The sequence below is a fragment of the Parasteatoda tepidariorum genome, chromosome 8 (genome assembly GCF_982258835.1).
Source record: "Parasteatoda tepidariorum strain Cologne lab strain chromosome 8, Ptep-v5.0, whole genome shotgun sequence".
Lineage (NCBI taxonomy): Eukaryota > Metazoa > Arthropoda > Arachnida > Araneae > Theridiidae > Parasteatoda > Parasteatoda tepidariorum.
Genome location: NC_141762.1, coordinates 18,924,545 through 19,030,067, shown reverse-complemented (window position 1 = coordinate 19,030,067; position 105,523 = coordinate 18,924,545). Strand labels below are relative to the sequence as shown.

General features: G+C 29.3%; 3 protein-coding genes and 1 long non-coding RNA gene across 4 annotated transcripts; 2 read left to right on the top strand and 2 right to left on the bottom strand.

The window, feature by feature from the left end:
- Positions 1–10,262: 10,262 nt before the first annotated feature.
- LOC107451333 (beta-1,4-glucuronyltransferase 1-like) lies at positions 10,263–17,124 on the top strand. Its single transcript, XM_071180646.2, has 3 exons — positions 10,263–10,628; positions 12,199–13,352; positions 16,670–17,124. The coding sequence occupies exons 2-3, from the start codon at positions 12,294–12,296 to the stop codon at positions 16,865–16,867; spliced, it is 1,257 nt and encodes a 418-aa protein (XP_071036747.2). The 5' UTR covers positions 10,263–10,628; positions 12,199–12,293; the 3' UTR covers positions 16,868–17,124.
- A 2,426-nt stretch (positions 17,125–19,550) lies between these two features.
- On the bottom strand, positions 19,551–61,143 carry thoc5 (THO complex subunit 5). Its single transcript, XM_043051225.3, has 19 exons — positions 60,957–61,143; positions 51,957–52,091; positions 51,665–51,775; positions 50,168–50,265; positions 44,378–44,453; positions 43,457–43,527; positions 42,856–42,970; positions 40,868–41,000; positions 40,695–40,769; positions 40,034–40,077; positions 36,170–36,269; positions 34,096–34,198; positions 32,610–32,714; positions 30,787–31,001; positions 29,512–29,612; positions 25,307–25,394; positions 24,356–24,471; positions 21,894–22,084; positions 19,551–19,709 (listed from the first exon to the last, which is right to left on the bottom strand). The coding sequence occupies exons 1-19, from the start codon at positions 61,053–61,055 to the stop codon at positions 19,646–19,648; spliced, it is 2,040 nt and encodes a 679-aa protein (XP_042907159.2). The 5' UTR covers positions 61,056–61,143; the 3' UTR covers positions 19,551–19,645.
- A 4,881-nt stretch (positions 61,144–66,024) lies between these two features.
- On the bottom strand, positions 66,025–70,057 carry LOC147805765 (uncharacterized). Its single transcript, XR_015428652.1, has 3 exons — positions 69,803–70,057; positions 69,329–69,534; positions 66,025–67,064 (listed from the first exon to the last, which is right to left on the bottom strand). It is a non-coding gene; the product is annotated as an uncharacterized LOC147805765 (long non-coding RNA).
- Positions 70,058–70,362: 305 nt separating this feature from the next.
- Positions 70,363–94,883, top strand: LOC107451343 (14-3-3 protein epsilon). Its single transcript, XM_043051226.3, has 6 exons — positions 70,363–71,019; positions 79,702–79,901; positions 84,038–84,144; positions 86,705–86,842; positions 89,653–89,858; positions 93,309–94,883. The coding sequence occupies exons 1-6, from the start codon at positions 70,956–70,958 to the stop codon at positions 93,368–93,370; spliced, it is 777 nt and encodes a 258-aa protein (XP_042907160.1). The 5' UTR covers positions 70,363–70,955; the 3' UTR covers positions 93,371–94,883.
- The last annotated feature ends 10,640 nt before the right edge of the window (positions 94,884–105,523 follow it).

The following is a 105,523-nucleotide window of genomic DNA, read 5'->3' as shown; positions in this document are numbered from 1 at the left end:
TATCTGTTCAAACCATATTCTTTACAAATCACCCCTTGACAATCAAGAAGGGGAACAATTTAACTCATTCTACAGCTGCTCTCTTCATATTATTACATTATCTATTTGAGACAAGATTTTTATTTCAAAAGCAGTGAAAATGGCAAATTCTGTAAAGGGAAAGGCGTTTTCGATAGAGGACAAAGTTGAAATTGTAAAGCGTATTGATGATGGAACCAATCAATCGACACTGTGTAAGGAATTTTCCTTGTCAAAATCTACAGTTTCAAACATTTGGAAAAATCGAAGTGCAATTCTTGCGGCATACGACAAAAACATGGTTTCATCGAAAAAACTGCGTCGAGCTGAAAGAGAAAACGTAGAAGATGCTTTGTCAAGATGGCTTGAAATCTTGTTAAAAATGTAAAAATCTTGCATTCTTTGCACATTGTCGATAAGAAAATTGATGAACTCAATTTAAAATCAAATTGTGTTCAATCAAAAGTCACAAATTTTTTTCATAAAAAGTGAAAATAAAACTAATATTTAGCGACGTAATTACTTTTTCCATCAATTTTTGCTTTATTATCTATTAATTAGTTAATAATTTTTTAAATAACTTATGCAAAATTGCAAAGCCAATTTTCAATCATTCAACTGTCTTATGCAAAAAATATTCTTCAAAAAATTTGGATATAGTGAACCATCGGTTATAGTGGGCACATTACTGAGTCCGCAGACGGTTCACTATATCGGGGTTCGACTGTATATATTTTGTGCCGCAAACTTGTGCAATTTTTTTTTTTTTAAAGAAACTATCAATTTGAAAATTTACATTGATATTTAATATGAGGCTGTTTAAAGTTTTTAATCATTTTCCTTTTAAAATTTGTTGCTGACACTGCTGTGTTAATAAGCTTCGATTAGCAAAATTACTTTAGTACTTGGTGCGCAATAAATTACAGCAATCTTCAGATGACATTAAACTTTTTCCTATTTTTCAGAGTGTTGACTAAAAACAAAGTGAAAGTTAAATTAACATGAACAACAAAACAGGAAGGTTAAATTAACATGAAGATTCTACCAAATCCTTGTTTTGAAACAATTTTCAAAATCCCATTTTATTTTAATATTGAAGATTTATTTCTGAATCTTAAAGAATACAATTAAAAGGTCATTATCCTAAAAATGCATAAAAAAGCTGTGAAAAATATTCATAATAATGCTAAAATCATGTCAAATTCAGCTTTGATGTTAGCTTTAGACTCCCATTTTCATACTAATTCACAAATTAACCTCAATGTATTGTATCATAATTAACGATAAAATACCATAATTGATAAATTTGTTTTCTCTATTTAGGCAACTTGTGTTGACATTAGGCAAAAAGCTTCTGTTTAAATTTCACTGGGCTCCCATGTGTCTGGGAAAACCTGTAATTTTTATTTTGCCTCTGAAAAGCAGGGAAAATTGCTAATTTTTTTTTTAAACCTAGAAAACTCCTATATTTTATACCTGGAAAATAACCAGTCTCAGAATTGTCAGTAGCAGTAATCAGTCATTGAGATTCGAGTTACGTAATTCTGACATCTAAAACAATTATTTGTTATAAAAATTTCACATTTTAGTAAAACTTCCATGTTTCTATCTTCATTCAATGATATTTCTTTGCTCACAAAATCTAATATTAATATTGCAAATAAAAAAATCAAATGTGTCTGATAAAAAATAACATGTTATAGATAAAACATGGCTTGGATTTTCATTGAAATTTTCCTATATATCTGGAAAAGTCAGGAGTTTTTTTTTCCTGTAATTGTGTGGGAACCCTATTTCAACACTCCTGATACCCAGGAAATTGTCAAAATTTCTATTAGCAAATAAATGGCAATATAAATTCTTATTGTATTGGTTCGGTGACTTGCATTCCTTCAGCACTGTGCTGCAATTGAAAATTAAGCATTTTAGTTTGCCAGAAAGTAAGCAGTGTCGATTGTTAATTATCTTTCATTAGCATTAAATTTAGCTTGTAATGAACATTTTAAACTTATATCGTCATTATGCACGGATAAAAAATATAAGCGATAGCTGGAAAGTGGTCAAATCAAAGTTTGTATATAAATTTTGATCCCTTTGTACTTATATGCAATCAAACAATGAATCAATGTTTCAATTTCTGTCATCGTCTAGCAGAGATTCAGTTACAGCTTAAACCTTGCGGATTTTTTTTGTTTGTTTTTTTGGAGAATTTTGATGGAGGAAAATTTTTATTTGGCTTTGAGTTCTATCTGTTGAGTTTAGAGGCCAAGTAACTTATATTGTCATCAGACATGTAACTCCAGTTGAAATTGGATTACTTAACCTAATAGAAATTTCAATTGTTAACTTTTAAGACTTACATTGTATGCAAACACAGAGGTGCGGTTGCATAATTCAAGCTTTTTAGCTATTCAAATTTTAACAAACGATTAATTCAATTTAGTGATAAATAATGTCTTTAGTGGTCAGGAAAACATTGAAATTTGTATTGTCATCCTACATAGACTCCAGTTTATATTTCATCATTTAAGCTAGTCGAAATATGTATTTATTAATCATAATATATATTGTTTGTCAGTAATCTGATAAGTTCTGCTCGCAGCAGTTAAACGATTAAAACTTCTGATGCCATCCAGCATAGAACTTCAGTTAAAATATTAGTGTTTTAGTTAGTCTTAAATTCGTGAGAATTTTGATTCATGATAATATCGGGATAAATTTTTGCTTACAGCTGTCAGGAAACGGTGGTATTGGGTAAAACTTATATGGTTATACAGCACTTCAATCCGAATTCTATTTTAAATTTCAGTGCTCTGGCAAGTCTTAAAATGGTTGAAATTTTAATAATTTTATCTTACTTAAGGCATCTCAAGTAAGATCAATGAGTTTGCGATGGTAATTAACATGTGCCAAACTTATAAAAGCTAAAAGACAATTTTTGCGTTATACCATCTAAATGATGCATCGTAGGCAACATTTTGTGTTCTCCAAAATTCATGAGCATTGAATCCCTCATCGAGTGGTACCCTGGAGCGAACGGTTTGGTCAGAATCAGTAATCTCAAGTGAACATATTTATCCACTTTGGCTGAAAAAAGCATTATGCTCACTTTTAAATGCCTATGACTGAAAAAATTCTCTCCAAATGGAAAATATTGAAGTTATCAAATTTTGCTGTTAGGATGCACTTAATTTTTAAATTTGCTTAATTCTTTCCATGGACACGAGTGAAAAAAAAAGCCACAACGGTGTTTTTCCCTGAGGATCAAATTGCTACTTTATTAAATTGTTCAATTTAATTCTTCACATTTTTTAAAGTAGAGCTGAGATGGTTAGGGGTGGGAAAAAGAGTAGAATCTTGATGTTTGAATAGTTTACTGTTACTCAGCATGAACAATGTTAAAACAGGGTTTGTATAATTAAGGTTGTTCTTGGAAGGCTTTGTCGTCATATGAAATGATGCTTTTTTGCGAATAATACACTATTTTCTTAACCGCTGTGAATTTGCAACATATCTCACGACCGTTGGGCAAGATTAGCCTATCTAAAGCTAGCACTGTCTATACTTATTCTGAAAGTGGCGCAAAACGTCAAAATGAAGAAAAGCCACAATTTCATGTAAATGAAACAGGTTGTGGTGTAATTTTTTTTAATGTTTAAAAACTACTCCACTGCTGGATTATGTATGTTTGATCATAAAAAAATTGCCATAACCAAATAGTTATGACACACGTGAATGATTTCTTACGTAGTAAAATTATCGGCCGCCTGGAATATTGGCTTATTCGGGCGGAAGTATCCATGAAATTTGGAATTGCCTGAATTATCATCTCTAGACTTTGACAACGATTTCAAGATGATGCAGACGTTACAGTACTGATCATCCCTGAGATACAACGCCGAATAAAGACCAAAGTCTGCGGAACTGGACATTAGTAGCCGTAAACCCAAAGTTGGGTCGGCTGTTCAACGACGGATATAAAAGATCAGCTCAATAATTTGATGTTCAGCATGTCTAGGCTCTGTACGGACTGTATATTATCGCATGGGAGGCATGCAATGTATTGAAAATTATAACTAAGTAATATTAGGATTTTTTAAGGGCATATTTTTTAATTGGTCCTAGGAGTAAAAATCGGAGTTTTTATGAATGGTATCATACAAACGCCATCTTTTTCAGTCTTTATCTTTTGTTTAATAAATAGGCTTTATGAATAAGTCACTTAGTTTTGTTTCTGATCTTTTATCTGCCATAACTGACATTATCCTTAATTTACGGACGTGAGTGTATTAATACTTTATTTTGAACGCCTGGGGCTCAGGATATAGAGTGTTCACCTCCAATAAATGACCCAGGTGAAACCTAGCAGTGGCTGGTTGGTACTGCTCCTGGCTCGCACCGACCACAGTGCTGAAGGAAAGTACCCTCAGAGGTAGACAGATGATGGATTGGAATCCCCTTGCCGTCGGACTAACCATTGGAAAATTTCGTGGTTGTTTTCTCAATGTTAGACAAATGAGGGTTAATTCCTTCAAAAAGTCTCCCATGAAAGCTAGTTTATCCCAATGCTTGATCCAGGACTTCCTTTGTCTTCTGGGTTGCGTTCAGAATTACATAGCTACGGAAACATTGTTCGTAAACTCAGAACTGCATTGCTGTTCACCACGGGTTATAAAATAAAGTACGTTATTTTGCTTGTCACCACAGCAATTAGTTTTGTACTAGGGCTAAGCCACAGTCAAATTGACCAAAATTCTTAATATAGCATTTATTTCAAATAGAAATTGTTAATATTTCGTCCACGGTTGGTAACTAAATTTATTTTTTAGTGATAAAAATTTAGTTTACTTTGATAAAACGAGATTTTCAAACATCCAACTGTGCTAAATTCAAAGCAAGAAACGAACGATGCATGTCATTTAAGTAAAGAGATAAAACAATTTTATAAGCTGTTTCTGCAAAGAAACTAAACTGAGAAAGAAACAAAACAAATGCGCATTTTGTGTTAAATTATTGATTAATTTAACACAGGGCGACTAAAAATTATCTTTAACACTTTGACGTACAATATCGAGTGAAATTAATAAGACAGTTAAGTTTTGTTAGTTATATATGTGCAGTGCATGTTCCAGCAGTAAATTAACTTTTATTTTCTTCCTGCTTTTTTTAAAAAAAAAAAAGGGGGGGGGGAATACTTGGAGGCTCCGCCTCTGCTCGCTCCGTTCACCAGCCCCGGTAATTGCTACTCATTCTTTATTGTTTTTTAAACGTCAATATTTTATACAAGAACATAAAAATACTTAGTTAAGTTATACAATATTGTAACTTTATGCAAGAACATTCTGTTAATATGTTATTCGTTAAGAAATCGACGATTAACTAGGTTAGAAAAATAATCACCTGTACTTGAAAAAAAAAATTTTCCTAAGAAATGCTAATTGTGGGACTCAATAAGAAAAAATTAAAAAGTAATTTTGCTCGTTGACGTGACTTATAGTAATTCAAATACAAAGCAGTTTTTATCTCTCTTTATGAATTTCTTCTTCTTATATTTAAAAATTTCACTATAAACGTTAAGATTTATATATCTTTTTTTTTTCAGCATACCAAATTTTAACTCAGTAGTACAGGCGTTTGTATTTTTTCCTACAAATTTAACAATTAATAAATCTCGAACTAGCTATCGAGTATTATTTTTTTTTTTTTCCTCATCGCTCTCCTCGTACATTTTTCTATACACCATCGCATTTTCATGTTTCTAAGTCACATAGTTTCTGTGCGGCAGAGTAAATTGTAACATTAAGTTAAATACCAATAACAGCGGCGATGGCCCTTAGGATTTTTTTATGTAACGAGAAATAGTTAAATTGCAAGTACAATTTAGAAGCAATTATCACATTAAGTCTCGAATATATGTGGAAGACGTTGAGTTTTAATAACCCTCCGCGTACCGCTCAGTTTAAAACTAACTAAAAACTGAAAGATTTTTTTATTTTTTATCTGCATATATTACAATTCACATCTTCATCAGTTGTTTTAAAATAATATAAGAATTTTATTAGCTTTTACGTTTTCAAAACATATATTGCGGCGACCGCTATTTCAGCGGGCAGGGTTTATAAGTGAAAAAAATTCATGCGATATTTTTATTTTTAGTCGAATATAATTTTTAAATATTTTGCCTGTTGCAGAAATTTTGTAATAAAACACAAAAAAATAAAATAAAAGCCCAGATTTATGGAATATTCCGAATTATTGTCTTCATAATCAAGATATTTTCGTTTGTTATTTCCACGCATAACGCCGCTGACGCTAGCAGTGGCGTACGCAGAATTTTTTCAAGGGGGGGGGGAGTTCATAATTTTCAGAAATTACTAAAAGAAATTCGAGTATGTAATAAAGCACTATTACTTCCTTAATTTAGACAGCTAGACAATTTTGACTTTTTATTTCGACAACATTAGTTAAATTTTGTTTTTATTTTTTAAGTTTAAGAATATATTTTTTTTTATAATAAGAGGTAAAATATTTTATTTTTATTAAAAAGTAGGAATAAATCAAACCAGAAAAAACTACTCATACTGTAACAGCTACCTAAATAATAACCATATAAATGTGAATATTCCATAGAAAACCAATGAATTTAACTAAAAAATGACTTACTAACAAATAGGGAATTAAACCAGTATACAAACACGCTAAAAATTTATTGATTTATACTGTAATATCTAAACGACGGGTTTTTTTTTGCAAGTTCGTTTAAAATGTCTTCGACAGCTGGGGTAAATTTTCTATGAATGCTTAAGAGCGCCAATCCATTCATTCTATTATTTCCCGTTGAGTTGCGTAAATAAGTCTTCAAACGGCGCAAAGTCGAAAAGGATCTTTCGTTTGCACTCGTTGAAACAGGTAGAACGACCAATATTTCTAGGAGTTTGAAAATGTTTGGTGTTATATCTTTATTGCACATTCCAAGAGCATCTGCCGCAGTTTTTGGAACACTACCTCCGTCTTCACTAATCCTTTTTAATCTTTTATACCAGAGTTTTAGTTCAGACTTAAGGCTTTCTTTACAGGTATCCAAATCTCCAACGTAAAATTCCACTAATGCTTCAAAAGCCTTTATGTTTGAAGGTTAACAAATGAAAGGATCGGCAGGTAGAAGACACTGAAATCCTTTCAAAATATCACGATGCGATACAAATCTTAAGTTTAATTGTGTTATAAAATTTTCTATAAATGGAATAAAAGCACTAACTCTGAAATATGTTTCCGGTGTCGATGAGGGAAAATTATCGCGATTTTTCTGTCTTCCTGTTATTCTAGGGATTTGCATGGAAGTGGAAGATCTAATGCTTGTTAGCATGAGAGAAGAAGAGCTGAATATTTCAGAGAATGTTTCAGTGGCATTTTCACGCATTAATTTTATATCTTTAATGACATCTTCTGCAAGACTCACTGCCTCTATCAAATCTATGCTTGTTTTTTGTAGGTATCTACAGAGATGGATTGTTATGGTGAAAACTTTGTAAATGCACAAAAGAGATATTACGAACTGGCAATTAGATACTGTGCACAGTAAAGAATTAGCCTGGGTAGCTGATTCCTTATCCTTCCATTCTGATATTTTTTGTAGTGTTTCGGCGATAGGCTCGAAAAGTTCCACCACAGCGGTTACTGAGTCGTATCTTTCCATCCAACGGGTTGCACATAGCTGTTTAATTTTCTCCCTCTTAGAGCTGGTTTCCATCTCCTCTATTGCTGAAGATAGGACATACTGTCTTTTTGGCGTATTTAAAAAGTCGTATAATGTTTTAATTGTCCCTAAGCATCTAAGCAATTTCTAATGCCAGTTATTTCGCATGCATTTGATACAGCCAAATTGAGGCTATGAGCAAAGCAATGTACATAGAGTGCTGATGGGACAATACTTCTTACGTGGGCTTGTACACCATTAATTTTTCCACTCATTGATGCAGCACCATCGTACCCCTGTCCACTTAACTTTTTTATATCAACTTTCATAGACTGTAATTGGTCTAATATTGTTGTTGCTATTGCTTTTCCGGTTAAGTCATGCACCGGAATGAATTGCAAAAACTGTTCGGTGATGTTAAAATTTTCTTTATCGACATATCGAACGCATAACGATAATTACTCTATACCTGCAATATAAGTTGTTTCATCTGCAAGAATGGAAAAGCAAGTTGCATCATTAATCTTGCTGACTAGTTTTTGCAGGATTAAAATATTGCAAACCTCAATAACTTCGTTCTGAAATCGAGGGCTGGTATACTGAGCATTTTTTCTGCTTGACTCTAAAATGTTCTTAAGAGTCGAATCGTTCTTACTCCGGAAACGAAGCAATGCCCGAAAATTTCCGTCGTTCTCTTCACCTGGTTGTTCAGCAATTATTCCCGAATCCTTATGTCCTCTTAGAGCGAGACCTTGATTTCCACAAAATAGGATGGTTTCAATGATTGGAGTAATGTTTTTTCTATTTTCTAATTTTCTTCTGCTTGCTGCACTGTCAAATTGTTCATCCACAGCAGGTTTCATCTTTCCAAATAAAATATCGTTTAATGTCCCAGCAGTTTCGATCGATTTTTTGTGATAAAGACATTTCTCGTGTTCAGAAAATCGCTCTACAGCATTTTTCCAGTTGTCAAATTTTACATTGTACAGTTGGCCTAAAGGTTGCTTTCCAGAACCGGCACCACTTGGGGCGAAAAGTACACAAAATTTGCAAAAAGCACCACCCTTAACCTCTGAATATGCAAGCCATTTCCAGCGATAAAGCCATTTGTACTGAAATTTCAATTTTCTTTTTCCTTTTTCAGGAAAAACAAATGCTGGATTGGGTTCCCAAACATTTTTAAGTATATCCAGTTTTTTATCCTCGCATGTATTATCTTCTGAAAAAAGTCCAATGTCATATGGGTGGGAAGTAACACTTTGAGGGCCGCTTTCACATTCATCAGATTCTGTTACGCTAGAAACGTTTTCTTCAACGGAAGTATCACATTTCTGTTCAACAGAAAAACTTACATTGGTACTAGATGCTGTCACCTCACTAATTTCAGGTCGTGATTTTTTCTCAAGGTAATTAAAAATTGTTAAATTCTTGCGTTTTGACATCCTAAAGATCCAAGAACAGGAAAAATATATACATATATATTGGCACAGAAATATCCGCTAAGCTACGATCTCAAAGTTTCGAGCTGGAATGAATAACTTCAACGAGCACAGTGTCTCCAAAACAAAACAGATTTAGAAACAAGCTCCGAAAGACAGACAAGCGGCAGAGATAACTCTTAGTTTGACTAACTAACTCCACTGTACTCCGTTCCCCCTTTCATATAATTTTTTTACCGCATCTACAAAATTCTAGAATTGTCTCAAAGACGACAGAACTTCTAGGATTCCAGACCTCGCGAATGCCAGCCAGTCTCGAAAACTATCGCGACTGGCAGGACAGAAAGGAACCAGCGATCGGAGCTCGCCCGTAACAGTATCACGTGAATTTGGTTTCAAAAGTACAACCCTATAATAGTAAATGTTTTTTCAGTATTCTGAGAAATACCGTGAGAAAAAAAGTAGGCATAAGACAAATAAAAATATATAGTCTTAAAAAATAATAGCCAGCATAATTTCTACTGAAATTTTTATTTCTGTCTGTATTATTTTGTAAATTCACTTTGTCTGAGCTCAAGGGGGGGGGGTTAACCCCCCCCCCTTGCGTACGCCCCTGGCCAAAGTAGTACCACACTTTGCTAACTCAAAAGTGTACCGAAGTGGGATCAAATTTAATATTTAAGGATACCATTTAATTTTAGAGAATACAAAAAATTTTGCACAATGCATTATTTAAGTCTAATAAGCTAAATAAAGCTCGCAGATTTTTGGTTCCCAAAAGTTTAGCGTCAGAAACAGTCACTAACTCAAATTGTTCTTATGAGAGAGTAAATTAAAAATCATTTCTAGCCTTCTCGGAATCAAGTCAAACCACAAGTCTGGGTTAAGTAGGGATTTGAGTGCTCTAACCACTCGGAAATCGGATGAAATTTCATTGCAATATTCCATTGTCATAAACACGAAAGCGAGTTAATAAAAACGTTGTAAAAAGATACAATAAATTAAATTTTGCAATAAAGCTACACAAAAAGAACTTAAAATTACTAAAATTTTTTAAATATTATACTAGTTCATTTTTACATTTTTTTAAAATTTTCATTTAGTTGCATTTTTTGATTCACTTACTAGCACTCATTCAGACCTTAGATAAGATTTATAGTTATGACTTTATCAAATACTTATTCTGTTAAAACGTACTACGTTTTAACAGAACAAAGCGGAAGTTTTTTCCTCAGTTAACTGTTTAGGAAATCCATTTAATCATGAAGATTTTGTTCCTGTACTCGAAGCCTTTAGTTGTTTAAGTGGAAAAGGGTTTTCTATAATTAATGAGACATAAATAAAAAATGCGGGTTCCACAAAAATCAACTGAGAGGTGACTACTAGAGCGTAATAACTGCTGCTAGAATAGCTGATGCACCTGCAGACGATTATGGGCCGTTAAGCAGACGAGATGCACTTTCATTTTGTTGCAGGTAAGGAAACTTATAATTAAAAAAAATGATATATTTAATTAATCGATTTTTTTTAATACTGTTCTTTTTAAAGATATATTTTAACATCATTGATTTCAATTTTATGTGAAAAAGTTTGAAATAAATTTATGAGGTAGTAAAAATGTTTCTAAATCAGAAGATAAAATTTAAACACGCCATTTTAGCTTCAATCTTTTATTTAAAACTGTTTGTTAAAAAAAATTTAAAACCGTAGATTTTATAGGCCTTGTAATGATACATTTATTTTTACATTTCATCAACCAGAAAGTTATGCTGGCAGTATTTCGATTACATTAAAATCAAGATCAGTAGAATTTGTTACAAAAATTATAAATAAAATAATCCAAAAGCTGTACTTCTTTTACATTTTCAAAATTATTTATTCTTTAGAATAACGAAAATAAACATCTATAAGAGTTATTTGGTGTCTAATAAGCTCCATAAATCATCATTAAAATAGCTATTTTAATGCTTATTTAAGATTACCCCGAACAAATCTTTTCAGAAATGCATATATTTGTTGGAAAAAGCTAATTAGTATATCTTTAAAAAAAAATTGACCGAATCACACAAGATGCAAAAAAAAAAAAAAAAAAAAAAACGTGTAAACTCAAAGCATTACAATACCAAATTTATGAATTGATACTAAATGTTCCGTTGTGATCAACCTTAATATATATCATTAGAAATTTTGTCAAGAACTTATTTAAATTAAGGGTCACAAATTAATATTTAAGAGGAAAAAAAACTTTTTTAAACTATGACCGATCACTGCTGAATTCGATAATAGCAAAGCCGGGATTAAAAACATCGAAAACCCGCTTATTAAAGCATAAAACTGAAAGGAGGTTCCTCAGAAACGCGAACACATTCAATTGCCAACAGACTAATTAATTCCTTTTGTTCTTTCCGACCACAATAAATATTTGTTTCCTTACGCTTCTGTTTTTTTCTCTAGTAGATATTAATTTGTGCTACTCAAATGTTTTTACAATGACTCTAAAATTATACAGAGTGTACTGTAATTCTCTTCCTTAACTTATATTTTTAAGGTCCTTGTCGAAAAAAAAAATAACATACATATTAGGGGTTGTAAATTAATATTTAATTGGAGAGAATGAAAAAACGCTATCAACATCTATCAAATCACTACTGAAGTAGGCCGAACTGAAAACACCTAAACTGATTTCATTGCCTGAAAAAATTTGGTATTGATATTTAATCTAAGAGAAAAGAAAAACGCTATCTAAATCTAACGAATCACTATTGAGGAAGACCGAACTGAAAACAGCTGAACGAGATTTCTATCAGGTATTCTTGTTGACAGTATAGCTTTCCTCAGTGGAGATTCGATAAATTTTGATAGCGTTTTTTACCTTTTCTTCTCCATATTTATTTGCGACCCCTACTATGTACGATTTTCTGACTTAATTTTTGACAAGAATTTTAAAATGTTACTTAAGGATAAAAAACACCATTTGTATTTAGTAATGTAATACTTTGCATATTTGAAATCAAAAACTTAGTAACAACATGTTGTTGGTTTTAGATCTACGGGGGCTTTTCAAAAATGCCATCATGATTGATACTTGTAACTTCATTTCTATTTACTAATTTGATTGAAAAGGCTTTGGCAACTGAAACATGACTGAAACGCACCATCTCCTACCTCAATTAACGATATTTTCTGCAAGAAAGAGTTCCCCACTTTGCGCATTTGCATCTTCAATACTTTTCATTTATATCTGTGGTATAGGTTTTTACATGTGGTCAGCTAATTTCTCATGTAGACTGCGAAATTTAGGCGATATGTTACCGGAAGCCTTAAGTGTGCAATCTTACGAAATGGAACAAAGAGGACGATATACAATCATTAAAAACTATCTTAGAGCAGCATTGCAACCAGATATCTTAAACACGATGACATTTGCAACGGCGGCTATATTTCCCGAGCTTAACCATCTGCCAGAAATTTGCTCGAGATGGAAAGGTCCAATGTCAGTGTCAGTTTATGCACCAGGATCCGACTTCAAGTCTGCTCTTCGAAAAATAATCAATTTGAGGCTGGCTAACCCATGTATCCATCAAAACGTGTCCTGGCACGTTTATTTTGATTTGGATTTTAACCCTTCATGGGGAAGGTTAAAATCACCGGAAGAAGAAGCTGAGCTGACAACGACGACTTCAACCTCGTATCAAGTCTGGTTAAAGGGAACTTTCAAAAGTCACGGCAATTTGCCGTTTCCAGCAAATATCGGCAGGAACGTTGCCATTCAAGAAAGTAAAACAGACTATGTCCTCGTTTCTGATTTGTACTATTATCCGAGTGTCGACATTATACCTCGATTTATCGAGCTTTTAAAATTTCAAAAGACTTCTAAAAAAATTGTTTACGTCCTTCCAGTTTTTAAAATGGCAGGATATGGGAAACCTCCTGAAACTAAAAGTGAATTGGTACAGCTGACAGCGGAAGGTAATATTGTCTTGCCAAGCAGTACTTTAGATTGCTCACAGTGCAATATTTTCCCGCATGCAAGGAAATGGTTGGAAGTCAGATCTCCAGACCATACGCTGTCTGTCTATTATGTGAGTCATGAAAAAGATGAATTTGAATCTTGGCAACCTTACTATATATCCAGAAGAGATATACCTTTTTTTAATGAAGAGGAAATCAAAGAAGGACGGCATGATAGAAAATTACAGGCAAGTGTGTATGTTTTTGATTCTTAAAATAGTAATCATTAATTAGGGATTTGCAAACAAAATTTGAAACACAAACTCAGGAATTAAAGAAATAACTAACCCTCATGTTAATTTAATAAAACCCATCAAAATTTTTTTTTTGAAATTTTAAGCAAATTAAGGATTTTTTTAGGCTAAGAAAAAATACTACTTACTTCCCTTTAACCTGCGGAGAATTATATTAACTTAATTCGTAATCAATATTTTTGTTTTAATATATTCATTTAAGTATATTTTGTTCATTTGTTTCTTAATTTTATTTTTATAAGTATAAGAAAAGTTCAAAGTTATAGTTTTATAAACAGTTACTTACCTACAACCTTAATGAATAAAATGAAGTAAAAAATGTTTCAAAATATTAATTTCTAAATGAGGAAATTTAGTTAATATAATTCTTTCCTTGATTAACAATGGCTAAGGGAAATTTCTTTCTTTGAAGCTCTAACTGAAAGCCTTTGCTTCGATTTTCATAAAAATTTCAACTAACAGAAATTAATGAGGTTTTCAGATGTAATTTTTACGATGAGTTAAAAAGAAATGTACCTTCTAAACAGGAGGAGTAGGAGTTAATTGTTTATTGGGGAAGATAAAAAATTCAACCATTTTAAGCAGTTTTTTTTTAAATAAGAAAATAATTTCCTAATGTATTATTGAAACTTTCTTGTCTCCTTGCGTTTAGCTTAAAATTCCACGAATTGCAATCACTTTAGTAAGTTTTTCTTCCATAATTTAAATTAAAATAAATTAATAGCATGATTAATAAAAAATTATACTAAATAAAAAAAAATATTACAAAATACATCTTACATAAAAACAAACAAATGAATTCAAGACTTCACAAGCTTGGTATGATGCTACCCAAAAAATAAACTGTGCTGTTTTACACAAATATAGCCATATAAGGGATAACACTCAAAACTTCAACCTCACACTTTTTTTATGCTGTGATATTAATTTTGTTGAATTTGTTTTAGGCTCACAAACTATTAGAATTTATAAATGACAGAAAACTCGTATGAAATGTAAAATTACCCATAAATTTTTACACAAATCACAATAATGAAACTTCCTAGAATATTAAGCTGGTTCACACCAGGGCTAAAGAGAATAGAAGGGCTAGTTCACTCCGCTCTTAGAGCTGAAGCTACGATTTTTCTCCTCATGACGTCACTATGTCCACAGATCTCGGAATATCGCACGCAAAGATATTATGATAACTTTGTATCTTTCTCCTTGTGAAAATAAGTTCGACTTCTTCTGGTTATTAGCTTTCAAACTTTACGTAATTAACACATTATTTCCATTCATAAACATAGTTTAAAAAAACTTTCTTGGCCATTATATTAAAAAAAATATCATTTTAAACTTATAAAAATATTTTACTAGTTGGCGAAAATGACCCTATAAATACTTTATTTTAAAAAGTTCAGTTTTAACTTTAATTATTAAGAAAAATGAAAGCATATATCGACATTTTTTTTATCTACATATTCTTTTATAACAATAAGTTGAGTTAAATTTAGAATCCCTGATTTTAAAATATGTCGTTAATAGCAATTTGTTCATACTTAATCATTAGGAAACATCAACCTTAAACGCTAATTACTGAAACAAAATAATAATTTAGGTTCATAATGACATTAGAAATTTTACAATTGTTTATAGATATTTAAATTTAAGATGATATAATTTATAGATATTTAAATTCAAGAGAATATAATTTTTAAAAGAATCATAAATATTTAGAATAACTACATTAAAAAAATAAGTTATGAAATTAGGAGAATTTCAACTGTACACTATATATTTTATTTATACTTTTTACTTACGTTTTAATTTTTCTTTGACTTTATCCATTTTTTAATTTTTTTCACGTGCCTTTCTTTTTGAAGTAACGAGGCGGTTTCTGTTTAGATAACGAATTTTTATAAAAGTTCTAAACGATAGAAAAAACGCATTGCTGTTTTATATTAACTGTGTCATTTCGGAATCCATTCTTTTCATAGTTGTTCATTTACTTTAGGGAACACGCGGAAAATTATATTTTTTCCTTTTGTTTTTCTATCAGAATTTTTGCAAGTTGCAATCGCGCAGACTGGCATTTCGTTAATAGTTTTAAAATTTTGTAAATTCACGGCAAAAACTGAGGAAAGTCATTATAGAAAATAACAAATGTCTTAGAATCTGTCACAAAAAGAAATGCTCCAATATTAGTTAGAGCTAGTAAGGCCGAACGCTCTGCTCTTGAAGTAAAAGTGCGAGCTTTGCGCCAAAGTGACGTCACTAGAGAAAATCGGAGGATTGGCGCGGCGAGAGTTTCTACAAAGGAGTGAACCAGCCCTTCTATTTTCTTTAGCCCTGAGTTCACACACCGCCTCGTAAGCATAACATAAGCGGTGGGATACACCGTAAGTCTTCGAAATTCCTGTTTTAGGATGTTATTGTTTACATTCTGTCAACCATCTATAAGTTTAATATGAGAGAGAAGTTACACCTTTACACTAAAACTTTTCTTCACATACAGAGGGAGAATACCGATTGTGGTGAATAGACTGTATTATAGGAGAATTTTCTTTTTTCACCAACGAATGGCAACAAGGTCGATCAGTACCGAAAAACTTTCATTCAGAAGTGTGGCATTGTGATTTGGGTATTCGTCAGTACAGACTATAGTTAATGTTTGAATTTACACAAGCAATTGAATTTATTTTCTTTACTGCATTCTATCTTTAAGTTTGTTACTTGTTTAAAATTTTCACATTGTTCTATGTCATAAAATTAAAGTTAATGACCTCAAACTTCAATAGTATATTACAGTACAAGTGAAGAAACTGGCAGTTTCAGTCGATTAAAGTTAATGGTCTATAACTGCAATAGTTTATTTTAGTAGAAGCAAAGAAACTGGCAGTTTCAGTCAAGTAAAGTTAATGAACTAAAACTGTAATAGTATATTTTAGTACAAGTAAAGAAACTGGCAGTTTCAGTCAATTAAAGTAAATAACCTAAAATTGCAGTAGTATATTACAGTACAAGTGAAGAAACTGGCAGTTTCACTCACGCATGTATCAGATTTGCACAATGCTTATGGGGTTCCACAGAATTTTCGAAATATTATGGGGTCCCCACACCAAAAAATTAAAGAAACCCTACACTACATGCTTTTTATGATAAGGAAAAATAGGAACAAAACCGACTATATCTGAATAGTGAGGATCGGTCTCTTGTAAACAATGTCTTATTCAACGAGTGCGAGCATAATTGCTTTTTCTTTTTTGCAGTTGCTCGAACTTTGTTTGAACCATTATGAATTCCATATCTTGGACAATGCATTTTTGGTTCAAGTTCAGCAAGAGATGGAAACGGTTAAGGATACCAATATTCTTCAGAATTTCATTCTTCACAACAATGCAGCAAGAGAAAAAAAGTTGGAGGCTTTGATGTGCCGTTATGGATCTGATACGGGTTGTGCAATATAATATTGCATGCCATATGTAATATTAGCTCAAACAACACAGTATTTTTTTTTTTGCTCAGTAAAAGCTCACCTAACTATTTACTGCAAGAATATCTTAGATGTACTCACCTCTCATATTATTAGCAATTATTACAGCAATATAAAAACTTGGATGCAAGAGATTGAGGTTATCTCTTTTTAACATGATTTTCCCAAACGTGGTGTTAATTTTAAAAAAATTTTCTATAAGAAACTAAATTTAATTATACTTTAACGAAATTTCACTTGTTTAATTAAAAAAAAAAATATTCATCCTTAAAATATGGTGATACATTTTTTTTTCACTCTAATTGACTAAATATTTTGATAACTTGTTAGGTTTCTTTGAACTTTAAAACTTGCAAATTAAAAAAAAATAATAATATCTATTGAAATCCTATCCATTGAATAAAACTGGTTTATTTTAGCAATGATATAACTGCCTGTAATGTTTAATATGATTTTTCGAAGCTCTATTGCTAAAGAAAATAAGAAAGCTACAGTTTAAGTGCTTTGCACTTGGAGCAAAGCGATGATTTCAAAGTATATATTATCATTATGATGTGAAGAATTATCTGAGCTTTAGAACGAACAAATAACTTAATTTTAAAAGGTTAATTAACTTTTCTTCAAAACCCCAATTTGGCTACATTTTTCTACATAGAAGAATCATTAAAATCACTGTCTTAGTCTCAGCTTTCGCAAATTTTCAGAATAAACATAGACAGCACCAGCTTCAGATACACTAAACTTGTCCTAACAGTCAAGAGTAACTGCTGCAAACCTTCAGCAGTTATGAAAATAGCATATCATCCACAAAAAAGAGCTTCATTAAATATGACGACAAAGTCTTCGATAAACAACCTTAAGCTTCATCACTAATTTCTTTCCCACCATTTACATTTTTTATAGCACGGGATCTTTGATTAAGTGAATTTTGAGGAAATGTATATATTGTTCTTGTTCAAAACATTTTAGAATAAGTACAGATTTGAAAAATAAATAGTTTTTGAGATACTGAGAACAATATAATACATATTTTTCTTTTTAATTTATAATTCTTTTCAGAATTTATAGAATGATTTCAAAGTAATTTTCTTATATTCTTTAAATGCTGTAGACTCAAGAGCAGTTGTTCTTTACCATTACAGAGCTCTTACAATTTTACAAGATTTTAATGGAATATTTTTGCAGAATTTAATATTATATAAAACATTTAATGGACAGATCAATCATTAAGAAATCAGAGTTTAATATTTAAATTAAAATTAAAAAAAATTATAAATAAAATTTAAAAAAATTGTGAGTCCAAAAATCCACATTCAATTTGTACTTTTTGAAACTTTTCTTAAATATGCATACTGTCAAATTAATTAAAAATATTACCTACAACTCAAAAATTTCCTCCTAAATACAACTTAAATTTTTTATAAAATTTTAATTTACAGGGTTGCCACTCAAATCTGGAAAAAATATTCGCTGTCTTTTCCCTACACATATTATACACAATATATTATGAGGAAACAACAATTACTGTGTTCTTGTGCGAGATATATTGGGCTGCTAACTGTATTGATTAGTTTCAATTGCTGGAAAAACAGCTGAAAATACTTAAAATAATACTATAGCAAATGAAATAGTTTAGTATAGCTGAAATATCATAGTTAAATATCCCATAGATTACGCTTTGAGTGATCAACTTTTTTTAAAAGACCAAAACAAGAAACAAAATTCCCTGTATTTTCCCAATTTGCAAAGAAAAAAATCAAAATTCCCTGTTATTTCAGGTGATTTTTAAATTCCCTGTATTTTCCAGTTCTCCCTGTGGAGTGGCAACCCTGATTTATGACTAAGCAGCTTTTCTTATTATTATCAACATTTAATTTAAAGTAATTATTAAAGTATTGCTATCTTTCTGCATTATTAACCCATTCAAAACTTATATTTACCTTTCGGAACATGGGAATATGCATGCTACAAAGGTAATAATAATGATATCGTAGATGATCAAGTTAAAATACATAAAATATAAAGTATTATTGAAAAATATGGTTTTCATAGAAATAGCACAAGTATGAAAAAATAAGTGTTTCTGAAGTAAGAATTGTACATAAATTAACAGGAAAAAATATAAGAATGTATATACAAATCTAGGTCTAGATGAATTCTGAATATTTTAAATAAGAATGCAAGCTTTAAGTGCACTTTCACTCAGTTTCAAAAATATTATGAAATAAAAATAGTTTCTTTAGAGTAAAAATTCTTTTCTCTAACTTTTTCCAAGACACAAGAAAAAATTATATTATTTTTCATTTTTAATAAATTTCAAATGCTTTAGAATGAAGCATTACTTTTAAACAAATATATCTTTCACTAAAAAATAGCTTTAAAATTTTACCCAGGAGACATAACTTTATGTGATTAGTGCTTTTATGATATATATTTCATTGTAAGAACAAACAATGTATGTTATTTACTTATGTGATAATAAAACAAATAAATAGTATCTAAACCAATCAGTATTAGTAGATTCTTAAATCATGGAAAACAATAGAAAAAAAACCATAGAGGGGAATTTCTGCTAAATGATATGAAAATCACATTTACAATATTTTTAATAAAAACTGTTTGTAACACATGCATTAATAAATTTTTAAAAGAAAACATTTTACATCAAAAAGAAATATATTTAATATTATGGAAAAAAATATACAAATGAGCAGAACAGAGGGATACAAAATTTAATTGTTACAGATATTTCTCATCTGTAAGTAAATATTCCTTGACTTGATATGCATTTGTAAGGACGACTATGCGTACGACCCCTAAAAAAAAACAGATTTGTTCAAAATATTTTATTTATTTCATGGATCATGGCAAACATGATGCTGAAAATTAGTTATGATGCATGATGGCATAAAAACTAATTATAGTTCTAAATACTGATCTTTGTTTTGATATTTATTAGAACAAATAAAAAAAATTTAAAAAAGCAAACAATAATCCTCACTAAATTTAAAGAATATAATTATTCTCAATCTGAAATAATAGTATTTAACATAAAGATAATGTTATTGCCAGGATATTGATGTTTTGGTGAAATATGTGGTCAAAAAAGCAGATAATTAGCGTCACAATGTAATTTTTAAAAGACATAAAACAATTTTAAGAAGAAATTTTGACAAGAAAAATACATAAATTATGTGCTTTAAAAGATTAAGAAATGTGTTCCAAACCATAACATGCCATTTTAAATTTGTTGTAATATTTTATAAGAGCCCTCAGCCTTCTTTTGTGATTGATTCTAAAAATATATCATAAGCTTAAAAAGGTTTTGTTTCTCTTGAAATTTGTCAGTGCCTAATTATGAACAGTCAACACAGCTTAAAGGAACACCATTGGTTCTAGCCAACTCTATTAAATTAAGCAGGTTATTCGATTAAAAGGGGACAGCATTATTTATTCCCTAGAGCTAGATTTTTTTTTTAAAATTTTACTTTTTAATGGTATATAATACATAATATAATGTTATGATTCAATAAACTCAATTTTATGTTCAATAAACAATTATAATTAAAGTTGTCATAAAATATTAATGTAATTCAAAGTTACAGAAAAATAAATCAATGTTAATGACATGTATAATCTAGATAATATAATATTATTTTGTTCCTTCCTAAATTTTTTTTTAATTGAAGACTGTTTTGGTATCTGTTTAATTCGTTAATTTATCAAAATTTGATTTTCTCTATCTTTATCTACTAAGACTGAACTGATGAGCATATTTATTTTGAATGTTTCCAGATTTTTTTATCTTCAAAATTCCAAGTTGACCAGCTATTTCATATTGGAATTTTTTGCTTACAAGAGGAATATGATTTTTCCCTCGATAAACTTAAATCATTCTTTCACACGCTCATCGTGAAACCGTCGCAAAGTTATTCACTAGAGTAAGCAATAATTATTTTACTTTAGAGAAAGACACGCTGAACACTAGTGTGTAAGCAAGCTTTCGAAACTTTTTATTATCAAAGCGAATAGCGCCTCAGGAGGGGATCACAAGTTTTGACCGAAAAACAAATCACTTTGTACCTTCCCACATTTTCAATGATATATGAGTTGAAATAAGTCAAAGAGCAGTAGAATCCCCTTCATTCATTCCAAAGTGTAACTGCCAGCAAAATTTGAATAATTCTCAATCAACGCCTGCTTAATGAACAGGAAATCCCTATTAAATGAATAATTCAAAATGGAGCACTGACCAGTCGCCGATATAGGGATAAGATCCTGAGACCTATTGTAGTCCCTTATGCTGCAGCAATTGGAGATGTCAATGGACGACAATTGAAGGCCACATCGTGCTAACTTGGTGAATGATTTCCTTTTGGAGGATGTTGTCAGCATGTTTTCCGGGCATGAACCCAATCGAGCATGTTTGGGACATTCCAGGCAGATGGATTACTGGCCGCCTACCATCCACACAAACTCTCCAAGAACTGGAAAGAGCTCTTCTGGAGGAGTGGGACAGAATACCCCCATTTATAATCTCATTGTCTCGATGCCTCAAAGGTGTTCAACGTTGCTGGTTGTCCAAGGAAACCATACCACCAACTAAAAACGATTTTCTTTTCAGGAAACACCTTTTTTTCATTTGTTTTTCTTATATGCACAAATTGTGTTTTTTTCTTCTTCTTTTATCCAATGCTCAATAAAACACATTTTTTCCTGCCAAACAAATGTCATTTTTATCTCATATAGCCTACAACGTCTGTCCCTAATGTATCAATCACTCAAACAATTTTTCAGATGCAAGATCAACCCACAACCTCAATATCCTTTAATTGTATTAAGCAGTGTATAAAAGGGATATCGATGTGCCATCTACCTAAAAGGGTTAAAAATTCTTATTGATAAAGAAGGAGTGAGTAATGGACCCAAAGAAAAAGCATGGCTGTTGAAAAAAAGGGAAACAAAAATTATGAGAAAAATCATCACAGTTAAATAAATACCTTGTATGTTTCACAACAACTTTGTCCCTAACAAACTCGTGTGGGCCTTCAAAAGAGTCACCAGAATGTTCAGTTTCTAAGAAAACATCAAAACACACGGCTAAATGATAGAGTTGACACAGCAACAGATTCGATTTATACTCGTCTGGCAGGCTTTCCACAAAATGAACGTTTACTTCCTCTTCAAGCTCCTAAGGCAACAAATTAATTAGATAATAAACAGGTTAGTGAAAAACGTTGATTGCATAAAAATAATAAGTTTCAGGAATTTATTGCATTAAAAGAAGTTAATTTTGAATTTATCATAAAAAATAACAGCATAATGGAATACACTTCAAATCAACTAAATGAGGAGATGGAAAAAAATGAATGAACTGTTAAGGAACAAAAAATAGTACTTAAGATATATTTGGAGAGAATTCTTTTTTTTTTATATCATACATTGTATTTAGGTAGGATGAGAAATTATAAATATTTAAATTAATATTTTTTTGGCATAGAAGAAAGCCCAAAAGAAATTATTCTGACTAATTATGCATTAACCATGTGCAAAAAAGAATGGAACATTATTAAATTAAAATTAAGTGGCTATAAATTAAAGTAAGCAGCATGAATAAAGCACAAATAATGGGCATGCTATCAGAGTTTTTAACCCACCCACAAACTCAAAAAAAAACAACAGTTTTTTAAAAAAAAATTTTTAAAATAAACATAATGAAAACTGCTCTTTTATCATCTGTTATTTTTATTTGACTTATAAATATCCTTCCCAAAATTCCCTTTGATTCCTTCACAAAATAATCACAAAATTTACAAAATTCATTAAATTTCAAACCATGATAAAATAATATGAAATTAACAATAACTTATTTTGCATTGTAAATTTTATTTAAGAAAAGCTTATATGTTTGATTAATCATTTTATTGATCAAAGCAAAACTTATTCTAAATACATAGTTTAACAAGCAATACAAAAAACTATTAAGAAAATTGTTAAATAAACAGTAGTTATGTAGTAAGTTAGCCTGTAAAAGACTTACTTTATTTTAACAAAAAAGGAAAGAAATTAAACCACAACTTAAGTGTTTAAAAATAAATAAATAAAACAGAAAACAGCATATGTCCTTGACTCCAGTATTATGTTTTTATTTCTAGTCGAAGAAAGAACTAATTTAATAGCCCTTTATTAATACAGTAGGGAACCGATTATCCGGAACGATCGGGACCATTGTTATTCCGGATAACTGATTTTTCCGGTTTTCTGAATCGCTACAAAAAACCGTTTTTTTTTATTGTTAAACCCACCAAAAAAAAAATTTTTTTTTTAGAAACATTCTTAGAAAAAGAAAAAACGATGAAGTAATACACTAATGATTATTTCCAAAATGAAAGTAAGGTAAACATCTTTCAAAAAAGAAAAATCCTAAAATCTTATGAGGAAAATTTGTTTTTTTTGAAATATGGCGGGAAAATGTATAGAATTTCGTTGCGGTTTTCTGATTTCCGGATAACGGTTTCTGTACTGTACCAACATGAAAAGATGGAACTACATTAAAATTAAAGCTTTTTTTTTTTTTTTTTTAATTTTAATTCATTATTTATTCATTTTCCTATGAAAGTTTTCTTTTTAACTAAAATTGTTTCCTTTTGAATTAAAACTTAAACTTAAAAAGTGTTAAACTAGGTAATATCTAAAGAAACCAGAAAAAGCCTAATAAAATCCAACCAGGTTGGTTTTTTTTAAATTTATTTATTTTTTATAAGAAATTCTACGAAATTCTTGATTTTTAAGAAATCCAGTTTTTTTACTTAGAAATGAATACTATAGGTTTGGTTCTATAAACAAAAATCTTCTACAATGTCAATCTTTTGACATGCTGCTCATGTTTTTTCTTCTTCATATTGTTTAGTTTTATTTAATACATAATACTTTATCCTTATTTATATAAAAGGATATATAGAATTAAAATCTTCACAACTGCATGATTTGAAATGTAATTATATTTCTGTACGTAATTAATATTTCAACCTCTAGTTGAATTCCAAATTAATAATGAGTTGGAGAGACAATGGACAGTAAAATTTAAAATCAAGATTTCATCTTCTGGTTAAAAGGCGGATAAACTCTATTTTACTATTAATTAGAAAGAATGGGCATGCATGAATAGGAAATCTTGAAGCACTGAATATTAAATTTGATAATAAATTTTTCCATAATATTCTATTTATTAGAGTTGAGTTTAATAACTAATACAAAAAGGTACTAGTTATTGTACTTAAAACCAAATATTAAAAATAAAAAGGTTAGATCAAATAAAATAAAAAAAAGAAAGAAAAACGGAACTAATTGGTGCCTAGAAATGTATTAAGAGAATTAGTGCCTATAATTGATAAATTTAAAATGATGATAAGAAGCTAATAGTGATTTATTTACAAATAAAGATAAGTTTAAAACAACTTACTCTCAAAGCAAAACTTGAAACTGAAGTGTGAGTTCCTTTCCAAAACAACTGTAGTAAAAACACTGGTGTCTTCACTGGATAACTGGGGTCAATACAAACAAAAGCACACAAGCATGCTGCAAATAGAATTAACGAGACTGTAATAATCTAAAATTTTACATTCCAATTCCTCAGAGCACGATTATGAGAATTTGAATTGGCATATCTATACCATAAAAATATAGCAACTTATTGTAATATTGTCGCATTGCACAAACAGCATGTTCATAAGAAAGCCCGTTTTTACGGTTATGTTAAAAATGCTCATCAGAAAATTATTTTATAGGAATGATAAGTGGTAATATTATCCTTAATATTACTAAAGTTAATGCTATTTACTGTATTAAAAATAACTGGCAACTTTCAAATTACATTTAATATATACGAAGAATTTGGAGTAAAGAACCCCATTTTTTACAACAAACCATATCCTAGTAATGTTTCCAGATAGATACTTACAAGTTTTGGGAATTAACACAGGATAACAACCTAAAAAATATCATTATTTCATAAAAAAAAAATTTTTTTCTTGCTGAAAAGGCTTACTTGGACAAATAAAAATGCGGCTGATCTTTAATTTATTACAAGCTCTTCACTTAAATTAAAAATTCATTCCTTAAGATTAGAATATTATAAAAGAATTATTCAATTTCTTAGGATGAGATGTTAGTAATTAGACATTTAAGGGAGTTTCCATTAGGTAGAGAACTAAAAATTATGAAAAATTCCTTTTTATTACATTTTGCTTTCAAATTTGTCACTTAAAAAAGCACAATAATTAGGATGAAGAGAGAACAAACAAAATTAACATTTTGTGGTTTAATCCATAAATCAAAGAAAGCAAATTTACAAGTATTTTCCTTATCTACAAATTTACATGATTTCAAATAAAGAGACTATAGGAATACATACCTGATCCCCGATCTAACTGTGCACTGTATATGAGATGATCTTGAGCAACAATATTAAGGTTCATGAGTTCATCAATGCTTGTGGCATTCTAATAAAAATGTAAAACATTTTGCTTTAGAATGAAAAATATATTATTTAATGGCAAAAATAAACTCTGATTTTTTTTCTTCATCTCTTAAAGTTATTAACTTGTTTAAAAGTAGTTTAGCACCTTTAAGGGGTCACAGTACACAAAAAATGATCAATGTGTCAAAATGTTTTTTACTGCTTATAATAAAACTTTAAACTATTTGAAATGCACTGAACAAAAAAATGATCTCTCTATCTACATTTTTAAAAAAGTTATGAATGATTTTAGATTGTCCTAATACAGAAACTTGATCAGCAGACAGGCTTTAAAGTGCTTTTTTTTCGTAGATGATAATTTTGTGTTTTAATCTTTATTAAATCCCTAAGGAATTTTTTCTGTTTAAGATAAAGCTTTGAAGTAAACTTTTTTATCTTAAGTATAATACACTTATTTAAACTGTGCATGGAATAAGCAATTTATGAGGTATTGCAATTTTTATAGCATATTATATATACCTAACAGGAATTTTTAACCTTTTTTTCTACTTTTTTACAAAATAATCTATAAAAAATATTTGAATGCATATATCAACAAATGAATGCACAAAATTGCTAAGATGAATATTGTAAGCAATAAGAAAGAAAATTTTTTTTTTTTGAAAATATGTTAAAATAAAAAAGCCTTAGGAATTTAAAAATTTTGAAGTTCTTCAATTTTTTTAAAATTTTAAAAAAATTAAACAGTTTAATTATTTTTTGAAGATAAATTATTGATTATAAGTTAAATGAGCATGCAAAGCATCCACAAAATGAAGGATTATACCTTTATTTTAAAAAATTGTTGCAAAGGTACTGTGACCCCCTAAAACATTCTGAAAGATAAAAATATAAAGAAAACAAGCAAAGAAATGAAAAAAAAGGGAAAAGAAATTTAAAATGAAGAAAAAAATAACAATTCCTAAAAATTTCAACATGAAAAAAAACTATAAATAATTTTAAATTGAAAAGCTATCAATAATATGATATAATCTCATCATCAGCCCACATCATTATACCCACAAAAATAGTGCTTTCTAATATTGTTTTAATATAGCCTAAGCAAAAAATATCAATACAATAGAGTGAAGAGCACTAAAGAAAAAAAAAGAAATTAAGAAAGAAACAGATCTGTAAACATAGTTTTGGGAAGTAAAAAATCTCAAAAAATAAAAGAAAAACACAATGTATGTAGTAGTTGGAGTTTCCCATAAATCCGAGCTAGTGAAAAAAAACTGCCTCACTCCCAAATAATTACCAATGCACTCACAACTTGTAGAACGATTACTACAATTGGTATTACAATGACTGAATGTTCAAAAACTATATTATGTGAATAGTGTGTTTAAACAAAAAACATCAGACAATTAAAGTACAATTAACTTAATGCAGTAAAATATTGAAAACTTGGTGTAATGCAGTAAATGTATCCTGATCCTTTAATGTCTGTAGAATTGTTTTAATTATAATATATTTTTCAATTAAATACTAAAATTTAAAAGCTGCTTTCTTTCCATTTATTTAAATATTTATAAAATTTCAATCTCGGTCCCGCCCACCTCGAACTATCAAGACTCTACTGTACACATATATTACTGTGGCCTTTCAATTAGACAGTCAGAACTGAACCGTTCATTCCATAAACTAAAATTAATATATATTTTTTTAATTTATTTACAATTTAAGAAAATCTTCCAAGTAAAGGTACTAAACATTTTTGTACTTTTAAAGCAAAAATATGAAAAGGTAAAGTCTTAAATTCTCTATAAACAGTGGTCGCAAGTGGCACACTAAAAGTAGTGAAGCTACTGTAGATACTACTTTTTTTCGTAGTTTGTAGCGCAGTGTACTACTTTTTTTGTCAAGAAAGTAGCGCGATACAAAAAAATCAGTACTTCGCAGTGATTCCCGGCAATTATTTTTAAGGTTAGTTTGAAAGCGATACACACTTTTAATGCAGCAAATGTTATGAATTTGATGAGTACAAATCAGTGTTTTCACTATAGAGCGAGAACGCGAGAATCTCGCATATTTTTTTCTTTTCTCGCATTAAAAAATGATTACCGCGAGAAATTCGCTCATTCTATAAGCCAATTTCAAAATTCGCGAATTTCTCGCATTTTGGAAAAAGTTTCGAATTACGCCATTTAGAATAAAATCCGTTTCACTTTTCTTCCTGGATCTTTCATTATTTTCAACATCTGCCCCATTATCTAGCTTCTCTATTTACCAGTATTGTTCAGAACCTTTAAGAACAACAGAACACCATCTCTCCGAACCACGGAACCTCTTTCAGAATGCATTTCTCTGCAACCACGTGTTTACCGTAAGTAAGGTTTCTTCATGCAAGACGTTCAAATTTTTTGCGCATTAATGTAAGATGGACAAATACCTTGTAAAGGCAATACCTTCTACTCCGAAATGAAAATTAAACAAATGTGGGTAGAAACGATCAAAACGAAACAAATACGCATTTGAGCAACCTAATGAGAATAGTTGATGAAAAAGTAGATGTAGAACATTTTCCATATGATGTGCAGCAAAAATATTCAATGCTTTAAAAATTAGAAGGTGTTAAAAATGTATTTTTTCCAAGTTTCTTGGTGTGCGTGTGTTTTTTTTTTTTTTTTTTTTTTTTTTAAATTTTTAGAAATCTTACTTAACTTTTTGAAATCTCACCCTGTTTTTGAGGAAGAGTGAGAAATTCTCACCCATTTTTTTTCTGCGATGAAAACACTGACTAATGCTCGCGAGTCCGTCAATGGGTGCAATGAAAATGACCCTGTGGCCACAGCTGAGTGTTAAAAGAAATTACACATTTAAAATCACATACAACTAATATTTAAACTAGCCATTAAGAAAAATAGACACACTTTCACATGCGAATGCATACTCTTGCAACATTGCTGTTATTTAAATGAAGGGAACATATTTTCGATATACTTAATTTCTCAGAGGAAATAATAGAGAGCTAAACAATTGAAAGTATTTGATAATTTTGCATTTCTTAAATTAAATATTTGCTGCCAAAAAGGCATAAAAAGTTGAAAGATAAATGAACTAATCGGAAAAAAATTTATTAAAATAACAAATTGGCTAATTTAAACTTGAATAAATATTTCTCAATTACTTCCTTATTTAATGTAAGCCAATTTCTTATTCAAAACCATTTTGAAGATATGCGTTAATTAGGTTTCTAGCAAAGTTTGCCTCCTTACAGCACTGAAGTAGTTACTACAATTCCAAAGTAGTCTGCAGTCACAACATTTAAAAAAAAGTAGTTTTAGTTAACTACATTTGTAACAAATTAGTTGTAGTAAACTACTAAAATAATGTAGCTTTTTGACCACTGTCTATGAATGAAAAAGAGGGACAGAACTGCTCATTCCAGATGGTCCTAAGCATGATCTATGATCAATAAGATGGTGAAATATAGACTCCTTTCCATCATTGAGGATTAGAAGTGAAAAAAATTGGAATCTATTGCAGTAATTGTAGAGGGTCAATATCAGATTCCTTTTTAAAGGGGCTAACAACAAAAGTATAACTTGCTTTAACTAAATATGAAGGCAAATTTTATCACAAAAGAATAATAAAATATAAATTACTGTGTTTGGAACAGAAAGTTTTATTATTTTTGTGTTTAATTTTATTAAAAGACCACCAAACAACTAATAACATAAAACATATAATAATTAATCAATATATAGAAAATTATATATAATTAATCAATATACAGAAAACTTTTATATTGTTGCATTAAACAAATAACCAGTATGAATTATTTAACATTCCTACACGTTAATATTAATTTAAAATTTGCCATTAAGTTTAAGGTTTTTTTAATCAAATAATTTTAAAGTAGGACACCATAAATATGCTGCTTAACATTCTGCATGATCTAGTAATATTCTGTTTCTAACATTTCTAGCAACATTCTGTTTCTAACATTTCTAGTAACATTTTAACATCTTAACATTCTGTATCTAGATACATCTTAACATTCTGTATCTGTTTTTGTCATAATATCTAAGAAATTAAAAAACATTTTTACAAAAACTTCTGGAAAAAAGTAGGAATAGTTTCACGAAAGCACTTACAGCGAGTTCCTTCCAAGAGGTTGGATTCCATGACTTTAGCTGTGATGAAATTTTTGAAGGATAGAGAGCAGCAAAAGTTGGTGGCACATTTATTCTTTGCTCTGTTTTGAAATATAGCACTCAATGAGAATTACCACAAGTAGATATAAAAAAAAATTGTAACTTTATGCAATAACAGTTTCAAAAAAAATTAAAACAGAGATAAATTAATTTCACACAAAAAAGGTTTAATTGAAATGCTGTGCCACACTAAAAGTTCTCCTTTCTTTAAAATATAGTACAGGATTCCAAATCAGGGCAGTTCCTATTTTTCGCAAGAAATAAGTAAAATTTCAGAAATAATTTATGCAATATTGTAAGAAGAAGCAGATAAATTGCAACAGCAAAGAAAAATTTAGATATTAATTAAGAATAAAAATAAGATATTTTTAGTGAAACATTTAAAGATGTATAAATGACAATCGTTAAAAATATCGAAAAATGGTTAAATTGTTAAAGTACAGAAAATGTAGAATGATAGCCATTAGTGACAAAAGTCATTTTAACATTGGTGTACTTTAATAAATTTTATTTTAAAACTGAATATGAAGGATAGTTTAATTAATCCTGTGATTGTTATGCAAAGGGAAATTCATTCTATTCTGAAATCAAGTCATTCCATGTTATGGGAGGGAAATATTGTACTTGGGAGTAACATTAAGATTTTAGATTTGACCTGAGAGATTTAAAAGAAATTTTTTTACGCAAATAGTAGATACTAAAATTTAGAAAACCTCTAATATACAGAAGGTCTAAAATTTTTGACAAGAATTGCAATTTGTATCATTTATGCATTAAATTTTTTCTATTGGGGGAAAAAATAGATGAACAGCTATAGGTTCAGAGTTATTAAAAACGGAGGATTATACATTTTTAGATAATATTTTTATGAATGTTCAATCATTCTCTAGTTGTATGATTTCCCATTTCGATGATTAAAATTGGCTCGGCTCAGATCGTGTAGTTAAACATTATTAAAAAAAATTTCACCCACCACCTTGATTGAGGAAATTGAGTGCCATATTATCGAATATTCACTAAAAACGGCCAGTGAATTGATAAATCAAAAGAGTGCACAACATTACATTAACCAAATAACCCTAGCCAGTATATTTTATGAACCAAAGAAAAAAACAACTAGTTGTGATTAAAAACTTTTGTTCAATCAACTTTACTTTATGCATGAATTTTGGGACAGCACTTTGATATAAATAATGGTAATGACTTGGATCTTACCAAGAGAAATAATTTGCTGATAAAGCTGCTGCCTAGATGTGAGACGAGTGCAAATTGCATTGATTGATCTCTCCATTCTGAAAGGAATTTCTTTATACATTTGCTTGTATTCATTAGTATTCTCATTGGGTGATATGAAGAGTAATCCAGATATTTCTTGTGCCCAAATATATGGCAAACCAGTTGTTTCATTGGAAAAGGGATGTTCTTCAGGCCTGAAAAAAAACATCATCACAAATTTAAATTTAATGATAAAAAATACTATTCAATTACTTTATTTTATTTCAGAAATTAATAATTTCATTAAATTTACTCATTGGTAGAAACAAAACAGGGATTAAGAAAACTCATTATGCTTTTAAAGAGACATAAAAGTATCTTTCAAAAGTAATAAATTAACTAAAGAGGTGAACAGATGATAGTTTTAAGTGGCATTTTAACGAATTCAAATTATTCTAGGGACATTAATACATTTATATGCCTTGAAATAAGAAATTAAAATTATACCTTACTTTAATTTCTTATACATTTAATTTGCGACCAAAAGAGATATTTTATAAGGTTTCATGTTGACTGTTTGTTGCTAAATTAGCTAAGAATCATTTTCTATTCCAAAAACACTCAAAGCTTGTCACTTAGTACCATTACAAATTGAGAACTACAAAATGTAGGGACTTTTCAAAATGACTTACAGTTTTATAGTTGAATAAGATCTTTTTTTTTTTGTTGAAAAAATTGAATTTATTTTCATATGACACTTGGAAACTTGACCCATTAAACTCAACTGATAATATTTTTTTCATATAAAATGATCAAAACTTCTTTTAAAAATAAAAGTGAATAATAAAAATTTAGTAAGTAATTCTTTTTAAATGTTATAATAGTATAAAATTTATTATGATTCTTATTGTCTGATTTATATAATCATAAATTGAACTGATGGAGAATCACTCTTGTTCTTTCTGCTACAAATGGGTCAAATATCAGCTACAAAATTATGTAAATTTAAAATTAAAAATGTATAAAATATGTTGCCTGAAATAATTTAATTAAATATCTGATCATTTTAGAAACATTTAATGCTTGATATAAATGATTTTTTAAACAACCTGATCATCTGAATACTTATTAACTTGGCCGGGATAGCCTGGTTGGTAGGGCACTGGGGCCATGTCCAAGAGGTCATGTGTTAGATCCCCACTGGCCGAAGACTCCCTGTGTAGTAAATGATGACTGGTGCATGTTAATTTTGTAGGGTCACAAAGTCCTCCATGTACTTATAACAAATCATACCTCAGGGGTTAATGATCCAGGAGTTTACTTGTCTTCTGGATTGGTTCAAAATTACAAGGCTGCAAAGTTTAACATTAGTAGTTGTAAACCGAAAATGGGGTGGGCTGTTCAATGACAGTTATAAAATAAAATACCTATTAATTATTAAAATTTAAATAATTTTAAGGAAAGACAATCTTAGTTCTTTTATAATACAAGTAGCTTTACAAACATGCAGCGATTTTTAACGATATTTTCCACTTAATGTAAATAAGTTTATGTTTTGCCTAATAAATTTTGCTTTGTTTTATGTTTTGCCTAATAATTAAACCATCATGACGTTACCCTCATGTCTAGCATGAGAAGAAAAAGGAAACAAGAAAATTTTTCTTATCCTAACCTTGACAATTCAAATTTTCTTGTGAATTTTCGAAATAAAATTTAGACTAGTGAACTGTTAAAAATACATGAAATAACTTTGGGAAGAGTAATATTTTAGGAAACCATAAAAATAAAGGAATTGAAAAAGAAGAATTTTTACAATAACATACCCAAATTTTTTCCTGAGAAGAAAAATGTTTGAAAGATTGGGAGTATCTCGACCAGTATCATTTGGAAATAAGCAATTGAGAAAAACATCATGTCTTAATAAATCTCTGTAACAAAACAAAAACGTGAATTTTAAAAGTGTGAAAAATGCAAATTTTACAAACAATTAATCAAAATACCATTTTACTTTTCTTTGTAACTCATTATTTGTTACTATAGACACAGTTTTTCAAAGTCTTACTATAGTTTTCAACACAATAATAATACAACAACAATAAGAGCTCATTACAATAAATAGTGCTGGTTACAAGATAATTTAACAAATAATGAATTTAACTTTCATTTGCAACTCACAATCTATAAGTCTTAATCAAAGTTTTATTAAGTTATAAAAAGTGCATGGAGAAAACTAACTTAACACCAGGTAGGCTTACTTGAACTATTTTACAGCTCTTTAATATACAAGTTTTTGTAAAAAACTATTTTGTATAAATTTTTTTGATGAAAATTTGATCGTAAATTTTTAAATAATAAAATAAAGTCGAACGTTATTGTATTAAAATTCAATAGAAGTAATTATAGCCTGGTTAGTAGAGTCTCCATATCTAAGAGGTTGTGAGTTTGATCCCCGCCGGCTGAAGACTCCCCGTGCATAAAGTGGTGACTGGTGCAAGATACATCTTTCAAAGTCACAGAGTCCTCCAAGCTCCCATAAAAAATCAACACCTCTGGGAGTACTGGATTGGAAATTGATCCTGCTCTGGTTCAGGTCAAAATTATGATTTGTGGAAGAATGGATGACATGTGAATGTGTCTTCGTAAAATGGGCTGTGACGTATGTGTGTGACAGAAATAAATTTCATGGCCATCAAAAAACAAGAAGCGAGCCACTTTGCCTTAAATTCAGCCTCCCAATATTGGCAAGTGGCATTAGACAATAACAACGGGAGATATATCAATACAACAAAATAAACTTATCGTATAATTTTTTAAAAAAATCAATAAAAAATGATGAAGACATATATTAAGCTCATTTATATATGACGCCTGGTGGCTGAGTGGTAGCACTTTGTGCTCCCATGCCACAGGTCCTGGATTCGATCCTCAGGCCAGGCAAGGCTGACTCAGCCTTTCTTCCCTTCAGTGGGTCAATAAATGAGTATCAAGCATGCTTGGGAACTAAACACTGGGGGTTCCGCATTCGGCTGACCACCTGACCAGAACATCTGCTCCTGCACCTCAGAGCCCAAGGTCAAGAAAACTGATTACGCACCTCTATGGGTTAAGTTTATATATTAAGACTTTTTGTTTCTAAACTAGATATTTCAAGTAAAAAAATTTTTAAGTTGACTTACTGACAATGATATGAAAAAAAATTGTCCTTTCAGATAAGATGTATAAGTCAATAAACTCAAACCATAAGAATAAAAAAAAATGCACACTCAAACAATAATAATAAAACAGTATTATACATAAAAGATAACTTACCCAATTTTATCATCAGACATTGGTTCTGGAATAAGAGAAACAGTACTAACTGTTATAATATTAAGATGAACCATATACATAAATTGCAGTTGAACACTGGAATCTGAAAAAAAAAAATATACAAAAAAAATTTATAATTTACAACTTATTTACACTTACTTATGGCAAAAGTATTGTAAGATTAGAAATTAAGATTTAGGAAGAAAAATTTTGAATTTAAAAAATAACGGCAAACTTTTGGTATCTAAAATTATAGTTTTTCTAGAACCATAACATTCTACGGACATCTAAAATTATTTAAATTTGAATCTCTATAGAAACCAAGAAAACAAAACAATATTTAAAAAAAAAAAAAAAAAACTTAAAAAATAATTATTAATAAGTCATTTACATTAAAAATTTGTGAAATTTATTTTCAATCGGAGTAAGGCTTGTTGAATGAAACTATGCATATTCTATTGCACCCATACATTATATTGTGAGTACGCTGTCAAACGCCAAGTCAATATATGAAAAGAGAGAGATAATGTGTTTTAGTATTTCAAAGACCTATTACCTTTTTGGAAGAAAAAAAAACCAAGTCAATATAAATACAGTGAAACCTCGTGTTATGGACACTCCTGCAAAACGGACACCTCTCAATACATACATATTCTTAATTCCCTGGGAATCTTCGATGAATAAACCATTATATACATTATACGCAAAGCGTATAATCCCGTAACCGGACAGTCATTTTTGCCCTGAACTGTTATTTTCTATTGCTTCAAACCAGTCACTACTTTTTCTAAATTTGGAAAGAAAAAAAAAAAAAATTATTTCTGCTCTAAATTGCAAGAAACCTTTTCACTATTTTTAAAGCAAGTAAATATTTTGCCTTATCAATAGCTGAAAATATTGTTTAGCTATTTCACTACTAAAGAATCAATCTTTCTCCAGTCCCCTTTCCTTATCTTTGCAAAGAAAGAAGAGAAAATGATACTGCTGTTGGGAAATAATTCGGACATCAGCATCTTTTCATCTGGACAACACAGGTTATGAGACCCCTCAAGTTGAAATGAGGTGTTAAATGCTCTCAACGCTTTTGCCCCACTGAAATTTTTTTTAATATTCTTATCAATTTGAATACTATACTTAACACAGGTGGGTAAAAAAAAAGATAGAACAGAAGTATTATCTTTGAGGTATTCATAAAAATGAAACACTTATTCAGACACTTGATAGATGATCAATCGTGAATTATCAACTCCATATGTCCTCATGACTTATAGGTATGCATTGCTTTTTTTTCTGTGAATCGTGGGAGGCTTACTTTCAAGTAGGCATTCACCAAGTTTCTTGGTGAATACCTACTATAAGTAGATGATGCAAACCTAATAATTGAAACTGACTGAGGACTAAAAGCTCCTTTTCGGTATTATATGTGTAACTTGAATATCTGTACTGATAGGAAAATTATAATTATTTATCTGTAGCTACATATAGAATTATGTATTTATATCAAGCTTTTTAATATATTGCTTTTTATCTAAAAAATATTTTCTAGAGTTTAAATAAATATTCTTGTAGATTGTTATTGTAGATTATTTAATTATTTCTATATCTTTGAAAATATTCTAAAAACAATTTACGGTGTTAAACTTCGCTATTAGGATACCCTTCACAAAAACGGACAATTTTTTCAGTCCCAAGAATGTCCGCTTAACAAAGGTTACACTGTAGTGATAAAGGAAATACGGTAAAAACAAATTCAATATAGAAATAAATATTTTACATGCAACATACAACTTTAAAACACAGTTTCTTAAATACATACTTTTGTTCGGCAGTATACCCACAGTTATTTGTTAGCTCAGTGTGCAGTAAAATAATAAAGGTAAACAGATGAATGCTTAAATTTTTCAGGGAACATAAATTGCTTTGAAACATTGGCAGACACATAATATTTGTTTTATTTTGAACTTTATAATAAAAGTACTCCACCATTATTAAAGATAAAAAATTTTTTTTTATATAAACCTAAAAGCATCTAAACAAATATATTTTACTTTAAATGAAGTCTTTAAAGACTTACCATCAACATCTATAGTGACATGAACTGACATGGGATGTTTCATCATAATGTCTTTACTGGCATTACTCTTGCTTCGAGACAGAGTATGTCTGTGCATGCTCTTTAAAAAAACATTTAATAAATTGATTATAATAAAACCAAATTTACATAACCATCAATTTTTTTAATTAAAATAAACTAAATGAATATATTATTTGCTGATTGGCCTTTTCTAGGAAGAAAATTGAAGAAATAGAACAATTCATAGTTATAAAACAGAAGAATATATTTTGATAATACAGTCAAACTTTGATATCAACAAACTCGAAAGAAGATGACTAATTTTGTGATATCCATAATTGAATATGGAATACTTTTTAACTATTTAATCAAAATAATAATTTTAATGTGGTTTTAAAAAGTTGCATATCATGCATTCAAACAATGCTAATATCTTTGCTTTTTTATATAGTTTTAAACTTAGCTTGAATTCTTCCATATCAACATCACCTTCTGGTAAAGCTCTCAATGCTGCAAACTTTTTTTTAAAAAATATTTTTGATTTTTTTCAAATCGTAAAATATTGCAAAACTAATGCCTACAGCAACTGTTTGCTGACAAGTATCAATTTCTTTTGGATTAGTTGTAATAGCAAGTTTTTCCCAATTATATACGAACCTATACTTTTCCTATTATCGTATCTATGAACGTATTCTCGTATTCATATCATTAGAATAAATGATTTTATCAACTTCTTTTTCATTACACATTCAAGAAAAAATCTATACAATTTTTCCAGAAAAGGCTTTAAGATTGAAGCTTTAAAAAATATTTTAAACTTTTTGGAAATTATGAAGAAATTGTTTTTTTTTTTTAAATGTTAAAATTGAAATTATGAAACCAAGGTTACCAAGGGTGTCTGGTTAAAAGAAGGTGTTTTTCCCCTTCAATTATCTGTATAGTAGATGCATAGGAAAGTCAGATTTCCTTGTGGCAATAAAATAAACTAATCAAGGTCTGTGATATTAAGGTTCAACTATATTTCATGTATTCCTACACCATTTTATTACTTTTTTTTTTTTGATTTTCTCCACAGGATATGTTAAAATAAAAAAAAGGACACATGGTTACAAAATAAAAATCATTACATAATTAATAGCTTTTGATCAAATGATCTGATGTTTACATACTAAATAGTAATTTCAGTAATTTAAGAGTCTAACTTAAAGCCAATTAAGAGCAAATTTTCAATAAAAAATATTAAAATTCAATGAGTTTCATAAGGTTTTGTTGTTAGTATGTAAAATTCGATTGTGTTTTGATTTTTCTGTTTTGATAGTGCTGTTTCATTTATGTTATGCAATTTACGTATTAAATTTCATTAAAATTTTCAGATATTACTTTGTACCATTTGTTAAATATTTTATAAATAAAAAACAGCACAAAATTAATTTTCTTATAATAAGAAGTTTATTATAAATTAAAATAATTATAAAAATTTTTCAAAAGCGATATTACATAATTTAAACAATATATTCAAAAGAGAGTTAGGAGACAATACAAACAAAGGGTACATATTAAAAATAAAAAAAAGAAAATAAATGATTGTAAGAAGAAATTAAAATATTTTAATCATTTTTTTAAAGTATGACAAAGCTATTTTAATTGTGATAATAATTTTATGTTGACTAAGCAATTGAAATATTATCAAAAACAATAATTTTTTTATGTATTTATATGGGTGATTCTCACGAAATATAACAATTCATTGTCCCTTGCTCCAAGATCTAAAACTATAATACTAAAAGAGCTTTTTTTTAAAAAAAAATAATAAATTGCATTGCTGTTAGCATTTTAAAATGACTTTGCACAAGCATAGACTGTTTTGTATAGTTAAAAAATTTAATTGAACTTCAAAATGCCATTTTCCTGGCAATAATAACTAGCTTCAAAACTTCCCATAAATTTTTCAATATCTAATTTTTTTTTATCTCAACCGGTATAAGCTTTTCTAGAATATATGAAGAGGGTATTATTTACAAAAACTGAGTTCAAAATCATTTTTTCTGTCAATAATTTTTGTCCCAAGAAAATCTGTCATTTTCCTGGCTACTTTTATTTAGTGGTTTATAACCAAAATAGATAGAGCCAGCAATCAATATCTTATGTTAATACATTGATTAGATACCCTCCTATATGAACACGTTTTGTTGCATGAATAAGGAACCAATTTTCTGGTTTAAAATATTTTTCAAGATGAGTAGGTTTTTATGTTGTCATTTTCCTGGCTTCTTGAAATCATTAATAACATAAATTACATAGATTTATCTGAGTTATTTTAAGAAATCCTGTTGTTTTCTGCAGAATGTAAGCGTCTTAGGCCAAAATATTAAATTAAAGTAAAGTTATATGCCATAAAGTGGCGAATTTGTCATTATCCTGGTTCATGAATTCCAGGACATTGAAGTGTTACCAAAATTTTTTTCAAACTGCTAATACTGTAAGGAGGGAAAGCAAATATTAACCTAATACCAAGTTTATGTATGATTGTAATATGGTTGGATGTAATCAAAGTTATTTATTTATTTAATGATTGAGCATTATACACAATTTTATTCTGTACATATCAGCAACAAAAAAAAAAAAAATTTGATTCTTTCTACAGTGGATAAAAAGAATTAATTTAAGCAATTTATGGTCCATCTAACATAAAGGTTTAAGTTGAGTTACTTACTATTAATTAAAATCATTGTTTTTTAAACTTCTAAGCTAATATGTCATTTTCCTGGCATTCAAGATTTGGTGAATTTCTATTTTATTTTTTTCTCAATTAAATGTCAATAAACTACACTGCTGTCTGTAGAAAATTTTTAGATTCTTTTTAAGACTTTTTGGTTCGAATTGTCATGTTTAAATAGAATCACCCATATATGTGATTGCTCTGAATCGCTAACTACTTGAGAGCAGGTGATATTATGAAAATTACTATTGCTTTACGGCAAAAATCAATTTTAGTTTTCTAATGAATTGTCAAATACAATCAGTATCAAATTCCTTTCATCCAATTCATTGTCCTTTATTAAACTTTTCAGGTGGATATTTTCTTTACATTTCAATATGTTTATTGTAGATAAGATGATCCTTTAAACATATATCTATTAATGCATTCTATTATTCCTTCTTTTTTCTAATGAATTATGAAAATTTGAAATCTAGCGAAATCTTTAATTGGTATGCATCAATAGTTATGTACCAGGTGAAACTTGAAGTAACTTTTTTCAGCATGAAAAAAAAATTTTTTTTCAACAGACAAGTTATGTCTTTTACATTTTTCTAAAATCAATTTTTTATGAAGAATTCTATTTTTTAAGTAGGGGGTTTGTCTCTTTCTCATCAGGCAACCGCTAAATTGTGTCGTCCATTTAATAGGAAACTTTTTGTTTTAATAAACTTGCTTTTTAAAGTTAAATGTTTCAAAGGTTATAATTAACAGACCTAAGATCAACAAATTTCATGAGTACTTTTTGTTTCTTTTTAATATTTTATAGATTTGCAACAATTCTTATGTAGAGGTTTTCATCTAATATCACTCTTATTTGAAATTTTCTATTCACGTTGCACTCTGTTAACAACTAAAACCACAAAACAAAATAAATATTTGACATATTAAGACTAAAAAATTACTTTAATTGAGAATTATTTTCTATAGAAGAAAATTAAAACAGCCCAAAAATATTATTAATCTTTATTAAATAAAATAAAATTGTTCTAGATCTAAGTTATCTATATAATTTAAAATAATATCAAAAGTAAGAAAAATATAAATTCAAAAGTTATTATGCGGTTAACACTTAACTAACCAAAAATGTAAAAAAAATCTCTTACACTTTCTGCATTATCTTCTTGATCAGATTCACCACTTTCTTCAGCTACATGAGAAGTAAACTTGTCTCAGTAAAAAATATTTTCACAAACATAAGGTTAAATTATTTAAAAATAATTCACATAAAAAGTAATTGATTTATAAACCAATAGCAATAAATGTATATATATATATATATATATATATATATATATATATATATATATATATATATATATATATATATATATATATGTATATATATATATATATATATATATATATATATATATATATGCAAAAAAAGGTGTACTTTCTAATATTGTATTAATATAGCCAAAGCAAAATGGAATAATAAACAATTAAAACTTATTAATTTGCTTAATTTTCTTCATTTCCCTCTCTTTTCTTTTTTCCTTTTTGTCCTTATTATGCTATATATATATATATATATAAATTCATATAAATGATATAATATATAAATATATAATGATATAATATATAAATGATTAATGCCAGAATTTCTCAACAGTTAATTATATCTAATAGCATTGTAACGCATAGTAACTGCTTTGCAATGAACTCTTTTAATCAAACCATAATTAATATAGGTTCTAAAGTTATTAATATAGTTTTCAATAGTTCGGTTTAATACAATCACACTTTTTTGTATTGATAACTTACATAATTCATCTCTTTTCAACTGAAGAGCCTTCACATCATCAATATTTCCCTCTACTGTTATTTTTATCTTTTTACCTTCAAAAATAACATACATCAAAGTTAGATAAAGAAGTAAAAATAAAATATAAATAAGATGAGGGAAAAAAACAACATATACAAAAATATTTCCATACCAGAATAGTCTAAATAGGCGTTTGCTTGAACATATAACACATAGAGTGGCCTTGGAAGATACTTAGCAGCAACATGCATCTTTTGTTTTGCAAAGAAAGGCATTCCCATTTTGCTTTGGAATGGTTCAGCAGCCTAAAAAATAAATTTAAATTTCCCTTTAAATTGAAATTGACAATGGAATGTTGCTCATCATCACACATTCTCTCCTACTACCTCTTTTATTATAACAATTACTCAACTAATCACATTTACTTTGCAAACTTCCATTTTAGTACCTCAAGTTTATCTTCCTATGTTAAGCTATAAGATAATTCTTTATTCTAGATATCTTCGATTTTAATGCTTGGAGTGCTTCCAGATTTGAGATGTCAACAAACAGAAATGTCTATTCAGAAATTACTCCAGTATTTTCTTTTTGGATCTAAAAAATCTTTCTTACATTTGTCTAAAGGGTAATTTGCTCTTAAAGATATCAAGATAGATATAATTATGAAAATAGATTACAATTTACATGTACCCGTTAACTTTGAATGAAACAATAATGAACCAGTAAACATGTAATTTGTAACAATTTTTAGGAGCTAACATAGCTAGGATTGCTTTTATAAAATTTCTGTAAAAAGCCAATAAAAATGTATGGCTTAGATAACACAGGACAAATTTATAAGATTAAGATATCAAAATCTTTACAGAAGTGGTGGAATCACTTTTTTAATGCTCAGTAAAAGTATGAAATGATAAAAATCTTCCACTTTCTGCATTTTACTCAAATTCTGATTTTTGTTTGATTTTAATCATATTTCAGCTACAATAAGATTTAAAAAAAAGAGAAAAAGAATTGTGCTACTAGGGGAACAAAGTTCAGAGTTATGTAATTTCGGGGTATTTCATTACAGCAGAAAATAATGACATATTTTTTTCTTGTTTTGCATAAAGATAGACCAGCTAGAAACACGAACTCAGTTACAGAATACACAAAACTCTCACATTTTGAAAAAATTGCAGACTTGAGATAAAATTGTCACAACTAGCACACGTCATTGGGTGATTATATAAAAGCAGGATTTGAAATACACAGATAGTAGTATATCAAAAAAGAACTTGAAATATTAAAAACTATGTGGAAATCCTAAACTGCGTAAAATGTGATCGACAAAACCACATAGACAACAAATCCAATGCCTCAAAAAGTAAATTCTTCAAATTAGTGATTTAAAAATTTCCATACATTACAATGTAGCATTAAAAAATCAAGCTTTAAAAACCTTTACAAATTTATATCAATAACGAAAATGCAATCTATAAAGCCACATGGTTTTGTGGGTGAATTGTCAATAATCAAGTGCTTAAAAAAAGTGATTCTTCAAATACACAATTCAAAACTTTCAATTTGTGATAATGCTGCATTAAAAATTATGAAAATTTGTGGCAATAACTGACAAAAATGCCATGTAAATCCTTGTACTATTACGGGTGAATCATCAAAAATTGAGTGAATGAAAAAGTGATTCCTCAAATGCCCAATTCGAAGTTTGACGAACAAATATTGCGTTAAAGCATTGATATTCTAAAAACCATGGAAAAAATCTGAAAAAACTACATGGATTCACTCTGGAATCATCGCTAATCAAGTCGGTCGAGAAGTCCTTAAATTAAATGCTTAATTCGGGATTCGTGGCTTGTTATAACTGCATGTTAAAATATCAAAATTTTAAAAACCAAGTTGAAATCTGCAACAATAGCTGCAAATGTTGAGATCGACAAAGCACATAGATTCATATGTAGTTGGGAAAAAATTTATGTTAATTATTGTCTATTTGTTATTTTTTTATTAAATAAGGACGTTTTGATGTTTGTTATCTCAAAAACCTATTATCTGGAAAAATCTATTTTCCAGACTTGATGAAGTCCTGCCGACTACATATATGGGACTAATCACTGTAATAGGAAATAAAATTAATTTCAGAATTATAAAAAATTACAATACCTCTATAATGCTCTTTAATATGGGTCGAATATTAGCAAGATTTTGCTTCAGTTTTTTAATCTCTTGGTTATATTCTTCTTTTTTCAATTCCAATTCCTTCAGTTTTGCAGCATTTCTACAACACACAAAAACAAAGAATTATATATATTTTTTTAAAGTTAATCTAACAAGCAACATATAGGTAGAAAATATGAAAACCTGCCCTACAACACTAGTTGTTATAACATAACATTTGAGATTAAGGCTGTAAATGTTAGTTCCCATGATATGACTAAAAATATGATTTGCAATTAAAGTGTAAACTATGATGAACAACAAATATCTACAAACAAATAACAACTTTAATTAACAGTTAACATAAAATTTAACAAATTAACTTAATTTATTTATTAATGTAATTCACTAAAACAAACTGATGAGTAGGTGAAAGGATTGACGGAAATGATGTTACTCATATGTGCCAAATACAACATACATAGTATATAAACAGGCAACACATGGACTAGTTAATCAATGTGTGAATTAAATAGGCATATCAATGAAATAATGAACAAGTCAAAGAAAAAATAATAAAGCAATGAAGTATTAAAATAGAACATACATTTTTCTCTGTTCTGACTCCCATAATAAGCGAGCTAATTTCAGTTGATGAGTATCATTTGAAGTAACTTGCTATAATAAGAAAATTCAATGTTGATATAAGCTTTGCAAATGAATTCTTTATTTATAATTGTTTCAAAAATACATATATATAGATAAATAAAAGAAAAAAGCAATATTACTGCTTTTGAATGTTCCCATCTCAAGATTATATATTTTTTTTAATTTAATTTGCTTTTCACTTTAATCCAAGTGTTTTTTCAAGTGTTAGTGTTATCCAAGTGTTTTTATAACCCAAGGAACTTATAAAAATTTTAATTAGGAAATTAAAGAGCGTTCAAGCTCTTATTTTTTAAAATATTGTTTTCGCAGTAAGAGCAATTCATATTGACTAGAAAAAAAAATATGTTCGAGTGCTTAAGAAACCAAATCACGAGAAGAAAAAAAGTTATGGTATTATAGACCTATTTATTTTGTATTATAGAGATATTTAGTGATGACCTAAATATATTTCCTTTTAAAATTGTTTGATAAATACAATTAGATAAAACAATGTTTTTTTGTTTAGTCACTTCTTAAATTTTTCCAGACAGTCACTTTGCTTTCTGATGTAATATTTATGTAATAAAATGATATAAAAAAATTAATTATATTGATAAAAAAGTCAAATGCTAATAATAAATAAAAAATCAAATTCAGAATAGACTTTGACAAAAAGATCATCTAACTCTCTTTCATCAAAATACATCCAAGTTCTACAAAATAATTCACTATTCATCAACACATTATTAATTATGTTAATTTTATTTTACTCTTATAATTAAATAAAAAATAAAAATGACAATTAGAAACATAATCTAAAAAAATTATTTTTAATAAAACAATATTCTAAGCAGTTTAAATAAGGGTGAACAAGTCTTACACGCTTAGATATAGATTTAGGAGCATCTCTGTAAAATTCTTCAACAGAAACAAGTTGAATTTCTTCATCTTTTGACCTATTAATAATAACAAAATTATTAGTAAAATTTTTCAATCACATTTAAATAGTTTTTAAGAATATATAACACATTAAGATAGTTTACATGCTTTTGAATTATGCATGAAAAAATATATATACAGTAAACACTCTTTTGTACGACCCCAATTCCTGAGATCCATCCATCATAACAACCAATTGATGAAGTATTATTTGCTGTTCCATAGACACTATGTCATTTTAACATGACACCATGTCATTTTCTTCAATTTCAAAACAAAAATTTCATTAATTCCTAGAAAATGACTCTAAAAAAACAGGTGTAACACATTTTTGTGATTTGAAAACTAACATAATTCCATTGACAGTAATAAAAGTTTGAGAGATAATATTCAAACCACTATTTCCTTTGGCATTACTGCTCAATAAACGAGAATCTCGAATGAAGAAACAGTTGTCAGGATCTTCTATTCTTAACTTAGGGGGTCCTGGGCGTATTCAATACTAAAAAAAGATTGGAAATAGCAACTACTTAACATTATGACAAATTTTAAGCCTATGTTGCATCCTCATGGTGGAACCAACTAACTTGGAGTTTCCTGCATACATTCCTAACCTCTGCAAATTTCTTTTCAAAGAGTTCAATGAATTTATTAAATTCATTCATATATCATATTTCTCTTGTTTGAAATTGTATTCACTCTTTCTGTGAAGAAGTGGTGTGCAAGAGGTGGTTTATTTTAAAGTTTTAACAAGTGATATACACATTCTTCTTGATTTTATTTTTGATTAGATTTAAGTTTTCAACATGTTATTAGAAAAAATAATTATATACAGAACAGAACAATTTATCCAGTATCCAAAAAACCGGGGAAAGTTTTGCTGCATTTTCCTGTCAATCTGCATCTAGAACCATTGAGAGGAAATTAGGAAATTTACTCATGATAGAAGTTCAATACTGAAAACTTCAATATTTCTTCTCTGACCTTGATGATCTTTAGGTCAAGGGGGTAGGGAAAGGGCAAATGGTTATTTTCTCCTATATATCCGAAAAAATCAGTGGTTTTCTAGTTAGCTGTTGTCAATCAAACATAAAGGAGCAGCAAGCTGATATCTCTTTCTCTTAGATTTATGAGTCGGTGGGGAAAAAGTATTGCACACGCATATTAGTGAACAGAAGGTGACAGAGAAATAAAAAGAAAAATATATCCCTTTACTTTAGGAGAAATAAAGTGAAATCAAAATATAAAATATTAATTGGAATAGGAAAACAATCAAAATACAGCTATTTCTTATTCAATAAAGAAGTATAAATATAATTAAGCTGAATTTTATTATTTAAAAAATACTCAGAAGAATTTAGTAAGTTATTACTAGAGCCCGAAAGTTCAGGCAAAATGCCATAAATTGCCTGATAGGCGTAATGGCATAATGACAAAGGCTTTTCTGCCTTTTTTAAACGTTTTCTTCTGAAAATGCCTTTTTCTTTCCTTTTGTTCATAAATGCCTATTTCTGTCTAATTTAAAATTTTTCTGCAAAGCTTTTTGTGCTTTTGACCGAGCATAAATGCAAAATGAGGAAATTTTGAAGTACAGAAATGGTTGACTGTCATCCGACGTATTGTAATGCATTTATAGAGATTAGGACTTTATTCCTTTTGTCTTATTAATATTTTCTCTCCGTCTCTTCGTAGCGTCACCTTCGCCCGATGCGCTTTGCAAGGAGAGAGAGAAAGGGAGTGAAAAGATTGGAGTTATTTTTACTTACAGTCAATAGAATTTATTTTTACTTATGGCCCATATAGCCTACACCATCGAATAACTCGTATGCTCTCTTATCTACAAAACGAATTCACCAAGCTGGTTGAGCACATTGCAGCAGGAGCACGAAAAAGTTTTCTAGTTCTAGTTATTTCAAAAATGCCTAAAGTAAAAGCCTGCACAAGCAAAAAACTGGAAAGTTTTGTGAAAGAGTTTGGGTCGGATGTGTTTTCTACTGATGGGAGCATTCTGTTTTGTAAGGCATGCGAGAAGTCAGTAAATTTTGAGAAGAAGTATTTTATATCTCAGCATTTGGAGACATCTAAGCATAAAACAGCAACAGATAAAGAAGATGGGAAAACACCGACTCTGATTCCCACCTGTTTTCAATTATCTTCTCGCAAATCGGAATTTGCAATGGATTTATGCAGATCATTTGTAGATGCCGGCATTCCGCTGTGGAAACTTGAAAATAAAAGCACACGAGCTTTTTTGCAAAAATATACGAATCAAAGTGTGCCCTGTGAATCAACTTTAAGGAAAACTTATTTAGATGACTGTTACACCAAAGTTCTTAAAACTATTCAAAATGAAATCGGAACGAAAAACATATGGCTATCTATAGATGAAACGACAGATGTAACTGGACGATATGTTGCGAATGTTATTGTTGGTGTTATGTACCCATTTGAAAAACATAAAATCTTTTTGTTGACATCTGAACAGTTGCAAAAGACTAACAGTACTACAATTGCACAGTTGTTCACTAATGCACTGGCTTTACTTTGGCCAAATGGTACTGAGCATGAAAGAGTGCTATTATTTCTTACAGATGCAGCCTCCTACATGAAAAAAGCTGGAAATGCCTTAAAAGTTTTATTTCCTAATATGATCCATCTAACGTGCCTTGCTCATGCATTGCACAGGATAGCAGAGGAAGTAAGAGGTCTCTATCCTGAGGTAGACTCGCTGGTTTCTAGTGTGAAAAAAGTATTTGTGAAAGCCCCTTCAAGAGTTCAAGTGTTCAAAGAAATTGCACCAGACATTCAATTACCTCCAAAACCGATCCTTATGAGATGGGGAACATGGATTTCAGCAGTCTCATACTACTGTACAAATTTTGAGGAAGTTACTCGAGTCCTTACCAGCTTTTCAGATGAAGAGGCAATATCCATAAGAAAAAGTAAAAATCTGCTTAGCAGTTCTAAAATAAAAAATGAGCTGACTTTTATTTCAACTTATTTTGGGAAGCTCCCTGGAGCTATTGAGCACATGGAAAAAAGAAATATGTCTTTGTCCGAGTCACTAAAGATTTTCGACAATACTATTGAAGAACTAATGTCTGTGCCTGGACCAGCTGGTGACATAATAAGGAAGAAATGTGAAAACGTCATCTCTGCAAATACAGTGTAAAGTCGCGTATCCGGAATCGGTCGGACTTCCAGAAGTCCGTATAATAGATTTTTCCGTATAATACACCCCCAAGGTAAACAAAGCTTAAAATGAATTAATAAACGATCTGAATCTAAGAAGCAAAAAATAAATAAACACTATTTTTAAGGGGAATATTGTTTTAGCATTAAAATATCTAATCAATCAAATATAAAATATTAGAAAAAAAAATATTATTGCTGAAAATATGGAAAACGGAAAAAATGTAACAGTTACGAAAATATTAATCCGCCATTTTGAACTAGAACGATTCAAGCAGGAAGGGGAAATTCTGGAACAAAGCTTAAAATGATCTAAATCTAAGAAGCAAAAAATAAATAAACATTATTTTTAAGGGGAATAATGTTTTAGTATTAGAATATCTAATCAATAAAATATGAAATATTAGAAAAAAAATATTATTGCTTAAAATATAGAAAACTAAAAAAAATTGACATATGAAAATAATAATCCGCCATTTTTAACTAGAATGATTCAAGCAAGAAAGGGAAATTCCCGTCATTCATTAAGGTGGGTAGATGGAGAAGAAAAATTCATTTCCTCCTTATTTGTGAAAGAAAATAAGTGTAAAGAGGAGATCATTTAAGTTGAGGGTGGGGAAGTAACAAATTATTGTTTTCTCTCCTATCATTGGCTATCAATCAAGCATAAAGGCGGGACACACTGATCGGGTTCTCTTTATTTTTTCTTTTATGACTGAAAGAATCTGCTAAAGAAAGAATGTTACCCACTTTTGCCCCCCGCCTCCTAAATATTACATGGTATGGGGAAGAACGAATGTTTTGTTTCTCAAGGACGTGTATCCTTTTAGACCTATTCAAATTTTCCATTCTGACTCCCCCCTCACCTTAACGCTTGCCCCGTTTACCCTTTTCCACAGTATTTCTTCTTTCAATAAAAAGATTCCAGGAAATGCCTCTTTTACTAGCCACCTGCATGGGAAAGGAGGGGGGGAGGGGACTCAGTTGCCGTCTTTTGAAAACAAATCTCCCTCTTTTTCCTACATTCCAAGGGAGGAGCGTCACTAACGGTCACTCAATGGGCTTGGTAGATCTTCACTTCCCCTTTCTGGTGATTTATGGGTTCGATGCACGAATCAGAGGTTCAGTGCAAGCTAGAAAAAGAGAAAATGTGTCAAATGATTTTTTTTTTTTTTTTTTTAGGAAAGGGGGAAGATGGAAAGATGTTTGTTTATTTTGATTGTTAAAAAGTGTCCGGGAAATCGACCCTTCCGGGAAAGGGACGTCCGGATATGGGACGTTACACTGTACAGACTTTGAATGCATCAAGGACATTGCAAACGTACTTTCTGGTGATACTACAGTTGAACTTACCATATCTCCTACCATGGCAAGTTGTTTTAGGTACGCGCCCATAACCTCTGTCGAAGTAGAAAGATCCTTCTCTTTGTTTAAAACTATATTGACTGACAGGAGACAAAATTTCTCTTTCGAAAATTTGAAAAAGCATCTAGTTGTGATGTGCAACAACAACCAATCATCGGAATAAATCTGCATACAATATCAGTGTAAGTACGAGTTTTCAATTTTTATTTCGCACCTATGCAGTTGAGGGTTTTTTTGTGCAATTATATCCATTTCTTTTGTACTATTGCTACGACAGTCAAGTGAAATGAATATGTAGGTATACCGGATACTTCCAGCAACTTTTTTTATACCTTGGATACCTATATGGGCTTTTAGGCATTACCAACTACCATTTTGCTCCAATCTTAAGTGCCTTTTTTAGGTGTCTATTTCAAGCTTTTTAAATGCCTTTCTGCCTGCCTATTTTTGCATTTTTTATTGCCTGAAATTCCGGCCTTTAGTTATTACTCAAAACATAATTGGCTGTGCTAGTGGGGGGGGGGGGGGAATACAAAAAATATCAAGCTTTGTCTGCACTATTGCAGCTACATTTCATAACCTATCGAAATAAAAGGAATAATCCAATATTGAGGTGCTCTTAAAAAGCTATGGAAACGTTAACAATTATAATTAGTTTATTAAATAGGTAGAGGGAATAATATGGTTCTTACAGTTAGTAAAGGGAAAACTTTAAAATGTTACTTCCTAAATACTTGAATCTAAAAATAGAATAAGAAGAGAGGATGTGAATAAATTAAGAAGAATTTAGATAAAGAAATAACATAAAAAGATTAGTTAAAGCTTTTTATGTTACATATACAAATATTAAAATTTGCTAGTTATTTTTCATTGGTATTTTACTTAAATAATTTCATGAAAATAACCTAAATATTAAAGGAATTATTGATTATTGGTTGTATATAAACCACTTACAGGTTTTAAAATACATTACTGGTTAAAAAAATATATATAAAAAAAAGAGTTTTTAATTATCTAAAGATCCATTATAATGTCCTATAAAAACATGTGGGACATCAGGGAAATGCAGAATGAAGAGTTTGAAGATGTAAAAAGTTCTTGTAAAAAATAAACAATAAATATTTCTTATAAACTGACAATCAGATAAAATTATGCACTTAGATTATAATTTTACCTGAATTCTAAGCATTTTGTAACCTCTTTTTGGAGGTGAGTAGCTTCGTACAAAAGATTTTGCCATTGGAGAGTCAAAGCATCTATATTTTGCTTTTTCTGGAAAAACAAATTGATGATATAAGAATCTGAAAACTTGAAGAATAAAATTTATTTATTTTTTCTTTCAATAGAAAAAGAATAGCAAACAATATAGAAACTTGATATGAATTTTATGGTGACAGAGATTTATGATAAACATATACATGTTAAGCTACACACTGGTCTCGGGGAAATTGATCTAGCAAAACTCAGGCTTAAAGTTACCGGAGAATAAGGTCTTTTCAGCTTGGGCCCTTTTCATTTACTACATCAGTAACGTTCTACTAGTATTTAGCTCTAGTATTAATTATTTAGCTACTAGTATTAACTCAATACTAGTATTTAGAACATCTTCTAATACTACTTCCTAAAATACAGACATTCTGAATCATCTTTTCTCCAATTGTTATTTGATAATTTTTACTTACTGTCACACAGCCATACAGAAAAGAAAAAAAAGAAGGAAAAAAGAAGAAAAATAACAGACAATGAACTCATGTGCTGGCATCTACTTTGTTAGGGAAAAGTAACCCATACTTTGAATGATGAAATCTTCTAACCCCACACTTTAAATAAGGATATGGGGTTGCAGTTATTTTGTTTTTGTGAAAGTGAAGGAAAGGAAGAAAGAGATATGCAATGTGATAATGATCTAATGACTTCTGAATCAGAAGCAATTTCAATAACTGAAATTATAGAATCTAGTGCTCTTGAAGTGTGTGAAAATGAAATACTGTGAATTTTTAGACCCACTACCATTATTTAATGAAGCAGCAGTAATGCTACAGATACTGAAAACATTCCTCAAGTACATGAGTAAGTTACTTCAGAATAAATAAAAAAAATGGTAGAAAAAATAATTTGCCGAATTTTTTTAGATTGAAATGCTTTTCTTCTTTACTAAATAAAGTTTAAGTTTCAGATTGTATTTAGAAATATAACAAAGTGTAATTTAATTTGTATGCATTTGAATTTTAGTTTTCGTGGGAGTTTTCAGAACTTCAATATAGGGATGTCCAATTATTTACGACATTTTTGTCTAGTCCATCGTTAAATCAAGGTTCTACTATAATTACTTTATGGGGGTCTGATTAAATTTTTGTGGTCTCAGATGAAAGACAACCTCTGATAATTATTAAATGTTTATGAAAATAAATATCACTAGCAATGAAGAATTATAGTGAACTGTAAGAAATAATGTTATATTATAATAAATTGTCATACTGAAATTAATATTTTCAACTGAAAACAAATATATACAATAATTTTCTTACTTATAAATATTTCATAGAAATTTATATATATATGTATATATATATATACAGAATATGGAATGTTTTAGACACATTTCCTGAAATTGTATTTTGGAACAATTAAAAAATAAGAGAAAAATTAATCATATAAATAGAATACAAACATCATTCACAGCATCCCTTGACTTCTTCCAGTGATGTTTATCTAATCGGTTCAACTTTTTCAAACTTATGACCCACATTGTGACGCGGGGTTTATTTTGAAGCAGAAACTCCTATAAAAAAACAAGTACTTTGATATAACTATCAAGCAATCACAAAATTAATATTTAACACTGCACATATAACAAATGCACTCAAAGAAAATAAATTATTATAACTAATTAAAAAAGAATTATCATTAAAATTGAAAGAAAAAAATCAATTAAATTTCAAGTAGAATAATCAATTTTCTACCTCATTTTCTTTTCCTTTTTTCACAACCAACATGGACTGAAATGTAGCACGTATTTTCTCACAGATTTCTATAAAACGTAGATGACAATTTTCAGATGCTTCTTGTTCTTCCAAACGAAAACAATCAGTATTTACCTACATTTAAGAAATATTATTTTTTACAAAACAATGAAAACATTATTTAGTAGTAGAAATAATTAAATGTAAACAACATTTTCAATTAATACAATTTTTAGATTAATACTGTATGTTTTATAATTTAAATTTAATGCAAGGCGATTCTCGTAAGATTTATTGAAACTGTCAGAGTATCATATTATATTTGGATTATACTATTACACATCATATGATACTATTTCTAACAAATTTATTTTATGTTCATAGAGGAACAAACTTTCATAAGGGGTGTAGAAAATTTTCAAAGCCAAATATTTCCCCAGAACAGTTTCTTTAGTTTAAAATTATATATTATAGTTTTATTTAATTATATATTAAACTTATAGTTACATACAATATTTGAGTTATATATTTAATTTATGTGGTTTATAAATAGTTTTATTTTTAGTTTAGTTAGTATATATTATAGTTTTTTTTTTTAGTCACAATAACTTTTTAAAACTGTTTTAGAAAGTAAAGTTTTAATGCTTAAATTATATATAATAAATGTTTTCATTAACAAAGAAAAATATTCATTTGACTTTCACGATTCTTGATTAAACTAACACACACGTTAAAAATAATTGAAATCAAAATATATTGAAATAGTAATAATTTATAAAACTTAATTTAAGGTCCCATTCATTAACTTAAGGAGTTCAAACTAATAAATAAAAAAAGTTTGCTGTTTAGGATATAAATATTCTATTTATTACTCTTGAAAGAATTTTCTGCTGGGACAATTTTCCTTTCATACGCAGATGGTTCAACAGAAAATACTATTAAAAAAAATGACAGGGTAATTTGAATTGCAGTGAGTGCAAACTGACATCCGTAAGGGAATATCCCCCAAAATAAGGTCATGATCAATTTAGAATTCTCCCTAGGAATAAAAAAGGACATGGCACAACATCTCAGAAAAGAGCACTTTGAGTTTTGAAATGGCACTTACTTACCACCTTAAAAATTTATCAAAATGTGTAATATTATGTAATAACTGAATTTGATCCTCAACAATTTTTAAATTACTCTCGTATACTATTTTATGAGTATATCTCTAAAAATAATTTTCTCTATTTATTAAATAAGACAGAAAATTTTAGTTTATAAAAATTATTAAAAGCATGCGAAAATTCAATCTCTTTGCATACATTTTTTTCAAAAAAGTTTAAACAGGGTATCTGCTACATTTTAGATTTTCAAATTTATGTCTTTTCATGACTATTTCCAAGAATTTTTCATGACTTCGAAGTTACTATTTTCTCCGACAAAAACACAACAATAAATTTAAAAAAGCATTATAATAACATTAATTGAAATGATAGATACAACCAAAACTGTTATACTCTTCATCTTCATATTAAGAGATTTTAAATTTAAAAAAAACAGCATAAAAAAAGAGTTGAAGCAATAAAATAGCTGGAAAAAATACAAAAGCAAAGATTTCTTCTTCTTTTTTTTTCTGCAGAATTATATCCAAAATATACTTATCTTGTTTATTGGAAAGGAAAGAAATAGGGTGACCCGGGGTAATTCACGATCACTCTGTTTCTGAGGTAAATAATGATCAACTAAGTTTTATTCAAAAAAAAAATTTTTTTTTTTTTTAAATTTGAGACATGGACAAGAATGCTTTTACACTTTACTAAAATATAACTACATTTACTTAATAATAGTTTTCTGTTTAAGCTAACAAAATAAGTATCTTTTAAACTGCATTTTGTATTTTCCATTTCAAAGATGGTTTTCAAAATGTGCACATTTCTGCAAAGATCCCCCTCCTTCTCTGAATAATAAATATTTTGAGTTACTTTCATTTTCTTTGATATGAAAATAGTGTAGGCTTTTGTTTAATTGTTTCACATCTACTGTAAACATTATAATTGATTGTAGGAAACTATATCAAATGTTGCCCCCTACTAATGGGGTACTTATTGATCACTGGGCTAATTCCTGATCATTGTCATTTCTTCTTATAAATAGTATATGAAATAGCTTATAAATACCTAATTGTCTTTTCTTAAATAACAGTTCATATTTATTAAGTGGAACAACTATAAAATATATTTTAACTGTCATCACAAAATTTGTTTTTAACTGTATACAAGACTGTATTCTGATTTGCACCATTTCTGGTTTGTTTTACCTTGCTTCTATCCTAATTTTATGTGTGTACATCGTTAGAATAATTTTTAAGTTTATAAATTAGCCTAGTATAACTGTTAGAATAATTTTTAAGTTTCTGAATTAGCCTAGTATAAATATGGTGAGAAATTATAAGCCCTAAAAAGGATACTAAGCTTCTAGAAAACAAGATTAGTGAATTTCTTTTAATGATTGAAAATGAAAATTTCAGTGCGAGAGCTGCTGCCAGAGCTGTTGACATACCCTACTTAACTTTACACTTTCCCTTAATGAAGTTAAAAAATCCAGCAAAAGTAACGCATGTGGGAACTCTCTTATATTTCAGAAGAACATGAGAATGAGTTGGCTGATTGCCTAAAATGTATGGCACGATGCAAATATTTTTGAAAATTTAAAGTGTTAATCGTTCTTCTTGCTTTTAAATAAATCATTTTATTAGCTGTTTAAACATATCTTTTTGGTTTATTTGTTTGATCTTGATGTCTTATTTGTTAATTACCATTATATAATTATTTTTAAACAGCCCCTTTACTGATATATATTATTTGATATACTGGTGATCAGTAATTACCCCAGAAGTGATCAGGAATTACCCCAGAAATGATCAAGACCAGGGGTAATTCCTGATCACTAAAAATTTTAAATCTTTTAAATTCTAATTAGATTTTCAAACAAAAGAAGGTGGCATTGGACTCATCTCATATAGCCTCAAACTTCCAGTAAATATTAAAATTCTATTTTGAATAGTTTTTTCATAAAATAGATGTTTGCGTTTTTTGATCAGGAATTACCCCAGGTCACCCTAACGAATTTACTATTTTCTCCGACAAAAACACAATAAATTTAAAAAAGCATTATAATAACATTAATTGAAATGTTATACTCTTCATATTAAAAGATTTTAAATTTAAAAAAACAGCATAAAAAAAGAGATGAAGCAATAAAATAGCTGGAAAAAAATACAAAAACAAAGATTCCTTTTTTTTTCTGCAGAATTATACTCTAAAGATACTTATCTTGTTTATCGGAAAGGAAAGAAATACTCCTGATTCTTCTGTTCTCATTTCGGAATTTAAAAAAAAATCCCCAATGACTGGCTTGCTTCAGTTAGAATTTTAAATTGATAAAATAAGAAAAAGTAAATAATAATAAAAATTCTGAAATTTCAGAAGTTTAAAAGATAAATTGCTCTAGAAATAATGTTTTTTATTTTATTTTTTCAAAAGAACACCATAATTTGTAATTTTTAAAGAACAGGATAAAAAATTTTTATATTTTAATAAAACATGACTGTGAGTGAGGTTTTTGTTACAAATTCAGATATTCGGAACACCGTGAAATGGGGGGGGGGGTAAATTCCATTTTAAAAAATTAGATTTCGCGGCGACCTAAATCCATGACTTTACATGATTTTTTTAAAAGAAAATAGTTAAAATCATGACATTTTGAGACAAATTTTGTTCAATACCGAAATTCATGACTTTCCATAATTTTTCATGACCTTCCAGGTGCGTGGATACCCTGTATAAACTATAAGAAAATGATTCATTGATAAACAACTTGAAAGCTTTTTTCTATAAATTAAACTGAAATTATGGAAAAAAGTACTTTTAAATGTGCATTTTTTATAAGAAAGAATTATTAACTCCCCCTCTCCCCGGAAAAAGAGATGCTCATAAAAATTTAATGATTTTAAAATAATCCGAACTAAGTAAATATTTGTAATAGTAATCAGAATTAAACCTATGAACACAGATAAATGTGTAATTATTATTTATTATTTAAACAATGTGTAATTATTATTTTATCAGAGAATTAGTTTTATCAAACTGGAATATGAATAAAAAAGCAGTTGTTTTAAGGGATAGCAGCTTATTTTTCACAAAAAGGAAATGAAGGGGCATTTAGAGGGATCAATGTGGAAACAGGGCGGGCCGTCCTTCTAAAAATGCTTAGGAAGAACACTGGGTCAATATAATTTTTTTTTTTTTTTACATTTTATACACAAAACTATCACTTATGTGAGATCACTTCTCTAGCAAACTAAAAGTTGTACTTAACACAGAGGATATTTCTATAGTGGTAAATAGTTCACGCCAATAACAAACGGCAAGATTAAAAGTAAGTTTTTAAAAAAGTACAGATGTTTGCATAGAGAAAGATGGCTGCAAATTAGACTGATTCTTTTTTTTTTTTAGTTTCTTATGAACAACTGTGAGGAAATCACCAAAAATTGATTATTATTTTGTCGCATATATCGATACGGAAATCTTCCTTAAATAATTCCTTTAAATAATTTCCTTCCTTTAGAACTGAAGCTACCAAAAGTTTAACCTCTTCATTTACTAAAGTATAAAGGAAAATCGCAACAACAAAAAAAGATTTTACAGTTCCGAAATTCTATTTTACTGCCATAAGTCGTAATAAAGTAAACAAAATACAAATTATACTGCCAGGGACTGAATTTTTGGTACACATGTGTATCTCAGATTTTAACAAAGTAAAAGAATATAAATATCCCAAATGTAGTACCTAAAGTAGAAACAAACATGCAAATTGCTATCAAATGGTCCATTTAAATACAATAATAAATACATTTAATAATTATTTAGAAAAATATAAATTTAAAAAATACTAATTTTTATCCAAGCGCATTGCAATACTGCATTAAATCTCAGTTATTCTAATTATGCAAATTAGAACTCAGCTATTTTAATCATACAAACCATGCAAAATAAATAATTATTAAAAAGAATATAACATTAATTATAAAAAAATATTTAATTCATGGGGAAAAATCTTTATTACTTACAAAATTATGAGAGATACTAAATATAGGTATGTACTTTAATATAAAACAATTCATCAAACATTACTAAATATAAAACATAAAAACATTACTAAATAAATGTAAATTTAAATACTCATAATATTCGGCCTATAGATTCGGGTATAGATTTCATTCGGCTACTATGCTGTCATAAATTTCGCCTAACGTACCAAAGTACATATACATGGACCTGCATGTTCTTGACCATATTATTTTTAAATGTTAAGTAAATATAAATTTTAAATCTTCATACAGATCACAGAACAACTAAGTAAAAAGAATTAAAAAAAAACTATTTTCAGAATAACTTATATAATATTTAATATTGCTTACATTTTCGAGTACGTGGAATTAGTGTAATTTTTAAAAAAACACTTCTGTTTATTTATGTGGAGTTCTCCCAAATAACTTAAATTGTCCACAAATATTGTAGTGAAGAAAAAATTATAAATTTTATCATAGTGTGTTTTTAGAAGCTAAGAAGTGAAGGTCCACATATGTGGACCGAGGTAATAAAGAGACTAATAATTTAAAAGATATGATAAGTTTATTTAGCTGGGATTTTCCCCAGCTTTATTTTCAATAGTTTGATACGGATTATAAAATTTGCTATTTTGAGTATGAGATCTAAATGGAAGGATTTTTTCACATGATCTGTGGGGATATTTCCATATTGTGATCTGGTGCGCCAACTACAATCGCCAAGGTGCCAAATAGATTTTAAACTTGCAAACTTCAAAAATAAAAACATTTAGAAGTTTGCCCGGGGGTGGCTACGAGTTATACATTTCAAGTTGGTCCCTTTCTGTGATGTTTTTTTAGTTTCTCGCAGGCTGCTGCCCAGAAGTTGCCAAGACTTGGTGATTATTCTGCTACAAATCACGATACGGAAATCTCCCCATAACTGTCAAGACTTGGCAAACTGTGGACTTCAGCCAAAGAGGAACTAAAAAAAATAAGAACAAAAGGTTACCAACTCCAGGGATATAAGGGATAGCCACCTCCGGAAATACCTTTACATGTTTCTTTTTTCAAGAAATTTGCAAGTTTAAAATACATTTGGCACCTTGACGATAGTAATTCGCACAGATCACGATACATAAATTGTGAATCGTAACCCCCTAAATATATATACAGTGAACTCTCGCTACTACGATATCCGATACAACAATAACTCCCTCTATTACGATAATGTTCCGTGGTCCCGCCAAACTTGCATATGGATTAATGTTATCTTCCTCTCAATATAACGATATTCTCTGAAACAGTAAACCTCTGTAAAACGATTTTTTTTCTTCAAATTTCAACATTATTTTCTATTTTTTTTATTGGTTTTCAAATAATGTAAAATGCCTTTTTGTCATCTTTTACCATTTTTTTCATCTTTTCTGATAAAAGGGTCACTGCTGGTTATAATCTTTCACCCCACTGTTATTTCTTTTCACATCAGAGAATGGCTTTTGTTTTCAAATTTCATTCCCCCACTGTTGAGGTACTTAGACCACCCTAAGAGCTTCATGTTTTAGAATTGCCTCCCTCAGTTCTTAAGAAATCACCATTGTAACATCATGAGTCATAAATGACCACACACATCACAGTAACACCTGCTACCCTGAGAAGGTACTGTTTCTGTAGAAGGTGGGTGGAGCACGTATATTGAAATTGAGGAGGAGAAAAAAATGTATACTGACCATTGGTCATCGTTCATCACTGTCACTTAATCCCTGATTTAAACTACACCTGGTGTTTTCATGAGCTAGCGCAAATTCTACGATCAGAGCTTTTCGCATTTAGTGCTGCTAACATTTTCAGCTTGGTGAGTCTTCAGTGTATTGGATATTTTTTACTAGTGTAATTTAGCATAAGATGGCAGGGAGAAAGCAACTTTCATTTCAAGATAAACTTAACGTTATTAAAGATATTGATGATGGAATGAAACAGATTGATGCAGCTAGAAAATACGGATTATCTCAATCTACAGTTGCAACGTTTCTAAAGAAAAGAAAACAGATCGAAGATACTGTAAGTTCAAATTTAATTAATCCAAAGCGTAAACGACTAAAAGTCGCAACTAATGAAGACATTGATGCTGCCGTCTTAAAATGGTTTCAAGAGATGAGAGCAACAAATATCCCGATAAATGGGCCCTTGTTATGCACACAAGCACGTAAATTCGCAGTAATGCTAGGGAACGAAACTTTTAAAGCTAGTAATGGTTGGCTAATGTGTTTTCGGGATCGACATGGAATAACTTTCCAGGAAGTTCACGGAGAGAAAAAATCTGCTCCGATTAACGAAGCAAATGAATGGAAGCAAGAGAAGATGACAGATATTCTTCAAAAGTATAAACCAGAGAACGTTTATAACGCAGATGAAGCTGGGCTGTTTTTTCAACTCCTTCCCGATCGAACATTGGCATTTAAGGGTGAAAAATGTTACGGCGGAAAAAAATCAAAGCAGAGATTGACTGTTCTTCTGTGTGCCAATAGCACAGGGACACACAAAATGCAACCTCTTGTTATCGGCAAATCATTGAAGCCGAGGTGTTTCAAGAATGTGAAAAGTCTTCCCGTGGAATATAAAGCCAATAAAAAAGCTTGGATGACTTCTAAGTTTTTTTCTGAATGGTTGTTGATGTTAGATAAAGAAATGAAAAAGAGGAAGAAAAAAATTGCTTTATTAATTGATAACTGCACCGCTCACACCTCAATTCCAAAACTACACAACGTCGAAATTGTTTATTTCCCGGCCAACTGCACTTCGATTTTGCAGCCACTCGACATGGGCATAATCAAGTGTTTCAAAGGATACTACAGGAAGCGTTTGGTTGAATCGATACTTGTCAACATCGAAAATAAAGTAGAAGATCCTTTTAAAACTGTGAATGTCAAGGAGGTATGCGATATTATTGCTGGTAGTTGGTGGGAGGTAACAGAAAAAACTATTCAAAATTGTTGGAAAAAGGCCGGTTTGTGTGTCTTGGAAGATGAAATTGTTTCTAATAGTGAAGAAAATTCCACAGACAGTGATCTATCAGATAATCAAGAATTTGTTTTGAATCTTCAAAAATCTTTATCCCAACTTGAGGAAAAAATGGGTAAAACATATGGTGTTAACGTGGAGGACTATTTAACTGCCGATGACGATCTGACAATTTTCGCAGGAGTTAGTGATGAAGAGATTCTCTCTGAAATTACGGATGAAATGGAAAATAATGATGAGGAAGAAGATGGTGATGATGTTCAATGTGTATCACAGTCCGTATTGTCACCCCATGAAGCTCTTCAATCCGTAAAATCTCTAAAGACATTTTTCTCAAGTTTTCCATTTACAAATGAAAATCATTTTCGGGCATTGGACTCTATGCATACTTTGTTGGTTGACTTAACAGTCAGAAAAATGAATAAACAAACAAAAATATCGGATTTTTTTCAATAAAAATGTTTTTTTTAAGTAAGTTTACAATCTTATGTTCTGTATTTATATCCATTGTTTTTAATGCTTAACCGTCATAAACACTTTGCAAATTAATTTTTTCGATAATATATAAATATATTTATAGTTAATGAATATATAACATTAAATTTCAAAAAATCTTATTGCGTCCCAGAATTATGTGGGCCCTCGATATAACAATATATCCCTCTACAACAATATTCTTATTTGGTCCGCAAAATATTGTTGTAGCGAGGTTTTACTGTACATTAAAATTTGAGAATAGCATTAAAATTTATTTGATCAATGCTTCTATATCAATTTCCTCCTTCTTCTTTACACAATTGAAAACATTTTGAGGTAGAAATTTAATAAAAGAGGGAGACATATACCATTAAAAAATATTCAAAACCAATTTTTGTCAGTTTACTTACAGGAATAATAGAGAGAATATTTGGTCTTGAATGGTGAGTTTTAATTCTTTTAGCTTTCTTCTCGCGAGAACTAGAATCGGATTTCTCCTTTTTATTCATGTTATAAAATCTAATACTTTCTTCGGATGACAAATTTTTAGGCAGTGTCTATTACACCGACTATCGGTAAGATAGCCTCAGAGCTATCGCGCCGACGTTGACAACAGCGCCACTTTACAGAAACTAATTCATCGGTACAATAGCTATAAGTTATGCTTTTCTACCTGTGTATGTGAAATTGGTAATGGGTTGTCATTGTTTGATGGGTTGTCATTGTTTCACCAACAACAAAAAATTTAAAAATAAAAGAACATTATTTCTTTTTTCCTTAAAGCGTATAAAATTTTTCATAGAATTTTTAAAAACTAAATTATTTATTAACATTATATTGGATTTATTTAAATATATTAATTGTTTCTTTCGACTAATTTATATTTTAATTAATAATTTAAATAAAGTTTTTACTAAAGTACAAATAAAGGTGTCTTTTCCTACTTTTTTTTCTGGTGAAGTATATCTATTTTTTATTTATCATTTATTTCAAAGGGTACCAAAATTTTCGAAATTATTATTTTTCTTTTAATTTATAAATTTTTTGAGACAGTTTTAGGGGCGATAGCTATTACGGTTATTTAAATAAATTATATTAAACTTAATTGTCTGGTTGAAAAATATTTTTTAATAATAATATTTCATAATTATAATTTAAATTCAACTGTTTTTATAATAATAATAATACAGTACATAAAGTGACAGAGGAATTAATGGTATACCATTAAAATATATGAAAATATGTTTTGCGATACAGCTTTTTATAATACATCTAGCATTTGAACCAGGGCCCGATTAACCTCTGAAAATAGGGGAAGCATAATAGGATTTTGAGGCCCCCCTAACTTGAGCAAAAGAAACTTTTGATATTTTTCACCCATAAACAATACATTTTAAAGAGGGAAGAACCATGTGAAAACTATTAGAACCTTAGAAAGGAATACAGAGATCCTATGCAATCATGTTGGACCCTTCTTTACGTGCTTTATAAAGCACGTAAAGTAGGGTCCAACATGCATAGTAGCCAACTATATATAGTAACAAAAACATGAGGGAGTAGCTAGCACATATGTTGACAAAATTTAAATATTTCACTAAATTAAATTATAAAGTTACTTGTTGTTATACGAAAGGTTCTTTGCAAAAAGAGTCTCTTTTTTTATGCCAATTTTTTTACTAGCGGCAAAACAACACAAAGCATCCCATTTTTTTTCTTTTCGAGAGTTTTTGTTGGAGTCATTTTTTTTTCTTATTTCTTTTATTATTAATATTTTTTTTGGCTACAAAAAATAAGAAATTGGGCCCTTAATTTCAGACATTTGGGGGCCCCCCTAGAATTTAAAAGGGGAAGCACTTGCTTCCTGTGCCTTTTCGGTAATCAGGCCCTGATTTGAACATAATATATTAATATTAATAGTTATTTATTTTTGTAGAGAATTGTTGGGACTGCGAGAGAAAACATTTTGCCTTATAAATTATTAATGTTATTAACTTCATATTGATCAAATATATTTTATGTAATTTATTTTCGGTGGTTGACTTATAAATTAAATGAAGATTAAATAACTTTTTTCAATAAATTATGTATCCAATAACGAGGATTTAATGGCAAAAAAATTTAATTTTTGTCTTATTTAACTATCAAAAGTAATTAATTTTGCTTAGTCATTTAATTCCAAAATTCTTAGTGAATGACGGATTCCAACGACAAAATCCAACCCATCGTCCAAGAAAACCTCTCACTTGGTTTTATAATGCAAAAATGCAGAGTGGGAGCTCCATCCAAAGACAGATACTTTGAAACCGTGTTTTAGGAATCTATATCTACACTCAACATTTTGTCTTCAGATTAATGTTTTTAAATTTAAAATGATGGGGAAATCATTGGCAATATTTAAAGTGTGCATTCACATTTATAATGCTTGGGCCCAACATTCTTACTTACTTGCGTTAAAAATAGCTATTTTAGGCTCTAGTCAGTTTTCTTGTTATATATCTGTAATGAGTAGAGCAGCGAACACTTCACGTTAATGAAATATTACCTTTACAATTGTCAAAAAATACACTTTAGGCAGCTCCAGAATAACTTGAAGTGTTAAAATGAAGCACCTAAGGTTGTTGAACAAATAGTTCCATAGCTAGGTGTAAAGAATTATATTTCAGGTTGATAAGTAATAACCTAAGGTTGAAAAAGAAACACCTTAAAGTAGTAAATATCTACCTCTCCTCAAATGTAAGATGAAACACCTCAGGTTGTTGCATATACCTCTGGAGGTATATTTGAGGTAAATTTTGAGATATTCATTTGAACCCTTTTCAACCTAATGACATATTTAAATATTAATTTCATTTTTACCTTTGAAAAATACCTCAATTTATCCTTAAGGGCACTCTAAATAACTTTTGATCTAATGATCAGAGACCTTCACGCTTAGGGCTCAATCTTAATGGTTCAAGAGATGGGTGACCACAAATATGCTAATTAATAAGAGTCGACGATATTTTAAGTTACGAAGAAGTCAGACAAAAAAAAAATTACTTTCTCTGAATAAACATATACCATTTTTGGAAGGCTACAGACAGATTTACGAACCCCCTAAATATAGGTGGAAGCGGCAACAATTTATAGCCAGGAGAAGTTAATGTAAATCTTACTATTTTGTGTATTTCGCTACATCTCGAGAACTTTTAAAGCAAATTAGATAATTCTATGCAAAAAATTAATTTTTAGTGAACTTTCATTATTTTATTCAATAATGGTTGAAAAACTTTTTAAAAGTAGGTATACAATTCTTTGCACCCATTTTAAAAATTATAATTTTACAAGACAAAATTTGAGCGAAATCGATCGAATAGTTCCTGAGAGATCGAAGTTTAAATATCTAGCCCTTTTGAAATTCAATTTCTAAGAGACTATTCGACTGATTTCGCTCAAATTTTGTATTTTGCCATGTAAAATTATATTATTTAAAAACTGATGCAAAAAAACTTGATAACTTTTCAAAAGTTTTTTTTTACCAAAATTGAATAAAATAATAAAAAATAATGAAAGTTTACTAAAAATTATTTTTGGATAAATGAATTTTATAAGTGTGTGAAAATTTTCTTCGATTCGTTCGAGTCTTTTGTGTTAAACTAAAACTACATATGTAACTAATGGATGAAGGGTCATATTACTTCCTAATTCAGTCAGGATGCAAAAAAAAAAAAAAAAAAGCGTTAAGTTTTTTTTCTTCCATAATTTTAGTCTATTTCAGATTTTTCCTTTTTTTTTCAATATTTCTTAGTTTACTTAGAATATATTTAAAATTTTATACATACCTATGATGACCAGGAGAAGTAATTAAAATTTACAAATACAGTAAATCCTGTTTCTGTGCGGTCCTTATTTATGCGATTTTGGTTTTGGGCGATTTATTTTTATGCGGTATATGAATCTTAGCGGCGTTAGCGCCAGTTTAATTTTTCCTATCAATGTACATATACATGTTGTGGACGAACTCTGATTACGTGGTCTCTCCTTGACAACGATGTATCTGGACTTCGCGATGCTCTGTTCATTTATTTTAAACAATCTCTTGATAAGGCAGAGCCAGTTACGTACATACGAGGGTCACTCTGAAATTTTTGAGATACAATTTGGTGTTTAAAGTTACACTTCATGAGGTTTACAAGCAATTGACCAGTCGACCGTCGTCATAAAACTGATCACCGATTTTATGGTACTAAGAAACAAATCAATTGAAATCCTATCTTCAAGCTATTGTTAACCATTTCAGAAGATGCGCGTTTTGCTTACGACCAGTAGCAGCAAACTATTTAACGCATAATTTGAAAACTTCTCCATGTACATGGACAATGAAGAATTAATTATTTTTAAAATTTCTTTAGGTCTAATTTAATTGAAAGCATTCTCTCATAATTCATTGATGTATTTTTTTTAAGTCCAACTTTTTTTATGCGGTCCCTAAGCACCGCATAAATTTTTTTTTTAGGTACTATATCGTACAAAGTTGTTTGTTATACGTAATAACTTATAATTTTTTTTGTATGATTTCTTTTATGCGGTCCCTATCCAACGCACAAAAAAAGGTTTTACTGTATGTTTTTCTTGAGTTTATGATTATAATAACCATTTACTAATAAAAAATAAATATTTATCAGGAATATAAGCTTATAAAGTATCTGGCTCTCCCTTACAAACAAATAAAATAAACTGTGTTTTTAAGTTTCGCCTTTGAAAATTTGATTTCCAGAAACTTCTGTGATCAATGATTTTTTGAAACGTCTGAACCTTCGATCTTAGGATCACTGTTAGCGAAAAATTCGGGATTTTTCCAGAGCGTAATCAGCCCTGCCTATCGACAAAACAAGTTACGATTACTTTTGGACCACTGAAAGCTAAATTTGTCACTTTACCACTTAAGAGAATTATTGTAAATAAACTTAGAATTTTTTCTGCCTTACGGGTAGAAGTCTCAAATTTCAACTGAATTGCTATAGATCTGTGTCTGATGCGCAAAAAACTAAACATCTTCAAAGTTACAAAATAATCCTTTAAGTACTTCTTGAGAAATTTAAAGCACTTGTTTTTTGAACCTGGGACATAGTATAAAATGTCCTTTCACTAACCTGGAGTAGACACAAAAATAAGTTAAAAAATAAAATTGTGTGAAGATAAACTGCTGGAATCTTAAGTAACTCAGATTTATTTGTATTGTCATTTAAGATTTAAAATTAATTAAATACGATTTAATTTTTTCAGTGCCTGTATCAAAGTAATACCATGTTTGGTACTATATATGTTTGATATTATACATATGTTGTGGAGGTTAAAATTTTTTAAGTTCCACTTATTTAAATTAAGAATCAAATATAAAAGATAATTTTCAAAGTAAAATCTTCATAAAACAGAGAAAGTTGATAAATAGGAATTTTATAATCAATATTTAAAGATTAAGTGTAGGAAAGAAAGGAGTAGATTTTTTAAAAATTTATTCTCGAAACATTTCTATAAATACAAAACCTTGTATATTATCAAAATTTCATCAAACACAAATGCAGGAAGAAACTAAACTTTTATTGGACAAAAATGTAGCAGATTTAAAAAACTAAATATAAATTTATACAATTAGGATTAGAAGCAAGCAATCACAAAGTTGAAAGAAACACATACTACATAAATTACAGTTAAAAGGAACATACTGAATGCAAATTTATTGAAAGTAAAGTACTATTCTATCAAAATAGGTAACACCTATACCTAGAAACTTAATTATTTAACAACTTGGTGGGAAAATTTATGTCATTGAAGTCCATCAGAAATTAATAATGAAAGGTAAATGATGAGTTTTTATGTGGACATTCACTTGAAAATTTGACAATGGTTAAACAAATATTTTTTTTAAAAAAAAAAAGCAATAAAAATTACTAATTAAGAAATAAAGTTTGTTTCAGAATTAAAAAAAATATAAAGTTGGCTTACACATGACAAATATTTATTCAAAATTGGCTTACACATGACAAATATCTATCTCACAGGAAGAAAATCAAAATAAGCTAAAAAAAAAAAGTCTAAAAAGTTTAGATTTTGAACAATACTTTTGCTCTGGAGGCTGCAGAGGGCCGACATAAGAATAGTGATACCACTGCGAATAAGAGTCGCACAAAATAGTATCACCATACCACAATCTTGTTTGCATGAATAACATTCCCATGTCATCATTCTCGATTTTGTAAAATCACATTTTTAACCAATAGCCACCCATCAGAAGTAAAGAACAGCTTCACTTCATTAATTTCAACACATGATTCCATACAAGAAGAAACCTTCTCTATACCACATTCTATAGCAGCTTCTTCTTCAAAATGCCTTTATTTATGGTCTTCGATAATGTCTCTTCATCTACAAAGCAGTTCATAAGCATATTTTTTTTCCCTCCAAAACTGCTTTTCTTGTAAAAGGAGTGGGCCTATTACCTTTCTTCCTCTTCAAACCAACAACTTTTGCCGTTAAACCTAAAAATATAAAATATTTTAAGAAAAAGAAAAAAAATCATTGCAGAAGATAAAAATTGCTAAAATAAAAATAAGTAGTTTTTAAGGACGATGGGAACCCGGCATAAATAATAGAATTAATTTTTGGGCCATTTAATGAGTGATTTTTTTTTAAATATGCAAAACAAAACAAAAGGAATTTTTTTTTTAATTTTAGAAAGAATTGCTAAATTGTGTATTGTAATCTCATTTGCTAAATTGTGCAGTTAGAAAAGCTAAGGAAGGGAAAATAATAAATCTGTCCAAATTGAAATTGTTTTAATGCAAGATTAATATACTTGTTCCTTTCACATTATTGTTGCATTTATATTTTATAATGTAAGAGTTAAAAATTGTGTCTTTAACAATAAAAAAGATTCAAATACAGTGGTACCTTGAGATACGAATGCCCTTACATACGAGTTATTTGAGATACGAGGAATGGCCTTGCAAGCCCTTCTCGTCCTCGACAATGCTCCCGTTCACCCACCGAGCCTCGAAGTCTATAGCCGAAAATTGTGCTGTCGGCTAAGTCCGTAGCTTTGAAGGACTCGAACTCGAAGTGCCAGCGGAGGAGGAGATTGTGCCTCTGAGAAAATCCATGGACCTGGTGATGGGTGAGCATTCAGGCGTGCTGCAAGAAATTGGATTCGAGGAAGAACCAGAGGTGGAGGAGGTTATCTCTACAAATGAGATAAAAGAATTCTTGGGAATGTGGAAGAGAATTTCACAGTTCGTGGAAAAGAAACACCCTGAAAAAGTTGAAACTGGTAGTACATCGGAGCTATTTAATGAGACTTGCCTAACTCATTTCTCCAGCATTCTGAAAAGGAAGAAACAAACCTCCTTGGACAGTTTTTAAATCTGGATAAAAAAGCAAAGACCAGTGAAGAGAAAAGCAGTGACTAAAATTAAGCATATAGTAGCATTTAAGTTGTGTGTAAGTTGCATTTAAGTAACCAAAATACAAATATGCATGTACACTTTATAAAAGCAGTTTTTTCTGCTTTACATTCTCTTTTATTATGTTTTTATATAGTATTTGTCATTTATAAATACATTTTTCTTATTCAAAAACACACAACAAAAACAATTGAGGGTAGCATTTTTGGGGACGGAACGGATTAATGGCATTTCAATGGGCAAAATTGCTTTGAGATACGAGCAAGGTTAGGGAATGAATTAAACTCGTATCTCGAGGTATCACTGTATATGTATTAGTGAGTTGGTGATGATGAGTTATTTAAACTCCTTTTAATTTTGTTATATGCATTTTATATTAACTTTTTGGATTTATTTCTATTTTTAAGCTTTTACAATACTATTTAAATAAAAATATTTACACAGTAAAACTCATAAAAAAAAGATCATTATCATAAAAAATACTATGTCATAATTTAAAGTGAATAAAGATATTTAAAGAGATATGAATTATATTAAATGTCAGCACAAAATCACTATTTATGATAATAACACTCCAAATATATTCTTCCTCAATCAGAAACAAATTGTTTACTAATATAATACTATTATAAGGGTCATGCATTAAATTATTAAAAAAAATTATATTGTCATAACAGTTTGCATAACTAAAGTCAATGTACTTGCTTTACTTTCAAGTATTTCATTGAATTTATTTTTAGAACACAAACATTAAATTTGCCTCAAAGCTTATTTTACTTGGCCAAAAACAAATTCAGAATTTGAATTTTCTATGTGTCTTTGCTTCTAACCATATTTTATGGATACATAAAATTTAAAGCAAGGACTGCATATGAAAATTTACTATGCTCTTATATATAACTAAAATACATTTGACATTATGGCAAGGTAAAAAAACAGGGGATATTTCGTATTGTGATCTGGCGAAGCAACTACAATTGCCAAGGTGCCAAACAGATTTTAAACTTGCAAATTTTTAAAAAAAATATATGTAGATAATTGCCTAGGGGTAACTACAAGTTATACCTTACGAGTCAGTCCCTTTCTATGACATTTCTTTTAGTTTCTCGCGGGTCACTGCCCGGAAGTTTCCTGGACTTTGCGATTACTCTGCCGCAGATCACGATACAGAAATCTCCATTAACAACAGTTTGAGCAACAACAATAAGTTCAAATAGATATTATAATATTCCCACGTAAGTCAGTGTAAATCACTCTGAGTAACAAAATAATTTCTTAACTATACAAACAATATTATGATAGAAAATGGAGATAATTAGAGTAAATGTAGGAAAAATTTTTACCTATATAAAATGGAACAGAAATATAGATACTTGGAGATTCACATATTTTTGAACTTTCTCTTGGTGCTCAACAGGTATCAGGCTTTCTTTAGGCGAAGAACGGAACAAAGATTCGGAGAGGACATGGTCATGATCCTCATTCATTGATTTTATCTGCAAAAATTGTTTATCTGGAGACAGCAGCTGGACAATTTTGAGTAAAGGTTCTGGAAAATAAATTTTTTTTTAAACAAACTACGTATAAAAAATGTATAAACTAAACTCTATAAGGGCTTGCAGACACAATATAAAATAATAGATAGCAGGTCAGAGAACATATAAAACAAGAGTGTTAAATTGTTCTTTACAAGGTGTATAGTGACTATTGACATGGTGACATCAGGAACGATGTTGCTAATCAATTAACACATTTTAAATAATTCATTTTAAATAACACATTTTAAAAATTAATTAAACAATACAAAATTTACTTACTTGGATTGGCGACTGTTATCTGTACATTTTTTTTAATGAATTCTTCCACCATGTGTATTTCAATTCCAGCGGAGCCTTATCAAATTTTTTAAATTTCTTTGAAGCATTTTGTAAAGTTTTCGCTTCTCTCTTCCAGAAGATCGTCCTTTTTTCTTTTTCAAATTCATGAATGGCAATTTGTTATTCTTCATATGAAGAAAATCAAGATGCTACAAAAATTGTAGCTGCCTTGACTACGATAAACAAAGCTAAATTATTTTTGAAAAAAAAATCGGAGAGTCACGTGGACAGATACGCTCTATGATTGGTTAAAAATTTGATCGGTAAGATAGCAAAATGTATTTTACTGCGCCGATAATCGGTGCAATAGACACTCCGAAATTTTTAATCTTAAAAATACAACCAAATTTACGCTAATCCCATATTCTTCTAATAATTTAGTATAAGTTTAATGCTGCTTATTTCTGCTTAAATTAAGATCTATAAATATTATTTCAAACTTTTGCTTTAAAGAATACAAGCGACGAACACAAATCTTATTTTAGTGGTATGTTACCACTGAATTAAAGTGAATGCAAATGTAAAGAAATGGGTTCAAATGCTAATTGAAATTTAACTTTAAATTACATTGTTTTCGCATTTTATTTATAACATAGATATAATATTGTCTATAAGTAAAAATAAATAGATTTTAGAGAGATTCAAAAATTAATGGATTCGGAAAGTAGATAGTTCTACTTTCTTCCTCCTAAGCCGTCTGCTCTTTAGGGGCTTCATAAAAACAAAAATTGAATATTTATTATCTGAAACAAATTGACTTATTATTGCATTAGTTAATTCCATTTTTAGATAACTATCAATTTATGACGTCATTATAAGCGATAACGATTTCCATTTTTTATAAGAATTGCGCAGATAAAAATTGCAATACAAAGTAATGCGCACTATTTTTATTCCCGGAGTAAGCCGGTTTTAGATTTAGGAGGTGCGGCCATCTTTGCGGCGGGAATCTAGCCTTAGAATTTTGTAGCGTGCTCTGGGCGGAGTCTGGTATTCTGCCGAACAAAACCTCATTTCTACATCATTTGTAACATAATTTCATATCTTTAATTTCACTTATTTAGTGAAAATTTTTATAAAATAGTAGTCAATAATGGCCGACCGTGAAGATAACGTGTATAAAGCTAAGTTGGCAGAGCAAGCTGAGAGATATGATGGTGAGCATGTAACAATTTTGACATGTGATTAAAAAATTTTTTTTTATTTATTGTTAAAAACCACTGCGTAATTCAGGATTTTTAAAAACTAAACACTAAAAAGCTACCAAAAACTGTCTATTTTTATGCATATCGTACTAATGTCATTATTTAGTGACACATGTTTTTCCTATTGACAGCTCAAGAGTACACATGAATTTCCTCCTTTAAATGTATTAAATTAAGTGTTCACGTGTTCATTATCTTCTTTTCTTTCAATAAATGTTGTATTCTATTGAAACAAACTTCTGTAATTTTGCTAAAATATATCTGATGCCGCAATGTATGAGTCATACTTGGCGAAAGAAAAGCTAATTAAGGAGTAAGTTTTTCCTGATATCAAATCCTTAGTTTTATTTGTGCTGCTATTCAATCTCAAAATCGCAGTTATTAACTGCTGTTTCCTTAGCAGTAACTTACAAAACCAATTACTTCGATGTTAAATTTTTTTCGTTGACGCAATAAACCAAGTAGCCTATATTGGTACTATCAGTCTTAAAGAAAAATATTCAAACAGTTAATGTGAATCAAGGATGGTAAGTTTCTCCAAAAAGAAAAAAAAATTCTTTAAAGCTCTAGGTTTCTTCCAATACAAGTGAAAGATGCGCCTTTTAAAAGAGATCTTACATTAAAACAATGTTATAAATCCACTCGATATTTTACAATACTTACATCAATTTTATAAGTGATAACTAAAAAGTAGTAACAATCGGAAATAATACGTTTAATGACTTTCTTAAATTAAGATAGCTGCTGAATGTTTTATCTTAAGTATATTAAAACCTAATTATCTAAAGAGGTGCTAAGATATTAACATATTTATTAATATATATAAGCAAACAATAAATATTATATACTACAAGCCACATACAAAAGTCATAATTGCAAATTGAAGACTAATTTTTACATTCAAAAACTGTCAAGTATGAAAATTCAAATATGTTGAAATTATGCGGCTCTTGCATTTTAAAATCCTGTATAAAAATAGTTATTTTCTTTAAATGTGTATATGTGAAAAACAGAGCTGCATATTTAATTTGCTTAAATTAAGACTGTTTTCATTATATTTATTGGTATATTGTCATATTTAGTGACTTCCATTTTGTTCATATTCTACCAGTGTCTCAGAAGCAATAGGTTTCTTATAGATGGAATCCTACCCCTGATCTGAATAAAGTCTAGATAACGTCTAAAGGTTGAAAGTAATGAATGGAAAATTGGTTAATTGCAATTAGCTGCTAGAATAATGATAGCAATGAAATAATTGCTAAAGAAAACAAATAATAAGACTGCTGTTATCAAATAGAATTATTTTTTTGTTCTAACTAGTAAAACTACTAACTCATGAAGATAGCATAGTCTTAAAGATTATTTAGCTTTCAAGGCCTTTTAAATTTGTTGTGTTTTACCTAAAAATATTTGAATAAAAGTTATAAAGATTGATTGAAATATTTGCAAGCTTATAATTTCAAAATGAGCTTTATCATTATGAAGTGAGGTGATCAAAATATATTTTTAAAAACATAATATTTCCAGTTGATGCAAGCAGATTGATTTTAAAAATCAATAGTGAATTTGTTTGCCTTTAAATTAAACTGATTCTGTGGACATTCTATGTGCCCTGAAGTCATTGTGTAAGTGATTCAAATTTTAAGTCCAATTATGCTAATATCGTCACTATTAAAAATGATATAAATTCTAGTGTAAAAGAATTTAAAATTAAACAAGTTACATATGGCAGCATTAAACTAACAACATATTTGAAATGATCAAGTTTTAGTAAAAATAAAATAATGGACATTTTGTGGCTAGAAGAAAGAAACCAATACATGCAATAAAATCACTACAATTCAGGAAGCATAAAAAAGTGATAATAATACTGAAAGTGATACTCAAGAAGCATGAAAAGTGATATAGTGAAAAGTTATGTATCTTAATATCATTAAATACATTAAGATTATAAAAAAATATCATGATTATAAAGCATCAAAGCTCATAATAGTCTAAATATTAGAGATAAACTACTGAATCTGATGAGTTATCAATGCAAGAGCTAAAATAGGTGATTACATTTTTCCATTTTAAATGACATGAAACTAGATATTAGCTGTTTTTGATTCTAAGCCTTGCACCAATAGCATTAATGGGGATGAAGTAGCTTAGATTCAAATTAATATTATTTTGAAGGGAAACATAAAAAAATTACTCTAGTCTGTCAAGATAACTTCCGGCAAGAATTTTTGTTTCTATCGAAAAAAATAGATATTCCCCTATTTTCTTAAAGTTGCCTCAATATGAATTTTGATAAGAATTATCAGGGGTCTGTCCAGGCCGAATTTACTACCGTTTGGCGGTACCTTCACAAATTCGACTTTAGGAAAAACGGTAGTTTCACAAATTCAACTTAAGGAAAAACGGTAGTTTCACAAAATACTTTTTCTTAAAATTTTGTTTTTGTATCCCTTAAGAAATGATAAATCCATATTTTTGTGTTGATTTAATTTTAAATTTTTCACAAATTATGTCTAAATTTTCACAAAATAGGTACCTCTCAGAAAAACCTAGACAGACCTCTGATTATATTAAATCCGATAATGGTATGTAACATGATAGATTATGTAAGCACCAAAAAAACTAACATACAGGTGAAATTGTTCTTCGTCGGATCACACGCAATTGCATGATGCCACAGCTTGTGCCAATAAATTAGATTTGAAGGTAGCTAAAAAAATGTATATTATGTTCAAACTATTTTTTCAGAAAATAAGTTCTAATGACTATAATATATCAGGGGTCTGTCCAGGCCAAATTAACTTCCGTTTAGCGGTACCTTCAGAAATTCAACTTCATGAAAAACTGAAACGGATTTCACAAAGTACTTTCTTAACTTTATTTTTGTATCCTGTAAAAAACGATAAATCCATATTTTTGTGTTAATTTTTTAAATTTCGCAGATTATGTCTAAATTATCATTAAATAAGTACCTTTCAGAAAAATCTAGACAGACCCCTGCATATTCTTTATTAAAATAATAAAATTTAACTTTGAATTTATCTTTAAAAATTACCGCTTTTCAATAACCACCTGCATTCTACTGGTAATGAACGTGTTAAATCCAGGGTTCGTCAAGTGGGCCCACTTTGAAAAAACCCGCCCGGGTTTTATTGGGTGGGCCCACCATGAAAAAACCCACTTGGAACGATAAGTGGGTTTTTTCAAAAAAATTTTTTTTTTTTTACTAGAACTTATTGTTTCACATTTATTTTTATATAATTTATTGTGCAGCATAAATTTGTCAAATAGAGTTGCATGATTTATATGATTAAGTTTTTAATATTAGTAAAGTAAAAGAAACTCAAATATTCATATAATTTTTATAGTAGGTGCTATTGAAAACTTCAAGTGGGTTTTTTCAAAAAAGTAATATTTTAATGATATTAAATCAAATAAAAATTTAAATAATATAGTCTGAAAAGATCAATTTTTCAACTATAGTTGCATGCTTTATATATTAATAAACAGGTAATATAATAATATAATATATTAAAAAAAATTAAAAAGAAACAATTTTTTTCTTTTTTTACCAAGTGATACATTAACAAATTTAAACAGTTTTATTTTCTAGCTTAAGAATGAAAAAAGCTAAAACTTTTTATAGGAGAACTTTTTAAAATTATTTATCTAAGAATGAAATCCTTTTCTAGGGTTAATTATTTGAAAACAAATGGGACAAGTAACTGATACTCTTTATAATTATACTTAGTTTTAATTTCACTTTCTATTAATCTTATTATAGAAACATGTAAGACCATTAAATATTTATTTCAGTTTTTTATTTAACTCAAGTCAGATGAAATTTTAGTTTTTACTGATTATAAATATTTACAGATTATAATTTTATAATGGGTAATATCCATATGTTTAATAAATATAGTAAATAAATGTGTGTGAAAACAAAAAGATTAATAAACTTGTTCCTTTTATATTACTGCATTTATATTTTATAATTCTTGAGTTAAAAAATTATGAAACATAATGTACTTAAAAATAAAGAAGATTCAAATATGTATTAGTGATAATGCGTTATTTAAACTTAATATAAAATACATATAACCAGGGTTCCCCAAGTGGGCCCACTTTGAAAAAACCCACTTGGTGGTTTTTTTCACAAATTGTTTTTTTTTTTTTTTTAAATTTGGTTCAAAAAGAAGTATCTCCTAATACTATCATTGGACATATCGTTGAAGTTAACAAATATTTTAGAAATGTGCATCAAGCACATGGATGGGCAAATGAAAAAAACTGCTTGATGACCAAATGATACTAGGTGGAATTCATATTGTGAGCGCGTAAAAACTTTTGCCAATAATTACCATAAATATGAAGAGATTGTTCTTGAACAATTTTATGTGTCAAAAAAATTAAATAATGTTGGGCTTTACCAATAAACTATCAATTGGGAAAAACAGATATCAATTGTTTCTGAAGCTTTAAAAAAGCTTCAACCAGAAAACATTTCAATTTCAGAACCTGTTGAAATATGAATTAACTTACTATCGTGTGATGAATTAGAATCCCATAAACATTTTGTTAAAAGATCAGGCTGTTCAGCCACATCATTTATCAGCATATGCATCCTGGATCCCGAAACAAGGGGACAATTTTTAAATGATGAACAAGATCAATTAGCAGAAAGCTGTCTTTCTAAGCATCATCCAGAATTTCTGTCACGTGTTATGGCATCCAAAATTTCCGATCCTGAATACTTTCCAAAATCAATGATGCTTGACACTGTTATTGAACAGTTTTCATCAAAAAATAGTGGAAAATTATGGCAAAAAAAAAATAAATAAATAAGTAAATAAATAAAATTCCTAGCTTCCACAAAATTTCTGTCAATTCTTTTTTCTTTGCACTCAGCACCAGCATTTTCTGTCTCTATCGAAAGACACTTTTCAACTTTCGGTTTGGTGCAGAGTAAACTTCGAAATAGATTAGGAATAGATAAAGCTACAAAACTCGTAAAAGTGTATTGCCATCTAAGAGAGAAAAGTAGACACTTTGAATCTGTTGTATGATAATAATAATAAAGGAAAAAATTGACCTTTTTTTTAAAGTTAACTCTTAACATCTGCTGACAATTTTTAACTATTTGGAGAAAGTTTATCACAATTAAAAAACAGTTAAAAATTAAAATATTACTTTTAAGATTTTTTAAATATTTTTAAGATTTTATTTGAATACAATTTATTTTGTTTCTTTAAATCATGTTTAAAAATATTGAAAGCAAACAAAAAAAATTTATTAAGTGATACATTAATCAACAATAAACAAATTTAAAGTTTTATTATCTGATTTTAAAAAAATGAGCTATAACTTTTTATATATGCTTTTTTATAATTTTAAGATTTATTTGTTTTTTGAAACTATAAAGTTAAAATGCATATATTTATCTAAATATTTGAAAATAGGGACAAGTAACTGATACTCTTTATAAATATACATAATTTTAATTTCACTTTCTATTAATAATATTATAAAAACATTGAAGACCATTAAATATTTATTCCAGTTTAATTTTATTACAGGTAAAAGTCAGATGAAATTTTAGTGTTTACTTATACAATACTATTTAATAAATAAAAATATTTTCACAGTAAAATTTATGAGCCCTAAATGAAAAAACCCAATTTTCCCCGGGTTTTTTCAAATAAAACCCAATTTTCCCCGGGTTTTTTCAATAAAACCCAGGCGGGTTGGGTTTTTTCAAAAATCCCTGGGTTTTTTCAAACCCTGGTTAAATCCCCTCCCAAATTTGTATAAAAATCTGAGTAGTATAAGAACCAATGAAACAGAATTAAATTACTCAAATAACTTATCCTTTACTGCAATATTTTTTTCTGAATGATTTCAATTGTGTCAGTAAAAAATAAATGAGACAGTGAAAGTTATTTTCTTAAAAAGTATAGATTTTAGAGAATGAAGTTTTATTTAAAATGAAATATATATATTTAAAAGTTAGTCAGAATCTAAAATAACATCAAACATTGCTTCAGGTTTATCCTCATTTACTGCTCTAGCTTAAGAAGTTCTCAAAAATTAATCCCAACCTAATATTTCTTTTCATCAAAGACAATTAAACAAATACATTCTCCCTTCCATTCATTGCTACTTTACTACTCGCCAATTGTAAAGTGATGTATATTTTTACGACAATATTGCGACACGTGAGTTTAAAATTTCTCATTTGACAATTCCGTTACTTTAGTGACAATGTTATACCGACGCGTGAGCTTATAATTAACTGTTTAAATCCCTTTTTTTTATAATAATTATATATGCTTATTTCATCGTAAGCATTATTTTTCTATAGTTTTTGGCAATTACAGGTTGCCAGGGTTGGGTTTTTGCCGTCAAAAACAGGTTTCTGACATGACAGTGGTAAAAACCGTCAAAAACCTACTGTTTTCTTTAATTTATGGCATATAGCGGACAATATATTATTTTCACTTAATTGCCTTTATAAATGAATGTTGTAAATGATTGCTATTGATTTTGCAACTACATACACATATTCTTATAGAAGGATATACATTCATACAGAAATATTGTAACATACTTATTGAAAATAGTGATAGTGATTATTGAAATAGTGATAGAAAATAGTGATTTATCATTATAGCTTGATTTGCAAAGGATTCAAAATTTTGCACTTCTTAATTGTTAGAAATAAACAAACAAACCAAAAAAAAAAAACTTGGAACTAATAATAAATTCAAGAACTAAAAATAATTTTAAATTTGGCATTTCTTAAATATTAAAAATAAGCTAAACAAAACTTTCAAAACTTGTAACTACTAACAAACTCTTAAGTCAGGGATGACTTGACATTCTTCAGTAATGTAATATGCCACACAAAATGATGCTTGGAAATGTTGAAAATTTTGTTTAGTATCCTAATATTTTACTTCAAATAGTATGATTTGATATAATCATGTTGGGAAAATGTAAAAATCTGTTCTTAAATATCTTTTAACAACTTTTTTTCTAATTTTATTGCCCAAAAATGAATTTTAAATCATAAGCAGTTAAACTCAAATTAAAATACAGTTTTATCAAAACTATGGGTTTTTGACAGTTTCTGACGTTTTTGACATGACGGTAAAAACCATGGTATAAACCCGTGAAAACAGTCATGTGTCAAAAACTTGCCAACCCTGCAGGTTGCATAGTGTTTTTAAAAAGTGCTTGAATGTTCTTATTTTCATTTGTTTTTTAAAAACCCTTAAAGGTGCCTTTTTATTCAGGGTTTATGGAAAGTGCTCTAATTTTTCTATCTTTTAAAAGAAGATTTTTTCTTTGTATCTATTGTCGTTCTAAGTTACCAGAAATGCGTGATTTTCACAATTTTCTCTGCAATATTAATCAGAAACTAGTTATTTTATCATGATTATGTAAAGTTTTTAAAAAAAATCTTAATTTGATTGATTTTATGTTTATAAATGAAGAATTTTAAATGATAGAAAAAAATAATTTTAAGTGCTTTTAAAGGTGCTTTTTTTTTCTTCAAAATCTGGCCAAGCATCCTGAATTAGTGACATGCATTTCTAAATAGTGTTTAGAATCCTGATATTTTAATGCAATGTTATACTTTAAAATTGGTAAACCAGAAAAAAACATGAAATTTTTTTTTTTTTTTTTTTTTAAATTTTTAACTTCTTGCTGTCTGTAATTCAATTTATTTAAAAAATTTTGTAGCTTAAGTGATTTTTTTTTTTTTAAGAAATAAGGAATGTTTCTATTTAACATTCATAAAACCTTTAATAATAATTCAAGAAGGAGATAATGTTTGAAGTATAATACCAAATAAATATTGAATCTTACTTTATACCAAAATGGTTTTGTTTTAATTTTTGGTTTTTGCATAAATTCTCAAATTTTCTTTAATGGAAATATAAATTTTGAATTCTAACAACTAAAATAAATAAATAAATCCAAATATGTTACTATTTTTTTTAATAAAAAAATTTAGTGCTATGAACACTAATGATTATATTAAAATTATCATATTTACTACTCCGCATGCTAATGGCCCTTCACTCAAAAGTGTTGCTCGTCCTTAGTTTATGTCATTAGATCCAATAATTTATGTAGTCTGTAGTTCTTGTCCGACAGTTAGATAGTTCATGTCTGATAATTAGTAGGGTAAATGACACTAAAGTTAGCTCTTTGTCAGACCATCTTCAAGTTACAGCTAAAAACCATTAAATTTGTAGGTAAATTTTAAAAAATAAATATCTTGGTAACAAATGATTAAAAAAAAAAAGTCTGAAACTTGGTATTTTTCTTGCCAGTAACAAGTTTAACTTGTAAATAATTATTTAAATTTGTAAATATATATTATTTGTTTACTGTAGAATTACCAACTCCACCTTTCATATATATTCCTTAGGCTGTTAAGTTTTCAGTTTTCACAGTGAGGGTACATAAAATGAGGTAACTAATGGTAAACCTTGACTGAAATTTTAATTCCTTGGGAACTAGTATCTCATAGAAGAATCCTTTTATTAACCTCCAGTAATGACTTAGAATTTAAAAATAACAAATGTTTACTACAGTTATCTGATTTCTTTTGTTTTTCAGAAATGGTTGAAGCTATGAAAAAAGTAGCTTCTCTAGATGTGGAGCTGACAGTAGAAGAGAGGAATTTATTATCTGTGGCTTACAAAAATGTCATTGGAGCTAGACGAGCTTCATGGAGAATAATCAGCAGCATTGAACAGAAGGAAGAGAACAAAGGTTCTGATAACAAGTTGGAAATGATTAAAGCCTATAGAGTGCAGGTAGCTTAACTGTTAAATAACTATTTTAATAAATTATGTCATTTCATACTGATGCAACTGTTTAGTTCTATCTCATCTAAGTTTGATAAGATTAATTTTATTAAAGGTTTAATATATGTATGTCAAATTGAATTAAAGGAATGTTATTGTTTGAATTATAATCAAATTAAGTTATGAAAACATTTTTAATAGAAGGTTAAATTGCTGCAATTTAAAAACAAAATTTGCATATTCAACCATAGCAAATTTAAGATTAGAGTAAAATCCGCCTTTTTTTCTCTCAAGATTTATGGCAAAATAATTACCATCTGAAAGGAATTCATATCATGTATGAAATTAAAGTGTAACATGTTTGCAATTTAAGTCATTTGTTATTTAAATCTAGCACAGTTCTTAAAAATATAATTTACAGAAAACTTTATATAGTAAATCTTACTAATTTATTTGACCTTATTCCGAATAGTGAATTTAGTATTTTATTGAGAAAGGCAAATTTTTGTCATATCAGCTCAAATGCAGCATCAAAACTTGAGTTATGAAGCAAATGATCTGTTATCGGTAAAATATTTGTAGATTCCAGGAATAAATTATTCTGATTTCCTTACAATCAGTAAATTGGTAAATTTATCATCAGTCATTACACATAATTTTTGTGAACTTGTTAGTTTAAGTATATCACTAAATTTTCCCCTCCTCCCCTTAAAAAAAGCAACTGATGATTACTATTTGAACTTATTTTTCAATTATAATACAAAAATTAGAGAGAAAAAACAATGTTTTGCACTTTAAACATATTCAAGAAAAAATTATTTAAATACACCAAGCAGTTAAAGGTAATTGGTCGTATTTTCTACCTGAATAGTATCTGCATTCAAATTAAATTTGTTACAATGATTTCTTTCGAATTCTATTATTCCTTGGACTTGATAAATAAAAAATCATTACATTAGATTAAAGCATTAGCTTCTTTCTAAAGTTTGAAATAAATTTCTTGGACTAGTACTGATTCTTCGTAGATTCTATCCAATTTTGCTTGTTATTTCCAACTACGGAAATTATAGCCGATTAATTGCTGATTTGATGGGGGGGGGGGGTTTCCCCTGCTGCTTAACACATTTCTGATTCATGGATTTTCAAATTCTAATATATATACAATATAAAATGTAGTTTACAAATACAATTACTTTTTTGATGTTCCTTACTGTAAATCCATCACAAACCTATGTCATTTTTCAATTTGATTGTTAAGCATCAATTTGTCGTTCATTAAGCAATATCCAAAAAGTTTTGTCAAATCCTGATTTGCTTTATGTGACATGCATTTTTGAAGTTATTACTATTTAAAGCAACAATTCAATTGTAACTTCATAATCAGGGGTCTGTCCAGACATTTTGTAAAAGGTCCGGTTTTCGTGAAATTGTGAAAAATTTACACCTTTCAACCAGGGTTCCAGTTATTGCAAAAAACTTTTTCAATGAGTTTTTATTGCAAATAGATGCAAGATTATGCTCAGCACTGTAAAATTATAATTTTAAAAAAATTACATTTTCAAAAATAAACTGCAATTGCTGCTTCTAAATTTGCTGATTGCTTAATTGCTGATCAATTTCTCAAATATAGTTGCATGCTTTATTTATTAATATTATTATTAATTCATGTGTCTAAAAGAATTGAGAAGAAACATTTTTTTTTTTAACTAAGTGATACATTAGCACTTTTAAACAGTTTTATATTCTGGTTTTAAAAAAATAGGCTAAAACTTATCATAAGAAAACTTTTTAAAATTATTCATCAAAAAATGAAATCATTTTCCTAGGGTTAATTTTTGAAAAAAAAATGTGACAAGTAACTGATACTCTTTATAATTACACATAATTTCACTTTCTTTTAATCTTATTATAAACATGGAAGACCAATCTTTATTTTAGTTTTTTAGTGAAGTCAAAGTCAGATGAAATTTTAGTTTTTACTGATTATAATTTTATAATAGGTAATATATATGTTTAATAAATGTGTGTGAAAAGAAAAAGATTAATAAACTTGTTTTGTTTTATATTACCCCATTTATATTTTATAATGCTTGAGTTAAAAATTGTGGAACGTTATGTACTTAACAATAAAGAAGATTCAAATATGTATTAGTGATAATGCGTTGTTTAAACTTAATATAAAATGCATGTAACAATATTAAAAAAATTGTTTGGATTTATTTCTATTTTTAAGCTTATACAACACTTTTTATTAAATAAAAATATTTACACAGTAAATCTTAAAGTTTGTCAGCAATTAATTAAAATAAACCCATTTTTCACAGGGTTTTTTTTAAAATAAAACCCAATTTTCCCCAGGTTTTTTCAATAAGATCCAGGTGGGTTGGGTTTTTTCAAACCCTGCTGATACCAGGTTATTATTAATCAAAGCCAGGTTTATTTTACCTGTAACATAACTATTTTTTTTTTAAACCTAAGTATAGTTTTCTGTAAATTGAGGCTTTTTTCTTCATTCCAAAACCATTCAAAAAGTATACTTTAGGTATCTTTTTATTTTACTACTGCTCAATTCTGGTCTTTACCTTAAAAAAACTTACCGTATATTCCGGCGTATAAAGCGCACGAAAATTTGGATTGTGTTAGAGGACAATGTAGAAAACTGGGTTTTGGAAAATCAGCAAAATGACTTGATTGTAACAAGAAACTGTGTTCACTTGTTTGCTCTAAAATGGGCAAAGATTAATCCACAGGAGAGTGAAAATTTTAAGGCTACTGTGAGTTGGTGTGGCCGATTTATGGCTCGAAAAAATTTAGTTCTACGTGAAAAAACCAAAGTATCACAAAAACCACCATAAGACTTGGATGGCAAATTGTTAAGTTTTCGAAAATAAATTATAGAACTGCGGAGAGAAAAAAAGGAATATTTACTTTCGCAAATAGGAAATATAGATGAGACCCCAGTCATGTTTGGCATGATCGGTAATAAAACAATTGATTTAAAAGGAGTAAAATCTGTCAATGTAACAACAACGGGACATGAGAAATCTCTTTTCACCGTAGCCCTTTCTTGCTTAGCAGATGGAACAAAACTAAAACCAATGGTTTTTCTTTAGAGAAAAACTTTTCCTTAAGGTATTTTTGTTCATGTCCACGAAAAAGGCTGGATGGACGAATATGATGTTAAATTGTGGGTAAAAAATTGTCTGGCAAATCTGTCCTGGTTGTGTAAGAAAACCAGAAAGCCTTTTAGTGTGGGACATGTTTAGGTCCCACCTTACAGATAATACAAAAAAATTGTTGAAAGAATGTAACACCGATATTTCAGTTATTCCGGGCTGATTGACACCATTAGTTCAGCCATTGGACGTCTGCTTTAACAAAGCAATTAAATACCAATTTAAAGAAACAGTGGAACAATTGGATGTTGGAGGGCGAGACATATGCGTCATGCAAGTTTGGAAACAGTGTGCGAATGGATAATAAAAGCCTGGGATGATATTAAGCCTGAGATGGTTAGAAAATCATTAAAAAAATGCAGCATTTCAAATAATCTGGACGGATCAGAAGATGACTGTTTATTTATGGATAAGGGTAACACAGATGAAGACGAAATGGATTGTGATGACGTGCCCGAAGAAATAACGGAAGATGAATATAATGAACTATTTATGTAATAACGAAAATCAATAAAGTATATAGGTAAAGCTATTTTATTTCTTTAAAATAAAGGTATTTTTCTATATTTAAATTTTTTTAAATCTGTAATTTTTTATATTCGGCGTATACCGTGCACCCGTAAATTCCAATGTTATTTTTTGTATTAAAAGTGCGCATTATACGCCGGAATATATGGTACCTTAAAGACAAATTTGCATTGTTTATGCATATAGGAAAGTGTGATACCCATGGTTTTTGACAGAAGGTATTTGGTTAAGGGATATTAAAACATGCTTTAAAATCCCTTTACCAAATAATACAATATCTTGTGTGGTAAAGGTAATCAATCCTTTACAATGAATTTGGTTGAAATAACCATGTTTTGTCACATGACAATAACTTGCCAGACCTATCTTAATATGAGATTATTGCATTCTAATTTTAATTACTTTTTTGTAATTGTAAAAGATTTATTGTAATGATTGTAGGTTGAAAAAGAGTTGAAAGATATCTGCCAAGATATTCTTGATGTGCTTGATAAACACCTTATTCCTACTGCGTCAACTGGAGAATCTAAAGTTTTCTACTATAAAATGTAAGTTTTGACATTATTTTCTATCTATCCTCTCTTTGTTTTTGTTAGCTTTCTAAATTTTCTTTGTTTTCTGTTTTGATTGTTTAATCTTGTAATCTCAAAACTTTTTCACATAGGCCCGAAGCTAATTTTGGTGTTCAGAAATTGAGAACTCTAACTCTTAAAAAGAAAAAGATACCCATTTTGCGAGACACATTTCTTGTGCAAAAAAAAATGGGGTCTTTTAATGAAAAAATTTTTCAATCTGGAGCTAGAAGTATTTTTTAAAAAATGTGTTGTTCAGCAATAGAGAGAAACGGTATTCATCAGGGAATTTCTCAAAAATCTTGGTAAAACCAGGAGAGGTATCGACAACAAGCAATCGAAGAATGCTTGAACTTGTGAGCGGTGCTTCACTAAAACTTACACACAAGTTTTATCTCCTATTTTTCCCCAGTGGTAAATTTCCATTTGTCTTTTACCAGTAATGCTTTTTTTTTTTCTTTCTTTTTTTGTCATTTCTGTATGGTTTTTTAAAATTCAGATATATTTAATATGTTATTGTGAATTTCGAATTTGAGCTATCACTTTTTTGAAGCGTTCAATTTTCAGTGATGTAAGGTGTTCAGAGATGAAAATCAGAATTCATCCGGGAATTTCTCAAAAATCTTAGTAAAACCGGGAAAGGTATCGACAACAAGCAGGGTTGGCTTTTTGTCGGCAGAACTGGTAAAAACTGGCAGAAACTAAAAAAAAAAAAACTTCGATGTTTGTTCTAGTAATAGCTTAATGACATTTTGTTTAAGTAAACTGAAAAATTTAACTCCATGTAACTGTTACAAACTTTTTAATTCATTGTTTGTAAATATATATTTTGTTTATATTAAATATAAAGAGTGCAGCATATCAAATATTTATATAAAATAAAGAATAAAGTAATGTAATAATGAATATAAATACTAGATTTTAGTTTATTATACTAAACTCTAAAATTCAATAATTATTGTCATTTAACTCTTAACATAACTGAAGAGAGCTATTTTCAAATAGTTCTTTTCAAGGCATAATATGCATGGCAACAATCCTATTGTTATAACAGTAACAGTTTTAAATGGCTGCTAGTTCTGCTGGACTTGAGAATCTTCTCAAATTTCTCGTTCATGCGTAGCAAATTGAGAAATTGTTTAGGTTTAGAAACTGCATCAAAACTTGTCTTTTGTTATATGTTACTGCAGAGTGCAAACAATGTAATATTTGATTTTGAATGGTGATAATTTTGTGAATAAATTGTACTTTGTTTAACATTTAATTGTTTTTCTATGAATTATCCATTGTATGTCAATCTCAGTACTTCAATGTCATTTTCTGAATTTCTGCCACAAATGTGGCAGAAAGGGGTTTCTGCCATGCCAGTTTTAACCGGTTTCTACCAGTAGTTTTAACCACTTCAGCAGAAACTTGACAACAAGCAATCAAAAAATGCTTGAACTTGTGAGTGGTGCTTCACTAAAACTCACACAAACAAGTTTTCTCTCATAGTTCTTTCCAATGGTAAATTTCCATTTGTCTTGTCTTTTACCAGTAATTCATAGTTTTTATTATTTATTTTTTTACATTTCTGATTATTTTAATTTCTTTCTATGGACTTTACACGTTCTATTAAAAAACATTGTAATATTAGTAAAAGAATTTTTTTTTTAACTTTACTAAAAGTAGCAAAGCAATCATATTAATAAAATAATAAATATAAATAAAATAATAAATGTATGTTTTTAAGTGTCTGTAGTTATGATTTAATGATAGTGAAAGTAACTGCAAACTTTCAAAGACAAGTGCAACAAGGGGGTGTGATGGCTATTTTTCCTTTCCCATATAAGTCTATGTATTGACAGCAACGACAAACTAAATAAAAAGAGTTGAAAATAACAAAAGCTTAAGAAATCCATTGTAGAGTTTGGGGAGAAAATAAAGAAGAGTTGAGGAAAGAAAAGGCAAAAAGGATATGGAGTCTATTACATCAGGGCACTAATCTACTTCAGGGGCAACAGGGTGGATTCTTTTGACTAAAAGGGCAGCAGGGTGCTACACCCTGTTTACCACCTAGAGTTTAGCTCTGAGATATATTTAATACATTATTATGACATGTGTTTTTCGAATTTGAGCTATCACTTTTTTGGAGCATTTAATTTTCAGTGATTATATTGTAATTTCACGTCTTCTAAGTTTTTTCGGGAATTTTAGTTGTTTTGAACCACTTTCACATAGTTTTTCAAATTTGTGTGATCTGACAGATGTTCGAATTTCAGGTGCCACTTTTTAATGCATTTAGATTCCTGGTGATTTCGTCAAAACTTCATGTCGCTAAATGCTTTGTTTTTTAACTGATATTTGTAATTTTTTTGTCTCTTTCTACATAGTTTTTCAAACACTTTTTGATTTGCATGTACCCTTATGTATGTACCCTACACAAATGTGGCACATTAAAAAACTTGATTGGTGTTTTTATTTCCTATGAATTGGATATATTGGCTGTTTTTTGAACAAGGTATTGCTGATGATCAACTAATTTTAATTTTTACAGGAAGGGAGACTATCATCGATATTTGGCAGAGTTTGCTACTGGTAATGACAGGAAAGAGGCTGCTGAAAATAGTTTAGTGGCTTATAAAGCAGCCAGCGACATCGCTATGACAGAATTGCCGCCTACACATCCAATCAGGTAACTAGAGTGAAGTGCTTGATCATTTTTTTCTAAATCAAGTAATAAGTTTGGTTATTCTTTATAATAATACTCAATTTTTAAAAGAAATCTTTGTATACTGTCTAATTTGAATCCTATGGTGTTTTCATGTATAATATCTCCTAAATTGAAATATTCAGGGCTGTCATTTGGCTATTCAGGACTAACCTGTTTAAGCAGAAAGTCAATTATGTAATAGTGATTGTCAAGGCTTTAAAAAAAAAAAAAAATCTCCCAATTCAATTTTTAATGAGAAGCTTAAATGTGATTAATTTTTTTACATTTTTTTTTTTATAATAAGCTTAATTAAAGTCTTACAAAACATAAATTCTAGGTAGTATTTACTCCAACCGACAAACTTATATTTATGAACTTAAAACCACCGATTGCTTATTAAAACTGGAGTGTTTGTGGAATTTCAGGTGATAGTATCTTCCAACATTGGAGAAACGAGATGTGCATTGATACTAAAGTTTAGCACAAAAACTGTAACTGAATTTAACTGTATATTCTGCCAGTGGAACTAACGTTTCATAAGTATTTTCATTTCTGATTAAAATTTCATGCTCATAAAGTGAAACTATATTTTTCTGCCGAACTGCAAAAAATTTTATAGAGTAACTAATGGTGTTTTAAAAAAAATTTCATCTCAAAAGATTTACCCTTAACAAACCAATGCCACCATGTAAGTGGCCAGTACTTTTATGTATTGAGTCCAATACCATGCATGTGATAGCTGAAATCATTTTTTTTATCACTCTTATAGCTATCCAATTGATAATTATACCTTGTAGAAGAGGAAATACTTCCGTGTCATTAAGGGTTAATAAATGGTTTAGCATCATTCATATTTAATGAATCGGGTTTTTCTTCCTTTTAAACTGTTTTGAATTTATTTTCCTGAAACTAAAAAAGTAAGCACATTGTTTTCACTTTATATTTACATTAAGAACATATAAAGTTTATTTAAATGAAAATTTAAAACTAGTAAGTTGATAAATATTGAGGCTAGAGCTAGATTGTCTTCTAAATTTGTTGGCATTTTTCACTTTGTATTTTTATGTTAGTTTTGTTATCTATTTAACTGAAGTTGTATTGAGTTGGTGTATTAGGTCCTGAAAAAACCTGTTTCTTCTAAGACATCAATCACAAAATAAGACATGCCTCTGAAAGTTATTATTATTATTATTATTTTTTTAAAAAAAATGGCTGTTTCTGCCTTAATGCATTTGAGGGAGAGAGATAATAGTCTTTGTTGTCGTTTCGTCGTAGGCATGTTATACCAGCTGATTAAGACGGAATGACAGTGTATGTCTGGAATCACTATTTTGTTATATCTCTGTCCTAATAACATTATCTTTATTATGTTAAATGTTAATATTTCTACGTTATTTCATTTTACTTAATATTTTATTCTCTTTTAATCATGATGTATATTTATAAAAAGTAAAATTAACTATTGGGACCCTATTTCCCAGATTTCAGCTACTTCTCTTTATTTTGTGGGTAAGAAGTCCAAATTATTATTAGCAAATTCGATTTCATCCCTTTAAACCATTAAGAGAGTCCTAGTACGTAAAGATCCCCTCATTAGATAAAAAATTATTCAGGGTGTCCCTTTTATATATCTGTGCACCTCATACATTTTAAATGCTGTACTATAAATAATTTGTTTTCTTTTTTTACAAAATAGTTTCAATCATTTTTTATTTATTTTTGCATGATTTGAGTTATTAAGTATTTTCAGACTTTTTGCTCTTTCCCATTCTCATACCAGTGCACCCCCAACCTTTTTATGGACAAGTCATTTTACCACAACATGAGGGAGGTAGAAAGTTGACTGTTTATGATTTATATTGTTTTGATTTAAAAACTTCAATTATAATTAAACAGTCCTTCAAAATTAAATACAATTACATGCCCAGTATTGGTGTGGCTTTAACAGGGTGCTTAGCATTTTTAAAAAGTACTTGATTTTTCCCTCTTCCGAAATGTGATATTTTTCTTTACCGTATTGATTTTCGCCACAAATTATGCAAAAAGTCATTGTCCTATTCAACGTTTTCACAATTCATTCAGCCACAATCTATTTCGGCTTACCACCGGTCTGTAGTGTTTAAAAGCACCATTTGTTTTACATGTTTGATGAAATACTTGCTGGTCTGCACTTGCGTATACTGAGCTGGATTTAGTGGTAAGGATTTTCTATTCCCATGTGCAGCCCTCTGTTCATTTTCCGCTCTCTGTGATAGAATAAAAAAATATCTCTAATTTTTGCTGATTACAGGGACCGACTAAACATTGTCAATTTTTTTTACATTTGCGATAGAAAATTTAATTTCTCTTGTTAATTTCATCGTTTGTGACGTGCCATCGACTTTTTCACTGTAAATAAAACCATCAGCTCTAAAAAACTTGCCAACCCTGTCTAATTATGATATTTTTCAAAGTGCTTAAAGATATTTTTTGAGTGCTTAAAAGGTACTTATTTTTTGTTGAAAAATTTGGCTACGCACCCTGTTTAAGTGAAATCTCTCATCCGTAGAAAGTCTTTTAAAACCTGAAATACATCACAGCAAATAAGATGGGAATAATTTTATGTCCTTTGGATCGCTTGGTACCATTTGATCCACGGAACTGAGGTTGGAGACCGCTGCCGTAAACAATACACCTCATGCCTCTTAAAATGTGTTACTATTTTTCCTTTCCCTACGAGTTTTTAATTTCTCTTTCGACTTTACAGAATATGTATGTATCTTATAATTCTAAGAAATAATCTTCTGTTTTAGATTGGGCTTAGCTTTGAATTTCTCAGTGTTCTATTTTGAAATTCTGAATGCCCCTGATCGTGCATGCCGCTTAGCCAAGGCTGCATTTGATGATGCCATTGCTGAGCTTGACACTCTAAGTGAAGAGAGCTACAAAGATTCTACACTCATTATGCAATTACTGCGAGATAATTTGACACTATGGACGAATGATATGCAGCACGATGGTATGGCTTTTTCCCCTATTTACCTCTGCATATGTACATACCCTCCAACTTATGAGGATTTTGAAAATAATTCTTTCTAGTGGTAGCGAACCAAAGTAGAAATTTTTAAAGCAAATGGATCTCTCATAAAACTTTCATCAGAACTTAAGAATCTAGCCATATGGCCTGCACTTTTATAAGTAATAGTGGACAAGTTACGCCAAAATTAATTTTTTTTAAATATTAAGACATTAATTTTGCTACTGTCTGAAAAGATTTCTGAAACTACGGAAATTCCGTAGCAGTTGGAGAGTATGTATGTATAAAAAAATTTAATCTAGCAAAATTTAAGTATGTGATCCAATTATGAAGTAGCCCTATTTCAAAAGTAATTTTTTAAAAATTCTTGTATTAACTTTCAATTTATAGGCGTGAACAGGGATGTGATTCTTCTGCGGATTCATAGATTTCTAATTCCCCCCCCCCCCCTGCTATTTCCTTGTCATATTGTCCATTACAAGATATCCCACAAGTTCTCATGCAGTATTTATACTAACTAACATATACATCAGAATCCTCCTCAAAAACTATTTTTGTTTTCAGTATCGATTGGAGATATACCACAAAACATTTATTCAATGCCTAGATTTCAATAAATGTGTTACTTGTGTTGATTTTCATTGATAAGGGAATAATATTTTGTGCTATATTCTACAAAAATTATATTTTAGATAATTTTTTTTTTCCAGTTACACAATTATGTGCAAAAACAAATTTAGACATCAGTTAGATGGTTTTCCGTTGCATGTAGTTCGATTTTTCTGACTAAAGATAAATTACCCCAATCTCTATTCAGAGGTCTCGATTTATAACATCATTTTCCTCTTTGGGACATACTATCTCAATCTACAATATTTTGTATCTGAGGAAACTCAATCAGCAGGCAAAATTCTATTTAAAATGCTGGTTTATTATTATTAGAAGATTTGAACCATAAGAACATCTGCCTAATTTGTTTTTGTTTCTAATTTCATACGTTTATCTGTGTAACGTCTAAAAGTATAGCTAAGTAGAAAGGGATCTTAGAACTAAACCTCTGTTTCTAAGTGAAACTGATAATCTTAGTGATTAAAGTCTATGTGACTATATTATTAATTAGTTAAAGTTGTTTCTATGTGAAACTGAGAACCTGTGTGGTTCAACATTAATTGTTTAAGAGTCTGTGTGACTCATGTTATTATTAAGGAATAAGCATAATCATTAAATGTCTTGATTGACTTTATTAATGGTAACCAAGGCATTTACATATATACAGTGGTGGCCAAAAGTGTGGACACTTTTTGAAAGTTTCATGTTTTTCAACTTTGTGTGCTTGTAGAATATATTAATTTTCACTTAAATATAAACGTTTATATATCAAATTGAAGGTAATTTAATGTAGAATTTAATAATAAATACAGTATTACAATATCTATATTACAAAAAAGGTTATGCAACAAATAGTTTTTTTCGTACAAGAATTTTCAAACATCGCCACAAATTTTCAATTGGATTGAGATCAGGGCTGTTTCCTGGCCATGGTAATATATCTATGCCTTTATTTTTAAAGCATGCTTTGAATACTTTTGCTGTGTGGCATGGAGCTGAATCCTGCTGAAAAATAAATGGTGTGTTGTTGGAGAAGAGATCCCTGATTGAAGGTATCAATTTTGGTTTCAGGGCAGTTTCGATGTATTTTTTGGCATTCAGGATGCCATCAATCACTTGAATTCGACCCACACCATCTGCAGACATACATGCCAAAATCATGCCATTTGTTGGATTTTTTGTGGTTGCTTCAATGCAATCAGGATGAAGCGCTTCGCCTACTCTACGTCTCACGTATTTTCTACCATCACTTACAAAGAGCGATATTTTACTCTCATCACTCCAGATTACTTGCTTGCATTGATTTTCTCACCATTTAATGTGTTCTTTTGCCGACTTAATGCGTTTTTCGCGTTGCTTTTGATTTAAATATGGTTTTTTCGTTGGAATTCTAGCTTGTAGTCCAAATCCTGATAACCTTCATATTGTTTTTGAACTTACTGCAATACCAGCTGCATTCATTTCACATCTAATGGCATCTGATGACATCTTTCTATCTTGAAGGCATAGCCATTTAATTTTTCTATCGGTAGTAGCACTTGTGCTTTTTTTTTTTTTTTTTTTCGGCCTGATTTGGCATCCTGAATGCCAAAAATTACATTGAAACTGAACTGAAATTTATACCTTCCATCAGGGATCTTTTCCCCTACAACACACCATTTATTTTTCAGCAGGATTCAGCTCCATGCTAAACAGCAAAAGTATGCAAAGCATGCTTTCAAAATAAAGGCTTAGATATATTACCATGGTCAGGAAACAGCCCTGATCTGAATCCAATTGAAAATTTGTGGCAACATTTTAAAATTCTTGTACGAAAAAAACGTCCATCCAATTAAGTGAAGCTATAATTGATTCTTTGCACCATGTGATTACGAAAGATGAACTCCAAACACTCGTTCACTCGATGAAAAGACGCTGTGAAGCTGTCTTAAAATATAAGGGTTATCCTAATTAAGTATTGATTGTTAAGTATCACTTTAAAAAAATACAAATCTAAGATAGATCTTACTATTAATTGCATAACTTTTTTTGTAATACAGATATTGTAATACTGTATTTATTATTAAATTCTACATTAAATTACCTTCAATTTGATATATAAACGTTTATATTTAAGTGAAAATTAATATATTCTACAAGCACACTAAGTTGAAAAACATGAAACTTTCAAAAAGTGTCCACACTTTTGGCCACCACTGTATATGTATATATGTGTGTATATATATATATATATATATATATATATATATATATATATATATATATATATATATATATATATATTTCTCTTGAAATATACTATTACAAAATGTTTTGATGGTAGAATTGATATTTTAATAGTGAGTTTTGTGGTTACAGGTTTTGAAACTCTTGATAAAAATTACAAGAATAAGTCAATTCTGATACGGTGAAAGTTGTTTTGATATACAAATTTTACGTGTTAATTCTAGTTAACTAGAAATGGGTTTTACTCTTTCTTTAGATGTACATAATCTCAAAATTTCAGTCAGGAGAGGTCAGTCTGAAAACTGAAAAGCACATATATTTGATGCCAACTGCAGGAGTTCATGTTTAAAATTCTTAACCCTAAATAAGTAAAGGCTGTAAGTCCTAATGTGGATAGATCATATCAAAAGATTACATAATATTAAAAAGGTGATAATGTGTTGTTTTTTTTATGTATGGTCAACCATTGTAGATTGTGACCAGCCTATAATGTTGCTACATGAAAATTTAGTTATAAGTTTAATTGATTTTGTTTTCAAAATAAAAAAATATTCATGGTACATAACTAAAAAAAATAATAATTTCTTTTAATATTAGGAGAAGGAGGCGAACAGAAGGAAGAAGCGGCTCCAGAAACTGCAGATCAAGAAGTTTCTTAAAAATAAGTGATACTGTAAACATCTCCAATAACTCTTTAAGAGAACTTTGTGAGAAAAGACTATTTTGCATTGGTTGCCCCCCCCCCCCCCCCCCCCGTAGAGTTTTCCGTTTGCTCATCTTGTGAATACCTTGTATCATTTTTTTTTCTTTTTTTATTTCTTAAATCTTATGCATTCAGAATAGAAGCCTAGCTGTTATCAAATTTTCGATTATTCCAATTTAATCTCAAAAATTGAACTATAGCTCATTGTGGTTTGGAGTTGGAAATGAATCTTTAAATAAAAAAAAATAAAGCACCCTTTACGTAACTCTACTTTGTAATTCCGAATTTTTTTGTAATTTGTCTATTTAATACTTTCCTGCTGCGCTCCAAACCCTCAAAAAAATTGTTATATGTAGTTTGTGTAAGAAGAACATAGTTTTAATCCTTATTTCAAATTAGAAAATTCTAAAAAGTTGTTTAATATAGAATACTGCATGCATCAAAGATGGTGAATAGTTGTTATTTCTACTATTTAATTTCCCAGCAGCTTTTTGGACCAAATACAGTTGCTATGTTTTTGATGTGATTTTTTTTCTTTCTTTCCATGTTCCAAGAAATGTCTGTTTCATAGATGCATGGGAAAAGTGACTATAAATTTGTACAAAACCTATCATGTCTGCAAGTTAACATCATTCCATTATTGAAATTAGTTGTTTTTAATATAAATTTGAATTTTGATTGCAGGCTTCTTATATTGTAAAGGGTGATGTTATTTATACATAGAAATTGAATATTTATTAAATAATAAACTGTAAAATGTTTTTTCACGTCACTTCAAACTGTATTTATATGAAAGTCTGCCCCCACACACACACCCGTGTAAAACTTTTTTAAAAGTCGATGGATGAATTTGTCGCGGACGTACATACCTGCCAACCTTTTAGACTGTTCAATAAAAAGATGTTTGCAATTATTCAGTTATATGAAAAACAATTTGTTAATTATTTTCAATTATAGTTAAATAAATGTTTAGGTAAATCAGGAATTAAGCTGACAAGCTATCTTGAATTCTAATAATGAATTAAAATTTTTGATTTTAGTAACTGTAATAATTAGTTTTTTTCTTTCTTCTATAAACTTATTGATATCAAAACTCGTGTTCTAGCAATATACTTAGCAAGCAGTTGATAGAATTCCCAGTTGTTGGCAGGTATGGCTGTAAATTTTGTTCCCAACCATTTGCATTCTTTATACTATGCTTTTTGGTCATAGTGCCAGCCTGTGTAAAATATGTATTTATTTTTTAAAAATGATTTTATTTCCTTTAAATAAAAAAAAAATCGCTAGTTAAGATAATCAGCCCTTGCTTTAATACCATCGGCTCCTCTCCCCTCTGGACCCTTTCGGGTCATTTTAGGGATACTCTTTAGGTAGATTCCATCGATTTCTTACATTGATGCACTGTAGTATATATATAAGTATGTGGCCGTGTATCTGTCTTGACAAATAAAAGCTGTTTTCTGTAGTCATTTGTTCGTTTTTTTATTGGATTTAAAATTTGTACTTTTTTTCTTCCTCTAATATACTCCTTTCTATGCACACTTGCAAGGGAGACTAGGGAAGTATGACTCGCCAATTTTGAAATAAACTAGTGGGGTGTCTGCTTTATGAGGAGTAATTTTAAACAGGTTTTTCTGAAAAACTACAGATGTATAAAATTTTCGAAATCAATTTTGACAATAAATATGCATTATATAGTACTTGAAAGTATCATACAATTAATTGGAGTATGAGATAATTACAATAACTAATAGTCTGCATTGAAGTAATAAAATACCGATTTTTCTATATATTGAATTATTTTTTCTCTCGTAGGATCTTTCATGGGCCGAAACGAATGTTTCCCCCTAAAATTATTCATCATAAGGCATACATCTCACCAGTTTATTTCAAAATTGGCAAGTCACACTTCCCTAATTCTCCCTTGTTAGAGAAATGTGCAGTTTTCAATTACTCATTCGAAATTACAATTTGCATAATTTTATTATTTTAAGGTTGTAAGGAACAATTCAAATAAATTCTAAAAATTATCAATCGCTATTTCTCCTAATCTAATAAAGGGCCGTTTCTATTTTCTACTTTTTTCAAGAGGTATTGTGATGTCTTATAATACTATATCATCTAAAGTACGGAAAAAAATAGAGAAAACACAAATTAAAAATTAAACCTACAATTGTGAGGTAGAGGCCTCTTAAGCTCCTGCTATAACTTAATTTCTATTGTAAAGTATTTAAAACTATGGTGTAGCAAAAAGTTAAACAATGGATTCTCTGATTTATGAAGAAAGAATCTACAAATTTATTTTTTTTAAATAAAAATCTTTGTTATTTAGATCTTTCATTTTGAACACTCATTTCGTTACAAATTGTTTCATCTTAATATAATGTATGATTGAATCACAAATAGTTTTTTTTTTTTTTTTTTTACTAATGATTTAACAAAATAGTTTCGTCTTACACCTTATGTTTAATATAATTGATAAATATATTTCTGTATCAAATAACACTTGACTACCCAATTTATAGGAAAAATGAGATCATTTAGACAATTTTTCAAATACAGAAATATTTTCATTATTAGAATGTTTTGAATATACTGTTTAAAACAAGCGATTGGTAGGATTTTTGTTTTTTGCAACAACAAAAAAAGTCCAGATTTAATAACTTTTTGTATGGAATGATTTTCATAGTTTTAAATTTTCATTTATAATTAACTTAAATTTCTTATGCTATGATTAGGACTGGGCTATAAATCGATGTATCGCGACATATCGATTTAACGCCTATATCGGCAAGTAGATACAGCGACTTTCGTTCCAGGCGATGCAACAGAAGTTTGATTTAAGTCTTCGAGGAAAGACGATATAAGACGCGAGGATCTTCCCTTACGTTCCGATGCCGACTCGGGGTGTTCGTTTCGTAATGTTGAAATGGCCTTGGTTGATTAGCGGTAGAATCAGAACCAGAGTTTTGAGAATACATCTCTCATGTTCGTTTTCGCACCTTAGTTTTTTTTTTTACTTTGTCGCGACTTGATATCATTTCTTGTAGATTATTTTCAGTGCGACTAACTTCGTGATCTATTATTGAAAAGAATTTATAAAGAGTTTCGTCATTAATTAGGTAATTTTTTTTCAACAAAACTTTTTCTTATTTTTAAATGTGAAAATTATAGGAAATCTAATTTAAGGCGCCCATAAAGAATTAAGTTACAAAGTAATTAAATTTGTTAGGTTTTTTTCTTTTCTTTTAATTTATTAAAAACTTTTTGGATAAAACTTCTAACAATTTAATGGGTTTTTATTACTGATTTTAAATTTATAAATCTTGAGTTGCTTTTATTTTTAGAAATAAAGTTAAAACAAAACTTATTTTTTGTCATTTGGATTTGGATATAAGTCAATCAACTTTGTTTATTCAAAAAAATTTGAAAGGTTTGCGATTTTCTTTTAATATTATTAGTTAATTAGCTAAATATATTATCGAATATCACAATTCTTTGGTTTTTATTTTTAAGAAATTAAACCTTACTTTGTTTTTCGGTCATTATTCAATTTAATGTAATTATTTATGTGAAATAATAATAATAAAAAATAGTGATTTAAAAGAGTTTTATTATTTTTTTTTTTTAATTTATTTAGCACTTTGTTTTGAACATACAAATAATTTTTAACGAACTTATTTTTTAAATTTTCTTTTTATATTGTTATGTAAATATATTGATAAATTTCTATTTTTTTATTATTTATTTTTAAATTAAGAAATCTTTCGTTATTTGCGTGATCATTTTTAGAAAATATAACAAAACTTGCGTTTACTTTTTCATTTAGAATTTGAACATTACAATCGAACTTAATAATTATGTAATTATCAAAGTTATTTTTATATGGCTCATTTAGTAAAATTATTTTTTATGGCTTTAAACTTTTTTTTTTCAAAATTTCATTCGCTTAAACTGATTTTCAAATAATTCATAAACCTATCGTTTTAAACTTTCTTTTATTTCTAGCTGAAAGCTTAGTAAAGTTGCCTAATAATTACCTAAATTAATGAATAATTAATTTAATAATTTAGGTACTTAATTAGACTGCTAATACCTTATAAACGATAAAGAGGTGTAAATATTTCATTCTGTATCTACACATTTTTTCAATAAATATTTTAAGTAAGTTTTGTGCATAGTAGTCAATTTATTTAATATCTTTCTTAAGCAAAACATATATATCTTCAAACTTATAAATTGATTTAAATCAATTTGAGTATGGAGTTTCGATAGAAATCTGACTTTCTGTGCCTTACAAGTACGTAAATGAAATTCAAAAATACTATATCGCGATGCAAAACTAACGATGCATCACGATATGTAATTTCTAATATCGCAATGATGCTTTGTAAATTTTAAAACTGATTTTTTTTACGAAAATCACAGCTCAAAGGAATCCAATCAAGGCAATTGTAGCTTTCTTTTTCCCCTAAAGGAAACTTATGTTGTATGCAGAAGAAGCCATCACATAGTCACCAAAATCCGAATCTGAGAAAACAATAAGTAAATGGTTGTTAAGGAAATTAATTACATTTGTCTTCACTTCATATGCTTCAATACTGCACGAATGAGCTGTGTTGACTCTGGGAATAGAGCGCTCACCTTCCGATGCGCGGGATGTCACAGGTGACTAAAATGCAACTATTTTTTTGGCATGAGTCGACTATGGCTACTTTTTTTTGCCTGAAAAGGTTAAAAAAGCAACTATTTTCAGTTGAGAGACTTTTTTGTACTTCTAGAAATGTTTTTTTTTTTTTTTTCGTTTAAAGCATATTTTTAATTTGTTCAATTTGCACAGATTTCATTGTGACTTGTGAGTCTATTTCATTTCTCAATCGCCTTTTTAATGATTATTGCTACGAAATTCATCATGATTTTATAAAAGGAAATTTTTTTTAAAAATATTACGATGCGTGAGTTTCGAATTTGAATAATCACTTTTCATATATATGTTACCGTTAAAGTATATAATGCAGTTATTTCATAGAATAACTAGTTATTCCTTGAAATAACTGATCGTGTCCGTTAAAGTGTGTAATATGTTATTAATTTGACACTTTAACTAGTTATTCTATGAAATAACTAGGTATTCTATAAATTAACTAATGAGAGACAGTTAAAGTGTAAAATAAACAATTTATCTAAAATGAAATAACTAGGTATTCTATAAATAAACTAATGATCGACAATTAAAATGAAAAAGAAGCAATTTATCTAATTTATGCAGCGTATAAATGGTATTTATGGAAACGTACCATAAAATCATTTGATACAGCAAGGATTACTAAAATGACACTTGGAATTACAAAGAACATTCTTTCTGAAACAAAAACATTTTTTGTTGACACACTGGGTTTTACACGAAAATTTTTTAAATCCCTGACCAGTACCTGAACTTTGAGCTGTAGCAACGGACCGGAGCGATATTTCTTCATCCGATACTTCTTCGATTTTAATCAATTTTTGTTCGTAGACACTGAACTGGGATCGGGAATATAACTGTTTTATGCGGCCGTTTCTTGTGCCCTATTGGAAAAATCCTTCTTCGGTTATTTTTATGATGAATACTAAAATAGATTTGGCATCATCTTTTCCTCTGTCAACTTCAGGCATGGGATACGGACGGTAAACCCTACAGAGGCTTCAGAATGAGATTTATTCGACATTAATTTAATCTTTTTCGCTTGAATTTCTAAACATTTTTTAGACTTTTCTCTTTCTCTTTGACCATTAAGTTATAGATTATTTTACACTTTAACGGGCTGCTGATCGTTATTCTATGAAAAAACTAGTTAAACCATGAAATACAAGAGAGTTTTACACTTTAACGGACACGATCAATCAGACATGGAATAACTAGGTATTCTATAAAATAACGGATTTCATACTTTAACGGTAACATATATATAAACATTAACGCTTATATAAAAATTATCATATTTGCCAACAACTTGACTGAATGGATCATGGTATATGACAATTAAGTCATTAACAAGATTTTTGTTCTTATTAAGGCAACTATTTTGCTAGTTAAGGCTACTATTTTCATGCTTTAGGCAACTAAAAGCAACTATTTTTTTCTGTGGCAACCCTGAATGCGGTAAACCGGATTCGAATCCCAGCGATCTATACGAATTCCGAATCCAGCTGAAGTGAAATATCCTAAGTGGTAGACGGAACGTGGGTTAGGGTTCCCTCAAAAAGTCTTCCACGAAGGTCTTACTTGATCCAGGAGATGCCTTTTCTTCTGGATTGGGTTCAAAATTACAAAGCTACGGAGTTGAACATAAGTAGTTGTAAACTACCGTTAGATCCGATCTATCTCCCTTGAACTCTAGAACACCACCTGGGCTTATCTGCCAAATCAGAGGTGAACAAGAGGGGATAATTCTTTTGATAGGCCGTGAGGTAGACATGTTGCAACCTCAGTCGTTCCCCCTTTAGTCAGGCGACATTAACATGCCACAGGATCAATTGTAGGTGGGCATCTTTTGTTTTGTTGAGGTATTTCAATTTTTCATAAAATTTTTAGCTTGGGACTTACACTTTATAACATTTTAATTGGGCCTTTAATATTTTGTCTTATAACTAGTTGAAAACATTAGAGAATCAATAAATAAATATGAAAGCATGCAAAATTGATTGAGATGGAGAGCTGGGAATTGAGGAATCATAAAATGGCGTCCTCGAACGAAAAATCAACAACTAAATAATTTCATAGGTAGTGCTCTATTTTTAAATATTCGAAACATCCCACAGGTTTTTCTGTTACTGTAAATTTCTAAAAAGAATCTTGTTTCTGTCCATACATAAACAAATCTCAACAGACTTGCAACATTATTTCAAAATGCTCGAAAATAATTTTAGAAGATAAGAGAAAATATTGGTTGCAACTAGCAGCTCCGTAATTGCCTTTCTTTCGGTTAGTTGTTTTTGAAGTTTTATTACTCAGAAATTGTTTAATAGATTTTGGCTTTTAAAATTACAACTTTGAAAATAGTGTAAAATATTTATATCTCCCGAAAAAATTGTCACTTACACATCCCTAACAGGTTGGCTATCTACAGCAATGTCCCAATTTTTCTAACTAAATTCTAAAACTCTTAGATACAAAACTTATGTCGTAAGAATTCGCTCCTAAAATTATTTTCGTAAACTTAACAGTTTTTATGCTATAATCTTCTGGAAATGTTAAGTCTGATTTAAGAAACCCAGTAAATGTTTGTTATTTCAACCTTGGGTGTGTTATGAAAAGAGTTGCTATATTTTCCTAAGTAAGGATTTAATTTTACAGTTTACTGTTAAATTATTATGGTATATCAATGAGTCGATTCAACAAAAAATTTCACTCTCTTATAACAGGGTGTACGAGCTCTTGGAAAGTCATGATTTTCAGTATTAAATACTAAAAATTCATTCATCCCAATTCCTAATGTGAAGTTCCCAATATGGATGCGACAGTACGTAAGTACCAAAACTTTTATTAAAATGCTACATGGAGTAGTAATCATATACCTTGTTGGGTAACTCACACTTTCGAGCCCAGTCAAACAACATGCTCAAAATAATTTAAAAATAAGACACTATTTTGGAATTTTCGTTGTTATGTATTCGATACAAAAATATCAGATTCATGTAATTTATAATTTGTTGCATCAGTATCAATTTGTGCCTGACATGGAAAAATTTGTCTAACCATCTCTAGTACTGAATGTCAATCAATGTAAAAAAAAAGTTTTAAAATGAAAGTGAATATTTTTTTTAGCATTTAAAGATTTATTCCATCACTGCATTGTCTGGGATCATATAAATTTGCAAAAACTGAGAATTATTCATTGATTTTGATAATTTTTAACAAAGTGGAAAAATCTTGCCCACCTGATAATTTTTAATGGTAAAAGTTTCGTTTTAATTTTTTTTAAACATTTAGCTATTTCTCTGTTCTAAAGTCTGGATGATTCTTCACAGTAAAATTAACAGGGTGCGTAGCGTTTTCATAAAGTGCTCAAGGGTGATTATGTTTGCTTTTTGCTTTTTAAACAATCTTTTAAGTGCTTTCTTCATTGGGTATTTGTAAAAAGTGCTTAATTTTCCCCCTTCCAAAATAAGAATTTTTTTTTAATCATGTCGATTGCCGTCATTTATTACCCAAAAAGAGTGAAGTTCTTCACTATGTTCTGTTTAACATTTCCACTATTCATTCAACCACTATCCACTTCGCATTCCTGCAAAGTCTCCTGTTTTTAACGAAGACTCCTGTTTTTTACGACTATCTCCTGTTTACCTGCATATTTTTTTTTAATTTCCTCGTATTTGCTGAAGAAATTTTTAAAAAAATGGTGATAAAATATCCACTGATGGCAAAAATACTTCTTTTATTCCACAACAGATGGTGCTATTGCTGCAGTATGTTGAGTGTTAATAGTTTAAGCCGAGCCGTGATGGCTCAGGGGATTAAGCGTTCGCCTTCCAATGAGGTGAACCCAGGTTCGACTCCCAGCAATGGCTGATCGCTACAAGTTCTGCATCCAGCTTGCAACGACTACAGTGCTGACGTAAAATATCCTCAGTGGTAAATGGATCATGGGTTAGAGTCTTCTTGCCGTCAGGCTAACTATGGGAGGTTTTCCTCTCCATGTAACACAAATGCGGGTTAGTTCCACCAAAAAGTTCTCCACGAAGACAAATTTCTCCTAATACTTGATTCAGGAGTTCCCTTGTCTTCTGGATTGGGTTCAAAATTACAAAGCTACGGAGTTGAACATCAGTAGTGGTAAAACCAAAATTGGGTCGGTTAGTAAAATCTCCGTTATTTTATTTATCCAATGTTGGCAGGTATGATTTTGGATTTTGATTAGACCGTCATCATCCGTATGGTACAAAAGAGCCAATCATTTTTTTTAACGGCAGGCACTGATTTTTTGTCATTTGCCTTGAGAGATGTTGGAAGTGCTTTCTCTTTAATGTGACCCGGTGGACACCTATGAACCTAAGTCAATGAGGCGAGCAGCATTGTCCACGCCTCAGATAGGGGTAGGTCACATTCATACAACATAGAACAACACACAGACAAAAACATATTTGCCCTGAGTGGGATTCAAACCCGCAACCATTGGCTTCGTAGTTAAGCTCTGAGGTGTAGGCTACCGACAATATCAACCTCAATCAAAATGTACCTCCAGATAGAACTGAATTAGCATAGATTGTATACCAGTGAATTGAAATTGAATTATTGTAGTGGTAGCTATGTTACAATACTCCCCCACCAGAATTTTATCTGGAGTTGAATTCGATGAATGGACACCACTAGTTGATTCATTGCTGTTTTGTGAGACGCCAGGAGAACTGTATTAAGATCACCGGACTTGGAACTGTATTAAGATCGCGGTTGTATGCGTGGTTTCGCCGATGTTGTTATTAGCAGTTGAGTGAATACAGTCCTCCGTTGTGTGTGATCGAGACTTAGTAGAAACGAAGCGAGGACAATGTGGTAGTCACAAATGGCAAGTCAAGTATTCAGTGTGGACTATCCATCGAACAAGGTGTGTTCACATCGCAATAGGAGTTTCAGTCGTGTTCAGTGCACGTCCTATTAATTCCCAATGAGGGAAGAATGTTACCGACAAATTCATTTATCAAAAGATACCTCATGTCTCATATACTAGTGAATTGGAATTGAATAATTGTAGTGTCCCTTGTTAGCTACCACTACAATTATTCAATTCCAATTCACTAGTATATGAGACATGAGGTATCTTTTGATAAATGAATTGAGGAATAATTTTAGGGAGCAACATTCGTTTCGGCCCATAGGAGGTCCTGTGAGAGATAAACAATAATTAAATATAAAGAAAAATCGGTAATTTATTACTTCAATGCACACTATTAGTTATTGTAATTATCTCATACTCCAATTAATTTTGTGGTACTTTTACGTACTATATAATGCATATTTATTGTCAAAATTATTTCGAAAATTTTATATATCTGTAGTTTTTCAGAAAAACCTGTTAGGTTAATTTTAAAAAAAAATTGACATCAAATTTTTTTTCAAGAAATTTTCCAAATTAATTGGAGAATGTAATTGCAAATAAACAAATAAATAATTGATTTATAATTAATTAATTTGCTAATTAATTTATTATTTTGCTAACTAATTAATTAACCAATTAATTACAAATTAATTGGAGTATGAGACAATTACAATAACTAATAGTCTGCATTGAAATAATAAAATACCGATGTTTCTATATATTTAATTATTTTTATCTCTCACAGAATCTTCTATGGGCCGAAACTAATGTTGCCCCCTAAAATTATTCCTCATAAGGCATACATCCCACTAGTTCATTTCAAAATTGGCGAGTCACACTTCCTTAGTTTCCCTTGTAAGTTACAAAGCTGACCGCTCGGCCAATACTTTTCTAGGTGGGATGAATTAATTACTCGCAGGTCTTTAAACGCGTTAACTGAGCTGAATTCAAGGAAAGGATTTTCGTAATCACTAGTGCAACTCTACTGCTCTTAGCTAGAGAATTTTGATTTCAGGCCGAATTCAGCCCAAAATCTCTGAAATTTTTGTTAATCATAGAAACCAACTAAGAAATTTTTCCCAATAACATATGAACATTTTATTTTTCTTTCTTGTTAATTATTTTGTTCGTTGATAAGCGCCATTGTCTTCCCCATAGGCATATCCAAGCCTATGACGCTCTTGCTCTGTTCTACTTATAGATCAGTTTCACAATCTTTCCTTATGATTTGAGGATTATTCACTAATAAAGTATTTTCATGTAGGTCCAAAGCAGTGGGCCATCACAGATCTTTATCACTTTGAAAATTCGTTTTTAATTCATTCATCACTTGATTCAATAAAGATATGAATTGAGATTTTTTAATCATGAGCGGTTGCGCTTGATTGACCGTTGATTAATTAAATAAAACATTTTTAAAAAAAGTAGTCTTATTTTACTGGATTATTTTTTAAAATTCTTAATTTGAGCTGCGATGGCTCAGGCATGGCGAACTAGCTCCGGGCTCAGGGGATAGAGTGTTCTCCTTCAAATGCGGCAAATCGGATTCGAATAACAGTCGATACGAATTCCGCATCCGGCATGCACCGACCACAGTGCTGACGTCTCAGTGGTAGACGAATCTTGGGTTAGAGTCCCCTTGCGGTCAGGCTAACCGTGGGAGGCTCTCGTGGTCTTCCTCTCCGTATAACGCAAATGCGGGTTAGCTCCATCAAAAAGTCCTCCACGGAGGCAAATTTCTCTCAATACTCGATCCAGGAGTTACCTAGTATTCTGGATTGGGTTCAAAATTACAAGGCTACGGAGTTGAACATTAGTAGTCGTAAACCCATCAAATTGGGTCTGCTGTTCAACGACGGTTATAAAATAAAAAAACAATCTTAATTTGAAAAGAAAAACTTAATGGATTCAGAAGCAAGATTAAAAAAAAAAAAAAAAAAAGAATCGAGGGATCATTAAGTTTTTAATATTTAGCAAATGCTATTGGAAATTTAGAATAATCATTTCAAAGGAAAATAATTTCTTTCTCTATCATTCAATTTAAAAAAATTATTGAAGTTAATAATTCAGCTATTTTTGCTTTGTTAAGCATAGTCAATATCGGAGTCATATAATAATTTCCTTAGGACAAAAATATTTAACATTAATACTTATTCTATTTTCATTTCAAAATTATTGAAAAATGTTTTTTATCATTACATTTAAGAAACACAAAACCAAATTAGAAATTTTAATAATTAATAGGGGGTCACTGATTTACATTTGAATTATGTATTCATTTAGATTTTTTTTTAGCTTGCTAAATTCTCCACACGTTTTAATCAATTCAGTATGATCAATAATTATTATAATCTTATAAATGTTTTTAAATAAACATTTCAAATAATTATAATAAATTTAAAAATAAAATTAATTTAAAATAATTTGATTAATAATTTAAAAAATAAAATTATCAACTCTGTATGAAATATGTTTAAAATTGTGAGTAAAATGTTTTCTTATTTTTTTATTGTGTCTAATAAAATCAAGAATAG

Coding starts and splice junctions, on each gene's coding strand:
- LOC107451333 (XM_071180646.2), top strand. CDS start 12,294: ATGACTGAAACGCACCATCTCCTACCTCAATTAACGATATTTTCTGCA. Junction 13,353..16,669: donor GGCATGATAGAAAATTACAG/GCAAGTGTGTAT, acceptor TCTTTTTTGCAG/TTGCTCGAACTTTGTTTGAA.
- thoc5 (XM_043051225.3), bottom strand. CDS start 61,055: ATGAATAAAAAGGAGAAATCCGATTCTAGTTCTCGCGAGAAGAAAGCT. Junction 34,199..36,169: donor TGTCACTATAGATGTTGATG/GTAAGTCTTTAA, acceptor TTTTTTTTTCAG/ATTCCAGTGTTCAACTGCAA. Junction 22,085..24,355: donor TTTCAAGTTTTGCTTTGAGA/GTAAGTTGTTTT, acceptor TTGTTGCCTTAG/GAGCTTGAAGAGGAAGTAAA.
- LOC107451343 (XM_043051226.3), top strand. CDS start 70,956: ATGGCCGACCGTGAAGATAACGTGTATAAAGCTAAGTTGGCAGAGCAA. Junction 71,020..79,701: donor GCAAGCTGAGAGATATGATG/GTGAGCATGTAA, acceptor TTTGTTTTTCAG/AAATGGTTGAAGCTATGAAA. Junction 79,902..84,037: donor TTAAAGCCTATAGAGTGCAG/GTAGCTTAACTG, acceptor TAATGATTGTAG/GTTGAAAAAGAGTTGAAAGA.